Source organism: Chironomus tepperi, unplaced genomic scaffold (assembly GCF_022539635.2).
Source record: "Chironomus tepperi strain 1889 unplaced genomic scaffold, CSIRO-AGI_Ctep_v1 contig_362, whole genome shotgun sequence".
In the NCBI taxonomy this organism is placed as follows: domain Eukaryota; kingdom Metazoa; phylum Arthropoda; class Insecta; order Diptera; family Chironomidae; genus Chironomus; species Chironomus tepperi.
Genome location: NW_027226484.1, coordinates 325,861 through 470,039, shown reverse-complemented (window position 1 = coordinate 470,039; position 144,179 = coordinate 325,861). Strand labels below are relative to the sequence as shown.

General features: G+C 32.4%; 2 protein-coding genes and 1 long non-coding RNA gene across 7 annotated transcripts; 2 read left to right on the top strand and 1 right to left on the bottom strand.

Annotated features, from left to right (window-relative positions):
• The first annotated feature begins 26,417 nt into the window (after positions 1-26,417).
• Positions 26,418-28,332, top strand: LOC139095160 (uncharacterized). The gene is made up of 2 exons (XR_011544834.1): positions 26,418-27,647; positions 27,732-28,332. It is a non-coding gene; the product is annotated as an uncharacterized lncRNA (long non-coding RNA).
• Positions 28,333-46,914: 18,582 nt separating this feature from the next.
• On the top strand, positions 46,915-103,933 carry tio (zinc finger domain-containing protein tiptop). 4 transcript variants are annotated; one of them, XM_070646426.1, is made up of 4 exons: positions 46,915-47,074; positions 59,587-59,735; positions 75,801-76,122; positions 90,719-103,933. In XM_070646426.1, the coding sequence occupies exons 2-4, from the start codon at positions 59,675-59,677 to the stop codon at positions 94,305-94,307; spliced, it is 3,972 nt and encodes a 1,323-aa protein (XP_070502527.1). In that variant the 5' UTR covers positions 46,915-47,074; positions 59,587-59,674; the 3' UTR covers positions 94,308-103,933. The 4 variants fall into 4 exon arrangements, with proteins under 4 accessions (XP_070502527.1, XP_070502528.1, XP_070502530.1 ...); XM_070646427.1 differs by lacking the exon at positions 46,915-47,074 and adding an exon at positions 55,239-55,960; XM_070646429.1 differs by lacking the exon at positions 46,915-47,074 and adding an exon at positions 57,607-58,112.
• Positions 103,934-128,103: 24,170 nt separating this feature from the next.
• LOC139095155 (uncharacterized) lies at positions 128,104-133,226 on the bottom strand. 2 transcript variants are annotated; one of them, XM_070646414.1, is made up of 4 exons: positions 132,813-133,226; positions 128,965-129,088; positions 128,489-128,903; positions 128,104-128,423 (listed from the first exon to the last, which is right to left on the bottom strand). In XM_070646414.1, exons 1-4 carry the CDS (start codon positions 132,970-132,972, stop codon positions 128,175-128,177), a joined length of 948 nt encoding a protein of 315 aa, XP_070502515.1. In that variant the 5' UTR covers positions 132,973-133,226; the 3' UTR covers positions 128,104-128,174. The 2 variants fall into 2 exon arrangements, with proteins under 2 accessions (XP_070502515.1, XP_070502516.1); XM_070646415.1 differs by lacking the exon at positions 132,813-133,226 and adding an exon at positions 130,939-131,217.
• Between the last annotated feature and the right edge of the window lie 10,953 nt (positions 133,227-144,179).

The window sequence follows — 144,179 nt, the reverse complement described above, 5'->3', positions numbered from 1 at the left end:
GAAAATTCTTATGCTTATACTTCATCTCCTTCCATTGTGTGTGATTGTCCTCTACAGCTACAGCTATAGCTCTACAGCTTCTCAAATACCATATTTTCATGTGATCGTCTGTAAATTTTATTTGCAAAAATAACCAAACTAAGAATAAAGCAAAAAAGATGGAAATATGCAGCATAAAACAATAACAGCGATGTAAAAGATCCGAAAGGAATCTGCAAGAATTGACAGATGAATTGAAACAAAAAATGTTTATCTTGTGAATTTATTTCAACTGAAATGCATCGCAATGTTTACCAATTTTGTGCATTGTTGTTCTGGTTCTGGTTCTGCACATTCAGTCCTCAATTCTCGTTCTTTACTTTATTGTCTTTAGTTCCATCAACATACCGATATGGTGCATAAATTGCCTTGTCGTCTCTTCTGTTTTTGGATATCATTTACTTAATTACTAATTAATTTTGCGTTATGCTTTTGGATGTCCTCAGATTGCTGATGAGTCATGTGCTGGAAAATATTTTGTTGGATCTAGATTCCGTGTGATATTTAAAGCTGCTTTGACATGACCCCAAAAAGCAATAAATCCATCAACTTTGAAGTTTTCCTTGATTTTCCTTTTAATTTCAAGTCTTTTTCGTCCTTTTCAGTTTCTTTCTTTCCTCCATCCATGTCCTCAACACAGATCTATCTTTATCTCTTCCTTGTCATCCTGTCAACTTCTTTGAAATGTCTTAGACAGCAACTTAAGTGATGTTCCTTACCTTTTCAGTTGCTTCTCTCGAGTGGGTCATGATGATGCGACATGGACAGTTTAAAAAGGGTTGCTGCTGCTCAATTCTTGATATCTGTTCATAAATTCTTAAAAATAAATCTTTCTTTTCAAATGAAAAAAAAAAAGTCATGGCAATAAGACATGAGTAAAGGAAGAAAAATGATTGGAGAAAGAATAATTCTGGATGAAAAAGTGAGAATTGAGAATTGAGAAGTGAGGATGAATAAGAAGAAGAAAGAAATAAATTTTAAAGATTTATAGTTAAGTCGATCTATTCAATTTCATTTCATTTCTTAATGAATGATTTATGTGATTTGAGACAATGGTACTGCTTATGGAAGAAGTGGAAAAAAAGAAGAAAAATAAAATTTTTCATTCCAATCAATGGCAGAATGAAGAATGAGGAATGTGTGGCTTGAATAACTCGACTTGTTCTTCATTTCTTTCTACTTTTGCTGTTCAATTTCGCTTACTTGGGTTATGTCTTTTATTGTCCAAAAAGTATTTTTTTTTCTTATTTCTCTTCCTCGAAAAATACAAAAGGAATTTTTTTTTATATCACACATTTTGATTCTTATTCCATTTTGCCATGTCTGTTATTGTTGCTGTTTCAATACATATTAGAGTATAAAAAAGTGAAATATTAGGTTGCCGATGTATCAAATAAGAAAACAAGATTAGAGGATTACTTCATTTCTATTGTATTTAAATTTTTAACACCCGATAGGTTCCATAAATCAATTCCAATGATGTTACGCTTTCACTAAGACCGAAAAAAACTAAAATGAATGCTGTTGTTGATGCATGTGTTGAACACATTTATTAAGTTCGAATAAAATATCTAAAAATACATACTTTTGTGGATATTTGGAACTTGTAATAAATCAGTCAAATGATATTGCATGACAAATATTTATTTGTACTGACAATTATTGCTGATCATTTTTGAAGGAATTAACTTTCATTTCATCCAACAGAAGCTATTTTTTGGGGAACTTGGTGACAATACAAAACTAGAGACATGTGGAAAGAAGAGAAATGAATTTTTAATGCCCTAATAATCATACATGATGTGAACGTTAACAGCAACAGAAGCAACAGAAATCAAATACAGATTAGGCTTTGAATTTGTGAATAAATGTGTGTTTGCTTCTGTATGAATATTTAAAGGTTGCTGGGAACTTGTTTTTTGAGTTTGTGATTTTTTTAAAAAATGAAGACAATGTAAATTGATTGAGTGCTGATGGGTCAGTTAATGCGTTGAGGCTGAAGAATTTTCATCATGCACTTATGTCCGGCTCATATAAATCTTTCATCTGGATAAGCATTAATGGATGGTTTTAAGAATAGAATGAACTTCAGAATTTGGATTGATTAGCATCAGATCATTGAGAGAAGAGAAACAGTCAAGAAGGGGTAGATGGTACACATTATGTAAGGGAAAAATGGGTCGAAGTCAGTCGACAATGTTCTTTCAGAGCAACTACGCGTCTTATTTGTTAATACAGCGATAATGTCATGCTCTATCGAACATATTGTGCTGTCTCGACAAGTATCTTAATTTGAGATTTACCACTTCAGCCAAGACTCAGATACTCATCTTAAAATTGGAAAAATTATGCAATTTGTAATTTTTTAAAATTAAAAAAATTGTGAAAATTCTAAAAATTTAACAATTTTTTTGATGATGATGATGATGAGTGGACAAAAAACCCTTAAAACTAGTCATTGACTAGGAATCAATCTGCCTTTAACTAGTTGTAACGTATTTTTGTTCACTCAGCAAGTTCCGAGTCTTGAAACTAACACTTTCGCGGCTATGGTCACTCAATCCATTTTGTCATTCCACTTACCAGTTGATATTCAAGATTAAACTCTTATTCATGCCTAAAACAATAATGACTTAATTATAACAAGTTTAAAATCAATTAAAGCATGAATGAACAGGAACAAAAAGAAAAATTTTAATTACATCAAGACTGGAAAAAGTTTTTGTGCATCATGCATGAAAAATTTTTATGTCCCAAAATATGCTCACATGTTGATAAAGTTTTTCATTATAAATCAATGTCCACATTTATGGCATTTTCATGCTCCTTTCCAATAAATTAATTCCTTTACACTTTTTTTCATGTTGGCCTAAAACTTTTGCCATTCATCATTAAATTAAGTTTGTGTTTTGCCTGCCTGCCTTTATCATAAATATTTTTACATAACCGAGTTATATCCTCATACATGAAATGCTTGTTGTGTTGTGCTCATAACAATCCACAAAGGAATATGAATGAGATTAACATGAGTCCGATTTATCATCATCATTTCATAATTTGGACTTAATTTTCATAAGAAGACTTAATTGATAAACAAATTAAAGATATATCCAAATGAAGGAACTGAGTCAGTCAACAGCATCAAAATTCAGTTTTGTAATCGAGTAAGTCACCGTTTGTTCTGGTGCCGAATGGCAATAAAAAGTTTTTATATTTTTTTTGTTTAATTTAATTTCAATAGTTTTCGATTTTGTTCACTTGATGCCGTTATCAGCTCATAAAATGAGAGATTGAAGATGAGCAGACAAGGCAAGGAATTGAAATGGGATCCGTTTGAGTCAGTCCAGTCATTAAAACAATCAAAAAACGATTCCCTCACTTTAAATATAAAAATCTGTTCAATTATCAGACATTAAAAATATTTTTATCGGTTCGCATTTTCCAAAATTTCTCATCTCGCTTGTTGCTTACTCTCATGCCTGCCTGCCTGCGCGTTTACTTTAACAAACACAAATATCTCGGCATGTTAATTAATTATTTGTTTCGTTTCAATTTCACGATTATTAGCTTTTTATTCTACCTTGTGTGCTCGTCATCTTCTTCATTTGCTCACATTTATTAGCACTGCAAACTCTTTACTTACAGTTTTTGACTCCAAAATGAAATTATGTACGAAAAGGTAGAAAAAAAACTAAACGAGAATGAAGAAAAAAAAGATAAATTTGTCGTCGATTGAGAAAAATTCTCATTTTTTTTAATTATTTCACAAACTCACATCTTTGTTTTTACCGCCTCGCTGTTTACTTATATGCTGTTTATAATTTTATTTTATTTTTTTGCCTTTTTATCTTTTTCTTATGCAAACTCAAATATTTTGATACTCTTTTCCACACATTCCAGTAATTTGTTTGAGAAAAACTTTTTTTTTTATAATATTTGCTACAGATTGACTATGATTGGTTTTATGGGACGGAATATTTTCTTTTGAAATTAAAAAAAATAATGTTGAAATTCTTTTGGGGTTGTTCACAAATTGTGTCTGATGTTTGATAAAGGCTCGCATAGCTATTATGCTTGCTTTTTGGGGGAAGGATGAGGGAGATTCTGCGATTTGTAACAGTTTAATTTAGTTATTCACTTTGATGGCCCCTTTGGAGATCTATCAACTGTTATCCATTGCATCTCTTAAGTAGCGTCTGAATCTGACTTTATCAATGGTTGCCCTTTTCCAATTGCCAATACCAAGTCCTGCACTGCCTCTTTCTACAGTCTCTTCACTCTTTTCAAAAGTAACATCTTAAGCAAAGGACATTTTGTAACAAGGGGAAGAAGTGATGGGTAAGGGTACTCGATGCCGAGACCGAGACTTTCTGGACAGTCTCGAGAATTTGTCGAGACAGAGACTTCACAAAGCTTTAGGTGGATCTAAAAATTTAGTTTTTTGCGTGACGTAATAAGAGAACGGTCCAAAAATTGAAGCTAGTACTGACAGTAAGGGTTGATGATGTGTGACTCAGACAATTAAGAACAATAAATGAAGTTTGATTCAGAATTCAGTGGACTCCAAATTGGACACCTAATGCTTCGTGCACTCCGAGAGAGTAGCTACTTTAAGTCAAATAGCTCCTTAAAGCTACACTACATTGGTGTCAAATAAAAAGTGGAGTCCGTACATCAATGAGATGTTTTTTCAGAGTCTAGACTCCCAAAGTCCTTCCAACTCTGGATCGAACTTCAAAAAATCCAATTTTTGTATAGACGTCATTAAAGAATAACAACAAAACTACACTACAAATTTATCAGCAGCTCCCAAAAACCTACATCTCATTAATTTTCTATTTAATTTAATACATTTTCCACAGAAACCAGTAAAGTACTGACGTCCAAAAAACATAATAAAACATACATTTAATATGTATTTTCCTAATATAAATTCAATTTTTTTTTTCTTCATCATATCCAGTGGATAATGTCAAGAACATGAAACGAGCGAATACATAGAATTCAGTATAAATCAGAAGAAAAGAGGATATATTCACGTACGGATGATATCAGCTTATGCTTTTTCTCTTATGCTTACTAAAAAAGCACTTTTTCTCATCCTTTTATGATTGCAATGCACAATTCATTGATTCATTCATATCAATAACACAACTTTTCCATTTACTTCTCTCAAAAACTTCTCTCGTTCTCGATTTTCATTTTGTTTATTCACTGTTGATTATGTTGATGCCAGTAAAAATCGAAAAGAATTCCTTCTTTTTGAGTAAATTCAACAATATGCAATTACTTTACTTTTATTCTACATGCTTACTTACCTCACATCACTTCCATGATAATAACAATAATCAATTGAATTGGCTTACGATATGCTTAAAAATGATTATCATTGAGTTTCGTTGCATCATTACCAATCCTCATATCCACAATGAGAAAAATTGGATTTTTTTTATTATTATTACAAAATGTAAAAGCAAAATCTCAAACATTTATCTGCTGATGTCTTCTCCGTTACTATTATTATTGCATGAAATTCAATTTCTATTAGGGTAAAAAATGTAATTTTTGGTCATTTTTCATTTTTGGACACTTTAAAGGCATATTTCTCTTCGCTGTTTTGTCTAAAATTATTTGAAAGTGGTTTAAACTATCATATATTGTGAATATTTTCACCATAAAAAAATTCAGAATTTTTGGACTTGTCATATCCGAGATATACCAACTTTAAAGTCAAATGTAATTTTTGGTCAAAAAAATGTAATTTTTGGTCAAAAAAAATGTAATTTTTGGTCACTTTTTTTTCGCAGGATGCAATGAAAAATTTGTATGGAAGGAATTTTTGGAAAAGTTTAATGAACGATTTAATGCCTTTCCACTGCAGCTACATCCATAAAATTTGAATCACACTTTATTTAGACCTAAATCTTTAAATTTGCATCAAAAAAGTTAAGATTAAGGCAAAAAAAATTTCACAAATTTTCATTGCTTACTTTTGTAAAAAGTGACCAAAAATTACATTTTTTTTTCCTTCCATACAAATTTTTCAATGCATCCTGCGAAAAAAAAGTGACCAAAATAACATTTTTTTTGACCAAAAATTACATTTGAAAATGGGCCATTTTGTATGAAGAATTGTGAAGAAGTGCTTCAATCACTTGAAAAAATTAATATGAGGAATGATAAAGAGATATAAAAGGCAACTTTTTGGGTACTTATTGGTTTATGAAAAACAAGTTCTTTAGCGCAAGCGGCTGTAACAAAAAATGGGCAAATTTTGGTCATTTTTCCAGTTTTTTCTTTTGAAAATTTTAAACTACAGGAAGACCAATAGCCAAAAGTTTTAATGCAGAAGTTCTTATTTTTTGATCTTTTACAACTCTTCTATACAAACTATATTTTGAAAATGCTTAGAAATGCATTTTTCAAATATGACCAAAAAAAAAGTGACCAAAAATTACATTTTTTACCCTACATCTAAAATGACCTGCAGATCATGAAATGCAGATATGTATATAGCATATAAAGAGAAATGTAGATTGTGAATGTTATTGAGAGATTTATTGTTGAAATTCTTTTTTATGCTTCATAGACAATTTTAGATGATTTGAAATGAATTTATGTCTTTCAAAAGCAAAGCTAAAAGTAATAAAGGTGGTAAAGGAAGCCGTGGCCGTGTAGGATCATTAGCCGATTGGAGAAGGCTGCGATTAGTCGACTCTATGGATGTGTAGCAATATACTTAACATATAGTGGCGAATTCTTCAAAAGACAAGTTTGAAACTAGAAAAAAGGTGACTAATAACTGACTGTTCCACTGAGGTAATGTTGGTAGAATCTTAGCAAGCATCTGGTAGATTACCGGCGTATGCAATCTATATTAAATGCGTATGGCTGGTTATTCAACGCTGAATTGCTCAAGTTTATAGAATAATACCCGAACAACATTAACACACCATTTACGTTAAGGTTTAACGGTAAGATGCGAAGTGACTCTGACGGCACCACGTTTGACGGCTAGTTTGTAAACTCACCTTGCATACTCATTGGTATATTCAATGAATATAGTTGAACATGCTCTTTTTTGTGAACAGATTCTTGAGCATGGTGTGACTCTGACTCGATGATCTTATTAATTTGAATTGGGTATGAATACGGCACCATTCCGGATTCGGTTCAAATCTGCTATCATATTAGAGTATGGATTATAAATCAATTAATCGACTTGTACTATTCAGGTAAATCATATTATCTAATTTGCTTGAATTTCTCAAAACGACTAAAGTCATGCATTATTTTCAAAAATAATTCATTCTAAAAACCAACAGCATTTCCGTTCATTTTAATAACAGCATGCTGAAAATGAACAAAAAACCAAGCAGTTCTCAAACTATAACAAATCACTTCATGTTCATACAACACAATAATCTCATGTGTAAATTTTCACGCGCACGAAATAAAATGCAAGAAGTCGAAAAGAAAGAAAAGAGAGAGAAATGAAGTGGAAATACAAGAAGTGTTTTGGAGATAATAAATTTGAATGCAAGACAATAGTAAAAGGTGTGCAAATAATAATTAAAAAGTTCTTCTTATGAAATGTATACAAAAGATATTAAGATGTTGCATCTATTCAAACAAGCTAATGAAAACTTTCCGTTTTATGCTGCTTCTTAGAGTGTCGCTAAGATAAATTTTTTAAGGAAGTGAATTATGTCGTGTGTGGAAAATTTTTGACCTTTTTAAATTTAAATCATAATGCATGCTCGTGTATGAAACTATCACTAAGTTCTTGTGTAAAGCACTATAAAGCATGATTTATGTCCAAACTTTGCATTTGTTTTGTCTTATGATCGTGAATTAAGCACATTAAAAGTCTTTTATTTGTAGTTTGGATCTGCAGACATCTTTATAAGTTAAGGTTATCTTGAATTTTGAGGAATTTATCTCTACTTTGGATGTCACTTGGGATGACACTTGGGATGACATTAAGTGAAGTCTTTGATATGAAATATCAAGAAATTGCAAACTAATTACTAGTAGATTCAAGAACAATTTCAAGCTTATTTTAATATTGCCAAGGACATTTGGGGAAAAACATTAATTTGGCGAGGAACTGTTCACTTATTACGCTCAAGGGGGAAGGAACAGAGGGGCTAAGGCACTTCAAATCTGATTTATAACAGTAGAAATTCCGAGAATTTCATGAATTTTTTTAGAAATTTTTAAAAGAAGTTCATTATTTTGTAACTTGTCTATAACGTAATAAGTGAACGCATCATCGCCAAATTCATCGTTTCAGCAGGATCTGAGTTTTGTATTTTTTGGATCGTAAAATTTAGGGAATTTTGTGATTTTTCCACAAAAAACCTTAAAAAATTGAAAATTCCATCCCAAAAACGGATTTAAACCTCTCCCTCCCCTCCCCTGAATACACCCCAGACATCTACAATTAACATCTACATCTACAGTATAGATCATACAACAAGTGACAATACAACTCAAATAATAAGCGTGGCAATAGCAATTGAAATAAATAAAAGTGCGCCACATGCTTTTAATGTTTTCATTTACTTCTCTTTTATTTTCCTTTTTTTTGCTATATCCTGCTTAATTTCTCTTACTGATGATGCCTCAATATGTGCTTCATCCCATTCCTTTATATATACAGCCATAGATATAGTTAGATAGAACATATCGTGTGTACGAACTTAAAACACATAACAAATTATTTAATGTGAATTTAGATAAACTTTTTTTTTGCTTCTCCTCCATCCAGTTCCACTTATTATCATATTTACTTATTATTATAATTTTCACTCAACATATTTCTCGAACATAAATACAAAGATAATTGTATGCATGCATGTAGACTCTATTTCTCCTTGTTTTGAATTATTGGGTTTTGGAGCAACGAAAAAATAAAATTTTCTAAATGTTTCGAGATATTAAATGAAAATTATTAGCAACATGGAACTATACTAATAGTCATCATGAGACACAATGAGTGCTTAGTATGGCAATAAGAAGGTGAATGCTGCTTATTTTCGTATCCAAAAAGGTGCAGATGAGAAATGAAAATTATGATCATTTTATGGATTGCTGCATGTCTTTATATCCTCGTGAAGAGCTTTTTAGGTCCTTATATGCTGCATTCTATCAACAAATTCAGCTGCGAGCATTTTTTTTCATGAATTTCTAAATTTTCAGGAATTATTTTGGTAACAAAAGTTGTGGATAGAATGTGTTAAGGAACAATTGAGTCAAACATTCTCATTTCTTATGAATTATACTCTAATTTTATCATTAGGAAATGCATCCCATGCTGATAATTACATTGTTGAGTTCCGGAAATTAAATGCTGCTTACAATTTCATATTCTGTGCTGTAAAATTCATGAATCTAATGACCAAATCTGATTTTAGTTCCAATCTCTCAAGTCTCGGATGAAAAATTGAGAAAATATTCATGCACAGATATTCAAAGTTAGATGCACAGCATAATTATTATTTCATGCACAAGAGGCGATTAAAAGCAGTCAGTTGAGGCACTTTTTAATTTATTATCAATATCAGCACTTCCCACCATGAAAAAAAATGAATTTATTTCCCTCTGGAACTGATCGAGAGATGTTCGGATTATGATGAAGGTACAAAATGAACACAATTCAGCATAAAAAACATGTCAAAAATGCAGAAATAACATTTATCAATGTGGATTTATGTTCTCACAAATCGCACAGAATTTGCTTTCGTTCTCTTTTTGCCCCTTCCAGACGGACGTTTTAATTACTGGAACTTCTCTTATTTCTTATACACTTTTTCATTTCATTTTACAATAAACTTGATCAATAATTCAAATAAACTGAACGAAAAATCATTTGTTGAATGTTAGATCTGATTTTCTGTTGATTGTTGCTTAATGCTCTTTGAGTCTGCTATATCCTCGCCAATCTGAAGACATAAATTGCTCCTTATCCTGCATATAATATGAGTCAATCTAATTTTGATGCTGAAATTCGAATTGATTATTGATTCCCGAACATCTAGCTTTTCCTAGCCAAACTAAAGAAGTGAAGCGAGTTTCAAGTCAGTGACTAGATGAAAAGAAGAAGGAATTGAAGAATTTTATTTGGTGAATATCAAACGAATCTTTTTGTAGCAAATAACAACAGCATGAAATAATCATATATTGACTTCAAATGGTTGTAAATCATTTCTTTGGCAAAAAGGGAAAGAGAGAGAGAGAGATGGAGAGAAGATGAAAAAAATGTAAATCAATGAAATGAAAATGGCAAAAGAAAAATTAAAGCAATTTTTATTCAGTTCGTTCTGATCTTTTGGAATAATCTCGCGTAATAAATTGATTGGCTGACGCTCCTTATTCATTCATTCAGCATTCAACATTTATTATTTGTTGCTGTTTTTTGTGTAAATCATAAAAATATGTTGCAGTTCTTCTTTATGCTCTTCCATCTCTCACAAATTGTGTACGGAATCTGAATCTCTCTGGATATACTCATGAGTATGTCTGATGGTCTACATTAAGATTTATTTTCATAAAACTTACACAATTTCGAATCATAATTTGCCATTAATTCCTTTTCCAGCTCTTATTTTGTTGACTGGATATGGATACAGAATTGCACTGCTTGATTTTTCTTCTTTCTCACTCACTTCTGGCATTATTTCATTGATATTCGGACAGGCAATCAAGTAATTTTTCTTGCCTCATTCACGTAGCAATTATTGCTTCAATCTTTGCCATTTTTTCAGTTCTTACAGATTCGCATTTATTGCATCTCGTCTGTATATCCGCTGACATTGATTAATACAGCAACAAAATATGAATTATTTCTCATTTCATGCACATGAAGTTGTAATTTTGTGTAATGACACAGATCAATGGATGATTGCAATTATGAGAATGATGAATGCTTTGTGGACATCCTGTGCAGTTCTTAATTGTAGCTGAAGTCACAGAATGTGCGTGCAGAAGTGAAAAAGACGAAGATAAGCAAATATTCAGGATATCACATTGGTTAATGTCTGTAATAAAGTTTTCTATGAAGAAAATGAGAAATAAACAGAATTTATGAATATTATACAGTTCAAATGGATATAGTAAACCCAACCATAGCCTTAACATCAAATAAACTTAAATTAAGAAAGCAAAAATCTTACTTATGAGCCTCAAAAATCCCCTAAAATATTCAAAAACACGACTTCATACTGATCCCAAAACTTCGTTGCCTTCATGACTTGCTCAACTCATGGAAATGAAGCAATGAAGAGAATGAACAGCAAAATGCTCATCAAAATAATTCTTCATTATGAAATGAATGAAATTTCAGCTTCAGTTCTTGCTTGCCTCATTCCATATTTTGTTGCTATTCTTATTTATTGCTATTCAGTGGTTTAATCTTCCTCAATTGATCTTGATGTACATCTGATACAAAAATGTACATCTTCCATTAACATTGCCTCATCGCGGCTCGAAATATTCTTTTTTCGATTCGATCCTCAAGATCGATCTTTCCTTCTGATGATCTCCTCATGTTCATCTTCTTCGATCATTGTATACATTTGTGAAAAGTGAGAATGATCGACGTGAATTTTCGAACATGCTCGAGAAAGATGGAAGTTTTTTCCAATTTTCTAAAGTTTCCTTTAATAATTTTCTGCGTATTACATCAATGTTGTGCTATTAAAATGAGGATTTATGAACATAAATTAAAAAATAAAAATTCATTTAACATTACTGTCATGGATATGGAATCATTGATTTTTTGGTAAGTCTCTCCAATTTTTTTGTCATTCAGTGCATCCGATTCTAAAAACGATATGTTGTTCTTATTTGCCTGATTTCAATGACGAATCAAGCAAAAGCTCATAATCATACTCAAAAGAACCATTTTCTTTTACATAATGCAATTTGCATGCAATAAAATTATAAATTTCAATACAGCTCAATAGTCCTTTTTCACACCCTCTCACGATCATTTTTTTGATCGCTCGATCAAAAAATTGATCGTACAGTCATTCTCACAAATCGATATCATCGATGCCAATTTTATCCTTATCGATCAAATCGATCTCATGATGAAAAATGATAGATTCGATCCCAACGAATATCATCAATGTATTTTTTCCATGGTATCTACATTATTTGGATCGTATTCGACGGTAAGACATTGAAGTTCCTTTGATCGTTGATGGGTTTAATCTTCCTCATCTTGTGTACATTTACAGTACATCTTCCTTAACATGCCTCATGCGGCTAAATATTCTTTTTTTTTATCCTCAAGTCGACTTTCCTTCTTGCTCCTCATGTTCATCTTCTTATATTGTATAATTTGTGAGTGAGGAGTGAAGGAAATGAGAGAAAGATGGAAGTCCAATAAACATAATTTTTGCGTAGAATTGTTGTGTATTTGAGGATCAACATAAAGGAGAGAAAAAAAAAGTCATTTAACATTTGTCATGATATGGAACATTGTAAGTCCTCCATGTTGTCATTCTCAATTCTGTATGTTGTTCTTATTTGCCATTTAATGACGACAAGAATGAGCTCATAAATATAATTTTCTTTTACATCATTGCATGCAATATTATAAATTTCAGCTCACCTCACACACCCTCTGCATACACATGTACAGTCATTCTCACAAATCGTATGTGCCTTTTATCTTAATAAATTCTCATGATGATTAGTTTCGTCCCCGAATATCACAATGTATTTTTAAGGGTATCTACATTATGTCACCGTATTAACGGTAAGACATGAAGTTGCCTTAATGGCTTTGTGGTTGCAGACCATTGCCCATTGCCGCTTTTTCGCTGCTTAGACGTGGTGGCAGAATTCGACCAATTTTTATGGTTAAAGCCACATTGAGTAGCTCGGGTTCTTTTGTGATGTGTCGATGCAATTTTGTAGTTTGAAGGCTCAATTTCAGGGAAAGACTAGTCGAATTTGGGTATTTTGGGATGTTAGCGACATCAACCCGAGCGGCACAATGTGGTTAGTCGGAATTTTTACCACACAAATGGACGAAAATTACCAGTTAAGGCGCTATCAGGGCAAATTCTAGTCAAACCGTTGGTACAGCAATATCCTAGCAAATACGGTGACAGCGACGTAGTGACACCTTCTTGATTATTGTTCATACAACTCAGTATGTGTGACTCGAAAGACACAAATTGTGGTTCGGACCAATGCATTGGTAAACAATGAATCATTCAATTGTCAAAAATTAAGAATCCATCGTCTTCAAAAGGCAGCAATATAACCTCAAATGCTCGAAACCCCTTACTACGTCTAAATATCTGAATAATCATGACTAGATATCTAAAAACACAAAAATATTTTCAATATTTATTACTATACAAAAAATTCAATATTAATTAAACATGCTTCAATTCCACTAATAGCTCATGTAAATCTTCAATAATATTGTTACAATATTTCCATCATCAGATTTGCTTTATGGAAAAAAAAGAGGAAAAAGAAGAAATTTGTGTTTATGTTATATGGCGCCATAGATTGATAGAGTACGTGGTAATTTATTACATTTGTTTTAACTCTCATCTCACTTACTGATTGCTACAGTGTAATTTATAAAAATAAAGATTTTTTTTTCATGGATTTTTTTTATTAATAGACATCACGTTATGAATATTATTGTACAAGATATTCTGTTTATTATGGAAATTCTTATTTTAAAAATAATTTAAAATTCAATCTTGGGGGATTTTTTTTTTGAGTGATTTATAAATTTATAGGAATTGGCTTTGAATTGTTTAGACTTAAGAATCATCAAAAGATTCAAAATTGTTAATGGAATTTAATTCAATTTAACGAAAATAGAGATTACTTGCTTACATACTTCGCTGGTCGTACATATTAATTGTGATTATAGTTCGATCGAAACTGCAGGCGTGTAGCACTGGAGGCACTATAAGGTCTGGAGTCCAAAATTGCAAGTCTGAAACCTTCAACGCACTATAAGATACAGCCGAAAACTGCAAGCCTGAAATTTTGACGAATTTTAAGGCACTGCAGAAAACAGCAAGTATTTGCACCTAAAATCCTAAATGTATAGCATGCGGTTCTTGACCGAATCCAATTATAATCCATGATCTTTATAGTTGTCGCTTAAAACTGGTAGCCAAAATTCAGCTTATACCAGTGCTAGACAACCTTAGAGATTATTCACGGCACACATTGGTAAACGGAAGCCTCGACCGAAATCGGACATGACATAAGATACATGATATTTCCAAACATTTTTAGCTACTCACTAGAGTTCCGCGGTTCACAGCCCCACTAAACTCAAGCTTTACTCATACAAAATCGGAAGCTGCCTATTTTTGGCAACACTTATGAGCGCCAAACGGTAAGCAGCTTTCATTTGGCATTAGTAAAGAGGTTTAGCGGAGTTGCAAAACAGTGCATCTGTGACAGGCAAGAACCACCAAATTTTAGATAATTTGAATGGTTTTTCTTAGCCTAAATTTTCAAAAAATTGCACGGTTTTTCTCTGTCACAGGTGCCTGTTTTGCAACTCTGCTTATAAGCTCATGCCGAGCCTTTTTCATTTGTGTCGCTCTGTATGTTGCCCACCATTGCCTCATATCATTCAAAACCAGGATCTACAATTCAAAATACTGCAATTAATTTGTTCAGACGCAATATATTAATAACCAAAATGGATGATTAAAAATGAGTACAGTTTCAAAATATTTAAATATTTGAACAGTAATTATCAAGCGATGGAACTTAAATTATAGCAACACATAAGTAAACAGCGAGGCGGTAAAAACAAAGATGTGAGTTTGTGAAATAATTAAAAAAAAAATGAGAATTTTTCTCAATCGACGACAAATTTATCTTTTTTTTTCTTCATTCTCGTTTAGTTTTTTCTACCTTTTCGTACATAATCTCATTTTGGAGTCAAAAACTGTAAGTAAAGAGTTTGCAGTGCTAATAAATGTGAGCAAATGAAGAAGATGACGAGCACACAAGGTAGAATAAAAAGCTAATAATCGTGAAATTGAAACGAAACAAATAATTAATTAACATGCCGAGATATTTGTGTTTGTTAAAGTAAACGCGCAGGCAGGCAGGCATGAGAGTAAGCAACAAGCGAGATGAGAAATTTTGGAAAATGCGAACCGATAAAAATATTTTTAATGTCTGATAATTGAACAGATTTTTATATTTAAAGTGAGGGAATCGTTTTTTGATTGTTTTAATGACTGGACTGACTCAAACGGATCCCATTTCAATTCCTTGCCTTGTCTGCTCATCTTCAATCTCTCATTTTATGAGCTGATAACGGCATCAAGTGAACAAAATCGAAAATTATTGAAATTAAATTAAACAAAAAAAATATAAAAACTTTTTATTGCCTTTCGGCACCAGAACAAACGGTGACTTACTCGATTACAAATTGAATTTTGATGTTGTTGACTGACTCAGTTCCTTCATTTGGAATAATTTGGATAATTTGTTTATCAATTAAGTCTTCTTATGAAAATTAAGCAAAATTATGAAATGATGATGATAAATCGGACTCATGTTAATCTCATTCATATTCCTTTGTGGATTGTTATGAGCACAACACAACAAGCATTTCATACATGAGGATATTACTCGTTATGTAAAAATATTTATGATAAAGGCAGGCAGGCAAACACAAACTTAATTTAATGATGAATGGCAAAAGTTTTAGGCCAACATGAAAAAAGTGTAAAGGAATTAATTTATTGGAAAGGAGCATGAAAATGCCATAAATGTGGACATTGATTTATAATGAAAAACTTTATCAACATGTGAGCATATTTTGGGACATAAAAATTTTTCATGCATGATGCACAAAACTTTTTCCAGTCTTGATGTAATTAAAAATTTTTTTTTTTGTTTCTGTTCATTCATGCTTTAATTGATTTTAAAGTCATCACAATTAAGTCATTATTGTTTTAGTCATAAATTTGAAAATTAATAAAGTTTTTAATTATTTTCATAAATTTAACCAGCACTTATTATTTTATTGCTTGATGCAGTTCAACTATAGACATTTTATAGGTTTTTAAAGGTGGTTGTCAAGTTGTTTTATTTGATTTTTATAGAAGCGTCAACAGGACGGCTACACAAATTGATACAAAGTTGTGGCTATATTTCCTATTAAGGATATTTTATGGTTTATTATTGTTTAAGGCTTTTATTGATCAGGAAGGATTGTCAATTTTATAGATGCATCACGCTTCAGAGTAGAGTTGGTAATATTAAGATTAAGAGGCGCCTTAACTGCAGTTCGGACTTAAATGAAGCTGGCTTTTTGGACTTTTGATGTTCAAACTTACATGAAGTCCTGCCAACTCGAGTCCAGAATTTCATAATAGCACAAGAATCAATTAAAATCGTTCAAGTCTTACTAAAACGCACAAGATTATGCTTTAAAAATCACATTAAGTTCATATAACTAGGAACAGCTAACGTAATTGTTGGATTTGAACTTTGTTGTAATACAATGATAAGAGCTTTGCAACAATCATTGGATTGAGAAGATAGTTTAAATGTTGCCTTTTGCCACATTTTTTTACAACCTCCGGTAGCTCAGTGGTAGTCGCATGTAACTGGAAATAGTAGAACATGGGTTCGAATCCCACTCGAATTATATTGTGAGCAATTTCATCAGAAAAACAGTCAAAATTTTTTTTGGAAATTAGAATAAATCTTGTGTCATGTGCGCGGTATCAATCGAGGCTTACCACACCAAGATGATCCACTTACTTACTTACTTCGCTGGCCCCGTACAGAACAACTGTGATGTCGCCTATAACTAGTTGTTCTATCGCCGGCTTCCGACTGCCAATTGACAATAACAAATGCAATGCTGTCTCTATCGACAGCTTCTTTCTAGGAGTTCTTTGGTCTATCACTAAGATGTGCCATGGTGCCTTAAAATTTGGACAAGACTGCACTAGAACCTTAAAACTGTAAGGTTCCAAAAAAACACTAAATCATCACCCAAATTCCAACCACATCAATTCAAATAATTCACAAGCTATTTCCATAACTAAAATGTGCTAAGCAGATGCATCAATATATACAGTTCCTCTCATTGTTCCAACTCGCTCAAAATGAAATTCAATACTCATTGATGTTGATTTATGGATTAATATGGGTGTTAAAAATTTGAATACAATATAAATGAATTAATCCCCTAATCTCATTTTCTTAGCAGAAAAACATCAGCAATGCTTACAATGTAATATTTAGTTTTTCAGGTCTTTTCATGGGAGTTGAAATTATAAAAGCAGCATCGAAAAGCAGAACAAGTAAGGAATTAGGAGGTTGAATGTTTTAGGGCGCATTTTTTTTTTCATTATTGAAGTTACTAGACTCTGCATCTTAAATGGATAGAAATACGTTGCAAGTAGGCATCAACTAGCTATTAGCTAGTTTTTGACCCAGAAGCAACCAAAATGCGACATCAAACCCCCATTTTTTCTAAACATTAAATTCGAAAAATTTTAAACAGCAAAAGCAGAAAGGAATGAAAAGAAATGAAGAACAAGTCAAGTTATTCAAGCCACACATTCCTCATTCTTCATTCTGCCATTGATTGGAATTTTCTTCTTTTTTCCACTTCTTCCATAAGCAGTGCCATTGTCTCAAATCACATAAATCATTCATTAAGAAATGAAATGAAATTGAATAGATCGACTTAACTATAAATCTTTAAAATTTATTTCTTTCTTCTTCTTATTCATCCTCACTTCTCAATTCTCAATTCTCACTTTTCATCCAGAATTATTCTTTCTCCAATCATTTTTCTTCCTTTACTCATTCCTTACTGCCATGACTTTTTTTTCATTTGAAAAGAAAGATTTATTTTTAAGAATTTATGAACAGATATCAAGAATTGAGCAGCAGCAACCCTTTTTAAACTGTCCATGTCGCATCATCATGACCCACTCGAGAGAAGCAACTGAAAAGGTAAGGAACATCACTTAAGTTGCTGTCTAAGACATTTCAAAGAAGTTGACAGGATGACAAGGAAGAGATAAAGATAGATCTGTGTTGAGGACATGGATGGAGGAAAGAAAGAAACTGAAAAGGACGAAAAAGACTTGAAATTAAAAGGAAAATCAAGGAAAACTTCAAAGTTGATGGATTTATTGCTTTTTGGGGTCATGTCAAAGCAGCTTTAAATATCACACGGAATCTAGATCCAACAAAATATTTTCCAGCACATGATTCATCAGCAATCTGAGGACATCCAAAAGCTTAACGCAAAATTAATTAGTAATTAAGTAAATGATATCCAAAAACAGAACAGAAGAGACGACAAGGCAATTTATGCACCATATCGGTATGTTGATGGAACTAAAGACAATAAAGTAAAGAACGAGAATTGAGGATTGAATGTACAGAACCAGAACCAGAACAACAATGCACAAAATTGGTAAACATTGCGATGCATTTCAGTTGAAATAAATTCACAAGATAAACATTTTTTGTTTCAATTCATCTGTCAATTCTTGCAGATTCCTTTCGGATCTTTTACATCGCTGTTATTGTTTTATGCTGCATATTTCCATCTTTTTTGCTTTATTCTTAGTTTGGTTATTTTTTGCAAATAAAATTTACAGACGATCACATGAAAATATGGTATTTGAGAAGCTGTAGAGCTATAGCTGTAGCTGTAGAGGACAATCACACACAATGGAAGGAGATGAAGTATAAGCATAAGAATTTTCAAACATGGACATTACATTATTACTGGAAGCACATCGACGATTAAAGTACCTAATAATAAATTCTCTTAAATTTCCACCTCAAACGTGTCAAAAGCAGAAGAACTGTACATAATGTTGGATGGAACTCAAAGGAACTTAAACTTTATTTCCAATTTTTTCATTATCGAGCACTGCCATAAATCTTTCACACTTTTTGAAGCTTTTAAAATTAATGATTTTCCTCGTCTGTGATTTTTCCTTCTTTTTTGTGCTGTTGACATTGCTTGCTGTTGCCCCTTTCCAGTTCTTCATTGGTTTGAGTTCAATATCCAATGAGCTATAATCTCATGCTCTGTATTATGTTTGAAGCATCAGTATGGGTAAGTCTTGTGACAATGATTGATTACTTTAACAATTTGTGCTGTATATAAATGTTGAGAAGGAGGAGATGAACTGTCAGTAAAGGAACAAGAAAAGGATTGGTTACTGAACTGATGAAAAGCTGTTGAAATGGAAAATTTCATTACCGTCCATTTGATTCTCAATTGTAAAGTTGTGTAAGGAACAAAAGAAAGGAACGATAAAAAATGAAGCAGCGCATGAATGCAAAGGAGGGAAGGCAGGCAGGCAGGCAAAGAAGAATAAAAAAAGGGATTGGATGTGGAAAGTGATTGATTGTTGATAATTATTCATTTTTTATATCCAACAATAAGAAGGAACAGAATCAGAAAGAGAACCCTGCTGACTTTTTCATATCTTCTTTTGATTCCATTTCTATGTATGCTCTGATATATGCTGTCTTATTGCTGCTTGCTTGATTGTGTCTTACTTAAAAAACTTTATTGGAATAAAAAATGGAGCCGCTTACGAAGTTGGTTCTTTTTATGTCTGTTATGTTCATTAAAAATGATTCGTGTAATAAATGTGCACCTTCCATCGTGTCTGTCATTAATTTATGGCCATCATATTGTATTTACAAATTTGAGGCAGAAAAGAAGAATCTTTCGTTGTAGTCGTTGTTCCTTGTTTTATAATGAAAATAATAAAGACATCAATAATACAAGTCGAAGTTGAAATAAGAATGGAATGGAATGGAATGGAAGGTAGGAATGAACAAATGAATTTGTGTGACTGAATGATTAATATCCTTCTATCAGATTGTCTTGTAGAAATATAAATCGTTGTCTGGTTGGCTCATTTATATTAAAAATATATGTATGAGAGAAGTTAAGACATAAAAACATTTTATGGCATCAAATGAAATGGAAGGAAAGTCTTCAAATTATTTGTTGGAACTTTCTACAAATCATTAATCATTGTCATGAACTTTTTGTTGTCTTTATTTCCATTTTATCCATTTTTCTGTTAGATTCTTACAACTTTATTGACTCAGTTTGGTTGGTTTTGAAGTCAGAGGTGTAGCTTGGATGGAAATGGTGGCATATGCTTAGTAGCCTAACAAATGGTAAAATATTTGAAATGGTACCAAAATCAGTCCTCAGGCATCTACTTGACTTCAGCTTGATGAGATTTCATCGAATTTGGTCTAAGTCCAGGTTGTGCTAACCAAGTGATGGAAATTGATGGTCATTTTACGTCTTGTGCCTTCCGCAAATTCAAGATCCATCATTTACATGTCTTAAAGCCTCAAACTATTAAGTATCATACGTTTTCTCAGTCACAGTTCAATCATGCAGCACCTTGTCAATATTTGAACAGAATAACTGCAACCTCAAGTCCATCACTGGCTCTAATTTCAAGACACAAACAGGTATGGAGTGAGATTGCAATAAGATATAAATAAATGCAATAAGCATGTCTTATCGCACACTTTAAAATGTCATAATTTGTGACTTTTTATTAATTCTCGCGCTTTCTTGAAAAGGCTTCAGATTTTTTATTATTTCTTGTCACTGCTGATCGGTGCTGATCATTAAAATTATTCTTATTTTGCTTCATTTTTTATGAGTTTCTTTGGAATCCAATTGCGGACACATCCATTGGATGTCAATGAATCGTGAAATGTCGCTTAATTCTGTTTCATGGCTGTAAATTCTTCTCATCTGCTGTCTCAACTTATGAGTTCTTCTTTGTGTTGTTGTTGTTGTTGCTTATTAATTCCTGAAATGTAAGAATGATGAAAAATTTTATCGTTCAGCACTTGGCGATGCGTTTTCATTCTGTCAATAGCATTGAATGATAAAATTTATATTTTTAATGCATCAATAAAATAAAAAGCTGTGAACGGCTGTGAGGACATAATTGCAAGTTTGATATCTTGTGGATTTCGTTTCATTCTGCCTTAATTTTGTTCCATCATCATCAATATTATCAGTTCTGTTACTGTAAAGCTGGTCAGTTTATGAGTCCTCAAATTATTTTATGATTCCAATCCAATTTTGCTTCTTATTTCCATCATTATCGATTAAATATTCAGCACCAGTCATGCTTGACAATTTTTGGTGAATTTTCAGCTAGTAAAACATTCAGTCACTGCTGTTATTATTTCGATAATTCATTCTGAATTGTTTTATGCCCACAAAAATTAAATAGACATGCATGCATTTGTGTCCATAAATTGGATTGACACAAATGGTCATTTCGGATGTAATTAAGTTGGCAATCAAATTTTGTCATGCTGAGTCGCGTCCAAAAAAGAATTAAATTAAAATAAATCCAGATTTTTTGGTTCCTCACCACTGCATTTAATTGCATCCATTGCTTCTTCTTGTTTAGGTCTGAATTTCAGGATTATGATACACAAAAATGTGAATTAATTGAGATAGATGTGCAGCAGTATGAATGTAATTGGACATCAAAAGAAAGATGAGCACAGCTCAATAATGACACATGAAATTATGCTGTGGTTAATGTTGTTTTATGTGTGACAATGACAGTTAATTAACATTATTTATTATAACAACAACTGCACGGGCTACAAAAAAATTATTTAAAATAAAATTGCACTTTCTGCATTCACGTCTATTTGATGTCGTATACCGAAAAGTGATGCGTTGCAATCAGCATAAAAATTTGCATCATTTAAATTTTTTCCTGCTCATTCAATTCAAGTGATTTTTTTGTTATACATATTATTGTGTCTCATGGCATGGCTTGGCATGTATGAAAATTGTGAAATGTGATATGAGAATCACGTGTGTATGTGTGTGTGTGTGTGTGATTATGAGGAGAAATAAATTAAAATCATGAGCTGAACATTTTTATTCAACAACAAGCAGCATGAGGAGCAGGAGGAGGAGGTGCAGGAGTAGTTGGATGAAAAATAATGAGCATAATGTTAAATAATGATAGCAATGCCATAATATGATAATGTTGTGCTATACATTATGCCATAAATGAACACTTTTGATTTGAAATTATTAGACTATTTATGTGGATTGCGAGGCAGCAGCCAGTAGAATGAGAGAAATTGCATTAGACAGCATAAAAACTGAATATAATAAAATAATTCTAAACTTGCAATCCATAATTTCTCACAAAAAGTTTCGAGATTTTTTTCATAGAAATTTATTTTAATTTTAATGTTTTTAATGTCATTTGGGTATATTTGGGTATATCCTCATATGATTTATGTGTTATGATATCTAATTTCATTTATTATTATTATTATATTTTAATAAAATTTATTTATTATTTCGAAAATTGAGCATAACTGTGTATGTGTGTGCAGGAATTGTCCCAGTGCAACTAAATTCCTGTTGCTGTCATATTTAGCTAGACATTATCATAATACAATATGATATGTCATAATCATTGCATGCTAAAACACAGAAATAACGATAATCAAAATTGATAATAATCAAAAATTGTTTCAGACACGAAAATTTTAATTAATTTATTTTGTGACAATTTTCGACATCAAATCCACTTTTTGTGACTGAATACAGGCACAGGACACAGGTAACAAAATGAATGTTTACGGAAGAGAATGCAAATTAAAGCATGCAATTGACACAATAGATGGAAGTCACAAAAGTAGAGCAAAATATGTCTCTGTTATGCTAATGAGACGACTACTGCTGTACACAGAAGGACATTACTTTCTTACCTAGAATCTATGCCTTCATTATTCACACTTGAAGATGATGACACAAATTTATGGCACTCATTTATTTAAACATTCCTTTTTTCCCGACTTTATGCATTTTAAAGACATCAACAAATAAGTTCATAGCATGCAAACTAGTTGTAATGAAGTTGGACAATAAGCAGCAACAGTGCAACATCAAAATAGAAAGTTTCTTATTTTTTTGGAATTCTAAAAGAATTGCAGCAATGATGAAAAATGCTTTAAATAAGAAGAAAAGGAACGGAATCGCCAACAGAGAAGACAATGGAAAGATTTGAGACATTTGAATAAATGGCAGTGGACACAATGAGACTTGAAAGTGAAGAATGAGATTGTGTGCATGAAGAATTAAGGAAGAGAAAATGTTAACGAATATTTATGGCATTTTGTGATTACTTTTGAAAGATATACATTAAGTGTTCTTGGACATTATTCATCGATTCTATTGCATTGCCAGATTCTGGATATGGGAATTCATAAAATTCATAAATTCAGGTGATATCGGATATAGAATTGAATTTATTGATGAAGATAATAACATGATTTTGGCTTGCTAATAGTCGTCGATTTTCGCTCACATTACAAGCACATAAATTGTGTCAATAAATATTTTTTTGTGTCCATACCGAAAAATCCATAAAATGCACATTAAATATAATCGCATACAATAGTTGAATGAGGAGCATGAGGAGATAATGCATAATTGTGCGATAATAACTGAAACTATTTTGTAATAATTTTTATGCTGGATAAAAAATAAAAAAATGACCAGAAGCAGTTGCACAATTATTTCATGTATGATCATAAATTCAATTGACATTACACACAAACATGAACTCTGTGCATAGCTATATATCCAGCATGATACAGAACTTTTTTTTAAATTATTAACATAAATAACATAATGTTAATTAATAAATTAAACGAAATAGATGAGATTGATTTTATTTACAAACATAGTCATATCCAACATGGAGACACAGACTAGGTCTGAATTGAATAAATTTTAATTTCAGTTAATTTAATTTTATGCTGCAAAAAATGAACATAAAAACATGCAAAGCATAAATAAAAATCGACTCAAATTCATGTTGTTCCTTGTTTTTTTGTTTATTGTGTTGCTTGTTTGAGGTTAGAATATTAACATAAATTATTATCAATTTATGAGCCACACAGACACAAACATTGAGATAGTCATGTAGTGATTTCATTCCCTCAATAACAAGCACCACATCCATAAAACGTAAAGTTTAATTTTATCAGTGCAGTTGAGATCAATTTCATGCAACTATTGCAACTGTTAATTGGTTTTGATGGTCATATAATGCTCAGCAATCAATCCATACATGTACATACATTTTCAAATTTTATATTTGGTCAAACTCTTACATCCACAATACATCACACAGTAACATGATGCAAAAAAGTACAGAAAATATCGGAATTACAAACAATTTGAAACAGAACTAGCCACAACAGCACCAACAAATGCAGATAGAGATATAGAATAAAATTCATTGATTGCAGATGTGTATGTGTGGATGTGGATGTGAAGCTTGCATAAATTGTCAATGGAAATGCAATAAATTTATTGAATGAAAAAAAGACAGTCATAGAAGAACTGAAAGTTAAGGGCAAGTGCCAGTCGTTATAGAAATTAGCTTTATAATTTTTGTATAGGAAATCCAGTCGAATGCCTTCATTGTGTCAAGCAATAAATTTTGATTGTCGATTGAAAATTTTGCCCAAAATTTCATGAATCTCAGACATTGAGGTGTAGAGCACAGCAAGTTGTGCCTCAATATAAGTTAGAGCAAATTTACGCACAAAAAGACATAAATTTAAGTAAGCAGTTGCTTGAGAAATATTTATGGTGTATAGGAACATTCATGTGCATTATGTACAGGTATAGCAGTCAGTGGCAGTAAAGCAAGTGGCTTATTGTGGTATTTTGTATATGCATGATTGGATGGGATGAGTTAAATACGATGAAGGACATAAAAATCACATGCATCGACTGTGTGAAACACGCATCATTGCCTGCCTGTCTGCTTCCATGTTCGACGTTCATTCTGTCCTCTTACTCTCGATTTTGTTGCCATTCTAAAATCTGCAAATATTTCTACACTGCATAGATGGAGTGATTAGCGAATGGAACATGCAGGCAGACTGTACAGTGTTGTACAGGCAGTGAATTCAGTGGATTATGTTCGAACCACAAAAACTCATAACTAAGCATTTGATCATAAATTTCCTCAAAAACGAAACTGATGCTGTTAATGAACATTTGAAACTTCCTTTACTGCTTCCCTGTGTCCTGTCCGTCTCGCTATCGCACCATGTTACAATGTTTATCATTATTATTTCAGTTACGCATATTTATATCCACACAATAAATTTAGCTATTCTATTTTCTAAATAATAATAGTTTTTATGGATTGTTGTGCAGTTCAGGTGCTGATAATCACATAAAAAGTAGTTCTGAGGGATTAAAACTCGTGAATAAATCAAGGCACACCTCATAAAAATATACTTAGAATTTAAGAATGTTCCATGCACGGTGTTAAGGCATTGATGTCAATCATAAATCAATCAATGAATTATTCATGGTGATAAATTTTAATATTCACGTGTGCATGAAATAAGCATGGCTTATTATGTCAATAATTTTACATATATTTATTGCTCCTTATGAATAAAATAGAGGAAATGAGGTTGGATGCGTGGTTCATATGTCGAAAATAACACAGAACAGCACAGAGAGACATAAAGAAGGTCATATGGAAACAATAATTCTAATTGCAATGCATGCACATGCAAAATCCTCAATCAGATGAGTCAATTTATAGTTCAATATTCATTTTTTGATGGTTTGGCACATTTGCGGTCCATCAGAATTTCCATAAATGACACATAGAAATTCATTAAAATAATTTTTAGTTCAATTCTGATGGCATATTTAACATTATTAGAGTGTGCATGCACAAATTGTGAATAAATGAGGAAAATTCTCAATTTTTTGGTAGATTTGGAATCAAAACTGATGCGTTTAATAATTTGACAGATTTTTCATTTATTTATTGTGCATTTATTTCATAATTTATGTGATTTATATGCACACAGACATGCATTAGTATGATAGACGACATTTGAATGCTGTACAGTGGGAGATTCCCTACATTTACGCTGTCTAAATTCAGTCGCAATAAGGTCAAATTGAAATAATCTCCATCGACCTTTCCAATCGTTCCTTACTCAATACACAGAAAGACAATTGCAAAATCTGAGAAATTCTCACAAAAAATGCCGAAGAAGAAGACATCCTCGAGCATGCTCAAACTTAAGTTTCTCTCTGAACTTCTTTCAGTCTCATCATTTTCTCTTTATGCTGCTGATTTACGATGACAATGAGTTGATGGCAGTTGAATTTTTGATGCAGTGCTGCATGCTACATATGCAGAATATTAAAGTGAACCAATTTTTGTGATGATATCAACAGATGTTAAAAGTTTCAAATAAATAATCCACAAGAAGCATTAAGGAATGCTTTAATAATAGACTTGATTCACCTAGGAAGGGAAATAAAAATCGATTTTGTGTTCTTCACACATTTTTGACTGCTTTATTTCCATTTTCTCGCATTCATGCCTATTATTTTATGTTTGCGGTTTGGGAATGATGATTAAATTGAAGACATAAATGGCCCCATCAAATGAATGATGATTTAATACCTTGAAAACATTATAATATTATATTCTAGTGGCAATGCCTCAATTTTCATGGCCTCTACTTTAATGTGTGTGTGGCATTTGTGTCAAAATCCAATCCATAAATCACTCAACATAAATCCTTCATTTAGAGCTTTATTTACTGCCCCAAAAATGCTTACGGCTTCTTCCCTACCTTACTTGCTGTTCCTCTTCGTCACGAATATTTTCTATTTGACAGCTGAAAAAGGTGAGGCAGGCAGTGAGTCCATCAAACAAATTTATACTTTCAGAAGTTCATCATAAAGTAGATGAAGGAATTAAGGCACAGAAAGTATGTCTATTGCGTGAAATCTCAGCTCATTCTCATGCACATTGGAGATAAGAATGTCTATAAAAGACTTGAAAGAAGTAAAGGCAAAGAAGCACGCGAGAATTTCGCATTAAAAGCGTGAATAAAAATTATTTTAAAATGCATTACAGACATTCAGCATAGGCGTTAAGCAGAGAGAGAGAGAAGTTCATTCATGAATGTGATGTGCAGCATAAAATTGTGTCAGTGTTGTAGCTTATAAGCAATGCAAAGTTACAAGTCAAGACATCTGTTTCTCTTCGCATCTACTGTCTGCAATTGCATTTCACATTACTAATTGAATCGTTAATACAATAAAATAATGCAGGCAGGCACTTGATGTCTTCGTCTTACTTCCTTCACATGCTACATACTACATGCTACAATTTAGTTCTGTTTAAATCAAAATACTGACAAAATTTTGCATCTAATGATGAATATTTAGGTATGTATGTAGGTTGAGTATTGAACTGGAATGAAGGAACTGGAATGGAATTGAAAAAAAAGTATTAAAATGTGATATTGTGAGATTCTGAAAAGTTTGACTTTTATCTCATTTTCATGTAAAGACACCGCGACATGATAAAAACTGTAAAGCTGTCAATTTTAAATCCACAATTTATGTCCACTTTTGACTTTATTTCTTCTCGTTTCTCTCCCTCATTTATTTTTAGTTATTTTGATGTTGATAACTTTTTGAGTATCAGCAACGTATAAAGGTATATCCAAAAAGCATTTTTTTCCGCATAAATTGAAACAAATAAAAATTTTTTATTGCCTTCCTTCATTTTTTGCGCATGAAGTAAAGACCTTAATGCATTTTACAGGTCGGCATCAAGTGCATAAACCTGCTACAGATCTGCATACATATTGGCTCATCACCGTCAATGCTGTTTGTTGCGGACTAAGATGAGAAATATTGAGATTAATGCTAATGAGAATCAATTAAGATTTTGCATTCTTTTTATCGAATTAAGATAAGAGAAAGTTTTGCAGTTTATTGGATATGATGTGAGTCATAGGAACAGGAAATTCAAATCTGTAGGCTGTGACTGCATGACATGATATACTGTCACATAATTACATAAATGAATTTAATGGCAATTCATCATCATCAACATTAATTTGATTCCTTACAAATTTATTACTTGTTGTACTGATCACATCCTCATTTCCAGACATAAACAATAGATTAAATGTTGATGATGATGAATGCAGGAAGACGATTATGATACTCAGACACGTACAATTGAATGCAAATAATTTTCATTTTTGGAAGTGATTTATGAAAATTTTCAAATGAATTTTAGTCACAGGAGATGTCTTTTATGTGACATTGCAGAGCAGCATCTTATGAGAATAGATAAAATAAATAAGACAAGAGACACAAAAGTTGAAATCCGACATTAGTGACATGAGTTAGTGTTATTGCATTCAATATTTTAAATTTATTCCTTTTTTATTTGTCATTTTCAGGTTCTTCTTGGCTCATTTTGAACATTCTCATTAATTCCATCAATTCCAAATTTAGCAGAATATTCATTTTCATCTTTCAAAGCTTTTAATTTTAATTTGATGCAAATTAAACTCTCTGTTGACAGTTTTTGTCTCTTCTTTTGCCTCATTTTTGGTCAATTTGATTGCTCATCTTTTTGATCTTTTGACTGAATTTCAATTTGTGGTCAAAAGTCTTTCGAAATTTTGGATTATTTTGGATGTGATTGTGAATTTTGAATACTTGAAGCTATTTAAAGGTTGAATTTTAATGAGTCAAGCACTTGTTGCGTAAATGAACCTAACCAGAATAGCACAAGTCGGTAAATTGATTCCAAAATGGACACTTGGTCTGTGAGCGTGCCTGAGTGACTTTGGCATGGTGTCTCGCAGGTCTGGTGCTGTATTTTCAATTGATTAATCAATTTGTGCCATTCAGGTAATTAAGTCTCGTATTAATTTCATCTGAACAGACAGTCAGACATACTGAGCACCACAACATCTTACAAAATACCAACTTTAATGACTTGAACATGGAAATTTGTGTTTTATAATCAAAGAAATTGTTGAAGATTGAATTTCATATAGGATAATTTCACTAAAATTTTATGTGTTATTTTGTTGATGCTGCTGCTGAGCATAATTCGTTCATCATCTTCCACAGCGTGATATAAGTTATTAATTTAAATCATAAGACAAGACCAAAAACAAAAAAAATACAAAAATTATAATTTTTTGACTCTTTTCTTTGGCTTTATTTGTCATTTGTTGAGATAAAAGGAAGGATGAAGAAGACTAATGATGACAAGTGTAGTCGATAATGAGTAAAATTTATGAATCCATTTTAATTTCTTAATTGACAAAAATAAATTAATTCAAAATTTGCCATAAAAAATTCCATGTGAGTCAAAAGAATATTTTTTAATTGAATGGCAATAAGATACAGAAATTCTTTGACATGTTTCATGTCTGTTCATTCATTATGGGCCTTAAATCAAGCTCCACATGTGATCATCATACCTTTTTAAAATCAACTGAAAAAATTTCACATAAATCACATCAAAAATATTTTTGTTGTGTCTCGAAATTTATTTCATGCCAACAGTCGCTTTTATTTCTAATGAAATGATACACTGCTGTCTCTTTCTCTCTCACTCATGTCTCTTACTCGTTTTTGTCCATTGATCTTTTTACTTTATTTAATTCTGTCCCGATTTTATTTTCATTTCTTTTGATTCCAGATGACAAAAATTGCTCTTGAATGATGCTATCGTCATTTGGTCTGTCTTGCTGATTCTGCTGGGATATTTTTGGATGTTGTTGACGTCACATGCTTCTTAACCTTGCTCTCAATCTGGGTTTAAGTCTTGGTTTTGCTATAAATTGTGTAATCAATCTGAGAACGATTCACAGGCTTAGTTGGTCATTTAATTGATTTTTTGAGGATTATATCAAGATTATCTTTCTGTTCTGAATCATTTTAGACGAGTTTACCTAAAATGTCAAATGAATTTCAAAAAAATTACAAAAGTTGATTGATAGACTTAAGCGCATTTTTGTCCCAGCGATCTAATTGATTAATAAGTCCTAGAATTGACAAATTCCTATCAAAAAGACTAAATTATTCTAGAAAAATCACAAAATCTCCTCTAAACCTTCAATACAAATGCGCTTACTGAATCACACAATTCACAGTCACACAAACAAGCTATTTGCTGCTCAATTCTCTTACCGATCTGATCGACAAACACCGAAAACCAATTTTTCTTGATAAGCAATAAATTATGATATTTTATCTTAATTTTATTCAAAATTTTCATTCCTTCTCCTGAGTCAGTCGATTCTTCATCTTTCCAAAAGGTTCTCGGTCTGAATTGAGACAAGCAACCAAGCAAGCAGGCTGGCAAGCAGGCAGGAAAAGGAGAAGGAATAAATAAATTTTGTTGGTCGATTCTTCTTTGATTTGTGTATTAAATTAATATTAAAATGAAATGATAAAAAAACGAGAAGAGAAATAAAATAAATTTATTGATCTGTGACTGCCGTGAGCAGTTCTTCTTCGTCGTCTTTTGTTGATCAAGGCAAGCATTTTTTTATGTTCATCAAAAATTCTTTTCAAATGTAATTAAAATATCGACAGGGGCGTTTAAGTTCTGTTTTTTTTTATTTCATTTTAATGTGAAAAAATTTTAAATTTTGATATTAAAATGATGAACTCGAAATGAAGCGGACGAGATCGAGTGACTGGCTGACTATATAGGAATGAGTAAATATTTTTAATAATATATATTTTTGTGGATCAAGTGACAGTTTTATGATCATGAAAATAAATCACATACTTTATTCATCTGTCTGTTGACTTATAGTCAACATCCACAAAAGTTTCTTTCTCCTTCCATTTCGTCGTTGGACTTGTTTGATTGCCACACGAAATAAAAAATTCTCATTTGATTGAAATTCATTTGGATTAAAAGAAGTCATAAATTTCAAGATTTATTTTCAACTCAACTCATTTTGGTAGAGGAACTTGGTGCTTAATTTGAATTTTAGCGACTAATATGAATGAGAGCAACAGGAGCAAGTGAATTAAATCATGGAAAATATATAATACATTAAAGAATCATTCAAATTGATCTGAACAGATATGAGGATATTTAAAATAGTAAAACTTGTGTCATAATTCTTGTCACAAAATGCTAATCATCGTCTGCAAATAAAAATATGAAAATCGAGGATTAAAACTTATTTTAAAACAAAAAAATTGAGTTTCGTGGATCATAAATCAGTTTAATTTATTGATCATCTTCTCATTCCTGCTTTGTGGCTAAGATTTGCCAAAAATGTCCACAAAATCAGGCGACAGCATTTTTAGATTCATATTAATTAATACTGCCTTAAGCGTTTCAATTATTTGCATTTAAATGATGATGAACTTTATCAATAAATCGAATATAAATTTTCAATTCCACATGCCTGGATCATGATAATGATTTGATGCTGATGATGAGGAATTTTATGGCGTCAATTTGCCATTCATGAAGATGATGAAGAAGAGTCAAAATCCATTCCAATTTTATTGCCACTCATTTTCAATCATTTCCATGCTTAATTTGTTGATTCTTATTTAAATGACTTTTCGGTATCCAACGGTGAAAAGTTTTTAAAGCGATTTTGCGGCCAGAAATAATTTTTGTTGATTTATTGAATTTTGTGTTTGTGCCTTACAGCTTTACAAAATTTTGAAGTTCATCATTTGATCGTAAAATTTTTCATATTCTTCCTGCCATTATTCATGAATCAAGCAAGCAAGCATCTTATGAGCAATAAAATACTTTTCACTTTTTGATGAGTTCATAAATCCCCACCTTAAGTGACTGTGTTCCTTCATGAACATCACACAATACAGCAGAGCAGTTAATAAACAAATAAAAGTGGGAATTTTCGAGTCAAAAAAAGTGAGAAGAACATCCATCAATTCAAATGAAATAAAATCTTTATTGCCATCTCAATCATTCAAAATTTTGTTGCTTACTAAATGACTTAAAATTGAGTCGTAAAAATATTTACGCTTCACATTCATGAATTGTCGATATTCAAAATAATATAAAAGGCAGTCGTCCATTAATCGATGAATCAAGTTTTATTGTTGGCACTAAGGTTTAATTCCGATTTCTTTTTATTCTTAATTCCGACAATAAATTACACAAATTTATTCAATAATTGATGATTCATTTAAGCCACAATTCAGCAAATGGCATGCTTGTGTACCTTCAAGTTCATGTCAAATGAAAATTATCGTTCTACCCTCATCATAAATACTAGAAATGTTCAGTCATAGCTATGACTTGTAATGAATATTTATGATTCTTTTGAAATAAAAGCTCACTTCTGGCAAGGATCAAAAATAAGCTCATGACAAATGGAAATAGGAATGAAGAAATTGGTTTCGTGATTTTTGGAAATTTGTCACAATCAAGTCACAATTTTATTTGAATGACTTACCATTGTAACTGCTCTTGTTAATGCTTGTAATCAATTTATGTTTCATACATAATTCAACTTGCTTTATTTCTCGCACTTAAACCTTGCTGGAACATTATTTGAATTATGCTTCATTTCCTGCCTGTTTTGGGACACATCAAGTGACCCACCTGCGTGCCTTTACATCCACAATCAATCAATTCAAATTAAGAACTTATCCAGCATAATCCAATAACAATAAATTGCTTAAAAATATTCATCACATGCTAACAATGTTGCCATTGCATAATCCATGCCATAGCTGGCAATTGCCATCAATCTCACAACCTGACATGAAGAAATAAAAAATGCAAATAAAATGAACATGCAAAGTGGCATCAACGATATTGTTGACATTGCAAATAAAGCAACAACAACAACAATTAAGTCACATTCAGTATCATTGCTGAAAATATCTCAGAATGGCACAAAAACAATGTCAATATGCATTGTGGATGAGTTGAGCTTTCATTTTATGTGAAAACAAAAACTTTTTTTTTACGGTTGAACAGAAATGGATGAATAATGTGAGTGATGTGCTTAATGATTCATCCATAAAATATTGCACAAAAAACATCATAAATTCACAAAAAATATAGGAACTGGCAAGGAATGATGAATGTTCAGATGGGTTCAAACTTCATTGTTGTCTAAAAAAAATGTTTGCACATTTTGTGTCATTCAATTTCACGCGATTTGGAAGCAGCAGCAATGAATAAAAGAATGCAAAAAAAAAGTCATGTTGAGATGTGAAGAGGAACAAATTTTTTATCGTGTAAGCATTTGGTGGATGAATGTGTGGATATACACGAGAGTGATGTTAAATGTTTATTTTTTGTGGATAACTGTTGCATATTTTTTGTACGTCCACAATATCCATAAAAGATTGTGCAATTGAACAAAAAAAAAAAAGTCTCACATAAATTGAGACTACATAATCCAATTCCATTGATTCATTCCTTGTGTCGACATTAGAAATTCAATTGAATTTGACTGCCCACATACTAAATTTCAAATCCATGGAACGGAATTGTGCAATATTTATCATTACATTTGACATTTGGAAGAGATGTATAGAGGAATTGAAATTGAAGAACTCGAGTGACATAATGTGACATTTAAATGGATTCACATGGCGATATATCCTTTCACTGACATCACTCATTTCATGACATTCTTCCTCTTACTCTTACTGCTACTTACTTACTTACTGCTTACACGATGTGTATTCAAGAAAGCAATTTTGCTGTCACTTGCATGAAGGACATGAAATTCCAAAACATTTATTTTTGTGTCATTTAAATTGAGAATTTGAGGACGTTGAGGAAAATATTGGAAAATTCTGTGAATAAATTTTCATTTTTATGTGCGCATCACTGCTGCTTCTTATGTCTTAGTGTGATTCCTTTGATGCCTTCTTAACATTTTCACATAAAAATGAATTTTGTACATTAAAACTAATGTTAGATGCAGTGCTGCATAGTTAAGTAAGTCCTTTAACAAATTCATCACGTTCCCATGCTTGTGCCTGATTGCTCAACATAATTTTACCGTTGAGAATTTTCATTTGCCAATTGTGCAGAAATAAATAAATTTTCACTCACATTTGAAGCTTCTTTCCATCATCAATGTCGACGTCTTCGTCATGAATATACTTGAAAGTTGTTCTATTGTTGTTGCTACTGCTGCTGCTGCTGCTTTGTAGATCTAATAAAATTTTATTGATAACATAAAATATAATGAGCTATTTTCCATTTCTTTTCCTTCTCTTTCTGTTTCTTAAACATTTTCAAAAATTTTTATCATAAATAATGGAATAAGAAGAGATGGAGGAGCATAGCACATAGCACATAGCATTGTAGATGAGATGAAGAAAGAAAAAATGATGAAAATAAAACGAAAACTGAATAAATTTTTCCACATTCTTATTTATTGTTACTGTTATTGTTATATCCGATGGTGAATGTGAATTATGGAAAAGGGCGAAAATATCGTCTTTGTGTGCTGTGCTGTGCTTCAACATTTCTATGCTGCTGCCTTATGTTGTGCTGCTCTTACATCAAAAATAATTCTCATTCATGCTTCAATTAAGTTGATAACTTTTTCCACTTCCACTCCTGACTTTTCATCATTTTTTTGCAGGTCTTTACAGGCACCAACAGAAGCAGCGGAACTGAGGATGATTATGAGGAACAAATGAATCATAAACACATCGTAAAATTAAATTTTATATTAATGAAGGTAAAGTTTGGGTATATCCAATGTCTTGTACAGCAAAATCAGTCATATCAAATTGCAAAATTCACTACCGAAATGCATCACGAGTTGATGATAATCAGGAACATGAAATTTATGTGACATTTTACATTTCATGCTGTAAATTCATCATATGCTGAAATATAGCACCAAAAATTGTGATTTTAGCAGTAAAAATGGTGACAGATTTTTGGTATTTATTTGGTTTTATCTGTGACTTACCTCATTCCATCATCATCATCATCCTGCTACATAACATTCATGCTGTTAACATTCTCATTCTACGGGAAAATTCTCCTCAACCGCAGCCACATCATCATCATCATTGTATGCCAGCCAAAAATTTATGTGATTTTTGCATCATTTATTCATGAATAAATAGTTCATAGATGTGTAGTTACTCATAGTATGTATAAGGAAGTGCCGGCAATGAATGCAATATGGTATGAAGATATGATAGAGATTGTTTATGATTTTGATATAATATCATGTTATGATGATGATAATGAAAGGTAAAATAGGCATGCTTAATACAGGAAGAATTTTCACAATCCATTGCCTATCATCTGACTGACTTATTTCTCCTGCCTGTCTGCTTGCCTTTGTCTTTTCTAAATATTTTTGTGCTTTTGATTTATTTTCATTGCATTTGTATTGCATCTGAAAATTATTTCCTCTTTTCTTGTTTTGTTGTCATCTCATTCAGCCCTTTTTGGAAGTTAAATTTATGGCAATTCATGTACTTGCTGTATTCATGTCAAAAGTTATTAAAATCCTTAATTTTAGACATTTTACTTTGTGCTGTGAACTTGCCATAAAATCTCTCAACTGGATGCATTTTGAGTATTGCAAGAGCTTTGTGTCTATTTTTGTTGATGTTTGGAAATTGGGGAAGCCGAAGTCTGATTCCGAAGCTGACCAAATGTTGAGCTAGTACACCTCTTACGATCGAACAATGTGTCGGGATAAGGGCATTAAAAGATGGCGTAGAAGCATATTCAAAGTACCTTATCGGAAGGGTAGGGTAAAGCTGAACCACATAGATGCTGTTGGACATGCGAGGATGTAAAATAAAAATTAGCAAAAGTGAAATAGTTGATGCATATTAAAAAAAGTTGAATGACAATTAGAAGTTTAAGATTATTAACTTATTATATACGTAGGAATCGAACCTTTTCCTTACATTATTACATTCTAATTTCATGAAATTAATATTTTTTTCTACAATTCAGTTTGACTAATCCTAATAAGTATTCATTCAGTTTTTATCAGAGCTGGAAGTCAACTCGAATTCTATATGAAGTCAAATCGACTTGAGTTGACTTTTTCATACAAATTCTGAATCGACTTCGAGCAGTGGTCTTTTTTGAGACAGTCTCTGACCGTCAATATGAAGCTCAATATTAAAACACAATCAGGTCACTTTATGCTTCATTTCAATTTTTTTTTCTCAATTTATTAGCACTTCGAAGTCCAAAAAAATCCACAATATTGATTGAACTCATTAGATTTCATCCCCAAAAGCAACGAATATTTCCAATTACATCCCACAAACTCCATCCACAGCACAACATCAAATAATTCAATGTTTTTGGTACTTTTTCTCTTAAATTACTGTAAAAATAAAGAAGAAATGAAATTGATGACGATAAATGAAAATAATTTCATGTATTGTCCGCAATATTCCATGACGAAGCATAAGGAGAATCGATAATGAAGCCAAATTTCCTTGTTAAATGTGAAAAAATTGAGAACTGACAAAAAATAATAAATTAATTTCATTTCTTCTCATTACTTAACTGATGATGGAGACGGCAAAGATTCATCAATTGATATTTTGTGGATGTAATTGAAAAGAAACAATGAATTGTGCAAGTGTCTTGTGATTCTTGAGATATGAAATTTGAGACATGAAGAGAATGTGGAATTGAAATATGAAATGGACCGTGTTCGATTGGAATTGCATGGCTTTGATAACATTCAATGTGTAATTTAATTAAGAATTCTGGATGAATTTTGGCTGGAGCATGTCTTGAAAGATGCATCGTGAGGTGGAACTGATGAAATCTTGAAAGAATCTTGTTCATTTCAGTGTGTAGACGGTAACTACGCAGTATAAATTACAGTTCAATTTGTGGGTTAATTGCTCATTCATCATATTATGTAGCATTAAATGCAGCACTCAAAATACATCCAAATGAATCGAGTCCCACAGGACATTCCTCATATTATGCAGCACTCAAAATACATCCAAATCCACAATTATTCACATCAAAAGCATAACAACATATCCTTCAAAAGTTCAACAACAAATAAATATTCAATTTAAATAAGCTCCTGTCAATTTACTCAACAAATTGATTCTATCCATCAACATCAGCAAGTCTTCAACATAATAAATACAAAGAAACAACATCGCAATAAAATTGAAGGCAAAATTGAATTGTTTGAAGTGGAAAATACGAAAAAGCCTTTCATATGTCAATCAACATGTCAGCAGCAGTGGATCTTGACAGCTCTACAAATACATAATCTCATTACATTTCAATCAATCAACTTGTTTATTTCGTTCCTCGATTGTTTTTTTTTTGAGCATAAAACAACATAAAATGAGATTTAAATTTTCATAAAATTGATGGATAATTAGCATGTGAAGAGGTAAATGACATGACCTGACAAATTTACGAAATGGAATGAAATTTAATGGAAATATTAAAAAAATGAGATGAAAGGAAATCAATGTCAGAAGCAGCAAAAGTGATTTGAATTTTCTGTCTGGCTTGATTTTTTCAATTTTTCTCTCATTCGATGCTATGCTGCTCTTGTAGCTCTGTCGATATTTCCCCTCAATTTTTCATTTCCCTCTCACGTCCTTTTTCTCTCTTTTTTGTTGCTTGCTTTATGTGATTCATCTCATAGATTAAGAGTTGCTTTGTGAGAGGAAATTTGGTGCTGTTGATGGAATATTTTTAGAGAATTTTTAAGATTAGGAACAATTTGGATGTGCTGGAAATTTATAAATTGCATATTTTAGATGCTAATGACTTAGTCAGATGATTTGGGGTTGATAATGACTTGACATTTGATAAATCTAGCAATTTTTTGATATTTTCTCTGATTTAGTCAATTTTCTCGAACAGGCAAGGAACATGCTCATGAGTATGCTTACAAAATTGAGCATTCTCAACTATATTTATCGAGTATACTCATGATAACGCTCATTTATGTAAATATGGCTATTATTTGATAGATTTTGAATCATTCAAGCTAGTCAGATAAAGGAACATCATCCATTCCTCCCCAATCACTTCATACCTGCTAAATAGCACACGAGTTCAAAGAGCAACCTCCTCATTGTCATAATTTAGACCGTGCAAAGTATAAAAATTCATGAAAAAATCCTTCAAACCCTTTTCAATTTTCTTTACGATTTCAACACGACGCGTATATCAAAAAAGAAATTAAAGTATGAAGCTTGAGAGGCATACGAATTGTACATATGAACATGCTTACCCAAAAAGAAGCACAATTAAAATAAATTTGAATGACATTTTTATGCTCCTAATTCTGTTCCACACATTCGTACTTGATACATATTCTGATATGAATTGTGCGAGCATTTTTTTTGTGTAGATTTTATATGAAGCCACCATACAATTGCCGTCACCTAAATAGCTTTTCTTGTTCTTATTTTCCTTCTCATTCCATGTGCCTTTATTTTTTCTATTTAGCACCCCCGACGTGAATAATGTTTAATCGATTTTTCTTTTCACTGCGCTATCGATGTCAGCTATTACGCACCTTTTCATAGAATATTTTTTTCTGTTCCTTCTTTTTTTCTGTTCCTTCATTCTTATTTTTTTTCCTCTGTGAACATAAAATACACAGACAGATTGGGGTGTGGGAAGGTGGGTGTGGGGTGAGAGAAATCTTTCAGCTAGTGCTGTTGTTAGCTACTGTTTCATCATCCATCCATCCATCCATTCATTTCTTTTCATTTCTCCCTCTAGAGCTGAATATTTTCATAAAAAGTACAAAAGCGAGGGTGGCGAGAGAAATTTACGATGGAAATTAAAAATAATGTTTTCACTCGACTTCTTTTCTTCATTTTTTTGTTCTGCTTGAATAAAAGGCAAAGGCAGGAATAAGAATCCCTCCGAATGGATGAATAGAATGAGCAGAATTTGGTGATATAATTCATCAATGTGAGTTATTTTCCATTTTGATAATCTCATCGTTATCGTAAATGCAAACAGCTCAAGGAGACACAAACAGGAGTTGAATTTCACATGGCATGAAATGTTCCTGTACACCCACAAATCATCTTGGGTACGATGGCATGAAACTGAGAAGAAAATGAAGGAATGTCGCATAAAATTTGTTGTTATTGTGAGTTGGGCTGTATTAAATTGAGGGTATTATTTGCAATTCAAGGCACACACAACAATAACTTTGAATGTGTAATTTAAATCTTGAAGGATACATCTGCCATTCATCCATCTCAGCACACAAAAAAAAAATGAGAAAGAGAATATAAAATGAAATGGTTGAAGTTGAAGCTCTGCTGCTGCTGTTGCTTATGCTGTATGAAAAATAACAAAATCGATATTTTTGCTTGCCTTATCGCTCTTAACTAACTTGCTATAGTTGCTGGTACGTTTATTTCTAGATGGATGGATGGAATTCATTTCTTTTTCTTGTGCTTACTGCTACTCGTAATTTTTTTCGTCTTTTTTCCTTCTCATGAATTTTAAATGAAAGGCAAAGGCAAATAGAGGAATAAGAAAATCATGCTTGATGGGTTTCTGGGCTCAAAAAGATCATTCAGTGTCGGATATGACGAGAATAATTTTATTTTTTTGAGGAATTCTGGGTTTTATGTTTTTGAATGCCGCATTAATGCTGCTAAATATTCTTAATTTTAAAATTATTTGCCATGCTGTAGATCCTGTATTGTTCTTAATAGTCAGTTTACTTTCCCCGAGCAGCACATCATAGTTGATAAAGCACTGCCTAGAGATGTCAAATTTTAGTCCTAAAATCTACCTCAAATCATAAAATAATCAATTTATTTCCGGGATTATTAGGCTCCAAATATTTAAGACGGTGCCCTATCAACTATATTGTGCTGCTAAGGGTCATCACTACATTGCTCTGTTTACGACATGTTGGAAGAATGCCTTAACGGCTCCGTGACGATTAATTTTAGCCAAGTTCTGAAATTTGCCGTAATTTGCTCTACAAGCTTAAATAAGCTTAACAGTAACTCATCCGAGTTGTACCATTTGCCGTAAAAAGGGTTTGAAACAAGCCATCACGGTGCCGTCAGGTCCACTTCACGTTTTTCAGTTAATACGGCGACTTAGCAGTGCCATGGCGAACAAACTGAGCTGTTCGGGTCAAAAAATCTACAAACTAACATCAATTCCAATATCATCCAACTCAGTATCAAAAGTCCATAAGTCAAATAAGTACCAAAATACATCCAGCACATTGAATTGTGATTCTCACAGTCAAAAATTCGAATGATGAATGTCCACAAAAAAAAGAAGATTTACAATGAACAAAAGAGTAGAAGACGATGAGAAGGAAGAAGGCAAGATAGAAATAAAATTTATTGACATTACATCCAATCCAATCGAATCAAATTTGAGTTTTTATTGTGCTGGTTCTTTATCTTTTAGTTCTTTTTTTTTGGGAATGTTTAAGAAGGTAAAAATGAAGATTTTCTATGGTGATGAGGTTTAATTGTTAGTTCTACAGTCAATGTAATGATTTATTGCCCAATTCTCTTTATTTTTCATTCTATTGCTGTAAATGGCTGCCATTTAATGAAATTCGATGCTTGAATTTTATTGAAAAAAAGAAGGAATAAAAAATAAATTAAATTAATTGCCAAAATGTATCATGTATGAATGTATGAAGGCTTAGGATTAATAACTGACGTGGAACATGGAATCAGAAAAGAAAGAATTCATCGCTTCCATCATCATTATTACATAGCGCATGTTGGATAATCGTTTTAATTGAACAATCGGCAATAAATCAATAATTAAAAGTTATTAAAAAGGCACAGAGTTGTGTGTTGGATGTGAACAGAACAAGAAGTACACCAAACAATTGCCAGAAATTATTCTTCAATTTTCTCTTTTGCCTGTTCATTCTTATATCTTCAACTGGCACCGACTTTAATTTAAAAATCATAAAAATTTCCTGCGTGGTTTATGTTCAAAAAAGTTGAAAATCATGTAGCATGTTGTGGAATCACTCAAAAAGAAGTCTATGCGACATGAAAAGAAGGAACTGTTACTTGATAAAAGCATCATAAATCTTTAAAATGTCAGAATTTCTCCAGGCTAGAAATGGAACTATTAAGTATTATGTTATATTGTGTAACTTAGTCTCAGTATGCAGGCTATGTGATGCATTCAGAATTTCTTCATTCTTTCCTACAGAACAGCAGGCCCTTTCTCAACACATCGTCGTATTTAGACCGTAAAATACTCTCGACATGTGCCTGTATATGTGTATCTTGTGAAAGTATATAAAACCCAAAAAGAAAAGCAGTTTTTTGACAGATTTATTACAGTCGTCCTGTCTTAAAACTTTGAATTATGTTCCTTCATTCCACTGTTCTGTTCTTCACTTATAGACGAATTTCTTTCACCCTCTGCTAATGTCCTTTTTCTGTTTTCTTTGCTTCTTCTTGCCTCTTTTTTTACAATTTCCTTCTTATGCCTTACACTTTATGGACTTGAAGATTTTATCGCACAATAAAATATACGCGAATTGCAGAAAATTAAAAGCGGACAGGCAAAGGAATTGAATGCTGAACTGTGAACTTAACTCATTCCATTAACAAATTTTGCCGCTTTGAACTATATTTTGATGATGCCGCATACAGTTTTGTGTCGAACATATGATTCTTACTATATATATATGCTTACTATATACAGACACGCAAATACAAACTCAATTGCACATTATTTACTAGAAAATATCTTTTGTTGTGTGGCATATGCCGTGCCGCTTCCACTTGATCTTGAAATTCAAATATTCCCATACTTAATATATTCATTAAGTGACTGCTGCACATTTATTTTATTCAAATTTCAAATTGACTCTGCTCAGGTATTTCTTATTAATGGATTTGAGTCCATAAAATGCTCTCTAATGGAATCATGAGAATTAAATTTAAGGTGAATGACTTTCGGACGGAACAAAAAATTGGAATTTGATATTTATGAATGACGCCATAGCTGAATGTTATATAAGCAGTCAACAAGAATCCATCATGTGTCAAATGGTCGGTTGAGTGACGTGAATTTGTGAAAAAACAATATCAATGTTATGAAGCATAAGCATCACACAAATATGTTGATTGTTGCTTTTGCTTTTATTATTTTTCACAATGAGTAGCTCCACCTCAAAGGCGTTTCATAATTTTGCTCTCACTCGTCAATGTTTCCTTCACACATCAAACACAACAGCAGCAGCACGAAACTGAGGAGAGAAGAAAAATGTGAAGGAATACAAAAAAAGTTGAATGTGTCGCATGACATGAAAGCATCAAACATTAGATTGACAATGTTTTCCTGCTCACAACCTCGATTATTCTTCATTGTTCTTATTATGGTTTTTTTTTTTCTTCTGCGCTTTAAATTTTTTATAGCATTTTTGAATGAAAAAAATTCAAATTTTTGAAAACCGTTAAAATTTTAAAATTTCTTTTAATCCTCAAATTTAGTCAAATTTGACACAAGAAAAAGTCATGAAAAATTCACAAAAGAATAAAATTGAACAAAACAATGAAAAATAAGAAGCAAGAAAATTTTTCCTTTCCATTTTTTGTGCTGTATTTGATTTGATTTGCTCCTCCTTTTCTGTCAATTTTGACATGTTTTTCATTCTGTTTTGCTCGTCTATGATGTGATGTGAAATACACAAAATACAGAATACAGCACAGAAAAACGAGAAGAAAATCAGCGAAGCGTGAGAAGAAAATATCCTGAACAAATGGATATCCACACACAGTGAAAGAAAAAAAAAGAGGAAAATTCGCTGTTGAGCAACAACAACAACAAAAAAAGACGAGGAATAAGAAAAATGAATGCCGGGGAAATGTATCAACAACAAAATCATACAGCAGTTCCGAAAAGAAGAGAAAATGTGAATTTCAATGAGCATAGAATGATAGAATGGATATGCCATACATTCATGTTGGTATTTGTGTCCATGACTGTATTTGTCTCAGGATTTTTGCAGCTATGAATTTTCATTTCTGTTGGATTTTACTTTTTTCGGTCATTGAACAGCCAAATCCTTCTGAGAATTTCAACTTGCATCATTTTAGAGACACAACATCTTGACAGTTACAAATATGTCACATATTTGAGTGAATTATGTCTTCAGGTCAAAATAGAAAGTTGCTTTATTGTTCCTACTGAACAAAGCATTTACAGACTAGGAAGTGTCCATGATTCTTTTGTTCCAAACATTCACAACTGAGCATAAAATGCTTTAAATTTGCACAATTCTTCAAGGACGTCTTTCATGCCATTTCAGGCCATTTCCATTTATCAGTACAGTAAGTGTTGCTCACGTCAACTTGTTTATTTTCCTGTATTGAGGCACAAAATATCAATTTGTAAAAAAATTTAAATTGCAATTCATTGAAAATCCCACGCGATGCAATGAAATCCGTCAAAATGGAACTGAAAAAAATCGAGAGCTTGACTTGATTTATGTTAATAGCTCATGATGAATAAATTTGTTTCTGCTGAACTAAAAAAATTAATCATCCGTGCATGTGCAAGTGCCAGTGCCAGTGCAGAAAATGAAAAAATATTCGCCGAGTCAGTCGTGAAAGAAATGAAATAGGAAGAATAAGAAGCCACAAAGTCGTGTGTTGTTGTAAGCAATTATAAAGAAGTCAAAAACCTGTAAAGTGACAAGAATGAAGATGGAAGCGCGAAGATAGAGATGGAAGGCAACAAGCACAACCGATTCAATATTTGATTTCAAAAATCTTCTCGCTTGAACAGAGCAGCTATGCGTGAATATTGAGTTGCGATTAATGTTTGATAATTTAAGTCAGGGCTGCTGAACCTTCGTCATGCGGTCCACATTTGATTCTTAATTCTCATCAATTCTATCAATTTGTGCAGATCTGAGCAACTTTTGAGACAAAAGACTTCAAGTTGAAAAGGTTGTGCAGCCCTGACTTAAAGTGTCAGTGATGAAAGAGAAAAATATGAAAATTTATTCAAAAAAATCCAATTTGACACATTCGAGGTTTCTTCTTGTCATTATTTCTTGTCGTTTCCAGTATTTCGCGTGTCTATTTCTCGTAAAGCATTTTCTGTTCTTTTTCTTTTCCATTTGTGTCTTCAATTTTACCCAACAGCACATCGATAAATAGCTGGGCTGTGTGTTTTATTGTTATTATATTCATATAGAAGTCAAGGAACATGAGAAGCAAGTTGTGGAATATTAAGAAATAAAAATAAATTTAAACAATACAGTATGAAGGAGTAGTTGACACAAAATTGGTCTTTCATATCCAAATCCAACTCACACAATCAATTTACTTTCGATTATTGAATCATGGCTTCATATTAAGACATAAAATTGCGATAAATTGCTTTGTTCTGTTACAGAAACACTTCAAACCTTAATGTCCAATTTTATGATTATTGGAACTACTCCATACCATCACATATGCGTGAGTAGAACACGATAGATCAACAATCATCGACTTATAAGCTGATTATGCCTCAAATTCTTATTCTTAAGATTATGACATTGAGCTTATTTCATTCACATTCTCGTATATCCAACAATATTCTCTTATATCCATTTCTAAAATTTTTCTTGCCTTGACTCACAAGACATCTGTATTGGTAACAGAAAAGAAAGGCTGAATGGGGTGAATGTTCACACAAATGCGGGTTAATTCTGTGTTGGCTAGAAATGGAAATGTTCAGCACCAAAAACAGCACAGAAACAAAAGGAAAAATTCATCCATTTCATTTCTTATGCTACACATTAATGTCAATCTATTTCATACATTTTAGTGACCCTTCATTCATTCTTCTGTGCTGCACATTTACAATCAAAGCAATTTAAGGATGTAGATATGAGATGGTGCTCATTTCTATGACGACGGCCATATCGAATGCAATAAATCATTTGTCAAATACTGCTGCTGCTGTTTGTTGCTATGATGATGATGATGAGGATGTTGATGTGGATATTGAGAAATCACACAAAAAAATTGTAGAAAAAGCAGAAATTTTGTGCTTCTGTTTCTGATATTTTTATTGTTTCTTAGCTCCACCTTTTGATTGCTTGATCGCAGGCGTTTTGCGAGTGGAAAAATTTCTTCATTTTTTTGTGTCTCTTTTTTGTTGCTGCTTCAATCTCGTCCTCGTCAGTCTCGTCAATTTGAGATTCGCTTTAATTGAATGTGTCGCATGGCATAGCATGGATTTTTTCATACTAACACTGCTGTGTGAATAAAGCCATTGAGACTATTCAGACAATCAGGTTGGGATGCAGATTCTTGTACTAAATTGAATCATAAAAGGGGATTCAATTCCAGCAGTCTTAGAGAAGAGTTTTCATCATAAAAAATTCAATTGTTGTTTCGGATGTAAAGGCATGAAATGGCAAAAGAGAGACGCAGAAGGAAAGTTCAAAGCACTTAAAAAGTCATAAAAATATTTTTCAGCAACAAACAAGAAAATGCTAATCGATATTGATTTTTTTGGGCAATAAAAGCCAAGTTCTGCTGCTTTATTTCAGTTCCAAAAGTTTTTCCATTGATTTTTTGTTAAAGATATTTAATTAATAAAAGGCAATAAGGCAAGAATGAATTGAAAAATGGTGGACTAAGGCACGGAATTAAATCTCGAAAATTGAAACAAAAAAAGATTTAAATTCTTTGATTTGCTCCACCTTTACATGTCATTGTAATCCAAAAAGAAGTACAAAAATTACATATCTTCGGCTTTAAATTGACACTTGAATAGAACGAAAATCGGAATCAAAAAGGAAAGCGAAAATATTTTTTTGTTCCTTCTTTTCTTGCTACAAATTCAATTAAATATCCAACACACTGTTTTGTGTTGTTAACTTGGACTTGCATGGACTTCTTTTTTTCACTATTTTTAAATATTTTCATTCTCAATTTAATTGTATTTGTGGATATACTTCAATGTTGAATGTTAACAAATGTCATGAATGTGTGTGTAAATAACATTAATACATTGACATTTGATAATCTGAAAATGTTTTAATGTTTCAATGTTTCACCTCCTGTACTGTATCTCCCTCAACTGCCATTTCTTTCGACATTTTATTCTTCACATGTGTGCTGCTTGCTTGTTTCATGGAGTTGAATTGTAGTATTTTTTTCTTTCTTTTTTTTTTTGATTTTGCAGCACTAAGTGAGGCCGGAAAGCATGCAGCATTTCTTATTTTTAGTCAGTGTTTTTTTGTTTGGCGAGAGAGACTTGTACTGGTCGCGCGCGCGGATTCAAAGAAAAAAAAAATCAGTCATCACAGGTGTACAAGACAGCTTAAAAATCCCCCAAAAAAATTATTTTTTTAATTCTTTTTTTTTAAATGAAAATTTCTTGCAATATGGAATGAAAAACTGAAAAATTGAAAAACTTTTAAAATTTAATTTTGTGTATTTTAAATTAAATTAAAATAGACAGAAAAGCAGGAAACTTTATGTTGTGATATTAATCATGTAAGACGCGATATCAAGTTGATCCACAAAAAAATTTGTCATCAAATTTAAAAAAAAAGTTAATGACGTCACAACAAAATTAAAAGTATTTGCAGTGAGACGAGAATTTCATCTATTTTTATATGAATGAGAAGAAATTGTGAAAAAAAAAATAAATAAATTTTCTATGTTTTTTTTTTATTTGTGAATTAATTCATTAAGGAAGATTTGAATTATAAAAAAATAAGTAAAAAGAAGGAAAGGAAAAAAAATCTTCGAGTTATTTTTAGATGATGAAAGTAAAAAACACACAAGAAGTGATCTTCACTCACTAATTCATTAATTGAGAATGTAATTAATTGGTGTGAATTAATTAAAAATTTGTTTGATAATTGAATCACTTAATTTGATACGAAAAAAAGCAAAAATATTCATCGTATACGAATCTATATAAAAAAATAAATATATTAATGTGTTATAAAATGAGATTTTTTACAAAAAAAAATTATGAATAAAAAAATGTGTATACAAAAAATTTATAAATAATTAATCAAACCTCAAATAATGAAAAACTTCTTCTGGTCACAAAGTGAAAATGGAATAAAATTAATTGAAATAAATTTCTTCAGTAATAATCAGGTAAATTTATAGATAGTGTGGAATAATTAATTGGATTATATATCTGTGCATGTGTATGAGTGTGAGTGAATATTATGCAAATTATTGCATGAAAAATTGTTCAAATTAATTGTTAAATAAATTTTTTAAACAAACAAAATTCATCATTTGATGCAAGTAAGTGTGTGAATTTTATCCGTGTGGAAATATTGAGTTACAAGTGCGAATGCTGAGATTTAAATTGAGAAAATTGTTAAGTGAACATCTATAAACAACATGATTACACCAGATTAGAACTTGCAGTCGACTAGAATTTCATATGGAATCGATTCAACCTTTTCAATACAAATTTTAAATCGACTTTGAATTCTGGAAAAAATCCCAGCTGTTGAGGCATAGAAAATATTTTCAAAAAATTTATTTCTTGTATATTTTTCAATTTTTCAAAATTTTCAAAAGATTAAATTTTCTAAATTTTGAGAGTATTAACAGTCGAGTTTACAGATGTGGCATTAAAATTACATTAATCAGATTTAAAATGCAAATTTCAATCAAAACTTAAGTTTGTTTCAAATTTTGTACGAAATGGAGTTGAGTTGAATTGACTGTTCCATAAAAGTTGACTTCGAACTCTGATTTTAAGCATGTTCTTAGCTATTTCATATTTTGATAAAGATTAAACTTCTGAAGACGGATTTTAGACACTTAATAGTGAAGATTAGTGATTATTGATCCACTGTGAACGGTGTGTGTTATTAATAGAGCAGTTGAACAGGTTTCCGTTCCTAGCTAAGACAGCTTGCTCCTTCTGCTAGTTTAATTCTATGTTGCTCAGTCTTGGTTCTGCTAAATTTCTAGATCAAGTGATTTTCAAATTTGTTTACTTTTAGAAGAAACTTTTGAGGAACACTCTGTTTGCCGTGTCACACAGGCTGCCCAACACTACTCTGAAGTATGATTTCTCGAAATCTCGATTCCGATTTTTGAAATTTTCGGAATCCCGGGATTTTTCGGGATCAGTTAATCCTAGGAAATCCCGATCCCGATCTCAATAGCGAGAAAGCATACACTTAAGGATCACGACATGAAAAAACTGAATAAAGTGTCTCTAAATTAGCGTGGAGCCGGATTTTGCAAAATTCTTCTTCAAACTTGAGCAATGCCACACTAAAAACACTAATTTGCGACTTTTTCACATCGTACACCTTTCGAACAAGTCAAAAGTGATCAAAATATTCAAAAATGATCTAAAATTATCAAAAATATGGTTCACTTTCTTGATGTAAGCTCTTCTATTCCCCATCATTCAGATCATCAATAGTTTCTCAAAAACAAACTCCGTTTCAGTTCCAAAAACATTTCCAATTACAATAAATCGATCAATAATAATTCACAAAAAAATTCCAATCACTAAATTGAAACTTCATCATCATCCACAAGTCAATCACAACAATTCCATGAAGGTTAGGTCAATATTCAATGTGCTTAAATTATTACTACAAAATATTCAATAAATATCTAAGACTAGCGCAAGACAGAAACGAGTTTTTTTGTGTAAATACAAATAAAAATGAATGAATTTAAAGCAAACATGTTGAGAGTCACTTAGGAAATTATTTAAGATTAAAAAATGTGTTCTGGTGATTTTTGCTAAATGAATTTTAAAATCTCGGCAATTAATCACTCGTAATTATTGGAATTTTTAAGTCATACATGAATTTTTTTTATCAAAACTAGGCTTACGAGCAAAATCATTCACATGTCATCAGCTGAGTTATGCGTAAATACATGCGTATTTAAAATTTGATGATTATTTTTTGAAGGTTTAGATGGTGTGAGTTAGGATCAGTGTGTAAATAGTTAAGAATGAAGCGAGATTTTTGGGATTTTATAGCGATTTTTAGAATTGTTTGATAAAATCGACACTGAATTCGAATGAATCGGTTGTGATTTGTGTTCTTGTATGCTTATCTTTGAGAAGACAACAAGTAGCATCACGACAACATTAATAAGTTAATGTCCAGTTAATAGGCGTTGTCTTAGCGAACTCAGAGCTCGCAATCGAATCGGATTTTGTATGGGAAAGTCGATTTGAGGTGATTCTAGTCCTTATAAAATTCAAGTCTACTTCGAACTCGGATGTTATAATTTAATAACAAACCGTTTTAAATTATTGACGAATCAACAAGAATCATAGTCAAGTACACAAACTGTAAATGTATTAGACTCATGTTATGCTTTTGTTGTACTAAAACTTAACTCAGTGATTGTGAATCATCTTTAAGCGCGACTTCTTGTCTAATCTAAATTAGTTTGATCTGATAGATCTTCTGGCACACCTGAAGTCTATGCTGACACTTACTTACTTACTTACTGTATATACCATGCTCATTCATGGAACTTAAGTTAGAACAAAATGTTTTCTATTTGACTCTGTTGCTGGCTCTGTCACCTTGTTTGTTGAACTGACATTCTTTCATCACTGTTCTGCGTCAAGTAGCCTTTGGAGCTCCTGGTTGCCGTTGCTGATACTAGTGTATCGGAAAATATAGTTTGAGAAGCACTGAGTTAACCGATCTGCACATATTGAAATGTTGCCAACACGGCGACGAGGCAGCAGTATACTTAGAACCAAAAGGCAACGAAAATAACCTAAATTTGCCTAAAACAATCAAATTTGCTAAGTAGCTGCCACTTGGTTCAAAACAAACTGCAACCTCGTCGCCGTTATGGAAACATTTCAGTATGTGCCGATCGGGTTAGCATCACAAGAATCAATCACTAAGTATATATTTTCAAAAAATACCAAAAAAAGTGAATTTAGTCGTATTTGTGTCAGCACCAAGTGAAAAATGGAATTTGTTCAAAAGATCTTTCAAGCAACAAATTTTGTCAAAAAAATTCCTCGTCCATTTTTGTTTGAATTTTAATCTTTCACTCCCATTTCCATTAATAACTCAATTGATGATTGAAACATGTGGACGTTGCCTGAAAAGTCGCGCAAAAAAAAAAGTATTTTTGACGAAGTCACGCTAGAATGCCATTAATCTCTGTTTATTTATTTTAATTCAATGTGTGAATTCAACTTTTTTTGACAACAAAAAATTTCTGTGTCCCATGTGACTTAGTCTTCTTTGTCCGTAACATCCAAAAAAAATCTCATTTCCACATTCTTCACTCAATTAATTACAATAAATTAAATTTTATTTATGTCTTAAAAAATGCACATTGCATTTAATTGAAATTATCATCAAGTCATTTCAAGTTGTATGTGTGACACATTTATATCTTTTTATGATACATTACGTTATGGCAATGTGAACGACATGATGAGACGAGAATTGAAAAGACATGAAATAAAAATGAGGGGAATAAAAAGATGGCTGATGACGAACACATGTGTCAATTTTGAAAATTTATTTTAACTGCCTTTTTCTGCTTGCCTTTATTTTATTATTATAAATTCAATATCCAATCGACTGCCTGACTGCGTGATGAATGCTAAATTATGATCGAAATGTCGTCAATTTAAATGCAAATTTACTAATTAGCTTTAAATGCAGGTACTGAACTGCGAAGGAGATTTTTTGGAGACAAGTCATTAAAAATGGCACAAAAAGGTAGCAAGGCAAAGTCAACAGAGGTAGCAAAAGAGAAAAAAATCAATCGATGATCGTGTTGTCCATAGAACCAGTTTCATTATATCCAACTCTTCTCATTTCCATAAAATTGAAATATAATCTCATAACAGCAAGCAATCAGGCAAGCAACGATCGAGTGACCGAGAGCAACAACATCACTTTATTTAGTTCCAAAAATTAAATTCATGCTTTTTTTCTGATAATTTATTCGGGTATTTTGTGGACTGTGCTTGATTATATCTTTGAGGACTGACTTTATTCATGTATTGGACTCAATGTGACATGACTCAGACGAAGTAAATCTTAATGGATGAAATTTATCAACCATTTGAGTCATCAATCCACAAATACATGCATGTCCAGCATTAGAATGCACAGATTTAATGAAATAAATTAAACTTGGAATTGACGATGATTAAGAAGAAGTAAAAAGAGGCTTGAAATCAGGAATTGACCATAAATAAGAATCTTTACCGCGAAATGTCAACCTCACTTCAATTCCATCTCCATTTCATGCATTCTCATTTCTTATTTATTTCTGTTCCTTCATCTCGAACGTCCACCTAAACGAGTTTTTTGTATATTTTGAAGTTGCAACTTGCTGCCTTGCAATTTATTTTATCTTCATGATGTCTTCAGTGCGATGAAGTGAGGATGATGATGAAGAAGAAGGAAGGATGCAAGGCATATATGCAGTATCACGACAACTTCACAAACACGTAATGGCACACACAATGTTCGAGAGCATTGCAGAGCATATGGAAAGGAACGAGAGATAAACATGAAAGAATTGACTGCACAATTCGCGTTTTTTCTTACTTATTTTCTGTTTCTGTTGGTGCTGCTCGGTCGACATCTTCTTGTCGATGTAAAATAATAATTTACATGGCAGTTGAAAATGTGCAGCAACAGAAAATTTTTAATTTTTATTTGTCGAGTGTCAATGAATTAATAAATAAGAAGAAGATGGAACTGAGTGAGATTCTGATCATTGATAAGAGTCAGTAGAAGGCTGCAAAACTCACATTTGGATCTCAAATAAGTGAAAATATTGAGCATCAGTAATAAATCATTCTCACATATGCACACAAATACATCCACAACATGATCGAAGCTATTTATTCATCCAGATTCACATTTGTATGTGAGGAATTTCTCATAAATCTTTCCATCTTCTTTACTTTTGCTTCATCGTCTTCTTCTGCTGTTGATTCCAGTCTTAGTAAGAATAAGGAATAATGTTAAGTGAAGTAAAAAAAGAAGAATTTATAATGATCTGATTGGGTGATTGAATTTCAATATTAACGACCAATCGGACAGTTTATCTCTCACTATTGCTTATTACTCCTTCTTCTTCTTCACCTTTACAAGACTCCAAGCACATCAGACATGCATGAATTATAAATTTCATAGTGAGATCTACGATATACACACACTGCATGACATGAGAAATCATGAAAATGATGAAGTTGTATGGATCTCTGACTCTGTATCTTGATTTGGTTCGTTTCCATTTCCATTTATCGTCTTGTCCATAAATCAACCAAAATAATGATATAGTGAGAGGAAATGAGCAAGTTCCATTTGAGATTAGAAAAATATTGGAAACGATTGAATTTAAATGGAAATTTCTCATAAAAAGCAGCATCTGATTGATGGAAAGACCTAAGTGATCAGATGTTCTAGTTCCAATATTTTGATGCACAGCACATCCAATTAGCATAAGTAAAGAAGCTCAAGTTGTAGTTACATTGGAACTGCTTGTAAAGTTCACCACACATGAGCAATTCTTACTGCTGTTCTGTATGTCTGAGTAGCTTACCTTCTCATTTCTTTATGTTCGTCATTTTCTGCCGAACATGAAATTGATTACTGGATGCATGCAGGCATTGCTATGGCACATAAGTTCTCATATTGTGAAATTGATGTAAATTGAAAATCAAGCCATGTCAGGTCTCTCTGTTACTTGATGTTATTCTGTTTATTATTTACAACTTTAATGAACTTCTTTTCTTTCCATTTCTTCTCTATTCGTGCCTTGCTTGCTTCATGCTACATTCTCTCAATTTCATGTAAATCGAAATAAATATGAAATATACAATAAATAAATATAAAAGGTAAAAATGAAGTAAGGAAGTGATTGATTATGAAAAATAAAGTGAGTGAGAGAGATGAAATGAGTGCAATTTTTTTGTATTGTGCATGGCTATAAACAGAAAGGTATAGCAACAACATCTTTTAAAATACAATAAATTTCTCAGACATTTTTCATGTTATTCTTCATACAGCACTACAAAATGCACCCTGCTGCTGCTGTTGTTGTTGCTGTATTATTTCTTAGCTTTTACTCGATCAAAAATATTCGCCATAATTTATTTCCAACTTTTTTTTTCGTTAGTGCTGCTTTTTAAATCGAATGTACAAAAATTCTTATATCAATTTAATGGCGAAATATTTTGAGGAATTAAGGAACTCCTAAAAATGATTTATTTGTACAAATTTCTTTAATTTTTATTTCAAGTTAAAAGAGATTTTAATCAATAATTTATGAATATATTAAAGTTTGCGGCAATAAAGCATCATAAATTGGTCATCAACACTCATTTAATTTATCTCATTCGGCAACCAACTCAACTCGGCAAGGCACAGCTACAAAATGTTACAAAAAGGTCTTTTCATCATCATAAAAAAAAAATTATTTTTAGCAAAAAACTTGACAACTGTAAATCATTCAATCTTCTCGAAAGTATTTAAATATTCTTCATCTGTTGCTCTTCTGTCGTTTTTATGGCTTTTTCTGTGCGTTGATCTCTATGTGGAATAAATAAAACTTTTTTTTTTATATCATTTTAAATATTTTCTCGTTCTTATAGCAGAAATTTTATTAAAAAGGTGTGAAGATTTTGTGCAATTTGTAAGTCTGGTAAATGACTGGCATTTATTCTGGATATTCCGGAATGATGGAATGTTGACGAAATGGGAAAAAATAGGGAAATATTTATTAATTGGGGATTTACATAAATTTTAAAGCTGTTTGGCTTCCAAATCGAATGACATATTAAAGACAATGTCAATTAAATGCCATAATAATCAAATTGCATTCAAGTACAGCTTTTCGGTGCTGTCAAGGCACCTTTTCATCTTGTATTTAACAAGACGACGAATCGGTTTTATAACGACTGTATTGTGCAACTTGGCATACATTGTTGCAAATGTGCCTTTGCAAATCGTTTGTGCTGTCTGGCAAAATATTGAGCTTGCTAAACTATATTGATTGAGTATACTCATGAGCATATTTATTTAGTATGATCATTGTTTGTTAGCGCATGAATGAGAAATTGTATGCAAATACAACTAAACCCAAGTTAAATTCCTTGCGTGAAACCTTGTACTTATCATAGCCATATACAATCTATGTACTTAAACTGTGAACTCTGTTCGTTAATTAGAAATCAATTTTCTTTTAAGTTTATGTGGGTCCTATGGATCTATGTGGATCGGTTGGTCGAAGTAAAGTTAAACAATTGTATGATATAAAATGAGTCAAAGATGTGGAACTTATCAAAATGTTTAAAAATTGTCAATAAATTATTAAAAATTATCAAAATTGTCCAAGCGACACAATGCAGCCAACTGTATTTTCGACGTAAAATACAGTCGAAATCATTGCCGTCAGGACAATTTTTCGTCCTATTATTAATAGGGCGACGAATCATTACCTTATGGGACACGCTGTGCTATTTGGGATGATTAGTTCAGCACCATTCACATGAACCTAATTTGCTGTCGACCTAAAACTAGAAGCATCTTAAAATTAAACGCTAAGTCTAGTCTAATACTCTATGAATCACAAATGCGCCTCATTCAATCCAACTCCACACAAATATTTCAATTCTGTTCCTCATTCTCGTATTTTTGCTCATAAGAATTTGTTTGATTACTTTTCCTCTTAATTCAGATTGATGTCTTTTTTTTATTGACATTAAAAAAATATATATTTTGTGTGTTTTTACTTCTCATTCACATACTGTTGCTCCACACATCTTCCAGAACATTCTGCTTCATCTCATCATTTTTTATCTCTCAAATGTGTTAATATTTTTATGTCTCAATCATCATGAAACTGTATTTTATTATCATATACTTCACACATAACTAAGGTATAGACACTAAAGGATGTAAAATTCATCTCCAAAATACACACATCTTCGCAATTATTTTGTCATAAAAAATTTTGTGAAATAATTTTAAAGCAATAAATAAAGTCCAAAAAAGAGCTCAAACAGCCAAAGAGAGAAGAGAGGAATAGAAATAGGGGAAATAAACTCATAAAGCATTCAGCACAACAGAACAGAACACAGAGAATGATTGAAAAGAGAATGAAACTCAATATTGAGTAATGAGAATGAGAATTTTATACTTTATGGCCATAGCACATCACTTTGTGCTTCATAATAAAGGGAAAGAACCATGTGCTATGTCTGTGCTTGTGGATTAAAGGACGGAACGAGTTCAGTTTTGTTATTTGCAGAAAAAAACAATTTTTTTTTAAATTCGCGTTGCCTTTAGTGCTGGAAATAATTTTTAAGAAGGCATACCGGCTTCAACATATCCAAAATAAATAACTGTGCTTGTTGCTATTGCTCTACATGATTTATTGTGATTTTTTTTTTCTTAAATTAAGTGTATTTGTCTGTGAATCTTTGAGAGCAATTCATCAATTTAAGTAGTTAAGCAAGTAAAATACCCTCCCAAAATATAAAGCACATGACATGATATTTTGTTCTCATTTGCATCTACGCAACAACAAAATAAGCGTGGAATAAAAAATTCCATTCACACAGACTCGTATGAATAACTACCATATGATGATGATGATGATGGCAATTGAGTAAAACGACAACATAAGTAGCGGCAACAGAAGCCATAAATCTTCGTCTAATAAAATTCAAAACATTAAAAAAATTTTATTTTTCTTGTTCTATGTCTGAATGTGAGGCACTCAACAAAAAAAAACATACAGTATAAGAAGTAGTGAAAATATTGAAATAAATTGAAGCTTTAGACTTTGAAAATTATAAAAGAAAATAGAACAAGGATGTGACAAAATAGAAGACACAAAAAAATATAAGTAAAAAGAGAACACGATGACATGTGTAGAGCAGTAGTGTTGTCATTTGTTGAATATTTCACTAAAGATGAGAAAATTAATTCAAATGAAAAAGAAGAAAAGAAGAAAGCGAAAGAAATTTTTTTATTTGATGAAGTAAGTTCATAAAAAAAGGAAAAAAATAATTTCACATTGATAGTTTTTGGGGGGATTGTTCGGATGTGATGTGTATTTAATGTATTTGAACTAAACTACCAGCGACTAAACTACTAGTGACAGTATAAATCGACCACTTGTGAACCGTGGCATTAGTGAGCTGTGTCTTAACAGAGAAAGAGAATGCTTTTATGTGCTTGCTCTACTTTAATATACTAGTTAAGCATGCTTGCGAGTGTGCTCATAGCAGACTCTGCTCTTTGATTGTTAGGGATAGGAATGTTGCCTCGTAGTGATTTGTAAAATAAGTGTTAGGGTACACTAGTGTTTCATGTGTCAATTCTCAGTTGTACTTTCAATTTAACCCTATCCAAACAAACTCTAAGCATACTGATTTTTATTAACATATTCTATGGAACTAACAAAATAAGCTCTTTAGTTAAGGAATTACAAGAACATGCCCGAACAGCTCAACATATTGGCTAGGACACCGCTTTTCTCGTAACCGTATTGACGATAAATCACGAAATTGTCCTAACGGCACCATGACGGCCGATTTCGACTTTTCTTTACGGCAAAAAAGGCGGATTGTCGCATTGTGTCGCTTAGGATGCCTTTTCCGCAAAGTTCGTAGTCAACTCAAGTCAAATCGACTCCATGAGAAAAACTTGAGTTGACTTCGAGCTCTGCTTTTTCGAAAAATCACAAATTGACTAATCGATAAAAAATTGGATCCTAAACCTAAATGACTCTGATTTGGTGCCAGATGAATTTAAAATTCACTTTGATACCGGAACCGGGTTAATGTCACACTTGCCGTGGCGACGAGATGGCAACATTTCAAAGAGTGCCGATCGGGTGGCTTATTGGCGGATTTCGAATCAATTAATCGACTTGTTCTGTATATTAGAACTAAATCAAGAACAGCGAAGTAAAAATCAAGTCTACATGAGCAACCCCAACACTCCCATTTCCTAGACACACATCATAAGTGAACAAACCTCAAAAAGAAAATTTCCTTTCAACTTTTTAAGAAGAGAATAGAATTGGAGAAAATATGTGTGACAGAAAGTGTCAAGTTGAATTGAATGTGTGAATATGCAACATAAAGTTTGTATTAAAAAATGAATGAAGTGTAAACACATAAAATAAGAGGAGAATGCGCTCAGTTTGTTGGAGCAATTTTTTGTTTGAATTTTGCGGTTTTGCTGCGCGGATGATTCAGAGGATTGATTAATGTCTATTAAGCTTTTCTGAGAATTCCAAAAAATTGTTGTAGCAATCAGTATCTGGTGTCAATATATCATCTAATATATCTTGGTATAATAAATTTGTTTTTAATTGGATTTGTGAATCATCGATGATGATTCGATGGATGTGTGGATGAGTATTTTGGGGAATTTTGAGTATTTTGTTTGGTTTTTGAGGGAATTTGGGTCTTAAGGATTGGAAATTGATGGAATTTAGTCTCGGAATCAACCTTAAAGGTTGCAAATTGATGATGCAAGTCTATAAGCTTTCTTTTGTCCTATTCTGTGAGAAATTAGGTTCAATTTGAAGGCAATCGTAGTTCAGAGTCCGTTTTGACTCTGTATGGACCCTACTTGAGCTCCTACTTTGTATCACTCGGGTATTAAGCATGTCCTTGATCTCATATGCCTCCTTATCTGTCATAAACCAAATTCCTCAATCGCAAAACTTACAAATAACAAAAAAATCATCAATTCAACTCCAATAAATTCAAGTTCGTGTCTATATGATATCCAGCCGTACATACCACAAAGGGCTTCCAACACAATTATCAAGAAAAATGAACCTGATATTCATAATTTATGATTAAAGCGCAGAAATCAATTTTTTTTATTATCATTCATCGAATTTCTTTCACACATGAAAATCTCTTGCATGAACCTTCATTTCTGCCTTTTTTTTATCGTTCTTTTCCATTCGGAGCCCTTACACAAAAGAGGCATAAAATGCATAAATTCGAAAGGCAGTGCAGTGCAAAATGATACATTGCTGCCACAGAAAGGAAAATACAAAAGAAAGAAAAAAATTATCAAATGATTAAAATCGCAGTAAAGTTTAAACCGAACCAATGGAATATCACGTTTCCAGTGCTGAAACTGTCAACTATAAATCAATCTCAGCAGTAAGTCTCGACCGTTGTTGTTCTTTGCCTCGACTTCAATCCGTAGTTTTTTGTGAAGCTATGAAAAAATTCTTTTTTTCTTGAGTCGATTCCAAAAACTTTTAAATTAAGAAAATCAAAAGAGATCAAAAAGACTTTTGAAGATTTTGGAGCTTGAAGATAAAATTAATTAAACTTAGTCCCTCAAAAAACAAAAAAATCCCCCAAACTTTATTGATCAGAAACAGTCAAAATAATATGTAAAGTAACAAAGTAAATCCATACAGAACCTGAAACAAAAACAGAAGTAGAAAACATCAAAGTAAATTTTTATAGTCTCATGTCTCATACTCATACACATTAAATATCCTTTGTCATTTCCAAATGTGTTCTTGATGTCTTGTCACAAAGTTGTTTGGTCGTCAAAGTTTCTCTCCCATATTTTAATTCCTTCTTGACTTCCTCTTCTAATAAAATCACATCTATGATTATAATAAAATGTGAATAAAGTTCATCCTTGCCTCATACCCAAAAGAGAGGTTTAGACATGTATGCCAAAAAATAAAGATTTATTCTCTCTATATTCAGCTACAAAATAGTGATAATAAGCACTAAACATAAGGAGTATGAGTATGAGAATAAAGGAAGATTCAATTTGAGTGACATTCTGTACAGTAAATAGAGAGAACAACACAGCAAGGAACAGAGAGAAGTCAGCTTCAGATATCTAGTGATAAATTTTATATTAAGAAGGACAAAAGTACACATCATGTGGATGTATGTATGCAGACTGGTGGTCAAGTTTCTTTTCATTTCCTCCTCATTCCATTTATGTTCATTATGTCCATGTTCATCATATATGATTTGATATGATGTGTATGTGTGCTTATGTCACATGTCACTCAATTTTATGACTGATTGCTTCGGACGATGTTGTTTAATAAGATGCGCATTTTAATGGAACTTCCAATGATTATTCTGCAAAGAAATCTATAGATTAATAATAATCTTATCATATCATACATCAGTCAAGAGTATGAAGTTGTCATATGTGCTGCAGTATTATTAACATTGACTGATGGACATTTGGATAAGAATAAGATGGAATTGACATGAAAATCGATATAGACAGTGTATACAGAGGCATGTCGATCGATCAATATAAAAAAAATAAAGAAATGCTTATAAGAACCTGCAACCTTAATGTTTTATTCTAAATTGCATGAATTGTCATAAATTTCACGACTTAATTACACTTCCTGTAGATTTATTTAATTTCTTGACACAACTTCTGTTCTGTTTTGTTGATTCCAACATTTAATGATTCCAAATCATGCAAATCGTGTGCCTCCCTTAATAATATCTACCAGATATTTAATTTAAATCAATATTGAATGAGTGAGAATGAATGACTTGACTTGAAGGATCCAGTACAGCAGTACAAATAATAATTGATGGATGAATTAAAGTCACAATTTTCATTTTTTGATTGCAGATAAACAAGTCAAAAATAATTGTGGCAAGAAAGCAGCAAGGAACAAAAGCAGAAGTAGGAAGATAGAAAATTTGATTTCGAAGCAATCATGCGATCGAAGCAGCAACCGAGACCCTCATATCGTTGGATAAACAACCGAGAAGAAAACGGTAAGTTTTTAATTAATTTTCATAAAACTCAAAACTTTTCCTCCTTTCTATGACATTAAACATGCAATTGATATGCAAGAGATGTCGGAGATTATTCCTCCTTTTTCTATGACATGAACGACAAAAAAGTCTTCTTTATTTCTATTGAGCAGTTCGATTGATGTCATTGTGGTCATTCTTGAATGCAGCACATAAACCTGTCTCATCTGCTTCATATTCAATTGAAATTGCAATTTTCATTGCTTTATGTCAAAAATTTCAAAAACTAATAAATTTCTCGTCCTCAAATGGGAATTTCATTCCTTCTTCCATCTCCTCATGTTCCTTGATTCCTAAAAAAAGTCATATTCTCTAAATTTTCAATGATAAATCATGATTGAATGTCCAAAAATATAATTTTTTCGATCTTTTCCATTCAGTGACTTCAACATGATTTTTTGTGCATTAATTTTAGAATCAAAAAGAATTGCTGCAATTTTATATCCGAAAGATGAAAATTGTGAGATGACATTTTCATCCCAAATAAATCTTCTTCTATATACATCCACACAGAGATGATGATGACGACGAGTTCACCTCATTTCTCTTATTTTTCTTCTGTTTCTTCTTGATTTCGTTCCTTATTTGTCTTGTCGATTCATTTGACATTGATTAAAACTCATCATGAGATGAACAGAAAGAGTTGGAACTAAATTGAACTGAGATGCAATCGGATAAAACTAATTCAATTCCTCATCGTTGTCCATCTATCTACTTGTGCTGCATGGCTATACCAATTCGAATATATCAAAGTTGATGCTGAATGATGACTGACCGAGCTTGCATTATTGGATCTCATACGTTCATTTATATCGAGATGAAATGAAAAATGTGACCTCATTACGCGTCTGCATTTGAAAGAAAGAAGGCGACAGCAATAGAACTGAAAAATATCTCCGAGTGTCACACTCGTATGAAATCAATCATAATCGCTAGTCGTAAGGAACTGTCTAGATCATATTTATGTGCTCAGCACATATTAATCTAAAATTACACATGAATGTTAGTTCCTCATCTAATGAGAATGAAATGTCACATTTTGCAATTCTTCAAGGAATTTTTCAGTTCCACAAGCAGTTCCATTTTCCATATGAATAAAATGAGAAATTTTTGTGTCACTTTTATTAGCAAAAAAAAGCTGTCAAGAAACATCCAGTAAACATCAGACAGAGAGAAATCTAGCCTTAGGTACATCACCCTTTTGTTTTATTTCCATCCATTCAATTCCTCTGTTTTTCAGCATACACAGTTATGTCCATCAAAGGACATTTCTTTTTTACTTCTTTTATTTCCTTCATCATAAGCCTTTCAGCTTTTAATTTTAAATTTCCCTTTTGTGTCCTGAATGTCCTAATTTATATTGTGCATTCATTAGTCATATCCAATGTCATGTGATGTCCACAAACTTGACAGTTTTTCTTCATTAACCATAACGACATTGAATGTATCTGAATGTGTTAATTATTGACACAAAATATATATCTCATGACTTTCAATTGACAATTCTGAACACGAACATATTCAATGTGCTCATCACAGTGGAACTGTCTCAAGCATATAGCATCAAAAAAAAAGGAAAGAAAAATTACATTTGTAATGAAAATCGATATGGATTTTCCGATGCACTTTGCTGGAACTTTGTCATGCATTCATGGATAAAATATGGATGAAGTTGGAAGTTTTGTGACAATTTGGAATGGATACTGATGGAAGTTAGAGTAAAAATTACTTGACAATTTCAATCTTCATCATTGAAAAAAATTGTCAATTTTTGAACATGCACAATGCATCCCCGCTTTTTATTGTCATTCAAAAGTCGTCTTGTGATGTTTTTGAAAAGTACGACAAGCATCCAAAAATGACAATGATGAAAATGTCCACCCACACTTGTCATACTCATCCTCTCATATTTTCTTATGAAATATTTTCCTTTTTTCTGATCAACTTTTCCATCTCTTTGCTGTCTATCACATTTGTCGTAGAAGAAAATTTTCATCTCTCAAATAAAAAAAGACATAATTAAATTTTCTATCGACTCTCAATTCAATCTCAAATGTCCTTTCCAATCTTCCTCATTGTTTTTTTGCTTTTTCTTTATCATGTCTTCTTCCTCTTTTTCCAATGTGTCCATCTGTCTGCCTGTCAATGTTTGTTTCATTCTCATACCCCATTTGTGCCTTATACTCATCCCCATCACAACCATCACAGACATCTCAGTCACATCACATATTATTGAGTTTCTAGAATAGTTTTCTAATACGTCAATTCATTTCATCCATCTGGGGAACTGTCAAAGTTCTTTCTTATGTCCTTTTTTTGTGCTGCAGCTAATAAACTTTTGCTTCCAAGTCTGAACGTACCCAATAAATCTTCGGAATTGTCAAATTCATTTGAATTAAATTAAAAGAATGAAAATTAAAATTCAGGACTTGCCAGGACTTAATTTCATAATATTTTGTGTCTGTTCCTTCATACTGAATACATAAATGTGAATTTAATAATTGATCTACACACATACAGAATGAAAAATTTACTTCCACAATTCATTTAATCTCATTCTCAATCACATTTCATCTTTTTCTGTTCCTTTCGTGTCTTTTTATCCATCCACAATTCATTCAATGTGATGTGTACATGAATTTGACAGTGTCATGTCAATCTGATTAAACTCAATAAGAACTGAAGTGAACTAAAAGTAGAGAAAGAACCGAAAGGGAAAAAAGGAAAGAAGATGGAATGAGTGGAAGTGGATATTGAGGGTGGAATTGACGACGACAATGAGGAATGAAAAAAACAAGAGCTGTAAATCTTTTCAAGGATTCAATCAAAAAAAGTAGACACAATTAAGACTGGCATAGACAAAAGTTTGTGTGACAAGACGAGGAAGTGCTGAAAAATAATTAGCGCATAAGAGCTGAGATTTTGATGATTTCAAGTGAATAGGATGTGATGAAAATGAAATGAATTTAATTAGTGATGCAGGCAACTGATTTGGAATTGCATTCACGTACTTAACAAATTATCGTCAAAATCCACACCGGCAGGCATAAATTTACTTCCAAAGAACCTCCAAAATTCAATTTTATTACGCAAAAATATCAAATTCTCCCTTTATTTCCGTTCACCCTTTTCATTATCGTCCCACACAGTTTGATGGACTATAGTTACTGATTGACAGGCTACCTTCACATTACTACATGTTTCTGATTGATTGATTGACTGATTGACACTTTTCGTCTGCTTGGATATTTGAATTTATGGATCGATAAATGACTAAATGTGTATTTTTCTATACTTTACGTGATGGATTGATTTAAGAACGACTTGATGGACATTCATTTAATCAAATAGTAAGGCTAAAGACCTGAATATGTCCAAAACTTAATTTTACTTTTAATATTGAAAAAATTCTGATATTTGTCGGACATTTAACAAAAAATTATCGGTAATGTCGCGTTAACAAAAAGAAATGTCGAAGCCAAATGAAGCATAAGGAAAGGCAGAATAAGAACAAAAAAGCCAGAAAGATGAACAAGAAAAATCAATTAGTTCGCATATTTTTCTGTCCATTTTCTCAGTTTCTCATCTTATTGTCGGCAAATATTCTCGGATGATGCAGTAAAACGAGGACAATTCTTTCCTCTGTTGTTCTCACCGGTGCTATATTCCCAGAGACCATTTCATCAGTATCTTTAATTAACGTTGTAAATTGTCCACCCGTTATCCATTTAGTCTGATACTTTGTTGTTAGTAAAATGACAGATTTAAAGCATATTTTTATTTTTTTTGGACGATAACCTTTTATCTCTTAAGAACAGAACCACATGACATGATACAAAGATTTTATGGTAATTGGGAGCTATTCAATAAATTAGAAAATTCAAAAAAAAGTTGCTAATTTGCATAAAAAATTCAAGTTTTTCTTGGTCTTGTGATCTGAATTTTATTGAGAAGGTAAATTCAGCTTAAAATCATATTCATATTTAACGATTATGTGTGAATTATAGAGGAATTGAGAGGTGAATTGGGGATAATCCGGGCAGCACAAAGGGATTGCTTGAGCAACTTGAGGGCAACTGAGTAACAGAGTTAATGGAAAGTCATGAAGTTGCTGTGACTCCGTGAGGGCTGAATTCAAGCTATTTTAGGTCGAATAATGCAGATTGTTGCTTTGTGCTGCTCGGGTACTATGTTAGTAAACCTTAATGTACCGCACTTAACATCCAGTGACCTAGAAAGTAAACAATGTCAAAAAAGCCAAAAATTCGATCCTAGATCGACTTAACTCTAGCTTATTGCTGAATTTCCATAAATCAGGCCTTAAATCAGAGTCTTAATGGCCAGCAGCCGTATTTTCGGTCATTTCTGAACCAGATTATCTCAATTTGAACCTTCAATAAGCTCACAAACTCCAGATATTCCGTACCCAATCCTGCATATCCACCACACCACTAATTAATTGCTAACTTTCCTCTTTTTTTTGATGAAAATTTATTTAAAATCGAAAAATTTTTAATACAAAAAAAAAATGTTAATCATATTCACATAAGAAACACATGCAGCACAGCAATTTAAAATGTATAAATCCATAAATATCAATGATGAATGGACGGCGAAGTTTATTTGAACAACAAGCAGAAACAAGAAGGCAGCAAGAAATAATCAAATGGCAATAATTTATCGTATCGAATGATTTTTTTTTCTACTTCTTCTTCTTCCTCTCCATCTCTTGCTGTCTTTCTTCTCATCTTTCCATTAGAATATTTCTCAGATTTTTTTGTTGTGGAAATAAATAAATAAATATCAAAAATTATTCATCGTCCATTAGATTATTTTTTATATATTATTTTTTTGGGATATTTCTTCATTTTAAAAGAACTCTTTTTGGTGAGAGTCGTTCATAAATGGCGTTCATCATGCAAGCTTCTAGAAGCTTCTGTTGCTTTGGATACTTCTAAATAGCTTAAGTTGGCTGATCGATCCAAAATCGGATACCAAATCGGCATGACTCTACAATAGTGCAAGATTTAAACCAAAATCGGCATCAAATTAGACTTACCCTGTCCTGGGGATTGATCCCAAATTCTTGATCGATTAACCAATTGGTGTTTTCCGGGACTTCCTTACATATTTTGCCATATTTACTTACAAGCCATTTAGAACAATTGTAATCCATGTCCTCTCTCAAATAACGTCTGAAGCAGGCGTTATCGCTTGAAATAGTTAAATGCTTTTGTTTTTGAAAATTGAAAATGACGAGATTCGAATCGTTTACCCTTGAGCTACTAGATCTAATCGAGTCGAGCACCTTATCGATTACTTCATTTAATCTTTTCACAGGTCATACGGATCAATTGCAATGATTGAATTGCATGACCTTCTTTAGACGTCTACTAAAGCAGGTTCAATCGCTTACTTCGCCCTACCAATTGTCGGTATCAAATGCAATTACGATTAGTATCCAGAGGCACTTAATTACTCTAAAGCTACTAAAGCTAATATGAATTGATACAGACTAGTTCAGAGCTCACAGCAGAGAGCAAACTAGTTATTAGAGTATTTTAAGTGGACGTCTTGACTCACTCACTTACTTACTGAAACCATGCAACAATCATAGCATACTTCCTCCACTATTCTTGACATCACAACCAAATGTCCCCCCACTAAGATCTATCGACTCAATTCTTTGATTAAGATTGTGTCAAATTTGTGTAAATTTAATATAACGACACAAAAAAATAAAGGAATAACAATAAAAATATGAAAATTTCTTTCCATGATAATAAATTTGTCGTCATTTTTGAATAAATTACCACAAAATAAGAAAATTATTGCTTGTTAATTTATCTCTTCTTAATTTTTTCTTAAGTCTACGGCAGCGACAGAAGAAAAAAAAATATTTTTTTATTATTGACACAAAAATTGAGTCTCAATAAAGATAAGTCATCATCGTAAACTAGATTGACAATCCCCAATTTCACATTTTCATGTTTTAAAATAGTCAATAAATAAAGCGATGAAAATGAAGCCCCGAATAGAAATAATCATGTCAGTACCACATTTGAATTTATTAAGCACAGACACAAAAAAAAATACTAATTTTATGCATGAAAATTATTCGATATTAAGATAGTCAGAAGTAAGAGTTATGGCATCGTCAATAAATATGAAAATGAGGAATTAAGTTGGAAATTTTCACTCGATGTAAAAATATTCCAGTTTTTATTTTATTTTGAGACGTGAGCATTGAAACGTTAAGTTTGGCACAAAAAATTTTTGTGTATATATTTTTTGAATTTTTAATTTCATTTGATGACTTTTGATGTTTGATGATTTAGTGCGATTTGCATAAATACCCTAGCGACAGATAAGAAGAAGGGTCAGTCAAAGAGATTTTAAGAATGTGCTGCACCTCTTTTATTGATATCGAATGGAACTTACCTCCGTTTGATGTCGGGATAAATACCCGAGAAAAACAAACAAAAAAGGCTCCATTAATGACCATTTAAGGCTATGCTTAACCTCTTTTACCTAAGCGACACAAGCTACTTAGCAATTGTAGCTATTTAAAGCTATAGCTATTCAGATAATTGAGATCCAGAGCTGCACTAACGGCGTTTCCTGACTAATGATTGTTTAACTAGTGAGGGTTGAGTGAGGCTGCGCCAGACTACTGCACTTAGTAGTTCCTACAATTTATAGTCGGATTAGAACCAATCCTTTGATGACGCTATTGTCAGCTATTAGCCATTAACCTACAAAAGTGTAGCTGCGAGTCGCGTTTTCACTTTAATTCATTCAAAAAAGGGCAGATGAAAATGTGTCTCCTGCTGAGTCTCGAGCTCATGGCCGCTTGGTCGGTATTATCACCATAATTAGGTACCAAAGTACGAAGCCAATCCGCTGAACGAGCCACTGAACGAGCCACTAAATAACCTCGACTCACTAAACCACTATTATTATCACTAAATAGAAGCAGCCTCAGTTTGTCGTTTATTTAGCTACTAAAGGTAATCGGCTTCCATCTATGGTCAATAAAAGAGGTTTAAAAGGTCCATGGCTTCATTTGCGTCACTCGGGACAGCAAAAATTCTGAATAATTTATCTGAAAATGTCGGAATTTTTAATCAATTTATCAAGATCATAAGTTAAATTAGAATTGTGGATGAAGACTGAGTCTTTTTTTGTGGACATAACAAACATTTAATTAAACTTTTTTTGATGGCTATTGTTTTCGACCATCCAAATTGATATGTAAATCATAGTGATTAATTTTTTATGAATCTGTGGATGTTATCGATAGTGTTTGATGTGATTTGTTTAAGTTATTTTAGATGCAGGATGTTGTTGGAGACAACAAAATTAATTTAATCAGATGACAAAAAAAATAGTAGCTATAAAATGACAATGAAGATTGATTTTTTAATGCAGAAAGTTTTGAATTCCTGCATTTAAATTGCAAATTCTTTATTTGATGTCGTGATGGAGTTGAGTGAAATTTTTTGGGGATTAGGTCATTTGTAGGCAAATATGTTAGTGCAACGGAACGCAACAGTGCAGACTTAATATGCTTTTAAGTTAAATACTGCAGCAATTCAGAACAAATTTTGAGAAAATTGCCCAAAAATTGATCTTAATTGCATAAAATTGGTGAGATTTTGAAATTGTCCTTGCCAGAAAAAATCTAATTTAGGGAATGCTGTAAAATGACATCAATGTCAGAACATTCAATGGCTTTACATGTCAAAGGTCCAGAATTCAATCCCAGGTCATGTGTAATTTTCAAAGCGCTTTCCCCATTTCGTCGTTTTAGTTACAAAACTCGTTTCATGTATTGGGAGCATATTTGTGGCCTTTAGCACCCAGACCTGCATTTCATGCTTTGTAAATGCGCAGACCTGCAGTTTTGGGCTGTACCTTAAAGTTTGATCAAGATTGCATGTCTATAATTTTAGACGAACCCTTGTCTCATTATTAGATATATATATACAAGGTTCTTCAAGTCCTCTGACCTACTTGAAGTCATGTGAAAGCCATTTGGAGCCTTTCTGGAGTCGACTCGATGGTGTTCCAGTTGTAATCTATAGATAAGTGTTTCGTCAGAAAAGTGTTTTGACTAGTGAGTCACAGATGATAATTTGAGAATATATGCACTAATTCATTCCCAAAACAAAATTCCAACCTCCTCAAAAAATTCAAAAAGAAATCCCAAATTCAAAACAAAAAAAATATTTCAAAATTCCTACAATAAATCCACATCAGACAGCGTTTCGAAGACCTAAAATAAAAATTTATATGCACAAACTACATCTCATAATTTCATTTAAAGTGAATTGCATTAAAAATTCAATTAAAACTATACACCTGTCACAATTTCTTCTTCAATTATATCTTAAAAGACGACTTTTCTGCTCGCATCATCTCAACGTCTGCTCTTTGTATTATTTTCTATTAACGTGAGTGTCACAAAATTTAGCACATCCACTAAATATTTTCTGTCGCATACCGAAACGATATTTATTCACATTTAGACTTTTCTTTTCTTCACGTGTGTGTACACACTATGAGACATCATCACTGTATTTTGCTGTTTTGATGAGCGTGGGACTTTTTGATTAATGGAATATCGCGACAAACTTAAAGAGAAAAAATAAATCTTTTTTTAAATTTTCATTTGAAAAAAAAAGGCTACAAAAAATGTAAATTAGTTTAAAAAAATCGGACATAACGAGTCCACAGGGGGGTCATCAAAAATGTACTGACAAATTATCTTCATTACTGCCTCATTATTGTGTTATTACTAATACACAACTAATTTGCCTCAATAAATTTAATGACTTTTTTGTATACAGAACATTCAGCTTATTACTAATACACAACTAATTTGCCTCAATAAATTTAATGACTTTTTTGTATACAGAACATTCAGCTATAGCTATTTAGTGTGTAAGCAACAGAATAACTTTTATTGAGTGAATGACAAATTTATTGCATATGATGGACATGGAAGTTAAATTTAAATATAAAATTGATGAATTTATGTGACATTTGGATGTATAAAGTAAATGAAAAAGATCCGAGCGACACAAATGCAGCTAGAAGGCTCGGTTCAACTTCTTTTACCATTACCTACTTGAAACCGTTTCCGTTTGGCTGACAAATGAACGTCATTTCACCTACTTATGGAGGCGGCTTCCATTTGACTGCCAAACGCAGCCAGCTTCCATTTGGAGGTCAAATATCGTCCATACGGCTGCCAAACGCAGCCAGTTTCCATTTTGAGGTCAAATATCGTCCATACGGCTGCCAAACGCAGCCAGTTTCCATTTTGAGGTCAAATATCGTCCATACGGCTGCCAGACACAGCCAGCTTCCATTTGGAGATCAAATAACGTCCATACAGCTGCCAAACGCAGCCAGCTTCCATTTGGTATAATAAAAGAAGCTTTGCAGAGCCTTCTTAATTTGTGTCACTCGGGACTTAAGCCTATGAGTCATGATTAATGCTCATATGTCATTCATATTATTGATATTGAATTTTTATTTATTTGATTGATTGATGGATGTGTCATTCCTTCATCTTACTGTGCTTTCGTCTCTTCAATATTTTTTATTTATATTGTTTTATTTATTCACACATGTAATTTATTTTATTCTTATTTCATACGACATGCGATTATTTTGATGATGAATTGAATGCGATTTGACAGCTCACACTTTTTTCCATTGTGTCTGTCCTCTTCATCCATATATCAATCAAGTCCATGTATGAATTTCATGATTATTATCATTATTACCACTAAAAGTAACTCACAATTTGTGGATGTCTAGGCATTTATTATTGAATAAAAACAGACTTGATTATCGTCAAGTATTGATGAAGTTGAAGAGTGTTAAGTGGCGATTGTGATGACGATTGACGAATGTAATTGACTCAAAGACCTCAGCACATCTCACATTTCACTCTAAAGTCACAACTTTTTATATTTGAATTTCTCTCATTCTCCGTCTTGACTGAGATCATCAGCATGACTGACAAATGACCAGCTTAACGGAGAATATTTTATTGATTAATATGACTGCAATTTGTTGATTCCATCAGTGATAATTTGAGTGACTTAAGGAATTCAAAACTGACCGGTCTTTAACAGTTACTGAATTTTGACTGACTTGACAAATTCCTGTGAACAGAAGCTGCTCAACAATATTAAATTTTGACGATGAATATAAAAAAAAAATATCAAATTTCAGCACCAACAGCAAGTGAAAGAAGAAGCATAAAAAAATTATTTTCGCCTGTCAATCGCTAATTCTCTCGTCACTCAATATCGTCCACATCATCCACAAATTCACATCATCTACATCAACTCTCATTCCATGCTCGTCAACTGTCAATTTTCTCTCATTCTCATATTTTCTTATTTATTTATTTATGCGGTCAACTCAACTCAAACTTCATATCATCAACGAGACTTGCTTTAATGTGCTCATTGATCTAACGGCTCGATGATTTTTCACAAGAAATGAAGACATTTAAACAGAAGCCTTAAAAAGCAGCAAAAATCCCGCAAATGTGTCAAAAAGGAATTTTTATGTCCCTTGTGTATGGCTTGACATTCAATCAATTTGAATTTGTTTCTTCCGAGAACATAGTCGAGTTATGAATTTATTGCGTTTAGTGTAAAGGTATTCCTAGAAATGTTCAATTGAGAGCTTGTATGACTGGTTCCGTGGATTCCTTAATCTGTTAGAATTCAACAAGTTGCGTTGAATTTTCACGATTTTTTTCAGCTTTTTTAACATATCAAATCTCATGTTTTGATGAATGCACGAAGGTTGTACCAAATAACTCAAGAATAGACAGCCTCAGACTAGATTAAGAGCTAGTACAAGCTAGCATGCCACATACTACATTAAAATACAGAAGAACAAGTCAAATGAACACAAAATGCAGAAGGACAATAGTCAAAAAGTAGACAGAAATGTGAATTTAAATTGACAGGATTTACTGCCAAAATAAATAAAGACAAAACAAAAGGCAATACCGAGATGAAGGCAGAGAAACAGTAAAGATATGTGACTTTTTGTGAATTATTCTTTGTCCAAAAAATTGTATTTTTGCATATTCTAAAAAATATTTTCGATTGTTGTACTCTTCTTTATTTTTCATTGGAATCTTCCGAACAATATCAAAATCTAGAAATGCACAATGAATTGTCAAATGGAAGTAAACGAGAAATTGAAGGCACAAAACAAATTTTCAATTTAAGAGTAAAAAAAAATGCCACATTTTAAAATTAATTAGCAGAAATAAAGGAACGAATGGAAGAAAAATGTGTATGGCATGATTGCCTGCTTGCTGATGAGTATTGACCGCAAAACCCACAACAACATAGCAAGAAGTATGGACTGAAAGAATTTAAATAAGAAATAAACTCACACATAAAAGTAAGTGAACGCAAATAAATTAAAATGAGAAGAGCAGCAACAGCAACAAAAAAAAAAGCAGCTTGAAAAGCTGCCGATTCAAATTCGATCCTTGAGATGTTGTCGATAAATTCCTCGAACGAAAACGTGATACATGATTTCGACTTTATTTGTTTTTAATATCAATATCAATAACAATAGCAACAGCAGCAGCAGCAGCACAATGCACATTTTTGTTCTTCCTTGAATTCGACGAAAAAACGACGAAGGAACGAGTGAGTGAGTGAGAGAGGCAGCAATGATGGCATTATTGTGATAAAAAATCTCATTTTGGTTTATGCTTATGCCTTTATGTTGAGGCTGAATGTATTGAAAAAAATATTCAAATTATTTACTCAAATGCGTGCAATGTGAGCTGAGAGACGACGATGACTGAGGCTGATGAAGAAGAAGGAACGGCAACAGAAGCATAATTTATGGTTTCTGTTAATTTATTTAGTTTATGGTAAATGTTTTGTATTAGTAAACTTATCAAATTCTGCCTTTAATTCACTCTTCTTCATTCGACCACAACATACGTGAAAACAATGACTTGAATGCAGCAACAACAAGCAGCAAAACTTGAAAAATTCCACTTTACCTTACATGTATTAATAAAATTATTACAAGTATTGGAAATATCATGTAAAGTGGAAATAACTCGTGTGCATGTGAAGCATCAGCAGCATACATTTCATGTATTAGTGGATCAGCAAATAAATTCTTGGAAATTCAATTTTGTGAAATTTGATAAGTTTTTCAGCACAAAAGCAGTTGTGCATCTCACAAACAAAAAAAATCAATTTATTGAGTCAATTAAAGCATTTAATGAGCATTAAAAATGGATATAAAAATTTTACAATTAGCAACATCATTACTATTAATTATTACAACAATTCAGTGAGCCATTATGAGCAACAATTGCTATTTAAACATTTCAATTAAGCAGATAGTCAAGTGTGAAACTAAAAATTGCTTTTGTCACTGCGTAAATAAGCTTTTTACTCACTTTACAAGTGTGTAATGCTGGAAATTAATTTCAACAAATAGCAGCAAGCAGTTTGTGTATGTTTCGGTATGCTTCAAAGAATTTCCATCTCTAACTCTCATTGCTTACTCTGTAGCTACTGCTTTTGATATTTTCATTAAGTAAGTAAATAACACACGTTATTAAGCACATCCAATAATAAAACAGAATGTTTTTTTTTTTAAAAAAAGAGCATTTTACGCTATTAAATTTTCATTTCTATTGATTTTATAAGCGTCTGCCGTTTGCTTTTATCTCTGACTTTATTTTATTTGATTTTCTACATTTATTATCGGTTGGCTATTAGCGAGCAGTTAAGTAAATTTACACGAGTATGAAAACAATCTTTTTAATTAAGGTGACGAAAATTAAGTGTAAAATGTGGATCTTATGGTATGCGATATAGATTTACAATGTAGAGGTTTATGGGTGGCTGGAGGCATTAAATTTGCTTCAAATTAATTAGACACAAGTAAATGGAAGTTTGCTTACTTACTAAGCTGGCCATAAAGATCAATTCTGACCCACTGCGTTTCTCTGATGGTATTTAATGCAAGCTTTACCGTTAGTCATGATTTTTCAATTACCAAATGCAAAAATATCTTTAGCAACAGCTTTTTATCGTTGGTTTTTGAGCCTCTTTCTAATACAGTGTTGTCCATTTTCTTACGACTCATCTAGTAAACTTCATCCATGGCATGCGGTTTATAGCATTTTCAACTAATTTACCGCGGCATGCAGCTTGGAAAATACTGCTCTAAAGCCTCTAAACCTCTAAAAACTTATACTGGTCTACATACTACATATCACGCAAAAATTCTTAATCAACAGTTCAATTTTACTATTTGTTCCCATTCTAAGTGCCAAAAGCGACAAAATTCACTAAGTGCTTCTTATTTTGCCTTCACCAGAAAAGCACAAATAGATTAAATGCTCCATAATAATACATAGAATCAGGCTGGTATAACTCTAGAATGTTTGAATCTGGCACCAATCCTAACTGATTAAGAGAGCGCTTAAAGGTACCTAAGTGGATCTGCAGGTACCAGTTTTGTGTCACAAAAGCATGATATTTGTTTTTTAGATCAAGTCAAAGTCATACCCCCTAGCAGACATTCCCTGAGTATACTATTTTGTGAGCATGCTCAATTGTATGAAAAAAAAACATGCTTTGAGTATGATCATTTATGTGAGCATGCTCTTCCTATGTTAGGGACTAGCCTGGGACCGGATTTTTGATCGATTAATCGAATTGTGTTATTTGGGTACACTGCCGCTTCAGTACCGTGGTGGCAACATTTAAATGCATGCCGAAAGGGCCAATAACTTCAAATTAAAGTCACCAAATATAAATTCAATCGAAAATTCTTGTAAAATTCCTAAAACTTAATGTCATTCCATAATAATAATATTTTCAACAGATATACCCTCCTTCGATCCCACTTCTCACTTTTGCCACCATCTTAATGTTAAATTTTTCATGAAAAACAATTTAACGCTCTTATCAAAAAATGTAAAATAAAATAAAAAAAAAAGTATAAAGTTAAAAGAATTACAAAACAAAAGGTGAGCAATGAAATAAAATGAAAAAAAAGGGAAGCAAAAAAAAAATTTCTTATTCATAGAATATTTTAAAAATAAATGAAAACAATTGTCATCAAAAGAAGCAGCAAAAATGGCATGACTTTCTGCTGATAAGTAAGAATTTGATAAAGACAAAAGACACGAATGTAATGTAATGTAATGAAAGTGAAAATTGGACAACAAAAGGTGTTTTCATGTTCATTGCATTATTTTTGATTGCCACAGATGAAAGTTTAGATGAAATTGTCGATTTTAGACAACAATTGAACATGATGATAAAAAAATTGGAATGAGTGGGTCAAGACTTTGTTACTTTGTTGCTGAATATACATTTAGATAAGAATTTCGATTACCGACTAGATTTTTTTGTCTTCGATAAATTTTCCTTCTGTTCTACTTTTATGTATGCTGCTTAGGATTGGAATGAAACCATCGACAATTTATTTAAACTAATTACCCATTAAATATTTCTTTTTTTGCATCTTCTATTTCCGCTTATTTTATTTTTCATCTCAATGAAGATGAAGAAACCGAAAAAGAATTGCATTAAAGAATGTATAGAAAAGTGTACAGCGTTGAAATTGGATGGAGCGCATTTTAAAGGAATTTGCTGGATTTTGAATGCTTTGGAAATTTAAATAAAATTCAAAATATGGCTGTTCACTGAATGATTGTTCAACTTGAAATGTCATGAATTAAAATACATAAAAGATCATTTAAAATTCAATATTATGTCATAAAATAGAGTTTAATTGTTGTGGAATCGAGTCGACTCAAGCCGACTTTTTCTTTCAATGTGAGTCGACTTCGAGGTATAATTTTGGGTTGTCGAAGCTACATTCACTTTTAAAACTGTGTTTATTCAAAGGAAATGGCTCAGAAACTAGATTTAACACTAGATAGGTCAGACACTATCGTACAATCTTCCTATGGACAATAAACGTTAGAACTAGACATTCACTAGGAATTCACTCCGATTTGCAGCCTAGATTAATACAAAAGGACTCTATTGCTGACCACATCACAAAGCTTATATATTTGTGTTTCCATCCCACTTACGCCACTTTCTAATTTACTAATTAATCCAACTTACCTTAAACTACTCTTGATTAATTTTTCTTAACCATAAAAATCTTGGAAATTGTAATTTTTACAATTTTTTTACGAAAAAATCGCAGAAATCATGATATTTTATGCAAAAAGTTTTCAAAATTTGTAAAAATATCACAATTTGGGCTCTTGAAAAATAGTTTTTGAGTTCCTAGATTTCAAATTAAAAAATTAAATTCTTTATTCAAGTTGACGAGATACTAATTTAACATTATAAAAATAAGCGGTTATGGATGCCCAAAATCTTACAAAAACGCTTATTGATGTAGATATTTTATTTTTACTGAAGATTTGGGATTTGTACAAGTCCTTGGGGGTGTTTGGGTATTTAAGGATTGTATAAATCCTTAAAACCCAAATAATCGACACCCCTATTCAGGACTCTCTGCGAGTCCAATAATAACTCAACATCCAGTCATACACCAACTCTATCCATTCAAACAGTCCGCCAGCATCTTAAAAAAATACAAAATTCTCCACAAACACCTTCACTCTGTCTCACAAATCTCTCCTTTAAAAGAAGCATTGAAGATTATATTTATTGCCAATGAATTGATAAGAAATGTGAGGTGAAATAGAGGAAGAAGAAGAAGCAAAAAAAATCAGACACTTGAGTGCATAAAAATGTGAAAAAAGAAGAAAAAAAAAATCCACAAACATAATTTTTATCCATCTCCAGCTATTATTTCAATCGATATCTGCTCTCCTTCGAACTCTCAAGAACCACATATAACCAATGTCATTAATCTTTTTATTCCTCCTTATTTTTATAACATTATGTGCAATATTTCATGTGCTTATTTCCTTTCTCACCAATTCCAAAAAAATTCTCATTCCAGATGAAGGTGAAGAGGGCGTTAATCTAAATGAAAATAATGATGCCCAGAAGGATGAATTGTCAACAGGATCAGCAAGTCCATCATCAAGTAATTCCTTGGAGGTGCCAGAAGTACAAACAACCACAACATCATCATTAATCAAATCAAAAGCAACAATTCCAAGATCAAAAGATGCACGTAATCGTCTCGCCACACAATCAGCAGCTGCTGCTGCATTTTTATTATCGTCCGTACGTCAACGATCAAATGAATCACCATCGCATGATGATTTAGAGCAAAATATACCTGTCACATTAATTGATCATGAAACCGGACTCAAACGGTAAGTTTTGAATTAAGCAGTTCATTTCTTCAGTTATAAATCGCGATGCAGATAGCTTGTTAGGCTGCAAAAATAATAATGTTAATATCCTGTTCAACAAGAAATCCATATCGAAATCATCTATTACATTTTATCTACATACATCTTTTCTACTGTGCGGTTCATAAGCGTAATATGCATCAGTTTACTGTTTTTCTATATTGAATTTTTACGATGCGATTATGTGAGGTGGGATATTAAAGTGAAATCAAGAGGTGGTAACTAGATTGGAATTTCATGTTTAAGTCAGTTTAGCTGTGAAAATGATAGGAATATGCAATAATTTGCATTATTTGAGTATATGAATTAGAAGAGTGATCAAATGGGGTTTTTGAGGATCAAACACAATTTTAGTATAATTTTGTACAATTCGCTTGAAGCTCCTATCCTAATGTTGATCCCAAGTTGGACAACGAAGCAGCTAAGGCAACGCTATTCCACAGTATTGACACAAGAAAAGTCAAAATATCGAAAAGATGCTCTAAACAGTGATTGGGCAATTATTTTTGTACTGCGACATGTTTAGGTGGTATGCCACGATCAAAACTCAGTTGCATTCAGTTTGCAACACAAGTGTGCTGCGATACAAAGACTACCCACCACTACTCTAGAGGCATCGTAAAGGCTCTTTTTGGTATATTTCGAAGATCTGGGCAGTTTATTGCTCAAATATGATGTATGACAAAATTTGATGTCAAGCCACTTTCTTGTATAGTCTTATTTCGATGGGCAAACAGATTGGCAGACTTTCCAATACAAAATGCAATACCCAAGCAGTCCGATGCGGAAAATTTTAATTTTTGTCGCAAAAAATGCCAAAAAACGGCTTTCATGGTGCTCATACAGCATGTTCACGTATTGTCATCAATACGGCAACGCAGCGATGACATGATAATTGAATTGTGTTGCTCTGGTATACTGTCTGTCCCTTCCAATTTACCCAATAAATTCGATAACCATAATAGGCAAAGAATTCGCATTTAGGTACCCTAGTGGTCCGTAGTTGTACCGTTGTGTCCATGAAATCATGTTCTTTGCCTGTTAGTATAAGTTTTCATTAAAAAAGTAGCCAAACATCTCAAAAGTAACCGAAAATTCATAAATAAATATGATAAATAAATTCCATATTAATCGATTACTCATATAAATATAAATATTCAAGGGTATTAGGGTATTATTTTAGCATGATCGAAGACTATTGTCATTACAGTTTCTAACACCAATAATCATCAATAATGAATAATCATATCCACCTTCAATAACAATACATCAATTCACAATGGAATTTCATGAAAAAATATTTTCTTATTTTATTTATTACCAAAAAAATATGATCATTAGATATGGATGTCCATATTAGAGTACTACAACAAAAAAAAGTATCCTAATCAATTAATATGTAGAGACGGATGAGATATGTAGAAGAAGTCTTACGATATGAGAAATAATAATTCATTTCTCTGTACACAGAAGTAGCATCAAAAACAAAAAAAAACCTATTTAATTAATACAGCCATAAATTTCTTGTTTCTCATTTAGAGGTTATGGCATATTATGAAAATAAAAAAAAAAATTATGATTGATCCGACAATGAGTGGTAATGGGAAATGTGGCAAAGAAAGGAAAATCTATATGAATATCCCTCATGCTCCTTGAATGACAGGGGTGTAGTTTAGAATTAATTGAAAAAGAGAAAGGAAAGATGTGGTAGCTTGCATTGTCTTTGCATAGGCAGCAGATTTCGGGTTCACCCAGGTATGACTACACACTAGATATAAGTAAATGTCTAGGAAAAGGCAATGCCTAGATGATGGCAATTGCCTAGGCAAAGGTAATATCCAGTTGAAGGCACTGTCCAATGTGAAGACACTCTCCAAGATGAAAGCACTGACCAAGGTGAGGGCACTGTCCCAGGTGAAGGTACTGCTCCAAGTGAAGGCACTGCCCCAGGCAATGCCACTGCTTAAATGAAATAAATTAACTAGGCTAAGCCACTGCTTGAGTGGAGTTGATTGCCTGGACTAAGCTACTGCCTAAGTAGGGGCGATTGACTAGGCAAAAGCACTGTCCAGGTGAAGGCACTGTCCCAGGTGAAGGCACAGCCTTAAACAAAGCAACTACCTAGGTGAACACCCTAGAAAAAGCCAATGCCTTATTAAATTCAATTGCCTAGGCTAAGCCACTGCTTGAGTGGAGTTGATTGCCAAGACTAAGCTACTGCCTGGATGAGAGCTATTGCCTAGGTCAAGGCAATTGCCTTGTCAGAGGGACACTGCCCAAGTGTAACCAATTTTCGGTGATTTTTCCTAGCAAAATTGAAGAATTTGTCCAAAAAGAGGAAGAAGGAAGGGATGAGTGTCCTCAACTACCCCTGAATACATCCCTGCCTCATGCGTGTGCGTGTGTGTTTGTCTTTGTCATAATGAATGGCACTAAAAAAGGATATTTATGAATACCTCTATTTATTATTACTTTTAGACACAATTCCTTATTGCTATTATAACAAACACAACAAAAAAAGATCCCTCACTATAAGCATAAATATCAATCTCTCTCTCATTTCCTCTGTTTTTCCATCCATTTCCACCCCCATCATCATTCAATAAATTTTACTTCTCCTATGCTTCCACCTCATTCCATTCCATATATTCATTATTTTTATGATTATTTGAATGATTAAAAGATCTTAATTTATGGATGATGAAATGAAATAATGTGGACCGAAAATGAAAATAAAAATGCTGTTGGATGGGATGTATATATTGCAAAGTGAAAATGTTGATGATAACAATAAATTATGTTTATGGATTTAGATTTTCTTGTGTCTTTTTTTCTCGGCTGTGATGTAGAAGATGACTTTTATGGCAAAATAGTTTACTGTCGTGGATATAAATGTGCAATTCAGCAAGAAATTAAAAATAAAAAAGGGGCGAAGGTGAAATTAAGTCAAGAAAATTGTTGTTTATGTGTGCACACAAGAGGGACATAAAGGCAATTTTATGTGCGTGCATAATGGAATCTAGTGAGGGATGAACGTTTAATTGTATATCAACTGTCTTTTTCATATGATTATTAGGGGTTATTTAAGAATGATGTCTATTAAAGTTTCAATTTTTTAGACTATTTTAAAGTCATTTAAAGCTTGTTTAAAGCTTGATTACTCGAGTTATTTGAGAAATTTAATTTTTGTCATAAAATTGGACTTAAATTAGTGGTCACGAAATTGTTAGTGCACTCTTACGTCTTTCCGTCAATACAGAGCTTTAGCAACTACATGGTTCGGCATGGGTAAGGACTGTAAATTGCCTACCACTATTAAATGGGATATTATATGATTTCTAGCAGTTTAGTAGCCACTGAAGCTACAAAAACTCCTTTAATTCTGGTCAGGTTTTACAAAAACCAACCAAATTTCTACAAAAAGCAAAAAAAAAATCGATAACTCGCAATGTTATGAAATAGGCAACAGATTTAGTAGGTGTCAAGGTAAACCTGGAGCTAGGCACTGCCATTTTCTAGGCATACGTGATGCAGTGGAGTTTTTAGGGAAGAGGGGGTCGATTTGTGCTTCATGTGATGCCTTAGTACAGTTGTGACATTTCATTAAAATATCCTGGGTCACGTGCGTAGCCAGTAATGTTTTGAGGCGGTTTTTGAGGCTCTGAATTTATTTTGTATAAATCGCAAAAATTTAGGAGGGTTTTTGGATTTTTTATTGAAGAAAATTGATGAACTTTTCTCAAAATTGGAGATTTGATTTTTAAGAGCCCTAGTCCTGGGCGTAGACTGACCATATTCCCATTCAATGTCTACGTCTTTAATGGCATTGAATAATTAAAAATAGACATTATGCTTTAAACAATCATAATTGAAGCAGCGTAAAATCAAGTCTGCAAATTTAGTCAGACGTCAACTATGAACATCCCCCATACCCCTCTCATAGGTAATTTTCATTTCCATTTCTACCGACCGTCAAAAACTTTCATCAAACGAAATTGCAATAAAAAGACTCCAATTCCATAAATATCTGTCGCCAGTTGTGATTCATTTCTTAGAATTGCAAATTTCAAGTCGTTATATATTTTATAGCAAGCAAAAAAAAAATATTTATGTGATACAGCAACTTAAATGAACGTCATAAAAAAAGTCACATAACATCTATAAATATATATCGCATCATAAGATTATGAAAGTTTGATAAGAAGTAAAAATTTATGCATGCACAAAAGCCTAAATTTCATCAATATTTATTCAAATACTCAAACTTATCAGCATATTTATAATCTTACTTACGTTGCCTTTCAACACCCTTCAATCCGAAAATATTCTTTGATTCCATGTGTATCAGCCATAAAGCGTCTCAGTCATGTAAAGCAATAAATATTTCCTTTCATCTAAACAACATACACAAAAAAATTGCTTTTTTTTCGCTTTCATGCATCCTTCAGCATCACACGAAGAACATTCATCGCGTACTCACATAAGTTTTTACTCTACATGCTTACTTGCTGTGTGTGTGATAAGTATCGGCATAAACATAAAAATAAAGAAAAAAACGAGAAAAAAAGAGAGATGAAGCTACAGCAGCACAAAATAAATAGCATTAAATGTAATAATTTTTTTCCCATTCCATTGCAAGTTTGACTGTAGATGAACATTCCTTATTTTAGTGACATACACAAAAAATCTCAAAAACATCAAATTTGTACGTGGCGACTGAGACTAAAAATTGTAGGGAAGTGAATATTGCACAAGGGAATCATTATTTACGTGACATATTTAAAAATTACTATGTATCCCTTCCAACAAAAAAAATTTACTCCTTCCCATCCCTTTTTGCAGTCTGTTTTGTGTATTTGATTCACTTTTGTACTTGCTGCTGCCTTTTTTGCACAATTTATGTTTATCACATCGCAACAACGGACTTAATATTCTTATTTAAGTATTTATGAGTTTGTATATCCCATAAATACAAACATTTTTTGAGGGAGCTGAGAGTGGCTGAGTGACTGGTTGTATGGGATGACGACGATAATGATGATGATGATTTTTAAGGGGGGGTTATTTGGGGGCGATGTTTGGTGGAAGTTGGGATTTTTTGGGAAACTTGCTGAATATAGTGACTATATACTCAAAAGTGCTTCCGATTTCAATTTTTTCAACTTTCAAAATTGGCAATTTTTAAATTTTAATGTTAATTGTCTTCATGAATTGTAACAGCAACTGAGCATTGTATTGATCCGAACTCCTAAAATCAAGGTACATACACTAATTGTTAAGACTAAATGTATCCCAAAGTCTCGGTTTAATTGAATTTTCGAGACCAAGACAGAGACAACGAGGGAATTCTTCGAAGTCTCGTACAAGTCTCAAGGATAAGACTGTGAAGTCTTGGTCTCGGTCTCGAGAACCCTAATCAGCTCGAAAAGCACATGGCGTAGAAATGGCCGAAAATCTGATTCTACCCCGATTTGACTCAATTTTGAAGCTTAATTTGATCAAATCTAGCCTAATAGCAGAGTCACGCTAGTCGGAAGCTGGATTTCTAGCCATTTTGACTTCGTATACCTTCCAAACTGGGCTAAATACCATGTGATGATATAATTAAACGGGTGAGTGAGGCAGAATAGCCCCAATAGCCCTAATAGCACATTAAGGCATCTAAATCAATAAATAATATTGAACTTTTTTCGCTAACTGCATGCAAATCAATAGTGACTCATAACCTCTCTTTAATGGTTCATTAGGCTTGCTCCAATGTTACAAACTGATTTTTTGCTGGCGCCGCGGCTAGTTCTATTACTTGTCAATTACCAATACCAAATTAATTGAAGCAAGTGCAACAGCCGTCTCTATTATAAGTTCTATAGTCACCAACATAACATTCTTTCATCCAAAAAAGTCAGATCCAAAAACTACATTAATATAAGCTTCAACAGGTCCAACGTCATGTCATGACATTATCAATAATCGACCCCTAAACTTCTATGCTATGTAAATATATTTGAACAAAAAAAAAAAGCAAAAAATCTATTTATATAAAGCAAGTAAAATTTTCGCAGCACTCAAATCAAGCATAAGAAGGAAGAAATAAAGTCACAGTAAAGTTTTTTACTAAAAAGCTTAAAGGATTAACTACGAAAAATGCTTTCTTGCAAATGTTGAGAGTGACAGAAAAATTCTTTTTGACATGACATTGAGTTGCACAAAGTTCATGTCTTATGAAAATTGCACAATTTTACTCTATAGAGTTTTTTTTTTATGTGCCATCGAGAGAATACCAAGTGACTGAAGTGAAGTGCATGAAAGAGAATTATTAATCACAGTATAGTGCTTTATATGTATATACATATTTAGCAAATATATATCCATGAGAGGAGTTTTCCTTTCCATTCTGTCTTCTCCTTTTGTTGTTGTTCCTCTGTCTACAATGTATGCATTTGTTGACATGACAAGTTTATGAGACATGTGACACTTTTGAATATTGCAGATGGAAAATGTCTCCAAGCTATTTTGACTTTCAAATAGATTTTTTTCTATAAAGGAATAAAAGTACAAAGTTTTCATGACTAAAAAATTTCGATTGAATAATGGTCAATGTTGGATTAGCAAGACATCATGTAAAGTCATTTCGACTGGAAATGTGAATATTGTGTATATGTTTTCGAGCAGGCAGTTGTTAAAAATTAGGGTTAGAGGAAAGGAGAACGGTGGCACGGGGGCACTAAGATTGAAAGGTAATGGAATTAAATCTATAGTTGGTTGATGAATTGTTGTCAAGGAACAGAAGTTTGTAGTCAAATTGGGGAACGCATTATGGGGTAAAATTGAAAAAACGCGAGTATTCACTTCAATTTTAGGAGTTCCGATCATAGGTAACGTCCAAATCCGTGTTTATTTTTCAAAATATTAATTCAAGATGCTCACCCGAGTGACATAAATGGAAGCCGCTTCCGTTTGGCGTCCATATGGCTGCCAAAAATTGACAGCATCTAATTGGTCCTAATAAAAGAGATTTAACGGAGCCTTTAAGGCTCTGTGAAACAGCCTTCTTTAGTTGTGATACTTGAGTCAGTACTCTAGAATCCAAAAATTAGAGCCACCTTGGTCTATTTGAGTAGAGCCACCTTGATGTCTATTTGTTGCCAGTACAGCATTGAATTTGGCTTCACACCGACTTTGTTCAGGCAATTTTCCAGATTTTATTCTTTTTTTTTGCTCCATAATACTTACACATCCCGCTATTGTATGAAAAGCACCAAAACCACATCATACCCATTTGAAACGAGAAGGCATACTCAATATCAGGTTCTTGGATTTCGGGAAATTGAAATTTGATACAAATTTGATTAATTTTTGCGTTAGTTCCACTAAAATAACTCCTCAAATTTCCCTCATCCCCCTCACAGTCTCTCAAACCATTCAATCACATTAATAACATCACATTTATATCCAAAACATAAAAATATTTCACAAAATTTATCCATCGAAATAATAACAAATTTGCTTCATTTCTAATATGACATGTGATGTACAAAAAAAAAGGAAAGGAACTAAATGATTTCTGTGTTTTCTGTTCGATAAAACATTTTTCCCGTCCAGTCCATTTCCACCATGTCATTTCAATTGCAATAAAATTGTGACAATCAATTGTCATTAATGATATTGATGATGATGATGATGTGATGTATAGTTCTCCCTACATCCTACCCCAGTCTTACTGTCTATATCTCACACTGCTAATACAAATCTCATATTATTTTATTGCTCAGCAATCGTCATAAAAATGATGAGTGATGCTCAAGATGAAAATCGATTTTTTTTTTGGACATATCCATCTACACTTTAGTCGCATTTTAAGCATATATAACTAATAAATCAATGGCAATAAAAATATATTTTTATGTCTGTTCGGATCCCCAAATATAATCATATTGAGTATTCGGCTTATAATAATGCCTGGACACAAAGAAAATAAAAAAAAAAAAAAATATAAAAATACATAACAATAAATTTATAATACAGCATAAACAGTCAGAGCATACAGCATATTTTTCGGTGGTTCTTACTCTTTCCTAATCAAAAAAATCTGATTTTTCCCCTTCATCGTCCGACAACTAAAAATATTATTCCTTTTACACACATCTCTCAATATATTTTTTGGTTCCTGCTCATCATCTCATCGTCGCTTGTCTATACATGCCTGCCATTCCCCCTCTTCTCATAATTCTCTTCTCTCTTGTTTTGTGAGAGCGATGAGAGAGAGAGAGAAGCTCACCGAAGACTTACTTTATATACACACATTCAGTCCATCTCTGTTGCGCAAACGCTTTATGAGACGGCAATGGCTAAAACGAGAGTGGAAACGAAATTTTTTTTTAGTGAAAATAAAGAAATGTTTTTGAGGGAGAAGTAAAAAAAAAATTGAGAAGAGAATGAAATGTAAAAACATACACACAATAACGACGAGCGACGAGCGACACACATCAAAGGCAGAGAAATAAAAAAAAAAAAAAACTTCATCACATCACGTCAGTTGAAATTTGAAGTACAGACGTGATAGAAGTGAAAAGAATTCCATCGTAAAAAAAACTTCTTCACCCACATGAGAGAAAAGAGAATCAATTTTAAGTTGCTTGTTTTATTTTTGTTCTGTGTACCTTAATATTTATATGTTCATCCTGTTGTATACGCAAACAGCTATTGAATAATATAATAATTGACAAGAATCAAGTGATATACGAGAAAAATTTAATTAAATTTTGTGCCAAAGAAATTAATTAAAAAAATTGAAATTTTGTGAATTTTTTGTGAAAAATACCAAAAAAAGTTATAGTTTATAGCAGAGCTCAGTGATGATTATAATAATAATAAATTTGTGAAAAAAAAATTATTCAACCTGTTAAAATCAAAAAATATTTATCATCCATGATAAGGAGACACGATATTTTAATATAATGCAAATCTCTTTATTACCAAAGATGAAACATTTCGACGACGCGAAAATTATAGCGCGCAAATTATGCAGAGAGATGGAATAAAAATATATAAGACTTGAATATTTATGCAAAAATCATTGAGATAAAGGCAAAAAAAAAAAAAAAAAATATTTGTCATAGCTACATCATTAAAATTAAAATTAGTGGTGTCGTCTTTCGGTCAATAAATTAATTTTTTTTTGTGTGTTCGACTTTTTTTTTTGTTGCTTATTAATCAAAAGAAATAAATCAAAAAAATGATGCTTCACGAGGCTGCTGTTATGCTTGAAATCTATCGGCAAGCACTTAATGCCAGGTAGTGGATGATTTTTAATTTTTTTTAATGTTATTTTATGAATATTGTGCGAATATTTATTCGAGATGGCAGAGATTCTTGTAGAACTCGATATTGGGACTTCAATTTTATGGTGTCGAGTCAACTTGAGTTGACATTTTCATACAAAATCTAAGATGACTTCGAGTTCTGGATTCTTCTATATCCGATAAATATCATTAGAGGGTTTGGAGATCCTGAAGGATTTTTGGGGATTTGTTTTGCTCATCTGAAATCACACGTGGTTAGTGAGAATCGTTAGAAGGTTAAAATACGAGATAGGAAATTTTTTTATGCTGTCGGAAATTTTAGGAAGTCAATAAGCATAGTTAGAGTGATACAGGTTGAGCTAGTGGACTTGCTTGAGTATAAAAAAATTGTAGGAAGTTGATATGGATAGTTAGAGTCTCAGGAGATGATTTTGTTGGCAAATTTAAATTGTGAGAAATTTTAGGAACTTAACAAGAATAGTTAGAATGTCAGAAGATGAGTTGGTAGATTTAATTTGCTTGTTAGAGTTATATAGGGCAAAATGAAAATAATTAGAGTATTGGTGAATTATTTTAGTCTTCAAAAATCACAAGAACTTAAAAAGAATCGTAAAAGATAATTTAGAAAATCAGTTGCCCGAGTAGCAAACCATATTCACATGTTATAGTTAACTTAGCGAATTAGCGGTGCTCTAGCAATCATGCTGTTCTGATTGAATTAATTTGGATTTTTTGAATTGGTAGAATTTGTACATCCTTAATAAAGATCTGTAGATAAAAATTCATAAATATAGTTTGTGGACTTATTTGGGTTGTCAAAGATCACATGGGTGTACTGAGAGTCTTTAGCGAACTGCAAATTGAGTTGTAGTGCCAAAAAAATATGTTTCGTATTTTTGAAGTAATTTTAGAACTTAAAATATTTTAAAAATTCAATCTGTATAATTCATGGTCTATTCTTATATGAAAATTGACTTACAAATTCTCAATTCCAAGTATTAGCCATGATAGACATCCAAAAACCCATGATAGTCCCAATAATGTGGTAAATACCATTTCAATTGAACAGAACATGCCGCGGTTTGATTAATACACAATAAATTTAATCATCCTCTAACTGCAACCCCCCTAACTTCACTTACCGACTCTTCACGTCCGAATGCCTTTCGCATAATTTCTCAAATACAGTAAAAACTATATAATTTTTCTCACATTTTAATTGCTATTGAAAAATAAAAAAATAAAAAAAAAATAAGCCTGTGACGACGAATGAATTAATGATTGCGAATATTTTGTATGTAGGCCGCTGCCACTTCTGCCATTGCAAGTCTCTTCTTCTTTTTTTTCTCTCTCTCATTTTTTTCCTTTTTATTCGGAAAACAAATAAAAATCGATAAGATTTATGTCTGGCTCGACTAACTCACTCACTCTACCAAAAAATTTCTTCTTCACATTCCTCCTTCTCATCTTATTCATATCTGTAAATGGTGCCATACAATGTGAAATAAAGTTTTTTTTTTGGAACCGATTTTATTGAAAAGAATCTCGTGCAAAATAATTGTTTCTCATTTTCTCCTTTTTTCCACTGTTTGGTGCACTTTAGTTCCTTTTTTACGGGGTGCTGACATTTAATGAAAAGTTTTTTGCAAACTAATCTCTGATTTCACCTTTAATTGGACCTCAACTTTGAAATTTTGGAAGAAAAAAATAAATTTCATGCCTTGTTATCGTGATGGAATGACACAGAGGCTTATCACTGATTTATGTTAATTGAAGCTGTTAGCTTCGTGGCTATAAAATTTATCGATGACATGTCACATGTTAGTAAAGGAGGTTTGGGTGTTGATTCATGACTAGATTCTTTGAATGTATCACTATAGCTATTATTAAAGCAGGTCAATCAATTTACTCATGGATTTAAAATAAAATGATTTGCACATGACGGTGAAAAAAACTTCCCAGAAAATCATTCATAAGCTTGTTTACGTGTCATCACTAATAACTCAGCTGTGTGTAGTTAAATATTTCATTTCACAAATCGATTAGCACATCCTTGTGTGCAAAAAACTGGTCGTAAATAAATGGCAGAAGATGTTTTTTAAATAATAAATTTATGTCCCGAGCGACAATGATGTGTTGGGGGGAGAAGAGTGATATTTTACTTTTGTTGATGTACTTTTGGATGTCTTATAAGATTTTCTGCAATTGTTGCCATGCAGAGCATCAAATTCAGTTAGTTGAAGTCAATTTAAGTTAATTACAACTCCTGCAGTTGAAGATTTATTAATGTATTGACTTGAATTCGAATTTGATGAATTTGCGGCATGAATTTTGTATGAATTTCCATTTATTCGGCTTATCTAGATTTAATCTAGACTTAACTAGAATCAAACTGTACTTGCCTTCATTACAGAGGTCGATTTTGACTTGAATATTAAATGAAGTTGGTTTATTTTATATGAATTTTGCTTATTCAACTTAACTAGACTCGAGTTAGATATGACTTTACTTCAAAGCTCTATATCAACTATTGTCGACTTTTCCATGCAAAATTTGAGTTAATTTCGAGATTTGCTTAGTAAAATTCGAAATCCTAATAGAATTCTTGAATTTACCTAACAAAATTCGAGTCAACTTGCCGAATAGCACAAAAAGTTGGCTATAAAATGTCGCTGTATTACTGGAAAGACGCAAAGTTGCTCTAACGTCACCATGATGGATAATAAAGACCGATTCTTCCGGCAAAATATGCCGTTTTGTATATTAAGTCGTTTAAGTTGACATCAGAGCTAGAAATCAACTTATGAACAATTTTCAATGCAAAATCTCAATCAACTTGGAATTCTGCCTTATTTTTCTATAAAAATCTAACAAAATCATAGTCAACTCCAATCATTGTGGCCAATAGAATGACAATCTACCTCAATCTAAGCCTCAAACAAAGCTACTAAGCTTCCATTCCATTGCTACTCGGGATCTTTTCATTCTTCTTTCACGATGATGTTCCTTGATGATTGAATCATAAATATTTTTGGTATAATAAATTATTATCGTTTGAATAAATTTTTTTGCATCAAAAGCTAATTCACTCCTTATTGACTGATGCTCTTAAGACCATAATAAGTAAAGATTTCAAAAAAAAAAATATCAATAAATTTCAAACTATAGAATAAGATTATTAAAAAAAAAATATCACAAGATTAAGTTCATAAATTGAACGCCTTAAAAGCTTTATTTTATTCCGTATATTTGAATTGAGTCTCGCGGTCTAATGAGATTCCTTTGGGAAGCCAATACATTTCCACTTCTAGTCGATGAGAAAAAAAAAAGTTTATGTATGTCAAACCCGATAAATATGTCAATATTGATAATCAAGTGACAATGATGAAATATTATAGCTCTATATACAATTTCTTCGTGACTGCCTTTCAAGTTTACGGTATATTGTGTCTATAGATACAAGTTCAATAATAAAAATAATAAAGGATTACAATTCACCATAAAAATTTTATTTATCAATATCAAATAATTAAATTACAGTCGTATATACAGTTCCATCAAATTTACCCACCCAATCCATCTTATTTCCCGGGACTCAAAAATTCATTTTTTGTGGAACGAGAAACGTGGAAAGAGTCAATAATAAAGTTATTGATGAGACAATGCCAGTTCATAAATAACAAATCAATCACTCAGTCATTGTCAAAAAAATTCTCATGCGACAGATACATAAATAAGAATTTACTCTATATAAAATATATTATATATATATTTATTTTAAAATAAGATAGAGAAAGACTTAATAATGCAGACATAATAACAACAAGTTCCAAATAAATAAAGAAAATTTTTATAAATACGCAGTTCTATATTCAGAACTGTGAGAGAGAAGATGAAATATTGGTGAAGAAGTTGAGGGTGAATTTGGCTGAGGTTAAAGACAAGTTAAAGCGCATTTTACGTGGCTGTTTAGAATTGTCGAGTTTTATAGAATTGTTAAAGTTTTAATGCATATTTAAGGATTTTTTGAGGTTTTTTTTGAGTCACGGTTGGTCTAGGTCGTCAAATTCTTTTATTCAAACTTTTCTGCATCCTGACTAAATGTTCTTTAGATTCTTTAGCAGTCCTATTTATATTCTTAAGCAATACTATTTAAACTAAGCTATGCGAAGCACTAGTAAATAGTTAAGTGCGTCTATAGTGGAATTGACTAGGCGCTGGGTTCAAATTTGATGTGGTAACTCAAAAGCACTGTTCGAATCCTTGCAAATTTGATTTTTCAAAAATTAAGATACTTTCACTCTTAATGTACTAGTTAGGACAAAATTGTCTAGACAATGTTTGATTAGGGAACTGCAGGAACTTGAAGTTTTAATAAAAAATTGAAGAGCTACTTATAACTTACAAATAGTTACTTTATGATTTCAACTGCTTCAATGATACTAGTTTATGACAAAATTGGAAGTGTCTAGAAAATAACCATGTTTATTAACTAGAATGGGTCAGAAACTTGAAGATTTTAATAAAAAATTGGAACAAGAGCTAGAGAATTACCTTATGAAGTTGCAAATGTGTACACTTGAGGTACTCCAATTTAATAAGCCAACAAACTTCTTCAAAATCTCACTTCAAATTATCCATCAAAATTGCAATTTTCAAATTACATAACATCAGTAAACCTCAAAATTCAAATTCTAATTCTAAATCCACAAACTCAAAAAACCTTTTCTCAAAAATTCTCAAGACAAAATGAATCCAAAATTCCATCCTCAAAAACAATCTTCAATCATTAAGTCCACATAGGGAAACATACACATAAATACACATTGATGATACATTTTTATCTGAAGCGCAAAATAAAATAAAGCATATGACAGAGACTGAAGAAGGAGATGGGAAGAAGAAAAAAAATAAAATTTATTTTATGCAGTCATTGAAACGTGCTTTTTTGAAATACACAGAAACCCGAGAAAGAAGGCAAAAAAAAAATGAAGAGCTCGAAGAACGAGCAACAGACAGAAAGTATCACAATCAGTATGAAGGGAAGAATGTGGAAGAGATAAGAATTAAGAAAGAACGTACTGCTGATGTTTCTGCTTTATTTTTTTGTTGAAAAGGATATATAACATTTGTCATTTGATTAATTTATGCACTCACGAATGAAAATGTACATTCGACTAAAATGCACAATATACCAATACATGCACAAGTAATAAGTCTTAATACAATGTATCATCTTCTTATTCTCATTACAGTGAAATGGCCAGCCCACGATGTCAATCGCGCGACTCATCAAGCGGTCGTTGTCCATCAGATGAATCAGTTTATTCAGGTCGTGGCGGTAGCGGAAGTGGAATGGGACATAATAGTGGATTAAGTCCCGTTGCATTGACATTACCACCAAATATACCACCATCATTACTTCCACAACATTCAGCTGCTATGGCTGCATATTTAAATGTTGCAGCCGCTGCTGCAGCACAACAAAATAGATTATTATTGGCATCGCCATTAAGGCATTCAATGCATCGTGAACGTTCAACATCACCAATTGATAATGATGAGCCAATATTGGATTTTAGTAAGAAGAGAAAGTCAAGTTGCGATCAAAGTGATTCAAATGACGAGAACAATAGTGATAATGAAGTTATGAAAACCGATAGTAGTCCATTAGATTTGTCAGTTAGTACACGAAAGCGTACAACAAGTGATGAATCACCACAACATTCACCACGTAAAATGCCACGTCCGGGACATGATTTTAAGTCATCAATTATGACACCATGGAATACGCCTGTTACAGCAAATTTACCATTTTTTGCCAATGCAGTTGCAGCCGCTGCAGCCGGTTTGTCACCAAAAACATTAGCAAATGAATGGAATGGTAAAAATAAATTGCATTCATCAATGCCAAGTGAAGCGACAAAAGCATTGGAGAAAATGTCAGAATTGAGTCGAATTGGCGATGACATGTTTCGTTCATCATCGTCTGCCTCATCACACAATAATCATGGATCGAATAATAGTGGAAATCGTGATTCGACAAGTGTTAGTGCACCATCAGCCGGACGTCATAGTGCATGGCAATCACATTGGCTTAATAAAGGTGCCGATACGGCAAAAGATGTACTTAAGTGTGTATGGTGTAAGCAAAGTTTTCCATCACTTGCCGCAATGACAACACACATGAAAGAGACGAAACATTGTGGTGTTAGTGTACCACCTCAATCAAACACCCATCAATCATCACAATCGCAACAATCACATCAACATTCTCAAGGTGCGTCATCTAATTCATCACACAATTCATCATCGCATACATCAAAATCGGATTTAAATTTACTTATCAAAGAGACCATGCCATTACCGCGTAAATTAGTACGCGGACAAGATGTATGGCTTGGTAAAGGTGCCGAACAGACACGACAAATTCTTAAATGTATGTGGTGCGGACAAAGTTTCCGTTCGTTAGCTGAAATGACACATCACATGCAACAGACACAACATTATACAAATATTATATCACAAGAGCAAATAATATCATGGCGTTCTGGTACGGGTGGTGGAAGTAGTAATAATAATAATTCAAATAGTGGCAACAATAGTGGAAGTGAATCAAATTCGACTGATAAGCCGTCTGGTGGAAATGGAAATAATAATTCTAGTAATAATAATAATAATAACAGCAGTAACAATAATAATAATAATAATAATAATACTAATAATAGCAGCAATAATTCATCAAACCTATCAAATGCCGCTAGCGCAGCATCAACAAATAGTCATGTAAGTGCCGTACTTACATGTAAAGTATGCGATCAAGCCTTCACATCGCTTAAGGAATTGAGTAATCATATGGTAAAAAATGCACATTATAAGGAGCATATAATGCGATCAATAACAGAAAGTGGAAGCCGTCGTAAGCAAACAAGAGAGAAGCGTAAAAAGTCATTGCCAGTAAGAAAATTGTTGGAGCTTGAACGTGCACAAAATGATTTTAAAAATGGCGAAAATGTAATGCTCAATAAGCCATTGAGAGATATAAGTGCTGGTCGTATAACATGTGAAAAATGTGGTGATAAAATTGACACGGCACTATTTGTTGATCACATAAGGCAATGTATTGGTAATTCGGGTGCAATGTCACCAGCGCAAAAGCTTAAATCTGCACTCATGTCAAATACAATAATACCACCTGATTCAATAAGTCCCGTAAATAGCCGTGATGGTCGTAAAAGTATAAGCGATAGCGATATGACATCACCAAATTCCATACGACAACGATCACCCGTATCAACAAATTCAATGGATCTCACATCATCATCATCAGCATTAAAGAAAGATTCAATTGATAATAATAATAAGACATCATCGCCATCCGTACTTAATGCCATTGAACAGCTAATTGAAAAGAGCTTTGATACGCGTCCGCGTCATGGTTCCACAAATTTTCCAAGTGTCAATCAAAATTCAACATCAACACTCGGCTCAAGTATCTTAAAACGTCTCGGCATAGATGAAAGTGTTGACTATACAAAGCCACTTGTCGATGCACAAACCATGTCATTATTGAGAAATTATCACTCACAGCAACAAAACTATTTAGCATCACAATTTACTCGAACATCACGCGAACGTAGTGGAAGTGAATCAAGTTCAATCTCCGAACGTGGTAGTAGCCGTGGTGTTGATTCATTAACACCTGAAAAGAAATATGATGGATTACGTGAAACACCAGATAAACAGCCAGAATCAGATGATGATAAGCCGCTTAAAATTAAGCGTGAAGTTACAGATGATGATGATAAGTCACATCATAATAGCAATAATAATAATTTAAAAAGAAATTCATCAATAAGAATAAAAAAGGAAACAAATGATATGGATGATGATGAGCATAACGTTGTGACACGCAATAGTTCACGTGAGAGTGCCAACAATAACAATATCAGTCAACAAAACGAGACTGAAGATGAGGATGATAAGCCATTAAAATTGATAAAGACATCATCATTATTAAATAATCGTAGTCCGCGTGCAAGTCCATCAAGTCCAATGAGTGATCATCATTCCGTTGCATCACGTTCGACACCAAATGAGACGACAACATCACAAAAAAAGACAATGGGTGGCGGTAGTCTTGGTGCATTATCATCAATGTTTGATAGTTTAACAAATGTCGAAAAGCCAAGTCAGGCTGAAAATGGTGGTGGTAAACGATCAAAGGCCCATCCATTGGCTGCACTCCAAAAGCTATGTGACAAAACTGAAAATACGCCAAATTCACGTTCAAATAGTGCATCAATGACATTAGCACCATCGCCATCACTACAACAGCAACAACAACAACAACAACAAAATAATACAAATCGAGCGAATGCAATGTTGGCATTTAGTTGGGCATGTAATGATGCCGTAACCGGTGGCGATGAATCAAATATTAAATGTGCATTTTGTGATACAACATTCTCATCAAAAGGCTCATATCGTCATCATTTATCAAAAGCCCATTTCATAAATGATGATTTAATATCCGATGCAATATCATTAAAATCAAATTCAAAACTTCCGCCGCCACAATCACACTCACCAAAATCGCCTGTTTCAATCTCACCAAAGTCAAATGTAAGTGTTGAATTAAATCGTGGCAATGGATTGGCATTATTATCAAAAAAATCACCATCACCTGTTGGCATTCAATCATCATCGAATGATCGTCATAATAAATCTGATTTATCTGTCGCAACATCATCATCATCATCATCGGCATTTGATGAGAGTCCACATTCAAAATTCTTAAAATATACTGAATTGGCAAAACAATTATCATCGAAATACGTTTGACATTCCTAAAGAAAAAAAAAATATTTTTTAAGCAGTAAGTTCTTATAAATATATGTGAAAATATAAATATAAATATAAAATCATGTTTAGAGATGTATAAAGGCAGGCTGAAATAAGTAAGAAGAAGATTAAGATAAATGAGGAGCAATTAAAGTTGAAATTGTACGGATGATGAGATTGATTTGTTTTTGATTTTTTAAAAATAGGGTGATATGGGATGCAGGGGATTGACATCTCTGTTGGAACTGAACAGGATGGTAGTCAGAGGTGTCTAGAGGACACTCATGACTTATATAGATTAATTTGCTGAATTTAAAATTGTCCATTTATGACCGAATGGTTAGAGAGTTGAGGAAAAATTTGTAAAATCCTCACACATGCGAGGACGTGGGTTCGATTCCCACCAGGAACCGTAATATTTTATTAATAATAAATTCTATAATTTTTTGATGATTTTTCCAATAAATCAATCAAAATTGAGTCCAGAACTAGAATTGAGCATATCCAAAATGTTCATTAACCCATCCAGAACCTAAATTTCATTTACAACCGTTCAAATCCATAAGTACATACTTACTACACCACTCATGACTTTTATATCTCTTTTCTACGTCCTCAACCGTAACTCACACCCCAAACATTCTTATCCATCCCCAACACACAACCCACATTAGACTCTCACCTCGTCTTTCCACACTTCTTCCTTTCTACGAACTTCCTATTATGTTGAGTATATAAAGAAGCAGAGAATGCATGTAGACATACAAATACAATCTGTTGAAATTTTTTTTTTCTTTTTTTTTTCTTCGGAAAATTTATTTTCCTTTTTTTTTCACACATAAGCCTTGTCTCGCTGTGTGTTGTTGCTGCTTCTCCCCCACACACACATGATAACATAAGGAAAGAGAGTAAAAATTATTTATTTATTGTGGAAAAATACATGAAGATTTTTTCTTATTCTTAGTTGTTCCTGTAACAATCTTATTTAATGTGTGAGAGATTGTGAAACAAAACATTTGCAGACGGGATTGTTTCAAGTTTAAGAGATTCTTTTTTTTCGGGAATTTAGATCAAATCAAGGTGATGAGTGATTTAAGGTTGGAGAAAATTGAATATTTTAGTTGGAATTGAGGATGGCAATGTGCTGATATATTTTGATTAATTTAGAGGTGTGGATTGAGTCTGGTGAATTTAGAGAGTGACTCAAGCAGAAAATTGCGGGAAATTTGGCTTTTCGCTTTAAAATTGACTGAATCAGTCGTTATAAAGTTGATAGGGTATCTTCTTTTAGCAGGCAAAGAGCGTGTTCTCCAGAACAGATAAAAGCTGTCTTATAAGCTCACAAGGATGCTCATCAAGTATGTTCAGGGCAAACAAGCTCTCGAGAGCATGCTCGTCTTCTGTTAGGGCTCACGTCCAATCCTCAATGAGGCAAATTAATGATCCTTTGATGACTAAATTGAACCATTTCCCCAACAGACACAAAGACCGCTTTTAGGTACCGTGATCTTTCTATGTCGTTCAAGCATACTCTTTGCATGTTAGTGTCTGTTAGTTTAACATTATTTATCTTGGATTTTTTTAAAACGAGCTTCTTATTATGCTTGATTACTGCAGACAGTTCAAATACTCAATTAGTCACTTCGGTCCTTTAAAATAGCTTAAATTGAAAGTTTGTCATACTTTGACTAAGTTGTAAATTAAATTTATTATGAAATGTCCATTAAGTCATGAGTTCGAATCTCAGATCAGTTTAAAATTATCATATTTGAATTCATTAAGTCTTTGTCCTTTTTTGTTGCCAAAATTAAATTTTTTTTGAACCAATTTGCATCAATTCCAACACTGATGATGCTTCAACCCCTCAAAACAGCTCTATTACATCCTACAGCAGTCAATAAATACCCAAAACATTTGAATCAAAACTCAAACAAATCTCACCATCCAGAACAACTTCGACTAATTCCACACCCGATGTATATGAAAAAGTAGCGAACGTGAAAAAAATACGAAAAAAAAAAGTAAATTTGTGCTTAAAATTTTTATTAAAATGAAATGAAACAATTATGGACGAAAAGAGATGAAAATGAAAAGAAAAATTTTGTATACATGCATTAACTGTTGATAGATAATGAATAATTGATAAAATACGATTATAATTCACATGTGATGCCACATATCTAAGATTAAATAAGTAAATACTTAAAAATTAAAAAAAAAAAAAAATACTTTTTTGAATGATGAAGGAAGCAAAAAAAATGTTGAAAAATATACAATTAATTATAATTAACTTCGCTATTAAATGTAATTCATAAAATGCTGTAAATACGTAAGTCTATTGAAATTTAGTTTTTTTGTGAATAACCTCAAGCCGGGTATTTGATGAAGCAAAGAAGAAGATTTTTTTTTGCATGATTTCTTTCCTATTTTTTTTTCATCTATCGAAATTAAATTATCTCCAATCGAAATGAAATACACGCAAAATTAATGCACAATGGACATAAAGAAATTCATGATGAAGACGTCAATAAATTATTTCTTATATTTTCATTTTTTCTTTTCGTGAAAGATGAGAAACAATTGTTATACGAATTAATATACAGCACATATAAGAGAGTTTTAAATCTTTTTGCTTCCATTCAATTTCAACAAGACAGCAATGCTGTTCAATTATGAGTTTAATATATTGAGAAAAATCTCTTTTTGCTCCCACTAAAACAGTGCTGTTCAAACTTTGTGTAACGGGACACATTTGTGGTATGTCACAATAGAAACCACAAATGACATGTTGTTCATGTTGCACTAGTGTGACGTGTTTAAGCATTTTTGTATCATGTGGTAAGCTACAAACCAAAACCACAAGGTTCATGTCACTAAAGTGTGACACAATTAAATCCACACGGTTCATGTCGCATACTACTAATTCATGTCAAACTCATGTGACACAACCAAAACCATGAGGTTCATTTCGTAATAGTGTGACACATATAAAATCGAAAGATTCATGTCACACTAATGTTCATGTCACATATGACATGTGGTTCATGTCGCACTAGTGTGCCGTGTCTAATCGGTTTTGTGCCATGATACACTTTAGTAGTAAAGCGCAACTAAAACAATACATGACATGCAGTTCATGTCATAGTTGTGTTCATGTCACATATGACTTGTGGTTCATGTCACACTAGTGTGTCGCGTCCAATATATTTTGTGCCATTGAACAACACCGTGACATGAGACTATTTTGTGCCGCCGTGACATGAGCATCACACTAATGTACCGTCACATAAAGTTTGAACAACACTACACTATACGAATATAAAATACTACTTTTTTCGGTAAAATGAAACAAAAAAGTTATTTAAAAATTGTGAGATGGAAAACAATAAAGCAACAAAAAATCCATAATAATGAAACATCGATATACTGTTGATTATATGAAATTTAATGAAAAAATTATACGTATACGCAATAAAATGAAATTGAAAATATACGAAAAAGAAGTAAAATAAACCCTGCAAAATTAATTATTTTAAAAACACAGAAGTATTCGATCTTTCTGATTCTGATTTTAATTCATACATGTACAAGAATATACGATTTGAATAATTTGAAATGATAACAAAAGTATAAAAAATTATTATATTTAAAAAAATGAATTTTGAACAAAAAAAGTAAATTTGTATACGGAAAAAAAATAAGTAAAAAAGTTTCACATTCTTTGTTTTTAATGTGCCAAAAAAAAGAAAATTATTGTTTTTTTTTATGTCTTCTTTTATCGGAACAATTGGAATTTCTTGGTTCTTCTAGTCTAGTGTTTGAGTTATAGCCATAGCGGAGAGTTAATGATGTTTGATGTTTTTTGTCGATTGTTCATTCTTGGAAATTGAAGCCTTGGTAGGCAGAGACCACCCTACTATGGTCTTCCAGTATATTTAAGGTGAGCAAGCCCCCAAGATCATGCTCTTTGCCTTTTGAGGAAGTGTTCTCAATTTTAACTAAATTGACAGTTAAAAATGATCAATTTTGTTAAAGATTGAGCTTAAATCGCCATAAAAACAGCCATCACGTAGTCATTACGGCACTTTTCTGTCTTGCCGTCAATGCGACAGTCTGGTGCCACTCTGACGGCTGCATTGTGTTGTTCTTGCTAGCTAATTCAACGGTGCAACTGTCTTTCAACTTGATCATCTAGTGACTGTATCATCGGCATTAGTTTGAGTGCAATTAGGGCACTTATTCATATCGTGGTCACATTTGGTTAAGATCCATTCCTTCTTGTACTCATACATTGGTACCCAATTGACACAATATTATTCATGATATCCAATTCGCTGCCCTAAGGCGACCAAATGTCAATTTTCATCTTAATTTCCACGTAATTTCCACTTAATTGCCACTTAGACGCCATCTAGTTGCCATGAGGCTTAACTAGCTATGATGATGTCTTAATTAGGATACACATTGATCCATAAATTTGATATAACCCAATATTCAAACTTTAACTGCCCCAACAGATCTTAACTGCCAATCAACAGTATCCAATTCAACCCAAATAATCTGCAAAATATCATCCAAAAAAAATTATCAAATTAAATCATTAATCATATGCAAAAAAGATTCAAAACAAACATCAATGTTCAAGTTATTAAAATAATAAAAAAAATAAGCTCAAGGATGTCTGATCATGTACGGAACCGATCTAAAAACCATCAAATTTATATCACGATATCTTATAGTCCTTGATTAAAAAGCATTTTTTTAAAGCTATTAAATCAACACAATCTGATTTGTGTCAAAATGGATTTGTTAATTAGCTATAATAAAAAATGGAACAGAATTAGCATACAGCAGTGATAGCCATAAAAGACTAATGATGAGTTAAAAAGTATAAAATTCAAATTCTACATGAAAATTGGATGTTGGCTATAAATCTGTGTTGAATTGGTAATGTTAAGAGGTGTATTGAGGGGGGTTTGGGGGTCATCACCCCTCCTGCCATACCAAACCCCGTTTTAGACGAAATTCTTCAATTTTCAACGGTTTTTCGTGAATTTTTTATGCAATTATGGAAATTAAGCTTCAAATCGCCCACTTAGGGCAGGGGTCCTGACTAAACTTCAGGCTAGACCCCTGATCCATTCCAATTTGGACACCCGAAACTTTCATATTTCCCAAAAAAGGAAATCGTCCAGCACACGTTGAAATTATCTTGTTATCCATTACATTTTCGGCAATTAACACATCAATGATTAACTTCCGCATGGTGTAACAATTAATTAAACACGACACATCCAAAAATAAATTTTATTTTATTTTTTTTTTTCATTTCTTTTCTTCATGCTCACATCAATTTGTATTGATCTGCATTTACAGTCTTTATTTCATCATGATATAAATGGAGAATTCAATAAATATCGTTCGGTGAAACTTGCAATAACCTGATTTTTATTTTCTTATGATACTTAAATGCAGGGGTGGGCAACCTTTTAATTTGAAACCTTGCTAAGCACCTTTGTGGTAAGCGTCAACTGAAAGCGCACATGGTATTTGGTTTATGGGGTTTTTGGGGAGACACTGGTGTGTGCCGTGGAACAAAGGTTGTCCACCACTGACAAATAATAATTACCTCTTCATAAAATAAGTATATTAAAAAATATGGACAAAAAATACCTTGAGAAAAAAAATAAATAAAATTGCTATACGAAATTGTCATTTATTGTATTGGATGATGATGATAATTATGATGACGATGGCGTTAAACTTTCGAAAATTATTATTTCTTCTTCTGCTTTTATTTTTCAAGTGAAATTATGTCCAGTGGGGGTTAAAAGATCAATTTAGCGATGACTTTGTATCCCCAAAAAATTGTATAAAATATCGTACTCTTTTTATTTGTGTTATTGACAGCATCTGGAGTACTTATCAACATGAAAATATCTTGACATGATGTCAAGTGATTGTCAGGTGAAATGAAGAACTAAAAAATGTTGTCAAGCAGTTACCAATTGGCGTTTACTTGACAGTTTGTTGATGTTTTTTGTGTGATATAAAGAGTCATTTTGAAAGATTGAGGTTTTTTGGCGGGGATTTGAGATGGAATTGACAGGAAAAAGTTGTCGTTAAGAGACTTTTGAGTGAGGAATTGTGGAGTTTTTTGATGTATAGAATATTGTTGCATACAGAAAGGGGTTGATATTAATTTTTTGAGTGCAATTTTAAGAATCAGTCTGTAAAGAGTCTAGTAAATTGCAAAAATGCAGCTAGAAGGGTTGATAATGAACCTTCTTAACTCTATCTTGATCTTAAGTGACACAAAATGTGCAAGAGAATATTTATAGAATTCATACGGAGACCATATATACTCTTAACTCTATATGTCTTATTTACTGAGACCAAAGCAGTAAAGAAGAGAAATTCAAGATTATTCAAGATTAAGAACTGATAAAAGTAACATTTTTATCAAGTTTGAGTCAATTTCGATCATTTTTGATAATTTATGATCATTTTGAATTTTGTTTCCCGAGCAGCACAATACGGCAAACCACATTTTTCTATAAAATGGGGATTAATCAGCCGGTATGGTGCCGACAGGACAGTTTTGCATCTTACCGTTAATACGGTGATGCAGTGCTTTTCTAGCGAACACATTGTGCTGTTTTGGGCTCGAAACTTTTGGCTTGTATGTGCATCTTAAGTATGCTTTCTCGAAATCTCTGTCCCGATAAATTTTCGGGATCTCGACTTTTTAAATTTTTCGGGATATCCCGACTAATAAAATTGAGAATCCTCAATTTAGTGAGCATATTCATGAGAATACAACTTGTAAGTTCAAAAATGTCAACAAAACCATCTTCAAATCCATAAAAACAAGACAAAAAAAATCCATCAAAAGCTAATCAAAAGTCAGTCGATCGTAAACACCCACCGGACACATAAACTGAAAATTGACTTGACTTACTTATAACATTATTATAAAGATAGTAAATTTAAAAAAAATAAATAAGAAAAATGCAAAAAAGAAGTAAGAAGTATGAAATTTATTGTAATGATACAGTACTTTAAATAAAAATAAATAAAAATTTATATAGTAAAGTAAAACTAAACTACATTTAAACGTAAGTAAACTATTACGTTGATAAATTAAGAGATAATGCAAAAAAAAACAGTCGAAAGAGTGGAAAAAAATAATAAAAAATAAAAAAAAATTATTAAGACTTTTTAATATGTAAATTATTTACCAATTAAATTTCTTGTATATCGAGCAGATGCATAAGTTTCAAATATTTAATTATTCCACATCAATATTTAGAGAATGAATGAGAATTATTATGAAAATAAAAAATTTAAACTTTTTTATCGATGAAAAATGCTAAAAAAATTGCTGTGTAAATAATGGAAGTGAAATTTTAAAGTTTTTTCACACAAACTGCATTTAAATAAGCAAAAATAAATAAAAAAAAAAAAACAATTAAATCATTTTTAAAATGAGGAATCTTCATTAACGTATACGTATTTACTGCTGGCATTAAAGAGTTTTTAAAACACACAAAACAGAATCTGTTTAAAGTCATGTTTATGAGACATTTAGAATTTATTATAATTTTTTTTTTAAAAAATTTAATTTTTTTTTTTTTGATGAAAAGTCGGTACTTTTAATACAAAAATGACATGTTATTACTTATATACCAAGCCAAGTCTTATAATTTTTACATATTTCTGGGAAAAAAACATTACGATAAAAATGAGAATATATTTATTAATACGATAATGCATAAAGATCATAATTTATTGGATTAAAATGATATAAAAAAAGAGCTTCAAGAAATTAAAGAATTAAATGGTAAATGAAATTTAATGATATTCAGAGTGAATCACTTCTGGTTTAAATCCATAACAGTTTTGGATTTTAATAAATTTCAAGTCATAATTAAGAGATCTTTGTGGGAATATTTGCCGCAATCGTCTTTAATTTGGATTATAACAGAAATTGAAGATTTTATGAATTTTGGGATGGAGTCAAGTCAACTTGAATTGATGATTTTATACAGAATTTATTAAAATTTGAGTCGAAATTTGATCGAAATCAAGCGTTGAATGAAGAGAATTAAGAGATTTTTGGGGTATCTTAATAATTTTGATGTAACTCGACTAGCGAAAGTCAGGTAATGGATTCAAAATTCGACACTAACTCTGGCATGCTACCGAAAAATCAAGGCTGGATTCAAGGATACAAAACTGATCAATTTAGACAAATTTTGATAATTTTTCATCATGAAATACTTGCTTCGAACAAAGTATTCTTGAGACTAATTCCAAGACTTCCCAGTCTCGAGATTTGACGAAACCGGGACTTTGAAGAGTTATCTTGTAGTTTCGATCTCAGTTTCGGACCTGGTGTCGTTCTTAATCTCGAAAATTCATTAAAATCAAAACTTGAAGTCAACTTGACTTTATGTGATATTGACATCAAATTGACTTTTTATGAAATATAAGTCAACTTGAATTAATGCAAAATTGAACTCAACTTGATTTTATGTGCAATTCAAATCAACTTGACCCAATGTATTCAACTTGATTTTATGTTAAATTTTCGTCAACTTGACTTCATGTAAAACTGAAAAAATGTGAAATTGACGTCAACTTGACTTTATGTAAATTTGAGTTAACTTTATTGAATGTATAATTAGAGTTAACTTGACTTTATGTTGAATTGAAATAATCCTGACTTGATGAGAAACTGAACTCAACTTGACATTACGTAAAATTGAAATCAACTTGACTTTATATGAAATTAACGGAATTAATTCAATTTTACATAAAATTGCAGTCAATTTCAAGCTCCAGATTAAATAACAAAAATCCCCAAAAATTCAAGTGGCCTCGAATGCATCATTAAAGATCATTTCCAAAGTAAAAGTAAAAAAAAAATAAATTAAGGACATAAATATGTTAAACACCGTTAAAAAAAGCAGACTTGATCACTGATCAACCTAAATAAACTTTCGATGACTTCCAACAGCGTCACGAAATGTTATCAATTTAATCCAATTTAATTATGATTCCTTCATGCATTAAACATACTCTTAAACATACAAAAAACACAATTATACGATGAAGTGTAAATTCAGCGATACGAGAAAATTAAGTGAAATAAAAAAGAAAATTTCTTTTTTTAAAAAAAATAGTAAAAAATGTATACGTTTGCGTACATACATCCTCCAAAAAAAAAGAAGTTTTGGCAGCAAAAAATGCAATGAAAAAAAAATTTAAAAATTTTATTAAAAATACTATCAAATTTAAAAAGTAATGAAAAAAATTATTAAAAAAATATAAATTATTTAAATTCATTTGATTTTTTGAATATGCAAAAAAAAACATTTTCGATAAAAAATGAGCAAAAATATAAAAAAAAATTCAATTTACATAAGAAATCATACTTAAAGAAGATGCAAGAAAAAAAGAATTAAACATTAACTCTGCAACAAAGTGACTCAATTAAGTTTGATGATCATTTTTGGGTGCAATCTGAAATTAAATGCAGCTCAAAAAAATAAATGAAATAAAAAACTGTAAATGTTAAAAGTGAAAAAAAAAAAAAAAAAAATTAACAATAAAATATTGAAAAATATGGAAAAGAAATAAAAATAAATAAATTTTAAGACTTTTTATTTTACCTTCAACTCTTTGAATTATTTCAGGTTGTTTTCTGTTGGAGTTCTGAGAAGTCAAATCTTTATTTTTCAGCATAAATCGATTGCATAAAAGAGTCGGTCATAAATGATGTGTAGCATAAATAATATTGATGGATTTTAGTAGGGTTCGACAAAGAACCGCAATCCCGTTTCTTCTGAATTTTAGATACACAGACCTGGATTCATGAGAACTGCAGGCCAGCAATTTTGGAAGAAATCTCTTGATTTAACATTGAATTCAGAGCTGAGAGGCTCCCTTGGATTTGATATTATTTATCCATTTAAAATTCCCAGGAATAGAGTCAGATAGAAGGCCTTTTTTAATAACCTAGATTCCAAGTCGGAGCATGGTTCCAGTAAGTAAGTAAGTAAGTAAGTAAGTAAGTAAACATTTCAAATTCGAGCCGATTTTGAGCTCTGATATTGATAAAGTGATATAATCTCGTTAAGAACCGGCTACCGATTAATGAACCGGAACTCTCCAAAGACCCGGTTTCGTCAAATCTCTAGAATGGGAATTCTTTTACTCATTCTCGAGAGTCCCTAGTTCGATTAATATGATGATCAAAATGATGAAAAGTGATCAATATTGGACAAAATTGATCAGTTTCGAATCTCTCCTTTCAGTCCTGATTTTTTGACGCCATGTCAGAGTTACGCCAGTCTTGTGTCGAATTTTGCATCGATTAATCGATTTGCCTAAGGACGAGAAGGTTACCCACCACTGGTTTAGTTATAAGATTGACATTTGTGGAATTTGGTATGATATTCAAAAATTATGAGTCCGAAGCGTTGTTGGCTTTAGAGGTTGAATTTCGGCACTACAAGTGTAATATCTAAGAGACATAATAGTTTATTAATATCCATTTCGTCGTTACTATAATAGTAAGGAGCAAAATGGACCTGACTGCACCTTGGTGACTGATTTATCCTCCATATTGTACTGCCCGGTTTGAAATTCTAAATTCCGAATTGTGCAGAAAATTCTAAATTCTTGGAATATTTCAAGTAATCTCCAAATGAATCCTGATTTCAACCTGCATACAAAATTATATTATTTTAAAAATATCACATCATATCTGCACGAACCCCATATCGAAGCAATGCCAAAAAAAGAGCACATTTCAACACACCAAAAAATCTATCGTTTCTTGTTGATTTATTACCCATTATTATTATTTTTATTGCAATAAAATATATCGAAAAATGGAATAAAGTATGTGAGCGAGCGGTTGAGAGAAGCCAGTCTAATCTATGCAGTGTATGACAAAAAAAAAATTGCACCCCTCACAACACAATAATTTACAGCAGTATTACAGCTAGATACATATATATGTGTGTATGTATGTCTGGCTGTGGCATTGACACAATGTTTAATGATTTTTTATAATAAATAATTTATTGCATTCAATTAATTTTGTGTTATGCTATAATCATACGTACATATCACTCGCCTTTTACTCAAACTATAAATTCTGTGCATACAAAAATGTTTTTAGCCTTTTTTTATTCCTATATTCTGCCGATCATAATAGCTAACGTATCAAATTTTCACAGCGGGGAATTTTAAAGACCGTGAAAAAAAAAAAGTTTTTTTTTCGCTATAAAAATTGCTCTTTCCACACATCATTTACAGTATGACTAGTTTGTTAACGGAACATTTGCTTATAAATTATTGAAGTCTTTGCTACTTGCTAACTTATTTTTTTTTTTATTTTTCACTTACTTACTTGCTACATAGCTATTATTATTAGCTGTCATCATATGATTGTGATTATTTAAGCGCTTTTTTATTGAATCTTATACCGAGCAGCACAGGTGAATTGATAGAGTCGCCGTTATGCTTTCCCGAAATTCTGGTCCGAAACTTTTCCGGGATCGGGTCCCGGTATCAAGAAAGCATATTCGCCGTGTTGACGGAAAGACATGAAATTGTCCATACCCCAGAGGGGTACCCCGGGGTTTTTGAGATATTGTTATTGGCGGTCATCATATGATTGCGCTTATCATGGCACTGTTTTATTTATTCTGATCCCGAGTAGCATAATATAAGTGTTAGAGTATTGCTTCGTCGCCAAATTGGCAGCAAAACATAAGGGTGCCCCAGGAGCATAGCCTGGAGGTTTGAAGATTTGAGGTTAATTATTGGCTATAATCATTTAATTTAATTGCAATTGTTGATTGATATTGAATCTGATCCCGAACAGCACATCATGATCACTAGAGCATAGCTACGTCGATGTTTTGACGAAAAGCACTGAGAGTGCCCTAGGGGCGTAGCCCGAGCTGTATCATGGGAAGTTTGAAGGTAATATTATTGGGTATCATCATATGATTTCGATACACATAGAGCTTTTAATTGAATTTGATCCCGAACAGCATAGGATAATCACTAGAGCACCGACACATTGCCACATAGATGACATGAGGTTACCCTAAGGGAATAGTCCGGGGATTTGACGATATTAGTATTGTCTAACAATATATGATTGCGATAGTTACAGCGATTTTAATTGAATTTGATATCCGAGCAGTACAATTCAATCAATAAGTTGCTGCATCGACAGCATGACATGAGAGTGCCCCAGGGCAAGGGAGATTGGAAGAATTTGAAATTTTTAGAATAACTATTATAAATTTAAACGAGTTTTAAGTGCAAGTTGAAGAATTTTTTCAAACAAGAAGGGATTGGGAAGGGGTTTGACCCTCAAAACCCCACTTGAATACGCCCCGGTGTCCTCTCATGTTTACGTGACTACTGACTACAGCCTATTTTAAAGTCAACTAATGAAATCCTACCTCACCGTACTGATCGGGCCGATACAAAACGAAAATAAAATTAAATTAAGGCTTTCAGTCTATTTCATGGATAAATTGAGCTACAAATCATTATTAGCTGCTGTCATACATGTTTACTTCACACAATCTTTTATATGTGTCAACTCCTCTCGATCAATTTTCTATTCAAAACTTCAATCAATAATTGCAATTGAGGTTTCAAAGTTGATATAATAATTTAAATTTTTTTTTTTATTCATAAACACATGCATGCATGCTGAAAGATTAATCGATTTGATGTGAATCAAATGAGTCAGTATTGCTGTATAGCGAATTTATTGCTAAAAGTTATGAAATTGTGTATTTTTCAATGACTTTTTTTGCAACATTTTGTTGCAAATTTGTGTTGAGTTGGTGATTGGCAGTGATTATTTTGTGTAAATATTCAGAATGACTTTTATGCTAATCTAGATTTAATATTATTATGGTCATAAACAGGTTAAGTTATTGTGTTATTTTGTCAACTTAATTGAATATGATGGTTATTTTAATATATTCTTGTCAAATGTTAAGACTCAGGATCACAACAGAATTATTAACATTTGATGTCGATTGGGAAATGAAATACTTCAGAATCTTAACTGGTTCTTTACCCGAGCAACTTAAAGTAGGTTAACGAAACTATGTGGAACTGAAATTGACGCTGAATAGAATAGAATAAAAGTTAGGGACCGTTGATGATGAAAGGGCACTGAGATCTACGATCTGTTGTGGAATAGACACTGAACTCCGTTTTTTAAGCTGAAAATTAGAACTTCTTAGTTCAAATCCCACCATATCAGCCAAGTTATTCTTCAGAGGTTTGGATATGGTTCAGATATTTTGACTTCTTGCAATGTGGAAATCGATACAGGAATCAACAATTAGGTAACGTTAGACGTTAAATCTAGTTAAAATTTAAAAGACACAAGAGCCTTAAATTCATCAAAGATTGGATTCGCCAGATCTCTCGCTCAAACCTAGACCTACAGTTTAAAGTGGAATCCGAACCACTTTTTTTTATGACATTACTGTCTGTAGCCTTCAAAGGAAGGCTGTGAGCCACGTTTCCACTACATATGATTCGAAAATGAACATGTGAAAAATTTCCCATGCCGAGTCTCGAACCCATGATCGCTAGATAACATAATTATGTACCGAAGTACTAAACCATTCCGCCACCAAGCCACCTCGACTCACTAAGATATCACCTAAAACTAATTCAATCGCTTGCCGTATACCCTAACATACTAAGAGCATCCTTCATAGGACTGAATCACCACAACGGGACCTAAAAGTAGACTCATTGAATATTAGGAATAACACTCCAGATTGCAATACTGTCTCTTTTTACTAGAATCGTTCAAAACTGCAGTCCTGCTGCCAAAGAGTGTGAGTAAGGTCCAGCCGAGAACTTGCAGGTCTGTGCATCTGAAACGCAAGAATCGCAAGCTTGCAAAACCTGTTTTAACAGTCTCAAATTTGATGACTTTAACAAATTCAACAAATACAAAGGATTATTGAATGATTCACAATATCCATGCCTTAAAAACAAAAATACCATCACATCATCCCGATCAGTGTCTGCATACTGAACAAATTGATGATTCAACTGATAAAACTTTAATGAACGAGATTCTTAACCAGCTTAATTCAAAAATAAATCGACATCTTGGTCTTTAACATACAAACTATCACATTAAAAATAATCAAGCCACAACAAGTCGCAATTTTGGTTCAAAATTTATAACCACAAATTCAAACTACTTCATACTTTGTAAGCTTAATGATTTCAATATTTTCACATGAAAAATGTTCATTACTTTATTGACAATTTTAATGATTTTCGTCAAATTGACCGCGACTTTACGAAACAGCAATTTATTCAGCTGTCGACACTAAGGAAGATCTTTTTGATGGCAAACAGCTTTTAAAGTCCACCTTACGACATTCAGCCTTAATAATATTTGTGCATAATCAATCTAATATATCCCATCAGCACATAAACTATCATATTCATATATTTTTTGATATATAGGTTGTGATAAACGCGCGATTATGATAAATACGTCATATGAGTTTCAGTCAGTCTCTTTCTGCACATTTTGATATTTTTATTAGGTTGGATTATTACACAATTTAGATGGTTCCACGAATAGCGATTCGCTTATGATTTATGGCCTCACATAAAACTGAAAAATATTTTTTTTTCTCGTCTCACTCATTCCTGCCTGCCTTATTTTTTTTTTGGTTATTGAAGCTATATTTGGTTAGAATATGAAATACACACATCATATGATATCAAATTTTATTGCATGAAGCATTTTTTTTTCTTCTTTTTTCGCTCCCTTTTTATAGTATTTATTTTTATGCGCAAAAAATGTGATTATAAATCAATCTACAACAAATCAAAAAGAAAAACATGTATATATGTATGTAGAGTTGGTTTTGTGAGTACATCTAGAAGATTTGTGAAGATGAATATTGTCGCAGAAGTGAATGAAGCGCATTTTTGAAGGTTTTTTGCTATGAAGAATTGAGTTGCAAAAATCTTTTTTAACAATCTTGACAAACGGGAGATGACAACTTAGTCGACAAGTAACATTACGAACTTACTTAGTTCGCTGGCCGTACAGACCAATTGTGATCCAAGATCTCAGATACCGTCTAAAACTAGCTCTATCGCCGGCTACCGCTTGCCAATTTCTGATTGAAATGACATAATAAGTGAAAAAATTGACACAATTGACTTTGTCACTTGAGTTGTTTGCCTCTGAGACAGAGACAACAGCATGCATAAAACCAGGTCCTGGAACTCGGAAGGCACACGACGTAAAAAAGACTGAATCTAATCCCAAGCATGCATGATTCTGACTTGAGAGCAAATTCGATTAAATCTTGCCTCAGGCCAAAGTTAATCTGAAGTGTAACAGAATTTTTAACTATTTCTTTGTCTTGTGAAATCCAGTAACAATAAAACGAATAGACTATGCGATCATTGATTTGTTGTATCATTCTTGTTGCACTACGATAATATTCCTATTTTCTAAAAAACCCAATAATGCCCGAGTAGCCCTGCTTGCTTACATCCTGAATAACACTACAGTCTGCGGTTGACTTTTAGCTATATTTCAACGAGTGTAGTTACTGCTACTACTATCTGAGCAGATTAAAATCTCCTCCTAAATCAACAATAAACGATTCTGCAAGAGCAAAATAAAGACTTTTCCTAGCAACTGAGCTGTTATGGAACATATCAGAGATTTGAATCACTTCTATTGTGAGAATATGCGGGTTCGATTCTCAGTAGAACTTAATATCTCAATCATCAAATATAAATCATAAATTCAGGCGAAAAATAGTCATATTGTAGAACAGTGACAAATTATGTAGCAGGTGATTCTAGGACCATAATGCCATAATGTGCTACTGAGGTTAAAAAAAAAAGTTCCATTCTCGAGTAGCACATATCGGTTAATCGATTAAAAAATAAATTAAGTCGAGTCCGGTGACAAGTCAGAGACACACAGACCTATGTCGGTTTTTGAATCAATTAACCGACTTGTGCTGTTCGGGATTGTATCTAAATAGCTATTTTTATTCTACAAACTATCAATTTACATCCATAATCTCTCTATTAATTCCAACGGGGAAGTTTATTTTTTTGGAAACTTTTTTTTTGGAATTCAATTATTTGGAAAATAAAATTTTGGAATAGAATTATTTGGAAAATAATTTTTTGGATTTGTTATTTTTTGGAACGGATTTTTTTGGTATTATTTTTTTGGAAAAAAAATTTTTTGGAAAAACCTTTTTTGGAAAATATTTTCTTGGAAATTTTTATTTGGAAAATATTTTTTTGGAAAAACTTTTTTTGGAAGAGAAATTTTTGGAAAGTTCAAATCTAATAAATTTTAGCTTGTAATTTAATTTGTGGAATATTTGTTCGGCGCATTTCTTATAATTTATCAGTACTAAATTCATGTCTTTTATATGAAAAGTTCTCTAACTTTCAGTCATGAGAACAATAGTCATGAGAACTTATGCATTGCTGGATTTTGTATTTAGGCAGAGTATTTGACTACGATTTTAGTAGATCATGTGTTTTAGTTTAAGGACGGTCTATATTATTTTTTTTTTAAAAAGGATAAAACAATAAAGATTGGAAAATAAATAGTCAGTTAGGTTCATGTCTATGTTTGAACCCAGAAATTTAAGAGTTTTCAACCGAGCACTGTTAAAACTACGCTTTCGAGACATAATAGCTTTTTGTATAAGTTTGGCAATTTTCATTATACATGAAAATTTTAAGCTCATTTTTGATCCAGCGATTCGTAAATGATTAATAGAAAACAGTTATCCTACCACAAAACCAAATCCAGTAAGATACCGATCACTTTTAGACCATAAAATTAACATCAAATTAAATCCAAGTCATTCAAACTTAAAACACATGATCTACTAAAATCGTAGTCAAATACTCTGCCCAAATACAAAATCCAGCAATGCATAAGTTCTCATGACTATTGTTCTCATGACTGAAAGTTAGAGAATTTTTCATATAAAAGACATGAATTTAGTACTGATAAATTATAAAAAATGCGCCGAACGAATATTCCACAAATTAAATTACAAGCTAAAATTTATTAGATTTGAACTTTCCAAAAATTTCTCTTCCAAAAAAAGTTTTTCCAAAAAAATATTTTCCAAATAAAAATTTCCAAGAAAATATTTTCCAAAAAAGGTTTTTCCAAAAAATTATTTTCCAAAAAATAATGCCAAAAAAATCCGTTCCAAAAAATAACAAATCCAAAAAATTATTTTCCAAATAATTAAATTCCAAAAAAATATGTTCCAAAAAATTCCGAGCCAAAAAAATATTTTCCAAAAAAATATAGTCCGCCAATTCCAACTAGTCAAAAAATTAAGCAATCTTCCTACAAAAACTTGCTAATATATTATATTTAAAAATAAGAAAAATTCTAATGTAAACATGATATTTGGGAATGATCAATATCACGCAACAGCAGCAGCAATAAATCCACAAAAAAAAACGGGGAAAAAAGAGTAAGAGGAACAAAAATAAAAGAATAAAGAAAAAGAATAGCAAAAAAAAAATGTGAAATTAATAATAATCAATGGAAAGTATAGATTTTTGATGTGGCAAAAGGGCATTGAAAAATTGGAAATAATTAATCAAATTGATGGGAATCAATAAAGAGAAAGGAAGAATGTAAGTGAAAAATGTGCAATATGTTTGCACACGAAATATAAATCTGCAGAATATCGGAATTATCATTAATGCATCAAACAGCAAAGCTTACATATATCAAATATTATAAATTACAAAAGGAATCTTACATCACATGGTCCATTAATTTAACTTGATTGACAATAACTTCGTGTGTGCATTGCTTTATTACCTTTTATTGTCTTTTCTTCCTTCATCTCCTTCTTCCTACTTTTATTTTTTTTTTTTCATTTCTATTACATTTCACAATAGCAAAAATATAATAATATGATGATATTAATCTTAACCACACATTTCATAGATTTTTCGTACATTTTTAGGATTTATTGCTGTTACTATCTATCGATTTACAGCTATACAGAATGATGTAAAGCAGTGTTGTTATTTCCTATCTACCTAATAGGGAATCTGGGTAAGTAAATCTGAGTAAGAGACTAGGTAAGTGTAAAATACATTTATTGTGTATAGTTCAGATAATTTGATAGTTACGGTATTGAATTGGGTCTTGGAAGTTGACATGTTGTATGACCTGCAAGTTATGTAAGTCATTCAAGTATTAGGCACGGATCAGGCACATCCAACTTGAACAAATTATTTTCTTGACTTCGCTTTAATTAGAGTCTATAAAACAGTGTTGTTCTAACTATGAACCGCGAGAAACTACTGTGTAAATAAAATTCTTTGAAGATGCTATAAAACACAAGCTGTGATTGATTTTGGTCGTATCTTTCCACTAAGATATACCCAAGATGTGCCGTGGCACAATAAAGTTTGGACAACATTTGTTTAAACAGTCATTTGACTGCTTTTGAATCTTGTTTTAAGACAGCAATGTCCTTAGACATAGACATCCGACGTCCTAAAACATAGACATCCTATGATCTTAGACGTAGACATCCTATGTACCCATCGTAGGTATTGTGCAAATGATTGTAATTAACAGCATGGGAAGCAATCAGTGTAATGAATGAAAAATAACCATCTGATGGAATCGAACCCACTTTATTACAAATAAAAGTGTTGTTTATTTCAGGTTTGTTGTCTAGTCATTTCGGCTACAGAAACCCTTCTTCTCGCCTTTACAGGTTCGTTTATATGCTGAGTGGACAAAAATACGTTATAACTGGTTGATGGCAAGTTAATGTCCAGTTGATATCCAGTTCTAACGTATTTTTATCCACTCGGACATATAACTTGATATCGCAATTATATGACCCAGGATATATCGAAACAATGAATCATTTTCATCATCATAGCCACAATTTTTGTGTCCCAAATGACATTAATTGATAAGAAAACACCAAAGAAGCAACCGAATCCGATTAGACTATTCCATGAATCGATCTCGAGTCCTTAGTATCGGTTGACTGACACTCTACCAACTACACCACCACTGCATCTTCTCTATCTCAATTTAGACACAACAACACTGCTACATAAAAATTAATATATTACAAATAATAATCTATGTGGATAGTTAAATTTTACAAGTAATAAGTAATGATTCAAAGATGCTGCACAAGAAGAAGAAACAATCATAAAAAGCAAGATAGGAAGATGATAAAGATGGAAAATAGTCCAGTCGTAAAAACCATTTGATTCTCTTTGATTATGTGACATCTGCTATAGATTTATGGCTTGTGATGTGTCTGATGTGACGAGCTACACTGGAATACAATGGAACGTACATAAAAGTCACTAAGGTGAACGAGCTCGTTGATTGTAATTTGAAGGATTATTTGAAAAGAAATAAATCAAAAAATGAGGAACAATAAAATTATTTTTATGAATTTTACGGATTTATTCGTTTGTATTTTTGTCCGCATGTGTGATGGATTTATGGGCTTTTTGGTTTGAATCTGCTCTTTTTTTTCCTGTTGGGGTGCACATAATTTAGAGCATTATGAAAATTAAGTTTTTGAATTCTTTTGAAATGAGATTTTAATGGGAAACGATTAAAATATTCAGAAATATAGATGGAATTGATGTTGCTGTGACAGTTTGGATTTCGTGTAGATCTATGACTATTAATTGATACTAAGGGTTTACGTTGCGGAGATTGAAACCGAGACTTCGGAAAACCCTATTTGATACGAGTCAATGTTGATTATTGGGTTCGTCCAAAATTGCAGGCCTGAAGAGAAATAATGCAAGTCTGCAGCTTTAGGTGAACAATAAAGGATAGCCGAAGAATTTTTTTTTTTTGAAGGGGAGAGCTGTCTTTAGACATTCCCTACTCACGACAATAGGCCCTAGTGCGCGCTAGCCATGGAAGTAGGTAAGAAGTAAGTAGTAAAGGACAGCATAAAACTGCATGCATATGTATTTAAAATGCAGGAAATATTTCTAGTTAAGGATCCATCCATTAATCAATTTTTCAAACTCATGAAGTGTTCTAGAAAATGTTGATAATGTATGAAACGCTACGATCAAGTCAGTGTCAAACATCAAACAAGATAATTATAGATTTCCAAGATCATCGAAGTAGTCCTAAGTAACTGAATCAATTTAAGCGAATGTTAATTCAACAAATTATAATCACGCTGTTAAATAAATGGACAAATATTGGGTTCGAATCCCTTAAAAGTACTTAACAAATTCATAAATTGTTGCTTCTTTAAAATTGTGCTATATTTTTTTTTTCAAAAATCCACATCATGCCCGAGCGACAGAAAATAGAAGAATAAGTTCATATCAAGTACAAATTGACTTCAAACTCCATGTGTCATCCCCGAGTAGACAAATATACATTGGAAGTAGACATCACTTTGTCATTGACTTATTATAACGTAGTTTTTTTTCCATTCGGGTTCCAAATGACTCATGTGGAGCCTTAGGTCGCGCTATAAATGAAGATAGACCATCTGCTGTAATTTTGCCGGTACTCTGCTGTACTTTTCTTCCTTGGTGTTAAGTTGCAAAAATCCTCTGGCCACCCTACGTAAATGTAGATGTCTTCACCACCTTAAGGTTCCGCCTTAAGACTCCATCAAGGCTACATTTACTAACATCAAATGGATATCACCCGTATATGGTCTTGCCAATCCTGCATTGGTCTTTAAAGAAGCAACTGTGTCTTCATTCTCGGGACCAGAACTCAAGTTTTATATGACTCTATATAGTCTCCATAAAGTCGACTTGAATCAACTTTTTCATCCAAAACCCGAGTCTACCTCTGCTCTGGACAGCATGTAACCACAAGTACCATAGCAAATCCCCCCAAAAAAAGCATAAGCATTAATAAGAAGACATTCGTTAATGCAGTAATAAGTGGATAAAGGTGAATTTCATAATCAAGTCATGCGTGATTTTACGTAATTTACATTCCATGTTTAAAAAAACACAAAAATTGTCATGCAATGTCGAGTACTTAAACAGAAAAGCATTTCGTTAAGGAGATGAGTAAAGCACAAGATATAAAAATGAAATTTATTGTGTCCACAACTTCAAAAATAAGAAGTAAAAGAAGTGGAAAGTTAAAAAAGCGGAAAGATGAGATGAGTCAAGCAAAACGGGGCAATAAAAAGGGAACACTACATAGAATAATTATTCACGGACATAAATTCTTTCTGGTTCTTTTTTGTGTGAGTGTGTTGAGAGCCACAGTACAAGAGTAAAAGACACTGCAGCCATAATAAAAGAATAAATTCGTCATAAATCCTTCATGAAGAAGACACATATCCTTAATTTATTGTTTAAAGGAAAAAAAAAGAAGTTCAAAGCATAATTTATGCCAGCAGTTTCTTTTATTTCTCTTTTTTTCTCATTTTTCTGCTTCCCAGTTCTCTTTCTTTATTGCTAAAAACCATAAATCTACTTTTATTATTTTTTTTTTCTCCTTTTCAATGTTTTTGTTTTCATTTCTTCAACTGAAACTGCTGCTGATGCTGCTGATGCTCTTAATATTTGCTGTAAGGAAGTAAGCATGCAACTACAAGTAATGCAATACGAGTGAAGAAGAAGAACTGTAAAGTGTACTTGACTCAATGATTTTGATTAGAGGGAAAATTTACTGCACCACTCAATATAAATAAAAATTCTGTTGTTTTGCTTGGTGCTGTATTGGGTGGACTGTGAGGTGCAGTTTGACCAGAAGTGATGCAAAAAGAAGTACATTCTTCTTCCTTTTGTGATTGTGTGTTGCTTGTGATCGTTTATAACACTCTCTTACTGCCGTCTAAAACTGGCTTTATCACTGGCTTTGGCCTTTAATTCCCAATACCAAATGCAATATTGTCTCAGGCAACAGCTACCTTCCATGAATTCTTTAGATGGATACTTAATAACACTACCTGTATTTCTAGAAGATCATTTTCATAGGAACAAAAACTAAGACTTCTGTTTTATTTCAGCAAATTTGACACAGTGGTTAGGATGGAAACTCATGATTCTAACGCAGTGGTGGGCAAACTGTGTGTCACGGCGCTTTATTGTACCGCAAAACATTGTTGAAAATGCTATGAATCATATATCGTGTACGGATTCAATTGAAGCTTCCTCGCATGGTGTACCAAGAATAATAAAAGGTAGTCCACCACTATTATATAGCATTGAGCCTTTTCAGAGGGTTTTGTTTGACAATTCCCAATACCAAGTATCAATACTCCCTAACATATAAAGAGACTGCTTTTAGATACCGTATTGATATTTTGTTCTAACGACCCGAGTTCAATCCCAGGGAAAGCCTAGTCATATTCGGTTGCTTTTTCGTTGTTTCTAGTCAAACCAACTCGGTTGGTGTGATTCGCGACATACAAATTGTGGCTAGGTAAATTGCATTGGTATACCCTGGGATATGCAATTGTTTAAATGCACAAACTAGATCAGATGGGCATATCATATATACATATGATATCAGAAAAGTCAATTCTACTCGGTTTTTATGAATAGCGATCGATGATGCAATTTGTGGCCACTAATATAACTTCATCATGAAATTAAGATTCTAGAGTCGACCAAGATTCGACTGAAAAGCCTTGGTTTCGGTCTTAAGAACTCTTATTTGCAATTGTACTGATTATTGACTAACTTACTTAGTTGGTCATACAGTTCAGCTGTGATCCACGGCTTCTCTCAGTTGACATCTAAATTTGGCTTCCTTTTACCAAATGCTGGTACTGCCAAATTCTACACTGTCTCTATCAACACCTTCCTTCCAAAAATTCTTTGTCCACCTTAGTGCTCTTTTACACTTCTTGCATTTGAAAAATGCGCTTTGACCACAAAGGTTGAGGAAACAACAATCCATTCCTCTCTCCAATCTTTCTTTCCTCACAAATCGCAATCGCTTCCGACATTCTTCTTCTTTTCATCTTCAATAATGGTACTGATGGTGCATCCACAATCTTTTGAGAATGAGATACTCTTGCCACTATTAAGAAGATGAAGGAAGAAGAAGAAAGGGAAAAAAAAAATATTTATAAGTGTAAAGCGATAATCCATAAATTTAAGGCTGCAATGAATGTGTCTCTCAGCATTGCTGGCAAGTTTCTCACACTAGAACACCCTCAGATTTCATCTCTTTAGTTTATTGTTTGCTGTTTTTAAAAGAAGATATTAAGCTACAATTTATTTAGTCTTTATTTAAATTTTTTTTTGTTCGTTTGAGGAACTGGAAATAAAGTGAATGAAGAAGTAAAAGGCGAAATACTTCAAAAGAAGTTTTTAGATGCAGATCTTCGAGATATAATTTAATAAACTTCAAAAATGAGATGAAAATGTAAAAAAATGAATTTGTTTATTAATAAAGTATTAAATTGGAATTTTATGCTGGTCGTAAAGTTGAAGTTTGAATAATCGTAATGGAATCTTGATTGTGAAAGGATGCTTTGAGCCGCGTTTACTGACATTCTGTAGATATTTTATTTTTTTATTGAGATAATTAGTGCAGAATTCATTGCAAATTGATGTCATTACTGAAGATATGAATGAGGTGGTTGAGTGAGTTGTTTGATATTATATGGCTTGGATATATATTATATGGAGCAGCTGCTGAGTGCTCCACCGAGTGGAATGTGAAAATTGCAATTGCTTACTTACTTACTTCTTTGGAGAGGGCACACGTATGCAGACAGCTCTATGTTTCGATAACTTCTGCCAGTACAGGATATTGAGAACTCTAGCGTCGATCTTATCAGTACATCCAATCCAGGAACTTTTCGGTCTTTCCCTCGATCTTTTGCCGTCTACAAAGTTTGCAGATGTTACTCAATATACTGGAATTGTCTAATTGCTGTAGAAATCAATATTCAGGGGGTTTTAAGCTTCTAAACTAGATGAAGTACTTGAACTGCTTTGAGAAAGAGTTACTGGATGTGGGTCTGATACCAACTTACAATCTCACATCTCCAACAGGCAATGAACATACTCACTTAAGAGAACGTCTAGAAATTGCGTTACAATTAATCTAAGTTTTCCGAGAAACGTTTTCTAAATGAGCATGTTTATTACTTAATTAGTTACTAGAACCATGCTCCAACTTATTTACTTACTTCGCTGGTCGTACAGATCAGTTGTGATCCATGACCTCCCCATGATGCTCCGACTTAGAGCCTTATTGATTACGTGCTCATAAATAACTACTTACTTCCTTGCCGAAAGTGCCCGAAGTCGCATTGGCGCATTTAGAGTTCGTAGAAAACTAGATCTATCTTACATACTAGATCTAGATAACTTCCACCAGTTTCTAATTCCCAGCACTTTTGAGCATCGTTGTTCACACAGTAATCCCATGAGTTTTAGAGTGTACCTCATTAATAGACTGAACTAATATAATTGAGAATGGTAGGTATACTCATGAATATACTCAAGGGTGTATCCAGTGATGTGTCGATGTGGTGGAGGGAAATGTTATTGAAAACAAAATTCTTCAATTTTGCAGAGTTTATTGAGACAAAAATTCAAGAATTCCCCTAAATTTTCCATAAAAGGAATTATTTCTTCCTCAGCATCCCCTCAAATCAATTCAAAACTGAGAATTTGCACAACCTTTGTGATACAGCCAGCAACAGAATCAAATGGAAAGCATTTTGTAGCAACCTAGGCACCAAGTCGGAGTATGGTTCCAGTAAGTAAGTAAGTATCCCTTCAAATGCCTCTCTAAACCCCTAGGCATGATCCACGTCTGCTTGAGTACAAGACCTTTAACCCCATCATTCCCCATCGTACATCCACAATACTCATCCATCCAATTTTCTGCTTACATTATTCAATTAAATAACAAAATAAATTAATTGAGTTCCTCATCATCTCTAGCCAAAATTTCCATCTCAACTTTCAAGACCGAAAAGGATGAGAAAATTAAATTTACGAGTAGTAAAATTAAATATTTTGACTTGAGTCTCCTTTGCCTGTTTGTCAAATTTATCTTCATTTCATATGACATCCATAAATAAATTTTCTTTGTCTTTCTCTCGTCTGTCATTTATCCTTTACTCATACATATATATGAAATTAATATATCCATCCATCTATTCAGTCATTTTAAGTCATCGACAAAAATTTCACCAAACACATGTAAATGAAGGAAAAAAGGCAAGGATGACGACGACGGATAGTAAAGTATGAAAAAATAAATAACAAGAAGAAGATGAGACCAAATAGGGAATTAAGTGGATATGATTTATTATTCTGAATTCAGTGAACGAGATAGGAAAACCCCTTTGATTTTGTCGTATACTATCCATATGTGGATATAAAATCTATAAATATACTTATTGAGCTGAAAAAAAAGAAATGGTAAAAGTTGTTGTGATTGATGGAGGGATTAGAGCGCATTTTTTGACTAGTTATTGTAATTTGAGTAAGGAATGTGAACGAAGCAGAGCTGGAAGTTGACTTGAATTTTATATAGGGCGGCTTTCTGCTGTATTTTTGTCGGGACGCTGCTGTACTTTTCTACCTTGTTGCTGTGTCCCGACAAAGCCAAAGAATATTAAGACTCAAAATAGTCCAAAAGAAGCCTATTAGTGCCTAACTTAGAAGTGTTCCGATATTTTGCGAAAATCCTCTAGCCACCCTATTTTTATATGAAGTCGGTATAGCATTTCCATCCAAATTCAGAGTCGAGTAAAAACTCTAAAACGAAGTAGTAAGCAAGTTGAGAATAAATGCAGAAACAGCAAAAAAACGGTCAAAATATTTTTGAAATTTAACGATAAAAATAATTTTGAATTTTCGATGAGTAAAGTATTTAGCAGAGATTTTAAGCGCTTCCGTCCTTTTTACCTACTTACTTGGTTGCCCGTTCTGATCATCTGAGATCTATGGCCTCTCTTAGTTGGCGTCAAAAGCTGCCTCGATAGCTTTCTGTCCTTTGCCAATTAGCAATACCAAATGCGCTACCAACAGTCTATCTTCAAGAATCTTTTGGTCAAACTCGTGCTCAGTTGCTATCTAAAAAATCGGACTGAAGCTTCTAAGCCATTTAATAAGCAAGTGCTAGGAATTAGGATCTTGCAAAAGTTATCTAAAGACAGATCCAGCTTTCGACGAATTCTAAATGCGGCAATGGGCCCCCGTGGGCCTTCGCCAAGGAAGTAAGTAAGTAATTCAAGGACATGAAGCTAATGCTTCAAAGGATAAGGTCTGCAACAAAGTCAGATGGAAGGCCTTTTGTAGAAACCTAGGCTCCACATCGGAGGTTCCATACACACAAGTATGTGACTCAGTCAAAAACATGACCAAGAACAGCATTATAGATGCGTAGGTTTGCAGTTTTCAGTAACTCATAGGACGACAGAAGCTGCAGGCCTGCAGTTTTGGATGAGCCCTGTGTCTGGTTCTTAAAATTTAGCATCTCACCCATCCAGCCATCCAAACTGACTAAATAATCATCATAAATATGCTGCAATATTCTCTCTTTTTTCTGTCATCCAAAAACTTTCCATCCATTTATCCTCAAACCATCATCGTCATCTTCCCCAGAATAAAAAACACTAACAATCTTCTTCCTTGATGACGATGGCGTGCTGATGTACACTTTGGGGATTTACGAGCTCTTCCATCGGTAAGGAAAAAGTTTTTTTTTCTCTCTCTATCATCTCTACCTGCTTTTTGATGGTGGTGATTGATCGATAAGGCTCAGGATGATACGTGAAGTTCAATCATGACCAAAAAAACAGCAAAAAATGGATGTAAGAAGAAAGGAGAAATTTTATGTGTGCTAAAAGAGATGAAAACTAATGTCTGGGATATATCGGAGTCACGTAATCGACAGAAAAACTTTTTTTTTTCTCCTTCTTTCCTGCCCGTCGCACTTCCACTTCAATCTTCAACTAGCTGTGATGTTGTGTTTTATGGCTATGGAATGATGAATAAAAAATACGGAATAATCTTGGCAATGCTTGGGATATGAAGATGATGATGATGATTATGATGATGGAAATCAATAATGAAATGGCACTTTTGTGATGTGATATAAGACAGGATTATATGAGGAATGGAAGATGTTAATAAATATTGATGAAAAGTTATATCTTAGAAGATGAGATGGAAAGAAAGAAAGTAAATACGGAAGCAACTAGGAATTATTTATTGTTGCTTCACAGGAAAAATTTCTTGAGATATCACATCTTATTTGTGGGATATGTAGTGATGATGTAATAAAATTTACGTCAGTGGATGGATTTTATATATTGTGACGTATTAAGGATGTGGAAGAGAATGGAAAAGAGTTTAACTAGGGCTCGGATAAGAACCACACACCTGCATTCTCTGCGTTTTAAATGCCCAGACATGAAGTTTGCGACTGTTCCCAATAGCCCGTCCCAGATTGCAGTAGGGGCTCCCGATGCCGAGTATTTCCGAGCAGTCTCGGTCTCGGTCTCCGTAATTTGTCACGACCGAGGACTTCGGGAAACCTTAGGTTGCAATTCGGCTGTTTTCAACGAACCATATCTATATTATAAACACCCAATTTCTTTGCTGATACCAGAACGGAAGCCATGTAAAGCCATTTTGTGAAGCCATGTGAAGCCGAAAATTGAGGGTAATTAGGGGGAATGGGGGTGTAATGTGATGCCACGTGAAGCCTTGTGAAGCGCTCCAGATACTCTAGTATTTAACTAAGAGCTTAATGAAGACAATAATCAGCCTTAGAATCCAATATCTTCAATAAATGTAAACAAATTACTCCAGGATACTGAAGATCGTAAGAACTTGGGGATCGTGAATGGACCTGAAAATATAAATTCAATCCAATTGGCTTGACATTCTGACAAAATCCTTTAAGGGGTGTGCAATTATCGCTTGATTATTTTCGGATTTTCATCTCAATTCTTTATAGAATTGACGAATTGTTGATCTGACAGAAGAAGTATAATTGGGACTCGAACCCACGTTTTACGATTTTCGGACGCATGCTCCTATCACTGAGCTATCGGGGGTTACTCGACTTTCGACGCCATTAAAAGGACATTACAGGATTCCAGTCCCAATACCTCCCCTAAACAGTATTATCATGCATCTGTCTCCGAATTCATCTCTTGACTACGCTCCTGTCAAGATACCATCCTCATCACATGCTTACATCACAATTCAAGTGAATTTCATCAAACCCTGCACCTCATAAGCATCTAATACTCCATATCAATTATATAACATCCAGTTTAAATATTAAATAATGAAATTACAATCAAGCACATTAATTCCTAATAAATGCAATACCATTAAATATCCAAAAATTGCCATCAATGTATCCAATCGACAGTAATGATTGCAAATGATTCAATTTCACCTAATAATAGAAAATCAATACCTGAACATTATCAGTAAAATTTCTCATTTTAATTTCTCTCTCTCAATTGATTTAATGTCATTTGAAATGATATAAATATTCACATCATTTCACCTTTTGTACATCCTTATTACAATTTGTCCTTATACAATTCAACATCTTACAGCATCATCATACCCTCTAGTGTAACTGCATTGAGTATAAGGTTCATTTCTCAATGTTGATAGATTCAATTTGAAATGACAACATACAGACAAGATGTACATACAATATATATATGAAATGTAGCATATATAGACACAAGCATATATAAATTGTAGTTGAGAATATAGTAAAATGAAACATAAATGTTGAAGATGTGAAGTGTCTAAGGGCAAAATCATTTGTAATAACTTGATTATTCATGACAGTTGTTGTTACATGCAATGGCACAAAAGGAGAATTAGATATGAACAGTAGAAGACAAAAAAATGTTTAGGAAGAGGTAAGAGAGATGGATGCACAATATTGCAGTAAGGTTCTTTTTTCAGCAACAACCCCCATCATCATCATCCATAGTCATCATCATAATGTTACAATTTTCATTTTTAACAGCATATATCAGCATGTACAGCATGAGAAAGTGAAATGGAATGATAATGAAAGATAAATGCACAATGATGCCTTGAGATATTTGTTGATTTGGACATTTTATGTCATCAAAGTGCATGTTAAGTGTAATATTGTTGTTATGCTGTGACATAAATGAAGAAATGTTGTTGAAAAAATGTACATGAGATGATGATGATGACAGAGTTTAAATAAATGCTGAATACTTTTTTTTTCTCTTTTATGTCTTTTTTTTTTGGAAAAACCTTGACTTTTCTTACTTTTTTTTCCTCATTTATGCTACATTTTCTTGTCTTTTTTTCTGTATTATTTCTGCACAAAAATAGAAAATTTGTATATTGAAGCGAAGGAGGAAGAGATGTCATTGTCATTGTCAATAAAAAAATATTCTATATTTGTAGTTATTACTGCATTTCGTTCTAGGTTTAGATACTATTGAGAAGACAAACAAGATCAATCCTGAAAATCAAATACAATATAAGGATGCATACTGTCATGACCTGACTTACTTACTTTGCTGGTCATACAAATCAATATTGATCGACGACATCCCATAAGCGCCCTTGAAGGTGACCCTATCGCTAGCCAATTCCTAATGCCAAATGCAACACTAACTCTATACAACAGCTTCCTTCCAAGAGTTCAACAACTCTTGTAAATATTTGGTCTGTTGTCCAACAATTTGGCTACCGAGATCTTAATGCTGGATTGTCAGATTCGCCTTTATATGGCTCAATTTGGTACCAAGTCAGAGCAGATCTCGATGTCGACTTATTATTATTATAATTATCATTTATTCTATTCATACTTTAATTTTGTATGATAAAGTTGACTCGAGTTGACTTAATTTCATACAGAAATCGAGTCGACTTCAAACTCTTAGTAAGAGTCACGCTGGTCTTGGTAAAGATTTTAGAACAATTGATCAATTTTAACTATTCGAGTTTGCAAGAATTGGAACAAAAATCACAAAGTATGTATTCCAGAAAACCTCTCGTCTACCCCTCAAAATTTTTCGCATCTTGTAACCTGAAATATGATGTAAACTCACAACTGCTGTTGTCTTTCTTTATTTTAACTGACTTGTGTCTTAAAAAATGTTTTGTTTATGCTTGTGCACAACACAAAAAAAAAAGAAGAGAAGAAGAGTATATAAAACATATAAAATAAAAGTATAAAAATGAAAGAAGAAAATTGAAATGAAAAGTACTGTAAATAAGTTGTCACCAAATGACATGTTTCAAATACATATTCATGTTGACGATGAAGACAATGCATTGATGAGAAAATATAGATTTTTCATCTCATTCTTATTTGTTTTCCTTGAGAAAAATATTTTTTTTTATTTTCTTGCTAAAATAAAAGCATAAAACGGAATGAAAATGTAATGCTTGGGAGGATATGATGAGGGGTTGATTTCAAAGTTGTGGATTATTTGAGGATTTTGAAGGGTTTTGGATGTTTTGATGATGTTTGGACATCAAAGTTGAATCAACAAATTTGGAAATCATTAGCAATCAAACTAACTCAAAACATCCCAAAACTCATGTACATCCCCTCAAAAATCATTTCACCTAATACACCCCATCCCTATCCCACCCTTCCCACTCCTCACCTCATCATCATTTTTTCTTTTCTTTTCTCATTCTCAAGATAGATAGATATGAGTTTGAAATGATGACTGAAAGAAAGCAAAAAACAAACAAAAAAACGACACTCATTGCATTGCATTGAATTAACTCCTTTTATACTTATGTCTTCTGCTATACTTTTATCTTTTATTTTTCATCATTATGAGACGATGAGGAAGAAGAAGAAAAATATATATAAAATGAAAGTACACACAGGAACTAAAGGAGCATAAGCGTAAAATAAAAGGAACGAGGCTCTCATTTAGTGTGCTGCAGAGTTGGTGGATTAGATGGTCAGAGGAATGATGGGATGTTGTGGAGATGTTAGGAGTAGAATGATATCTTCGGAATCAGGGCATATGTTGCTGAATCTGCCAGTTGGTAATGGAACTCTCAAATGTATCTGTTAATTAAGCAACAGTTTAGAAATCATAATTTAATTCTTATGAAAAGCATAGGTTCGATTCTCACCAGATGCCAATCTCACAGTCATAATATATGAACATAGAACATTGTCAATATGACAAGAGTTAATTTAATGCTTATGACCTCACAAGACTCAAAATCATTTTCAGTGTCTAGCTAGATGAATCTCAGACCAGGTCAAATCAGCATATTAAGCTGACATTCCTTCATCATTGTTCTGGATCACCTGAACCAAGTTTCTCTTGCTGATCAAACCACGATCGGTGTAACAAACTTGTGTTTCTGTACCGTCATTGGGATTTCCTCTGACAATTTTCTTATGAAGTCTAGGTCCCAATCCCTTCGAATATGTTGTCCTGTTTGCCTGCTTTCTAGTGAAAATTCTAATTTGAAGGCCAACTCTTTGGATTTCCGTTCGACCAAATCTTGAAAATCCTTCTATATCAGCTATTAACGTGAATTGGAAGATTAAGCTAAACTTCTTTAGTCATAGGCCATATCTCACAGCTATACAGCAGCGTTGGCTTGAAGCTAGCGTTAAAGGTTTTCATCAGCGACTTCACATGATATCTCCTTGATGAAAGCTACCCAAGTAGACAAACTTATGTTATAACTAGTTAATGGTGAGTTAATGTTCAGTTGATGACTAGATTTAACGTATTATTGTCCACTTGGGCTAGCTAAAGTTAATTTTAGAATAGTTTATAGTTGCTGTGGCACAAAAAAAGTTAGCTCAGCACTTGTGTATAGTAACAGTTTTGGTTACTGAGGTCAGATCATGTTATCCTGGTCCATCAAACTAGATACTAACTCTGACAAAGATGAAAAGAAGAAGAAGAGAAAAAATTATGAAGCAGAAAAGTAATTAAAGTTCGAGAGGAGACAAAAAAAAAAGACAAACATATTTTCCATCTTCAACGACTGTTATGATCACGGGCGATGATGATGATGATGATGACGACGATACTCCACTCCCAAAGTATTCTCCTCTTCCTTTATAGCAAATAATCAAGCAATGCGCTGATGCTATTTTCTTAACCTTTTTTTTTTTGGCAGATTAAGGCAAAGCAGCAGCAGAGTTAAAGAATTTTCCACGTCGTACACAACCGCAAGAACACAAAAAAAAAGCATGAAAATGAGAAAAGATTTTTAATTAGCTTAAAGGGATATGATTTTAATTACATGCGGGAATATTTCAAATAGATTAATGTGGTGAGATAACAATTGAATTAAGGAAGGCAAAGGAAGACAAAAATATGAACAAAAAAAAAGTTTCTCCATCCGTTGCAAATATGGCAAAATGAGAAGATTTTTTTATGTTCAGGATATGACATCTTTACACAAATAAGTAAAAACCCCTTTCTGTCTACTTTTACTTCATTTCCATATCGTGCGAAATACTTTTTTTTCGTTTGAAATGTTAACGCTAAAGATTTCCTGTGTGTCACAATCAGACAGAACAGAATAATTTTTTTTCTCAAACAAAAAAACTAAGGAATGAAATGAGTTAAAGGAACATGATAATTGTCGTGATGCGCGTGAAGGAAAAATTTCCTTGTTTTAACACACAAGAGTTATGCGTTTGTGGTTGCGTTATGGCTTCAAAAGATTTTACATACATTAATGTCGTGGAAATTTTTTAAGTCTTAAATATGGAAATTAATTGAGATGCTTTAGGTACGAGATTTTCATGTGTGTCGTGAGGAAAAAGGAAGACGACTTTGTGAAATAAATTTTGCAGATTTTTACATGAAACGGATGTGGGGGAATTAAAATTTTGATTTTTTGTGGAAATGAAAATTTCACGGATTTAAAATTTTTTGAGGTGGCTGTGGTTTGAGGATGAAGTGTTTTATGGAATTTTGAGACTTGAAATTAATGGGAGTTAAACAAAAGAAAAACGACAATAATGCACATAATATTGACAATTGACTAAGAGTTACCAGAGATAGAAACAGCTTTAAGCAACATCGATTGCATGATGAATCTAAGAAAGAGCATTTATCACAATTCATCTGGAATGCAAGCAAATCAAAATGTTATTGTAACATAATCTGGCATTCATGCTCTAGAGTGACAGAAGATCAAGTTCAGAACAGTTCCTCTGAATCAATAACACTCTCAGATTGAGATCCAGAGCATCGCTAAGGGGTCGTTCACTAGTTATATGAAAAAGGTCGGAGAATGAACGGTCCTCGGGGAGTTAAGTGACTGATAAGGACCGTTAAGGCCTTATCCGGATAAGACCTAACCCTGAGTGGACAAAAATACGTTACAACTAGTTCATGGTAAACTAATGTTCAGTTAATAATTTGTTCTAACGTTCACTAGGAAAGGTAAGATCAGAACCACTAATTCGATGAAGTTTCTGAATGAAGCCTGTAAAAAACAATTGAAAGCATATTTCCTCTGCAAATTAACTGAAAAAGAACGATTAGAACATCTGTCCTACCGAGTCTCGAACCCATGAATCGCAATATCGGCGTTCCAATAATTATACACCGAATTACTAAACCATTCCGCCACCAAGCCACATCGACTCACCAGGGTAACTAATGCGGATAACCCTAATAACTATACAAAATAACCAAATCATATACCAAATCCAAAATTACCTTAAAAACACAACCTCTTTAAGTACAAAAAAAATAAATATGTATATAGATTTACAAAAATAATATTAATAAGGCACAATAAATAAACTTAAATATATAGCACACTATCGCATGTCCTATTAGTAATTGAATTATTCCTAATATCGTCTTCATTTCTCGTATTATCAATGGCATCAGTGGTTTGGCCTTGCCGTTGTGATTGTTGTTGCTCATCATCGCATGTGAACGATTGATTGGTAATTCCACCCACACATTCTGTTTGGTTTTCACCACCTCTGTTGCTACCATCATCATGTGATGACAAGTTTATTGTATAAGCAGGAGGTAGCTCATGTACCTGCAAAAAAAATTTATTATATCATGTTATATTTTATAAAATAAATTAGAGTATGAGGAACATACTGAATTTGCATCCTCTGTTGTCTCATATGAAGGCGGTGGCTCGTTAATACGATTTACATTTGGATTGAGTACAGCAACATTTCGTATGCTTGTTGCTTGATGTGTTTGTTCAATAACTCTATCACCATCTAAATCCTCTCTCCTACGATACTCATAATTGTGTCTCGTCTCATACCTTGGCGGTCTATCACGTAATTTTGACATCACTGATTGTTGCAATGACGTCAATGATGCTCGATTACCATTTCTATCGAATGCATCTAATATGTCTGGTATATCTCGTCCATTTCGTGGCATTCGTGATCTTGTACATGCTCTCAATAGTAATGTCACCAGTGCTGAAAGTCCCATTATAATTGCCGTACCCAAAAGTACTTCACCTGCTGTTAAAAGGAACATATTGCCAATTCCATCACTTGAAAAGTACAAAAAATTAGCACAAAAAATTTATAAAATTGAACATTTTTTTCTCTTACTTTTTATTGTCCTCAGTCAAACATTTCAGAATGCAATCTTGGTCATCAGCTGAACAAGAGCAATCGAAATAGTCGTAGTTGGTGCTCACCTCCACTGAGTCTGACAGCTTTGATGGAACTTCAACTGTGATATAAAGAAAGAATGAAAATTGTAAATTAAATAAACTTGGGCGTTTGTTGTTGTTGTTCATTATCAAGCTATGATATGAGAAGTATAAAGATATTTATAGATTGTGATGATATATCATACTGATAATTAAACGTGTGTCTTCATCAATGTTGAAATATTTTTTTGAAAGACATATTACATCGAGTAAATGAAGTAACATTTTTGACAGCCGAAAGATTAATGATTGAATCCTTTGAATTTTTGTGGCCTTTGTAAGAGATTTTGGTGCCGCAACCTACGCTCGACAGACAGATTTTAAGACGATGAGTAATATTTATGCAGATTTTGTCGTGCGGATGTTTGTTGTGAATAATTTGGACAAATTGCAGGAAATATTAAATATCTATAAAGTTTGACTAATCTCATGGGGAGAAATATTAAATATTGAGAATTTTGAAGAATCTTTTGTAAGTTGAGAAGCTCAAATGAAGCTAGTTTCATTTTATGACTTTATTATTGTGCAGTTATTAAGCTATTGGTTATTTAAGTTTCAGTTTTTGAATGAAGAAAAATAACATTTTTGATTAATCCAATCCTACACAACTGTTCTGGAATGGCATAAAATATTAGGTTGCAAAATTTATTCTATGACAAATTCAGGGGGCCATTACATTCCATAATGTGCTGGTGATTGAATTTAATCAATTTAAGTATGTTTTAGACAATCTTTAATTTAACAAGGCGCACCTTGGTCGTAAACATTGACCGAAAACGCACACAACATACGGTTCATTGCATTTTGAACTGTATGTTTTTGACTTTACACTATTGTGCGAAATAAGTAAGTAAGTAAGTAAGTAAGAACACTAGTGTCCCGCGGCAAACAGGTTGTCCATCACTGATTTAAGGTCATAAGAAAGTAGGTTTTCTTGAAGAAAATAACCAAGTTCATGCAAACTTTGATCCACAATCCCTAACAGCTTTATTTTGTTCTATCGTAATCTTATCCTGAACCAAGAATAGAATCTTATCGAATCCCCTTGACATTTTGACAATTTTCACAAATGTACCAAAAAATTGACTTATTTTAAGAACAATATTTTTAAATTTCCTAAGTAGTGTAGCGTAATTTTTCCTCCTAAGTATTAAGTAGTGGTACCAAATTTAAATCCTGATACGTACCCCAAATCCAAAAAGTAATTAGGACCAAAATAATCTAGAAATGAATTTAATGATGCAGAAATGTTTTACAGGACTATTGGCACTACGTTTATTATATTTTAGCTGAGTGTAATAGCTTCAACAAATTGACTTAACAACCTGACTCAGCGTCTTAAAGGTAAGTGTGCAATTAATTAATTAATTAAATTTTTTATTATTTTTCAAATACTTTGATAAGTTTTTAATCAGTTCTTTAATCTTGGTTCAGGCAAAAATAAAAGATCTGACGAACCCTTGTTTGGTAAACTGTCAACAACCTTGTAAAGTGTGTACAGCACAATTATAAATGTTATGATAAGAAAAACTATAATTTATTTTAAGCGCGAATTGTCTTTATTGCCATACTAATCGTGACACACCTGAATATTTTAGCGACGGAGTGTGTCATATAGGTTGAGAACCTTGGATATATAGGATGTCTAGAGAATTTGTTCAAGCTTTCCCGAGACTAGTCATCAAATGGACATTTACTTGCCATCGACTAGTTACAACGTATTTTTATCCACTCGAGTTTGTGATTCGGCCATCAATAAAGTCAGAAGGACAGCCTTTTTTAATAAACTAGGCTCTTAGTCGGAGTACGGTTACAGTAAGTAAGTAAGTATAGTAAGTGAAGAAAAAATAACACAAAATATTTAAATTACCTGTAAGTTTGCCTATTCTGAGCATTTCTAACCCCTTATCGACTTAGTCAAACCCAGCCGTCAAGTACCACCAAGCTTAGAATGTTTACTGACACATTTTTAAGGAAATAAAATCAACAAAATTTCCGCACAAAAGGTTTAGTAACCTTAAAGAGTACTTCAAAATATCTAAAGTCATGACTATACTTCACGAACAGTAGCAAAGCAATAACTGAGTTTTTAATTTTAAAAAAACAATTTACTTCAAGCTAGCTATGACGTCTATTATACACGTGCTTTTATCTATCTACTATCAAAAGCAAAGAAATTTATAAAAACATAAACACTGCGTACTGTAAAAATTGTCAAAAAATAAACAATATTCAACCACAGTTGAGGCTTAATCAACAGATTTTTTTACATTTAAATTGTTACAGTTACTTCCTTCATGTGATAAGATTAAGAATAAATTATTAAATGTCAATCATATCACTCAACGCGATTCTTTTTTGTATATATTTTCCTGTAAAAACTTCATCGTGGAAAATATTGATAAACAGGCAATAAACGATAGCGAGTTTATCGATAAGTCGTAATCGCAGAATAAAACATGCACAACAATTTCCTGAACTATATATTTTTTAGTTCTGTTTAATAGGCACCAATGAATATAAAATAACCAGAAATGTACTCGTTCTTACTGAATGACTAAAGCGCATTTTTGTTACAGCGATCAGAAATTGTCAAATACTGTTGATGGTAAAAGAACGGGAGGAAGGCCTAGGAACTCATGGACTAAGAAGCTGTTGATAGAGATAGCATGACATTCCTAGCAGGCAAAAAGCATGCTTTTATGCTACAGAATTACAACTGGGATATCTAAAAACTGTTTCTTTGTCTGTTAGAGCAATTGGAATCGACGGTAGATAGACAGAAGCCAGTGATAAAGCCAGCTTCAAAAGACATCTGACCTCCCTGAATTATATTAAATTTATTAATAAATAAATGCTAATCCATTCAAAATCCTTGAAAAAGTATGATTTTATTGAGACTTAAGGAGGTTGTATATAGAATTAGTGTTGCACTTGGTATTGGCAATTGGCTAAGGGTTAGAAAGCGATAGAGCTAGTTTAAGACGTCAACTGAGAGAGGCTTTATTGATCTGTATCACCAGCGAAGTAAGTAAATAAGTTAGGAATCTGCTTAATTGTTAACAAGAATTTTTGAGACCGACATCAATGCTGCTCAGTCATCTCTAGAAGAATAACCTTGTAGTCTCGATCTCGTTTTCTGAAATTCGCTGAAATCAATACTTCAAGATACCTTAACTTCAAGACTAAGGTATATTAATACAATGGACCTAGCCCTGAATTGCATCATCGTGATTCATATATACCATGTTGGAATGGTATTTCCACTGTTGTAATCTACTATATGCATTTGAAATTCACAAATTGACACTTGATATTGTGTTGAGTATTGGACAATCTAACTGTGCATCTAATTTTTGTAAATCCACATTAAAACTGATTTAACAAAAGTTATTTAGGTTCTCTTGTTTGGACAAATATTCAATAGAATAAGATACTGCCACCAACTTGGTATATAGACTAAAAATATGTTAAAACTAGTTGATGCCAAGTTAATGCCCAGTTGATATCTTGTTCTAACGTATTTGTGTGAACTTAGGCAGCCGACCGACCAGACAAAATGTTTCATTAACCTGCCTTTATTTCCAAAACTACACTAAAAAGTGGTGTTTGTAAATCAACAATTGACACATTTCATAAATTTTCTTTTATATATATTTTTTTGGATATGAATTACGTTATACGTTATGGATTTATGGATTTATGACATCAAAATGCGTGGTAAAATATATAAATTTTTATCACCTTCGCTTTTATCATGATGATTATTATTGCTATCGATGACAACGATATTATCAATCAATTCAACACTTGATGTATTGCTTATGATATTACACGAAATTTGAATGAAGCAATTTGTCACAATGAAACTTATCACAACCGCGACTTGTTGTTCGCTCCACATATTTTACTAAAAAAAATTTCTATATTTTTTTTGCCTTTGCTTACATCGAGAATGAATGAAAAATAATGTCACAGCCACAAATCGTGTCTGTTTATTACATCACTACAGTCACACACAATAAACAGAGTTTTTTTTTTAGAAGGCACAATTTTTATTGAGCAGCCCAGTCACGAAATTTAATTTGCAATAAAAAATTTAATAATTTTTTTTTTCTACTTCTGACTGACTGAACGGATCTTAGTGAAATGACTTTGTTTTTTGGACACTAAGTAAAGAAATTTTTTTAAAATTGAGGTAATGAGACATAATAAATATTAAGTCAAACAGTAAATCTAATCTATTTTTTTTCTCTTTTCTTTTCATAAAAAGGCGATAAGATTTACACCAAAAATAAAGTCACTGTCGTCATTGCTATTAGGTCACCAGAGCGCATTTATCATACGTAAATCAAATAAACTAGAAAATAAGTTTTGTAAATAATTGATTTGTCACTTGATAAATAGGATCACTGACTTTGAAATTGAATATTAAGTAGGTTGAGAATGAGTTCATGTTTGGAATAGACAAAGACAAATTACTTTGTTGCAATTCCTGCATGCACTTCAAATTTGTTTATTATTTAAGGTAGTAAATTGACTTTAGCTAAACAATTGAGAATTTAGAGTTGACGTAGACTTGTTGGCATTCTTTTAAAGTCAAGTGGAATGGTTTTAGGTGTGAGTCGTGATGATAATTGATATTTAATTGCAAAATGCGACTAACTTGTAGTTTTTTAAGGTATACTTCAAATTAGAGTACGATGACCAGGTTTTGCGTCAATTCAAGGAATTGCAAACATGAAATTAGAGTTACCGCTTACGTGTTATAGATAATTTTTTAATTTTGGAAGTAATCTGTATAGCTGATTATTGTATGAGTAAGTAGTTTTGTCAGACTCTGATAGTCTTCTGACTAATAAACTTACTTCGCTGGTAGTACAGATCAGCTGTAATCTATGGCTATTCTAAGTTGGCGTCTAAAACTAGCTTTATCGTCTGTAATTTGTCGCCAATACCAAGTGCTTCACTAATTTTCACATTCCTGACAAATTTGGGGTTTATAAACAAGCATAAAACCACTGACATACCCAAGCAGCAACATAGTCGCTAGGATAATGCTATAAAAAATACGAAATCGGCATCGTCACGGCTGTTTTTGACTCAATTTCTCGGAGAAAATTCAGTTTTGTTGGTAAAAATGATTAAAATGACACTGAATGTTCCTTTACTGTAAAGAGGCTATTGTTTGGCAACAATTGAGGACTATTTTGGCTACTAGATGCAATATCTAAATTGAACCCTGCAAACTCTGTTTAGAACAAATTGTACAGTCGTACAGACAAGTTTAGATCCATGCCCACAAAGAATTCTCGATTTCAAATCTAAGTCTATTCGGTTTCAGTCTCGAAAATTTGTTGAAACTTGTACTTTAGGAATTTTTAATGATCACCCTTAGATAGGGCCTAATGCTAGCTCTGTCGCAGGTTCCATCGCAGGTTCCATCGCTGACTTTTGTCTCCAAATTTATAATACACGTGTGATATTGTTTCTTTTTAAAGATACGCCAAAAAAAAACCCAAATTAATCCAAAAGTACCAATTAAGATTGATAATAAAGTTCATATTCGATTGGTTCAAAACTCCATAAATCAGTATGATTATCACATTTTGTCCAACACATTCATACAAATCTTACAATTTCACAACAAAACAATTTATTAATGCTAACCAGAATCCAAAGTGTTTTTGTTAGTTATCAATCAATGTACTTAACTTAATGACGTTTAATTATCCTCTTGTAAAATTTTTGATAAAATTATTCCTATTTAAAGAATGATAATGCAGCAGTAAATCACCGATAAGTGTAAATAAAAAAACCAGTAAAAATCGGCAAAAGTGACGAATTTAAAGGAGCATTATTCGAAGGCACTTTAGTTCATCAATGGGTATGATAAGAGAGATAAAAGGCAAGGTGGCCGTGTGTAAAATTCTCAATGCACAGAACCACAACAAAAACAAAAAAAATTCAATTTTGAAATAATCGTTGATAAAAAAAAGTCAGTTCCTCCATCAGTCATGATTCATGAAAAAAAATTGAACTTTCTTATTGATTGACAATGATGGATATGAAAATGCATACGAACCATTCGTCATTTAGAGCGACGAACAAAACTTTATCCGCTCATGCTCTCCCTGTTGTTCCTCATACTCCATCTCCACCAAGTCTTTTTCGATCAAAAAAGCAGAAAAATATCGAAATAAAAAAAAAACTTTTTTTTCATCATCAGGAACAAAAAAAAAATTGAAAACCATCAATATCTCAAAAGTCATGTTCGTTCAATTTTCGTATTGATTGGGAAAATGAAAAAAAAAAATTGAAAAAGAAGAAGAAAAAGGAAAAAATTTTCATCTTTCATGCTCAGCTTTCTGTGTTGTTTCTGTCTTTCCTTCAATTTTCTTTTTGCTATTTTTTTTGCCATTTTCATCATAACCATCAATATGAGACATGACATCAAAAAATAGAGAATTTTTCTTGCTGTTCTGTATAGACAAAACTAATACTTTTGCAACAATAGATAGATGGAGATAGATTGAATGAATGAATGGCACATCCAATTGGGAATGTGAATGAGAGGATGAGAATTGATTTTTATATTTTAGTTCCAAAGAGAATGAAAAAAAAAGGTGAAAAGTTTTCATCCCACAAGATATCATTCCCACACTTCCATCTAGATTATCAGCATCATTGTCTTAATATTTATCATATGTGATCACATCCACATCAAAATAACCCATGGATAGAATCATTTTGATGCCACAACAATAGTCACAATTTTAAAAACACAAAACGACTTTTCATGAATAATTTAACTCCAATGACTTACCATTCCTGATGTTCATCATCCTTCAACAAAATAGAATGCAAAAGGAGATGAAAATGAGAAAATCACTCATCAGCGTCAGTTAAGGACGATTAATTAATATCGTCATGCACGATATGTCAACAACTCATATTAAAAACATAAAAAAAGGAATGAGGAGTTGAGGAATGAAGGAAAAGGACACAAAACAGAAAGCAAAAAAATTTCACTTTGTAGGATGCAGAATGAGTTGATGCTAGATTTTGACTTGTGAATACGTGAGCTAAATTAAAACAGAAGGAAAATGTCAACCGCAAAAACTTTTTTTTTTCGTGCTGCTTTGTATTGCTGATTATTTTATGTCTTATGACTTCCTCAAAAATTTATCTCGTCAAGTACAATGTGACCTTCAATATCTTTAGATGCATGGTGGAATGTTCGTGAGTAATGGACCGCTAATAAAGCGCCGTAGGTCCTCTTGTCCCTTATTGTAGCACTTTGTAACACAAAATAGTAAGTTCCGTTCTGCATCCTTACCCAATCGTCACAGGTTTCTCATGACAGTCAGATACCGACCACATAGCACTCATGGACCACTTGAACGCCATATTACAACCACTTTCCTGCTTTAAATAATTTGAGCCGATCGGGTTAACGTTATGCAACTTCCAAACATTCCCTAATAAAGACAAATCCCTTCCTACATGTTTATTCTTCCCAAAATTTTCCATTGTCACATTCAATTCTTTAAAAACTATGTCTGAAAAGTGCGGACAATCAAGGAATAATTAAATTCAGAACTCATCTAAGGATAATAATCATGTACAAGTTGTAGACATGCTGAGAATTATTTCGAATTTTCTTCCCTTAATCTCCTCACATCCTGAATATTGTACAATCTTGAAAATTTTCAATTTAAAATTGGAAACTAGTTCCTTTCATTATTTGTCAAATGTCATTTACTTCAAGACTCAACATTTTCATCTTCAATGTCCAATTCTATAATCACAGATGAATTTTCCACCCGCAACATTTTTTCGTCAACATTTTTGTGATTTGATTTGAAATCAAATCTTCTATCCTTCCGTCCGTCCTTTACACAATGTGATTTATTGAGAATATTGAAAAGATGTGGGTCGGGTAAGACATTTTGGAAGGAATGGGAAGGAAGTTTTCATGACTCAAATCTTATTCTTACGATTTATTGAACTGTATACAGACTGGACTCTCTTACTTCTTCCATATACACATAGAGAACATCAACTGCATGCATATGGTTGTGTGTGAATATCTTTCTAAAATGATGATGAAAAACTTTTTGTTCATGTACAGTCCAAAAGAATGAATAAAGACGAGAAAAGAAGGAAGGATGAGGAAGTGAACAAGAATGAGGGAAAATTTGTGGAGGTTCTGAAGAAAAGTTTCGATAAATTGACATATTCAATAAATATTGATGGTGTTAGCAGATGTCCATTGTATGGATATACAACATACGTACATACAAAGATATTTCAATTCATAATATGAATCATTATGACATAGTGACAGTATTTTATAGTCGACTAGCTGCTGTATATTGCTGATATATTCCAACATAACATTAACATCTCACAGTATAATAATAAATAAGGAGGAAGGAGTTGCAGCAAATGATAAAAAATAAATTCCGATGAAGTACAACGAGCATTTTTCAATGCATCATATTTTTTCTAAAAAAAAGGACATAAAAAAATCTCGAAAAATGCCATAAATAGAGATTTATTACGGGCATCACAGCTCCTTCCTATAACTTCATTCATTTTCATTCATTCATGTGATAAACAGCTATTCCAAAACTATCCATATTGGCTGGTATTGCAGCATAAAGTCACTGTACTTGCAATAGCTTATGCTTGTGCTGTTTATAGACATGTACATAAATAAATATAAGAAAAATTCAAGTGCAAGTGTCGTTATTGTGAAATATGTGTGTCGTATCGTGCAAGGAGGAATAAAAAAAGCAGGAAGGAACATTTTTCAAAAAAATTCAGCTCCAAACTGGATGGAGAAAGCAAAACTTTGATAAATTATTGTGCTGCTCTCACTTACTCAATATATTTTATATTTTATGCTTGATGTGTCTATAGTTTGCTGTCCAATCAGTTTTTTGTCATTCCCATCTGTCTCGTTACGTTCTTCTTCCTCTTGACTCCTTCATCCTCAGAAAAACGTTTTCTTCTTGATTCCCAATTCATCCTCATCCCCACACTTCCTTTACATTTTCAATGTTGGATTTTTTTAATCCAAAAACTCTCTCATGTTCTGTGATTATGTTCGGGTACATTTTGATGAGAATTTTCCATCGACTTCACATGTATTGACCATAACTTCAACAATTTTACTACTTTTTAGTTTAAGCAGCAGCCATCGATGTTATATGCTGAAAAATGAAAAGTCAAAGAATTAATGTTGAAGAAATGGAAGCAACTCAACTCATGGGACTTTGAGCTGAAAAGTATAGCAATAACTGAGTATAGAGCAGCAAATGAAAGATTTGTGATGGTAATGTCATTATGGATTGAAAGTTCAATATAAGAACTATAACAAGCATCATAAATGAGAGACGTGAAAGAACTAACGAGAAAGACTCACAAAATAAATAAGAACAAGGTGAGCATTTCCACTGATATGAAATGAGATTGAAGAAGCAGCAGCAAGCAGCAGAGATGGAGGGAAAAAAAAGTTTGATTTTATTTGACATAAATATTATGCTTTACTTCAATCTTACATTTTCATCTGTCTGTAACATTTTTATATCTCCTTCATACATCGAAGCTTCATCTTCTTCATAATACACATTTTTATGATTTTGATCGAAAGACAGATTCTCGTTATGGACGGAGGATATTAATAAATCGAACATTCGATTTTCATTTCTAGAACAAACAAACAATCACAAATATAGAAAGGATGGATTGAAGTTAAGGTCATTGATTTTGGATATTTTAGAGCTGAATTTATTGACTATTGGATGCTGATGGCTTAATACTCCAACTTCTTCCATGATATTCACATATATGTGACACATATTTTTCATGCATGAATTCCGCATATAAATCCACATGCATGCATACATTTTCATCATCATCATCATCATTATTATTATGAACAGCAACAACAATTTAAGCTACAAACTCTAAAGAAAAAGAACTTTTTTTTTGTGCAAGTGACACAGAATGAACTTGTCGCAGACAGAAATGTCAAGTTGTCAGTCACTTAATATGATGGAAAATTCCATCTGTTCACAAAATTAACAAATAAAGATTTTCTCTTCATCCTTCTCACTCCACAATTTGGATTCTCATTCTTTTTTTTTACATTCGCATCACGCCACGCTATGCCACTCACTTCACTTCACATCCATCTCATTCCATCCAAGACTTTTTGTGCCAAGCAAAACAAGCGATGATGATGATAGAAAACAAAGTGTGAGTAAACACGGATGGAGAGGCTGAAGGAATCTTTATATTGTCATGTTGAGACTTCATTTGCATTGACTTACAACTTAATGCCTTCCAACTGACTTCATTAATTGTCATTTCATATCCATCATATTCTTCTGTGTACACAATCTATGACAGCAAATAATTTTAAGGATTTTAAATGAAAAAAGATCCACAGATGGAAGTACAAAGTGAAATGAGTACAGCAACATAGTTATTCTGGTAATGGATAAATGTGAAAAAGAGGGAAAAAATATTTGAAATAAAAGATTATTGTGAAAGATGTCTCCCAGAAGGATAATGAAAAGGCAAAAAAAGGAAGCAGAGAAAGAGGAATGATTGGGATATAGCTAAGGAAAAGTATGTGTACATGAACATTTCTACTCTATTCTGTGTTCATATGGAGCATATAGTTTGTTTTTTCATACTATACACTACATGAACATTATCCCGAGCAGCAGAACTCCTTCATTCTATACTATCTCATATTGAGAATCTCATGTCCTGCTCGGAATTAAAAATATGAATCTCAAAGATAGAATTGTCCATGCTGAATATTTTGAGACTTTTGTATCTCATGTATGAGTAATTATCAAAAGATTTATGCATTGCTATATACAGTATAACATCCTCATATAAATGTTTGCAATTCTCATCTGAATTTTACCTCGTTCCTGTCTTCCTTTGAGTGATTTATGCTTTTGTGATGGGGAATACATAAAAGCATAAAGTGACCGATGTGACCATCAAAAAGCTTTTCTTTTTCCCATTATATCCGTGCTTAATATGACTCGTTAGTCACTCGATATTGATAGATATTTCCAACTTCTTCCTTTTCATCCTTTTTTTGTGATGTGATATGAGAAATAAGAAATAAAAATAACATAAAAGCATCAATCTATCCATCTATCCATTTACATTTTTCTCGTCTCTCATTCTCATGTATGTATAGTCAGTCATCTATCGAGAATAGAATGAGTGATGGCTAAAATGAATAGGATGACAAAGCATCAGCAACAGAGAAAAAGGAGAATGAAAAGGAAAATTTGTGAATGATTGACGTATTTACACAGCATAAAATGGATGTCGTTTACTCAAATCATCAACAATAACAGCAAAGCATCATACAGGAAGCACAAAGGTTCACAAGCAAACACAGTCAAATGATTTTGGTACGGTGAAGCTTTTGAGGAATGAAATAAAAAGTAGCAACAGAAGCAAATCATCCTCGCAATTTTTGTCGCATTCAACAGATTGCTTTTCACTCTTTTTTAAGGCACTTAGCTGCTTAACTTGTGTCATTGTCAATTGGAACTGCTAATCACATTCAAATTGAATGGAATTTGAGTGAAATGCACAAATAAACAGCCACGACTAACAGACATCCCATTAAAAAATTTGTTTGACCTTGAAAATGAATTTCAAACGAAAAATGTTCAGCATAAAGGCATGAATATGCAATTTTTGAATGCATACAATCATTATCATCAACATCATATCTGAAATTATTATTGTGTTGCAGCACGTCCATCAAATGTCAGTCATGAAATTTAATTGAATTTCATATTATTTTGTTGTTGTTCTCTCTCAATCTTCACAGCTCTCATACACGTCAACATTTCATAAGCAATCAATCAACTTGTTCGTTGTTCTTATGAATTCATTAAAAAAATATTTCAGTTCTGTGCTAGTTTTTTTTACGGGATATCCAACAATGTCTGTGATGTGAAATATGAATGAAATTCTCATTAGCATCAACAATTGTTTTAAATAGAAAAGAGACAAGATCTTCATAGATGGATGATGACCGACAATGATGGAGATGACAAATGGAATTGACATAGACATCAAGTAATATCTAGCAATGTGACATGAGTAGGTGGAATATAATCAATAATAAATTAATTTTCATTTTTCAATATCAAACCATCATCAATATACAGCTCTTGAGCATTTCTCTCGAAGGATGACTGTCACAAAATATGAATGATTAATTCTTCTTCTTTGCCTGCTTGTTCTGCTTACTGTAATTCTACTTTTGATGGGATTTCTGCCTTATAAGTTCACGATGTTGATGATGATGATGATGACGAGGAGTGTGAATGAATGATGGAGTGAATGGCACTTTTGTGTATGACATGTGACGGGCAACATTGCGACCTGATGTAGATGAAGAGTAGAGCAAAAAAGTGACATCAATTCATCAATTTTTGTTCATTTTTCCACATGAAAATTCAATAAGAAAATGTTCCCTCGAATTTGATGGATGTGTGAAGCTTGTTTGACTGTTTTGGAAATAAATACGCATGAAAAATATAAATGTGACATGATATGACATGATAGGAGTCGGAGTGAGGAAGGAAAACTTTTATTTGATCTTTGTGTCGTGAATGTCTGTCAAAAGTTTATTGAAAGTTTATCGCACTTCATGTCACATCTCGCACTTCACATTTATCTCTTCTATTATTATTACGTATAAACAATTTAGAGTGAAAAGTTCGCGATGTGATCTTGTTCATACCCAAAAATAAAAATATATATTGTCGGCAGTGCTGAAATAAAAAATAAAATCGAGTCTAAAAATTGCAAAATCATTTGAAATGAAATAAAGTTTTTGACTTTTTTATGATTGATATGTCATTCAATTTCGCCGCTTCTTTTTGAGATGATTTTATTTTTTTTTTTTATATGACAGACAGGAAGATAAGTTGAAAAGAAATAAGAGATAAATAGAAAAGGAACCGAATACAATTTAGCAGACAAACTACAATGAAAATACTTTTTGTACACAATAAAAATTGGAACTGTCGAAGATGATTTATATTAGTTTTTTTGTTATTTCTCTATCTATCTTGTGTGTTATGTTAAACATAGTCATCGATTGTAGGCACAAAGTGACGAATAACTATCATTTTTTTGTGTTGTGTATTTCGGAATATAAAGGGTTGATTTGACGTTGAAACACTTTAATCCATCATTAATAATATTTCTCATTTCTATTTGTACTAATTTTTATGTTGAGGACGTTTTATGTTGAGTCACTCGACAAATAGATTGAATTGGGAACTGAAAAACTAAATAACATGACTTAGTGCTGTAGTTGAACATCAGAAGAGTTGCAATGACTTTGCATAAAATGTTTAGTTCCAATATTCATTAAGAGAACTGAAAAATGTCATTAAATAGATCAAATAATTTAAAATCAATGAAATTGAGCCTGACATCTGTCGCATAATTATTTCACATAAATAAAATCGGAACTGAAATTCTTGAAAGTCATCAAAAAATCAACTTTCATGCAATGTCAGAGCTTGAAATTGTGATATTATGCTAATTTAATAGTTATTTGATCAATAAATGAGGAAAAATTAGATGCAAGCATATGCATGGCACATAAAACAACGCAAACATATTTCATGCACATAACAAAACGCATAATTTATAATGAAATGACTGAAAAAAGTAATAATGTCACATGTAAAGCTCATCGTGTCAATTTATTTCCATTTCTATCGGAAATATTGAGCATGTTGATTGAGTGAAAAACATAAAAAATAGCATAGGAACAGCACAAATCGATGACAAATATATCAGAAATGATGTTTATGCTCACATCATTGTCATTTTACTTATGGCTTTATTAAGCATGCACATAGTCATATAAATTATTTAAAATAGAAAAGAAATTCCACACATAACCACATAAAACATTAATTTATGGAAAAAAAGGAACAACTTTACATGCATAATAATGGAATATAGTCAAACATAAATCGCATAATGTGATTTAAATAAATTTTATTTCAGCTCGTTTATTTTGTTATTATTGTGTAAATACAAATAATTAATGAAAAAATAAAATAATATGGAAATAAATCATGTCAATGCTCATGTTATGTTATTGCAATTCTAGTTTTTTTATACATTTTTTGTTGCTTCATGCTTTGTTGTCAATTGGGAAAATGCGAAAAATGTTTACACAAAAAAGTGCAATTGTCATAAAAATTTATCATCAGCAGAAGCCAAAAAATGTATTGAAAAATTGATAAACAAATAAATTTTATGCTTTGTTAACCAATGATAGCGGTTGGCTTTGTTCCTACATACTATAATTTCTATTAATGAATTTAAATTAATTAGCAATAAAAAATATTTTTTCAATTAAATTTTCAATGTCCTGATGTGAATTTATGTGCTGATTCTGATTGGTATGAGTAAGATGAGATCAAAAAATGACAAATCTGTCAATTGAAGCTACATACTTGACATGTATGCAAAATGAAATTTCAATTCTCATCACTGCTTGACTTCAATCTCATGTCTCATGTCTCCATAGAAGACAGAAGCAGTAAATGTGACATGTGGAATAAAATTTGAATTTGATGTCATTCCTCTAAAGAGCTTGCAGTCAAAAAGTCTCTTTGACATTTATTGAAATACATTGATTATCACTAAATCATGCCAATCATAAACATGCCAATAATATCTGGTCTATGTTTAATAAATAACATCATTCATTTAGGGTATTGTGACTGTGTCTGTGTATGGGATTGATATTTGTGGTTAATTACAACAATGAAAGCTTTCAGCATATCATTAAATGGACTAACATACCTGATGATAATTTTATTGTTATCAAGCTATCGCTTTTGGATATAAAAAAAAGCCAACAAAATCCATTTTTCAATAATGTCAAATTTTAAGCTTAGCTTTTGAGCCTTTCATGAATATCATCAATTAGTAAATTGAAATAAATCCATCAAATACACAAGCCAACACATGGATATATCTGACATGCATTTCCATTAATGACAAAATGCTTTTAAT

Excerpts from the sequence above, each read along its gene's own strand:
- tio (XM_070646426.1), top strand. The coding sequence starts at position 59,675 with ATGCGATCGAAGCAGCAACCGAGACCCTCATATCGTTGGATAAACAAC. Across the intron at positions 59,736-75,800 it reads AAACAACCGAGAAGAAAACG|ATGAAGGTGAAGAGGGCGTT; the intron begins GTAAGTTTTTAA and ends TTCTCATTCCAG. Across the intron at positions 76,123-90,718 it reads CATGAAACCGGACTCAAACG|TGAAATGGCCAGCCCACGAT; the intron begins GTAAGTTTTGAA and ends TTCTCATTACAG.
- LOC139095155 (XM_070646414.1), bottom strand. The coding sequence starts at position 132,972 with ATGTGGAGCGAACAACAAGTCGCGGTTGTGATAAGTTTCATTGTGACA. Across the intron at positions 129,089-132,812 it reads TCATCATGATAAAAGCGAAG|TTGAAGTTCCATCAAAGCTG; the intron begins GTGATAAAAATT and ends TTTATATCACAG. Across the intron at positions 128,904-128,964 it reads TTGACTGAGGACAATAAAAA|TGATGGAATTGGCAATATGT; the intron begins GTAAGAGAAAAA and ends GTACTTTTCAAG.